A 144,179-nucleotide genomic window follows, 5' to 3' on the forward strand; every position below is an offset into this window, starting at 1 on the left:
CTCACAGCAAGAAGGTCCTGGGTTCGAATCCCGGGCCGCCCAGGGCCTTTCTGTGTGGAGTTTGCATGTTCTCCCTGTTTCTGCGTGGGTTTCCTCCGGGTGCTCCGGTTTCCCCCCACCACTAAAAACATGTCGGCTAGGTTAATCCTCCAGTCAGCGCCACTGACCAAAGGCACTGGCTCATAATCTGGAGTTGGTCCCCGGGCGCTGCACCGCGGCTGCCCACTGCTCCTCAGGGATGGGTTAAATGCAGAGAAAGAATTTCACTGTACTAGCTGTATATGTGACTAATAAAGTACCTTTACCTTTACCTTACCTTATTTAAGACTTACAGTATATTAACACAAATATTCCGCTTACTTCTGCTTTAAAATCACTCAATGGTCTTGTTTGTCTTCCCATAATTAATTTTCTATTCCTTTAATTCCACAATCTCCCTGGTCTATTACTTCTGTCAAACTCATCACCGATAGCTTTTATGATCACTGAGTTTTCTTTTCTATTGTGTTTATTCTTTTCGTTGCATTTTTTTTTTTTTAGTTTTTGTACTGTGAAGCACTTTGGAACAAATTGTGTTGTGCTTGAGAGTAAAAGTCTGAGTGTCGGTTTTGAAAAGTTACAGAAATAGCTGAAAGTGGCTGAACTCCCCCCAATGTCAGAAATGTCAATCAATAAAGGGTAAAGTGAAGCTACAGCCTGAGTGTCCCTGTCCCTGTTGGTCTGGACCCTGAGTTCTGGTCTGGTCCAGGAGAGCTGGCGGCCCGCAGTGACCTTCACCTCAGGACCCCTCGGTCTAAACACGGCGGGTCAGTGTGGGAATGTGGAGCAAACTTCCTGGACGCATCTGAAAAAACACTGGGCTTCCTTTTGATTCAGTAATAAATAGTCATGACCTCAGGACCCGGGACCTTTTTTTTTTTTTTTTTTACAAATAATTGGAGGACAGCGCTTGTGTTGCAGCCGGCTGGTGCTGGTCACTCCACTTTACCTCATCTCTGCTGTTTATCATTTACTGTCATTCTTTATTTTGCCTTAGATTCCAATAAACCCGTACATTTGCTTTTTTTTTTAATTCCATAAAACATGTTAATAAGCAGGAAATTATGTTTTTCCGACAGTTTGCCCAAGAGAGACGTTTTGGCTGTTCTTCTCTTTCATCAAACTTTAATTAAAAGCTGAGGCTTGTTCTTTTCTCTGGATGCTTTCGTTTGAAGGACGGTTTCAAACACTCAGACCTCAAACAGCTGTTGTAGCTTATTACGCACATTTAATTTCAAAATTTGTAGCATGAAATGGAGTGAATTTGTGGCACATGATGTGTGGTCGAAGGCCTCATGTACAGCTTTATTTGGGATTCTCCAGATTTTATTCAGACAGTTAGAGAAAAGACTTTACTTAAAACATCAAAAAGGAACTAACAAACATTTACAGACAGATCAAACTGAGTTTGTTACTGAGTGATGAGTTGTGTCTGAAACGTCTGCATTGATATTCAGTCACATACGCACAGTGGTGACTCAGCCTGGCTCCACTTCACTGTGTCCTCCACTGTAAATGCCATTGAGGAGCTCCCGGTTTCCCAGGAAATTTTTTTTTGAGCCGAACAGGAATTGATGCGTTTCATCTTTCCAACAGACCAAAAAAGTGAGGATGTTGTTCAGACTAAATTTAAGAAGTTGTATAACAGCGAGTGGAAATGGAAAAAAAGGAATTCAGTGCTGATACCAAAAGCAAAAAACTCCACAGGAATGTGATCAGTTATCACATGAACCATTTGAAACCAACTTGTTTTCAAAATCCGTTCGCTACAGGAAACGAGAACCAGCAGCCCACACGCTGACGATGTTTCGATGACTTGGATCGTTCAGTCACAGTTGACAAACAACTTTGCTGTTTGCTTTCATGGGAATCAGCCAGTTGAGGTGTTTCGGGGCACCTGGTGAGGACGTCTCCCTATAGGGAGGCGTTCCCGACACGTCCAGCAAGGAGGAGGCCACAGGGACTATAGGTGGAGAGATTATGGGTGTATTTACAGCTGGTTTGCTTGGAGCAGTTGTTTAGAAACAGGTTGTGTTTCACCCCAAAGATCGATTTGTTTGGTCACGTGTGAATACAGCAATCGCACTCGGACGCGGACTAAAACAACTGGTTTCGACTTGTTTCCATTCGGGCCCTGGAGCAGTTAATTTGCAGTGAGAACGTAATCGACTCAGTAACCAACACGACACGCTGAGCGGCACAATGACCGGACACATGGTTCAGACGGGGTTGGATTTTAATTTTCCAGCCCGTTTACACCTCTATTCCATGGTAACAGGGGTCCGTGGGTATAGCCACAGTCATAAGGTACCAGTGGCGGTTAGTCAATGACCACTTGGCGAAATGGTTTGCATCGTCGCCTGTGGAGCGGGAGAACAGGGTTTGAAACCCACTCAGCGCAGGCCAGAACAACATATGTTTGTTTTCCCGGGTAAGTTCCTCCTCCTTCGTTTTCAGTATCGTTCAGTCTGGTCCTGGTCCTGGTCCTCTTCCTGGTCCTGGTCCCAGTTCTGGTTCCGACACTTGTCCCGGTTCCAGTCCGGTTCTGGTCCCGGTCCGGTTCCAGTTCTGGTCCCAGTTCCGATTCAGGTCCCGGTTCTGGTTCGGGTTCCGGTACCGCTGCCAATTCTAGTCCGGTTCCGGTCCCAGTTCCAGTTCTGACACTGGTCCCTGGTCCAGTTCTGGTCTCGGTCCGGTTCCGGTCCCGGTACTGTCCCTAGTTCTGATTCGGGTTCCGGTACCATTCCTGGTTCCAGTTCTGGTCCCGGTTCCGGTTCTGGCACTGGTCCCAGCTCTGGCTCCAGTACTTGTCCCTGTTCTGGTTCGGGATGCGGTTCTGGTCCGGTTCTGGTTCTGGTCCCGGTTCCAGTTTGGGTTCTGGTACCTTTCCCGGTCCGGTTCCAGTTCTGGTCCGGGTTCTGCTTCCGGTTCCAGTTCTGGTTCCGGTACCAGTTCTGATCAGGTCCCGCTTCTGGTTCCGGTTCCGGTACCGTTCCCAGTCCGGTTCCAGTTCTGCTCTCGGCACTGGTCCCGGCTCTGGTCCCGGTCCAGTTCCTGTCCCGGTACTGGTACTGATCCCAGTTCCAATGGTTCTGGTCATGAAAGGGGATCAGTGCTGTACCGTTCCTTTCATGGCATCTGGAGAGACATGAGCACACTCAGTCACTGAAGGTTCAGGACCGGAGTCTTTAGGGGACGGAGTGGAATTGGGCCATTGTGACGGACCGGTCTGGGGCCTTTAGTTGTTCTTCTTGTCGGTCGGTGATCGATGCTCAATTAAACTCCACGATCTGATCAATAAACGCAGAAACAGAAACCACGTGTATATAAAACTCAAGAGTTAGTGGTCAATACGGACCGGTCTGGGGCCACGATATTGTGACAAACCGGTCTGGGGACTCGATAATATGAGGGACCGGTCTGGGGACACAATAAAGCAAGGGACCGGTCTGGGGCCTTTAGTTGTTCTTCTTCTTGACTTTAGAAGTTGTGCAGACAGTTTCCTGTTAGTGGGTTTGACAATAATCCGACTTTGTTTGGTTTATTAGAACGTCAATGTCACATGATTCACATGGTATTGATCATGTTAGCTTAGTCACTGAGTCACTTTATTGTGTCGTGTTGAGAGTTTTTGTCAAACTGACGAAGGTGTTTTCTCTATTTGCAGAGTCTCTGTATCTTTTTGCGTTTTCTGAAGCTGCAGGGAGTTGAACCTTCAGGGCCACCATACACTGAATCAACATGTATCAGTTAGTCACGTCTGGTCTGTCGCCTGGATGGATGTGTTGATCTGAGAAGAAGGAGATGTGTGTCAGAGAGTGTGTGTGTGTGTGTGTTTCAGGCTCCGATTATGTGTGTGTGTGTGATCTTAGACAGAAAACAATGAGTGTTGGTGTTTGTTGCCGTTTAGAGACTCGGAGAGAAAATCTGGTGTCATTAAATCCACTGGCTCCTGTCAACCTGCAGGGTTTTTTTTTTTTACAACTTATCTGTGTTTTCATCGAAGTGTTTGCAGAAAAAAAAGCGTCTTTTGTTTCACACGTTTCAGCGCGAGACTAAAACGGCCAACTTTTTCTCTCTTTCCATTTTTTTCTCAGTTCTGCGGTTTTGTTTATAACTCCTTTAATTGCTCTTTTGTCTGCGCTCGCCAACCCTAATGACTCCAGACTTTGTTTGGCACGTTGCACATGGACACACACACACACACACACAAACACACCCATGGGAGCGCTGTAAGCCCCACAGTGCAACACATTATTTTCTCCGTACCTTTTGGTCACATGGAGGGCGGTGGGGTTTAATTGGTGTTGGCGATGGGTGGGCGGGGCCTTTTCCTCTGGGGTCTGGCAGCCCACCCTGAGCTCAGGCTATCAGCTTATAAATCTGGCAGCGGAGCAGAGCGGCGGCTAATGCAGCCAGCAGACCCAGAAAGGAAAAGGAGGAATATGAGAGCGAAGTTCGAATAAGAGAAGAAAGTCAAGGAGGACATTTGTCGTCGGTTGTCGGTGATCGATGCTCAATTAAACTCCACGATCTGATCAATAAACGCAGAAACAGAAACCACGTGTACATTATAAAACTCAAGAGTTAGTGGTCAATAACAAACTGTACAGATGTGAGGGAGCAGAGCGAAATGAGAGATCAAGAGCCGAGAGCGTCACGGATAGAGAACAAGTGCAAAGCTGCAGAGAGAGAGACAGCTGTAGAAACAGAGAAGTAAAGAAAGGAGGAGAGCAAGAAACATACGGAGAGGAAGAAGAGGGAGGGGTGAGAAATAACAGAAGAAGAAGAGGGAGAGAGAGAGAGGAAAAACATAAGAGAGGGAGAGGATAAGTCGTAATATAGCAAGAGTGGAGGGGAGGTGGGGGAGACAGACGGATGAGGGGAAGACGACATGGTGGGCAGACACGGTGGTCCTCAGACGTCTACTCATCCTCCTCTCATCATTTAATCTCCTCTCCTTCTCGTCGTCTCATTCCTCCGTCTGAATCACTGTCCTCCCATCTGTCTGAGTTCCCCAGTCCCGAGTCCCAGCTCACCATCAATTTAAAAGGGAACTGTGCAAGTCCGCTCGCTTTTCCGCTGTTTTGGTTACGCTCTTCTCGCCCATGTGCATTTGTTTACAACGAAGCTGGCGAAAAATCAATAAATGGAGCGACTGGATAACGTTACATAACATATACGATGTTACGGCGCGTGTGTTTTTGTAGTCTTGACTGTCATGAACAAAAGATTACAGGTTACGGAGCGCGTTTGTGTCACGGTGTGCAGAGACGAGAGCTGGAACAGGTACTACACTGATGTTGCAAGGTTGGTTTTTGGCAGAAAGCCTCCGTTCTCACTCATAACAAGTCACAAGTCATGTAGTTAACGATCGCAATTACTCTGGAGCTTTTTAATCAAGGTAAAAATGTAGCATAGCCACAGGAGAAATCCTGCTTAAAAGGAAGAGTTCACCACCACCAACACCTGTTTCATATTTTTATTGATGTGTATACAAAAATATCAAAGGCACTTATAACAGGACACATACGTAAGTGTCAGCTTTAAACATTTATGCATGCATACATCCATAGATTTTAGATTAGCGTATTTTAAAGCATAAGTAAGCGATCCGGTCGTTTTGGCTAACTTCCTGTCAGCCGATGGAGTTAGCAGTCCCCGCCCTCGTCTCTACGTCACCACATTCACGCGCATCCCTTGGCTGCACACACAGAGAGGACCGCCCCTTTATGCCGTTCTCTCTCCTCATTGGATAAAGGTTGTAGGATACAAGGAAAGTTTTCTCCTCGGCTTACAGCAGAGCAGAGTGACTGACAGACCCGTGTTTCGGACCAAACACTCTATATAAGTGATTGCTGTCGGAAGATATAACTATTTAAGACTTATATTAACACAAACATTCCGCTTACATCTGCTTTAAGAACAAACAACAATTACAAAAAGTAAAACCAAATAAACAATAGGCCTACAATGAAAAAAGTATTTGACATAGTCTATACGGAATGATTAGACTGACCGCATAAACATAATAGATAAATAAGATAAATAAATAATAGTAAAAGAAAGAGAAAAGAGAAGAAGAAGAAAGAGAGAGAGTTTCCCCTTCTTGAATATCTAATTTTCTCTACTTTTAAAAAGGACACAGCCTCTTTAATCCATTCTGTACTGGAAGGAGCTGTTGTGGATTTCCAGTGAAGAAGGAGGTGGCGCTTAGCAATCAAGGAGGTAAAAGCTATTAGCCTACTTCCAATTCTTTAGTAGAGTATTGGGTATACTCTTCCGGGAGAAACCACCACCAACACCAACCACACCATGTTTACACCACTCACAGGTGAGTTAGTGCAGCTCCTCCACATCCACTCACGTCACAGCTTGACCCGTGAACGTGTGCTGGTGATGAACGTGGCGCTTCCGAAGAGTTCACCAGCGTCATACAGTATAATGTAACCACATCAGTGAAATGTGCAACCGCTGACACTGCAGGATGGGATGCAGGAGGAGGGTGGCGGTGGGGGGGGGGTGTGACTCAGCACTTCCCCGCAGCAGGTTTACGATCACAGTGTTTTGACTTCCCCTCCTGCAGCCTGACAGATTAATCAGCGGTCTCGATCATTACCTGGGTTTCCATACGTAGACGCCGACATAACACAGCTGTGACTGGTCTGTTTCCACTCAGTGATCTTATGTGAATATAACCTAATATTGTCAGATGGTGATGGAACGGATGGAATTGAAAATTTGATTGAAAACTGGTTTCCGGATCAGTTTTGCTGAGTTTTGCTTTGACATAATTCAGGAGAAACTGTCTCCTGTGAGGGTACTACTGTAGGACAGTTTTCTATGGCATTCCTACGGTGGCCCTGAGTGCTCAATGCACTGACTTAAAAAAACACAGACAAAGACACAAGCACGCTACAGATTTAAAAAACAAACAAACAAACAAAAAAAACATAATCAATCAGTAAAAACACAACACGACATGAGTGTTTTCAGGGGAAACAAATACAACGGACCCTGCTTTAGAGGATAAGCTATACGCTTGTTAGCTTAGCTATAGCCAGGTCTGTTGTTTTTGCAACATTGCACAACTTGTTGCAGGTTAAGCCTAAAACAACTCCACACTTGTTTTGCACAAATTTCTATAGCTTTTTTCCTTGAACTGAAGTTAGCAAGCTAACCAGCTAGCTCTGGCCACAGATAGCGAAGTCTCACTGTAACGCGCATTGGGACTTGAACATACAGTTGAAGGATTTATACAGCTTCACATATTAAAACAATGATTAGAACATTTTTGTTTTGGGCCCCATTGTATCACATCGTTCCTTGTATTTGCATTGTACCTTGTGACTGCTGCCCCCGTGACCCGACTCCGGATAAAGCGGTAGACAATGGATGGATGGATGGACTTCGTTATCCATGGCCAGAGCTAGATGGTTAGCCTAGTATGCTAACAAGGAACAATACAAAGAACAAAGTGATAGAAACAGGATTTAAACAAGGGGGTTGTCTTATACTGAACCTGTGAGGTAGCCTAAGTGAACAGGTATTGTGCTAATGGAGTCTATAGCTGGTCGCCAGCTAATGTGGCTAATGTACTAGCAAAATTTGCAAATAGCAACTTGAGGTGAACTTTAGGTGTACTTCCATGACTACACTGTCATGAAGTATACTACTTACTTGTGTAGTGCGTGAATTTCAACAGTGTTGTCTCAAATCGTTGTGCACTTACTGAAACTAACAATCGCAACGGTTGCAGACATCTTCTTCTTTCTCGGACCGCTACTGTCGTCCATCAACACATCTACTGGCTCGTTTTGTTTGTAATTTCAATTAGCGATAATGAGCGCCTTACTTGTACTTTTTTTCCCTTCTTTTTGTGTGTGTGCGCCACCTGTTGAATGCGGGATGGCGATCATTGTGGGTGGGAAATGTCCATCGTTCCACACTCAACTTTTTGACCATTATGGGTGAACCATCCGGTCACTTACAGTACACTGCATTTTGATATACTTGTTCGTGTGAACGCACTTAAACACTCAAAATTGTTAGTATAAGTATGGAAGTATTCAAACTGAGACAGAGCATATGTCTAAGCTTCAAAACAAGAGTGTGAGTGATGTGTTTACACTCCAACCGTATGAAGTTAGCCAACAAATATAGTGAGATCATGTTGGGATATGACATCACTTTGTAAACATTTTTAGCTAAAATGTTAAATTGATGTTATATCTTATCTCTTTTTTACATGTTATGTAGCCTATTGAGCACAGTTTAATACACAGTCGACTACGGTGCTTCTTTTGTTCCAAAGTATACTGTAATTTCAAGACTTATAAATATGACTTCTTTTACTGTTTGTTCTATGTAATCAGAGACCTCAGGATCAGTAAACACAGGGGAAACGATGATTTACTCCATTACAGTGAAATGACTCATTCTTCTTTTCTGGCGTCATCAGCTCATGAGCTCAAGGACTAAAAACACATCACATGGTGATTTTATGGTCGTTATGGACAACACAGCATCCCTGGCTGTTGGTATCGGTATCTATTTTGGCAAAAGATGGAGGACGTTATCAGCTTATGTTAAAAAAAAAAAAAAAAAGGAGAAAAGAAACAAAACTATATCAGTGCAATCTGAAAAAAAAAAAAAAAAAATGAATGAGAAAGTTTCTTGTGGAAACTGATGATCCAGCTCCGTTATGGAGGCCGAGGACCCAGGGGAGCAGAGCACTGTGGGAAATCATGGGGAGTTCCCCTCCAGTCCTCCAGTCTGTCCATTTGTTTGTGTGTCTTCTTCATCCTCACCCTCACCCTCCTCCTCCTCCTCCTCCTCCTCTTCCTCCTGCAGTTCAGATTCATGATGGAGGATGGCGGAGGTGCACAAAAACTTTTGGTAACACTTTACTTGAATAGGTATTCATAAGATTGACATAACACTGTCATAACCACGACATAACAGCTGTCATAAACATCAATGAATACTTATGACAGCCGTCGTTAAGTGTCATTCGGTAAGTTATGTCACTTTTGATGCAAAGTTGACATTGTTTGAGATGTTTTTGTTCTGACAACTTGACATAAAGACAATTTAAACTGTCATAGCAGACCTAATTGCCAAACTTTAAAAAATTATGTCAAGTTCTCATAACAAGGAACATCTCAAACAATGTCAACTTTGCATCAAAAGTGACATAACTTACCGAATGACACTTAACGACAGCTGTCATAAGTATTCATTGATGTTTATGACAGCTGTTATGTCATAGTTATGACAGTTTATGTCAATCTTATGAATACCTATTCAAGTAAAGTGTTACCAAACTTTTTTTTTTACATCTAATACCCAGTGTGTGTTGCAGAGATGTCCAGACCGGTCCGATGTGGAGGAGGAGGAGGAGGAGGGAGGAAAAAAAGAAAAAAGAAAGAAGCAGCCGGGAGTTGCTCCTGCTTTTTGTTTTTTTCTACCTCCTTCTGATCCTCCCACCTCCTCCGTCTGCTGCCACTCTGCTGCTGCTCCTGCTGGACGAGGAGGAGGAGGAGGAGGAGGAGGAAGAGGGATGCAGGGAGAGTACACCTTACCTCCCTCCCTCCCTCCCTTCCTTTCTCTCTTTCTTCCTCCCTCTCTCTGTCTCTCCCTCTTCACTCCACAGCGACAGCAGCGCTACTCACCAACACACCACAACACACCACACCACTGCTGTCACTGGCACGCTAACACACACACACACACACACATACACATACACATACACACTCACACTCACACTCACACTCACACACACACAAACACACACACACACTGAGTGGCATCCTCAACACAGACCGAGACGCCCTTGGACTGCTGCAGGCGAGGTGAGTGGGTAAATATTTGAAACCTCCTCTGAGTGTGTGTGTGTTGTGTTGTGTGTGTGTTGTGTGTGTGTTGTGTGTTTGAAAGAGATTGTGTGGTTAGAGTTTGTGTAAGTTTGTTAAGTCTGTGTGCTTCACTGTGTACTTTGTGAGTCAGTGTGTGTACATGCTTGTGTGTGTCCGTGTTGGCAGTTTGCATGTCTGCATGTGCTGGTGTGGTTTGCATCTGCTCCCTCTCTCTCTCTGTGTGTGTGTGTGAGTGTGTGTACAGTCTCTGTGTTAGTGTGTGTGTGTATTTATGAGGCACAGCAGAGCCAATGAGACTTGTGTTTTGCACCAGACCAAAACAAATCCACAAAATAATGCTGACTCTCTTTCAGAAGTGTGTGTTTTTGTGCAGGCGTGTGTGTGTGTGTGCGCCTGGAGAGGCCAGAGTCTGTCTGGAAACTTGTCAGCTGTTGGGAGATGTCTGTGTGTGTGTGTGTGTGTGTGTGTGTGTGTCTGAGTGTGTGTGTGTGCGTAAACTGGTGAGGTAGAGTCGAGCGCCGGTGCCAGTGCTACTTGTCAAACTGTGGATTCTGGTTTTTGTGGCTCTGAGCTGCTGCTGCAGTGATTTACAGGATAAAAGCTCCACGTCCACTGAGCAGTTTCACTTTCAGAACCGACTCTGTAAAGCTTAGAGAGAGAGAGAACAAAACAAAACAGTGCTTCTTCTTTCTACAAGCACAGCATGAGTCCTGGAGCTGGAGGTGGTTGTTGTGGGACATACTCAGGTAATGTCAAAGATCAGGGCTCAGGTTCACCTCCAGCACCAAGTTTTTATGGTCCGATCTAATGAAGACGTGTGAAGATGTCAGGGTGAAAAACTGGCTAAAAAGTGATGGTTTGTTTGAGATGTTTAAGTTCCATGTAGAAGAACGACCATCCAGCAATAAATCCTCCTCCTCATGACGGTTCAGTCTTTGTTAAAGGGACCTTGTGTAACTTCTCCTGTCACGAAAATCGATTATTTGGTTCAAAAGTCTGTTTTTCATTCATCAGTATTTCCCCCCATCAACAAACTGAAGTGTTCCTTTCAGCTCTGAATGAGGTGGCGTCTGTGAAAAGTCACCGTGGTAACGCAGTGAGGAGGAGGAATGGAGCGTTACACCGATGCTGCATTCACCTGCAGTCGGGCAGACGGCCGTCGCTAACAAACCAGATGTCATTTTTGTCACAGAAGTCCAGAGAAAGCCGGTAAAACGTGGGTCAGGTCAACAATACCACATCGCCATGACAACATATTGTCACGTGTATTGTTTTGCCTGGTGCTGACGGACCACTTGTTTACATAGAGGCTTGTTTATGCCGTTACGTGCAGCGGCTGTCGTCCGTCTGCCGTCTGCCCAATTTCATGTGAATGCAGCATGAAAAATACGATTGAGTTACTTGCAATATACAATCACAACGCTAGATGGGAGGAATTCCTACACAATGTACCTTTAAAGGTTTTAATTTAGGTTTGACACCATTTCAGAACTTCAGTATCATCTCATATTCTTGTGTCTCAGATGGTTTGATGCAACGTCTGTTCTCCAGTGTCTCTAAAAGCAGCTGTAGACGCTACAAAAACACCCGATGACCGACACGTCTTGAACGCATCACACACTACTGAGAGGCAGGTCGACTAACTTATCTTTTAATATTGGTTTAGTTCAATGTTCATCACAGTTTAATGCTGTTATTGAAGCTGGCATCCCAAAGACAGACAGACAGAATCAATCAATCAATCAATCAATCAATCAATCAATCAATCAATCAATCAATCAATCAATCAATCAATCAATCAATCAATCAATCAATCAATCAATCAATCAATCTGTCTGTCTTTAGTTTTAGTTTTGTAACACCTTTCATACAACTCAAGTCTTTTACAAGCAATTGAACAAACACTTACCCTTATAATCATAAAAGATTCAAAAAATAAAGCAATAATGACTTTAATAACAAAAGCACTGAGATAATGACATAAATATAAACCAGCCACCTGTAGACGTCCAAGATTCTCCTGCACAAAGTGACGACAACAAATTTAAATGACGAGTTTTAAAGCTGCAAAAAGAATCACAACGTCCAGTCACAGTTAAATCCAGGTTTATTCACTGCAGACAGATGTTGTTTAGTCTAAACGGAGCTCAACACACTGGTTGTGTTGGTTCGTTCAGTGATAGTGAGTTTCTGCAGAGTCTGTCTGCTGCTTATGAACAAAACTGTCTTCACGTTTGCAGCTTCTTAACATAAAGTGTGTGTGTCTTTGTTTTGCGGTAGCAGCATCGTGCACTTTACCAACGAGCCGTTCAACCGCAGAGACTCTGAGAAGATGAACCATTAACAGCGGCGCTCGCCTTCCTGAAAAGCTTCTTAGAGAGAAACTCATTTGTTTATTTGTTTCTCTTTCTCTCCTCGTTGAGTGAACGCAACAACAGTACGAACGAACCGAGCGCCGTGTCGCCTTCCTTCCTTCCTGGGAAAACCGGCCATGAGCAGCGAGTCAATAAATAGGTCGGAGTTCAAGTGTGAGCAATCCCGGCCCGGCCTCTGTTTGCCCCCCGAGGGCAACTAAACTCCCCTGACCTTCCCTCAGCTTCTCAGACTGCCTCGCTTACTCATCCTCAGACAGTTCTGTCTTTCTCTTTCTCCCACTCTTTCATCCTGTCACTCAGCCGTCATCCACTCTTCATTTCCTTGCCTCTACGTTGGTTCTTTGGCTTTGGCGACCAATGGGGTTCGTCTCAACGCAACGTCTTCATGTTCAAATGAAAAGAAAGCAGTGGTCGTTGTGATTGTGGTAACCTGGGTTTAAAGGGACAACGAGGAGTTTTGGAAAAGCGAAGCATTTCCGCCACCACTAATAATAACAAAATGACGATAGAGACAAAACAATATATTGATAGAAAATGGGCCCATTAACAAGTGTGGGTAGCGGAGATTCATCCACATTAACGTGAGACTTTTTTATAACCAAATAGAAACTCCTCGTTGTCCCTTTAACGAGAAAATGCCGGTCGATGTCGTGCAGCGAAGCTAAAGTTTGCGTGATCTTTGCGTCGCTTGATGTGCTTCACTGTTTGCTGGTGTTGTCTTGTATGTGACTGAACCCTCTGGGGTCCATGATCACGCCGGCATGATCAGATCACATGACGTCCTCAAAGTGTTGTAAAAACAAAACTATAGGTCACCTGGAGCGCTGCCGTCAACTTCACTCCAAACAGTGGATTTGAAACTCTCTCTCAGTTTTATTTGACTTTGATAGAACAAGTAAAACCGGAGATATGATAGTTTTAATTTCATAGTAAAAAAAATATTTATCCGCGGGATGGGATGGGAGGGGAGAGGTCTGATGTGGATCGGTTGAGTATATTTTTTCAATTCGGATTTGATGATTTCTGTGTATTTCTGGGCCTAATGTGTTAATAAAGTAGTTTAAAGTGAAGAAATATTATTCATTTTCATGCGGTGTATATAAAGGCAAAATCAAATGTATTCAAAAATGTCCCAAATTGGCTCAGACCTTTAAGGGTTAACCAGAGCTCAGGGTTGGTGGCAGTTCACTCCTGTCCTGTCCACATGAAGGACACGTGTCCTTAACCCCAAGTTGCTTCCAATGGACAGACCAGCACTGTCCATGGCAGCTTTATCCTAACATGACAAAATGCAATATGCAAATCGTTAAAAAAACTGCAACTTTTTAATCAAAATCGGCTGCTGCACATCACCAAAGACCAAAAACTGAGTCAGAAAACACTTAAAACCACAAAAACACCTATTTCACATGCTGCACAAACACAAAGAAACACTTTGCACAACCCTTGTGTTACATTATTTAAAACCTTTATTGATGTTGGTGTCAGTGAATATCGGGATCTGTTAAACCTGCATCTGGGACATTTTATGTAGATGAAGCTATAGTGGCTGCAGCACAGGGCTCTGATGATGCATCATCAACGTCTGTTGATTTGACTTGATGGTTTGTGATCAATATTCTTCAGCTCTTGACCATGACGTTCATATTTTCTGTTTGTCGGTGGCTGACAACACAGAGGTCGTCCATCTCCCGTGATGTCCAGATGTGTACAGTAGAAATATTGAGAATAAATGTGGATGGGCACAGGAAAACCACCTGCACCTTCTGGTGTAACTGTTATCAATCGCCGATTTAGTTTAAAATCAATAATTATCTACCCTATCGTCTTCTTTATCATGGTCCTTTTAGTCCGGTGTCATTTTATGTTTTAAAGCAGAAGTAAGTGATATATTTGTGTTAATATAAGTCTTAAATAGTTATATCTTCCGACAGCAATCACTTCTATAGAGTGTTTGGACTGAAACACGGGTCTGTCAGTCCCTCTGCTCTGCTCTGAGCCGAGGAGAAAACTTTTCTCGTATCCTACAATTTTTATCCAATGAGGAGAGAGAACGGCATGCAGGGCTGGTGTGCTGGACGCTAAGGGAATTTCTTGGTGGACAAGTTGTGACCTGCACATTCACCACGCTATGAGATAATAACGGAATGTTACGAGACGGAGCTGTTTTAGAGGTACATTCATCCAAAACCGCTCAGGGACAGTTTTCAGCAAGCAGACTCTGTATTTACCCTGTATTTACCTCGAAAACGGCTCAGTTTCGTAACGTTCCATTATTATCTCATAGCGTGGTGATTGTGCAGGTCACATCTTGTCATGAGAGCGTTTGGAGTTTTGGATTTGTATTTGATGAGTTTGATGAGGGAAACCAAGAAATTCCCTTAGCGTCCATAGCATAGCCCTGAGCAGCCTGCCGCTTCGCTCCGCCGTTCTAAAAATAGCTTACACCGACAAATAAAGTTAACGAACCTACTGCTATGACTATAGCGATTATGGCAATGGGCCAATTTGCCAAAATGTTGAACTATCCCTTTAAATACAAGACCCACTGATGCCTCACTGTAGAGCTGCAACTACTTTTATTCTACATTTATTTATTTTACAGCTTAATCTGTCATCACTTTCTCTTCTTTGGTTCTTTATTTATTCACCAACCTGTTCTGAACCTGCAAAGTCCTGCAGTTATAAAGATATAAGTGAGTATGACCCTCATACCACAGGTGTCCACTGGAGTCTGTCTGGTCTCAGTATTAGATAATAGGTATAAAGTTTTGGCCCGATATGTCAGTCTGCTGCTGTCTGTCTGTCTGTCTGTCTGTCTGTCTGTCCGTCCATCCGTCCATCTGCTGAAGCTGCCAGTGCTACAAAAACAAGACGGCGAGGCGAGGGGCCCCCGGGGGGTCGTCAGGGTGGGGACGGCACAGGGGTGAGGCAGGGAGGAGGGGGAGAGGGAGGGGAGGGGGGGGGCAGAGGAGGATGAGAGGGGACTGTGTTTACTCTTGTCCTGAGGGCCAGACCTGCCCGGCTGGCTGGGAAACCACAGCAGAGAGGAGGAGGAGGAGGAGGAGGAGGAAGACCCTGTCTGGATGAGAAAGAGGCAACAGGCCGAGTTCGATCCTGTGTGTGTGTGTGTGTGTGTGTGTGTGTGTGAGAGAGAGAGAGAGAGAGAAATGGAAAGATGTGCAGTGTGTAGGTGAGAGTGGTTCAAGAGGACAGCTTGTTAAATTAAGATATTGAGGCAAAGTGAGGACAAGTGTGGTGAAGCTGCAGCTCAGTGAAGACGTCACAGCTGAGGAGAGGGAGGGCACTTAGGATAATTAAAAACACCCTGAAAGATGAAGACGTTCTGGCAACATGAGGAGCTGTGACACAAAGTGAGGGAAAGTTAGAATTAAAGGGACAACGAGGAGTTTTGGAAAAGCGAAGCGTTTTCACACTACATTTATGAGCCTCCGTGCACCGTGAAATTCTTTGACCGGCGCAAGACAGACTCATGTTTTCATTCATCAAGAATTAAAGTCAGAGGTTGGAAGACGATCAGATACCGTCGTAGTTCCGACCATAAACGGCGATTCTCATGACTCGCCACGAAACCGAAAGTAAGGAGAAGCTGGTCGGCTCGCCCAGCGTTTCCGCCACCACTAATAATAACAAAATAATGATAACGACAAAACGATATATTTATCGAAAATGGGCCCATTAACAAGTGTGGGTAACGTAGATTCATCCACATTACCGTGAGACTTTTTTATAACCAAAATAGAAACTCCTTGTTGTCCCTTTAAAGAGACAAAGTGGGGACCTGTTGTAAAGTGAGGACATAAATGAATGTGGGATTACGGACAAAGTGGGGACTCGTAGTAAATTGGCATTAACTGGGGACTTGTGATTAGTGAGGACTCTGTGGTACGATCAGTAGATGGCAGCAAAACCAGGATGTTCAGTTTGGCCAAAGTGAAAACACGGGTGAAGCTGAAGACGCTCAGCCGATTAAAGAACATTCTGGCCATGTGAGGTCGAATTAAAGAGGAACTATGTACGATTTAAACCTTAAAGCAGATAACAGCGGCACGGCCGTTTCGGCTAATGCTGTGTTCAAGGCAGGCTTTTGAAACCGTAAGTTACAGCTTCAAGTCACAACTACGACTTGGTAGCGTTCCAGGTAACCCGTAGCTCGTGTTTTTTACCGTCCTGTTGTCTGTGAAAGTTCCCTATAACGGCCACTCGTAACTTCCGACCCGTGAACTCGTACCAGATCGAACTGGTATGACTTCACAGGAAGGAAAAACACAAAGTACGAGTTTCCTTGAACGCACCATGAGTTAGCAGCCCCCGCCCTTGTCAGGCATCAATTGGTCCTCGTGCTACGTCACCACATTCACGCGCATCCCTTGGCTGCACACACAGCCCTTCATGCCGTTCTCTCCCCTCATTGGATAACACTTGTATCCCACAAGGAAAATTTTCTCCTCGGGTTACAGCAGAGCAGAGTGACGGAGAGACTCGTGTTTAGGCTGAAATACTTCATGTAAGTGATTGCTGACGGAAAATAGGACTATTTAGGACTTATATTAACAAAAACATTCCACTGATATCTGCTTTAATTAAACAACAGGGAACGCTCTGTTTTCTGTGTGAACGAGGTTTGAGGCGTTTTGACTTTGTGCTAAGACGTGGACGTTTCGACAAGGTGAGCAGGCCGCTGCAGTGACGAGCTTCTGTTGTGTGTGAAGCATTCTGGGTCGTCCACGGTGTCCAGGGGCCGTTTGAGGACGACAGCTCAGGTTTATGTCGACGCTTAAAGGGATAGTTCACTCAAAATTGAAATTTCACTTATTATCTACTCCCCCTCATGTGGACTAAGGGCTGGGAGAAGTTTCAGAGTCCTCCGTGGCTTCTCTGAGTTACAGCGGGGCTCCGTGCAGCACTGCATGTCCATATGACGGTTGCAAATGGATACCAACTGTCTTCGTAACAAAAAGACACACCAAAAAACATCAAAATACCTCCATGCTGCTCGTATGTAATGTCAGTCTTGTATCGAAGCCCCAAAATGCGAAATTGTTCCGAAAAAACGCAACCATCAGCTCAGCCAGAGCGATCATTTTGTTGCCAAGCTTTGTTTTCCAAAACGTCTTCTCAAAACGAATAACAAGCTAATGTTGTGAGCACTTTGTTTTAATCTCCATTGTTTCTTCTATGATTTCTCCGTTATGGCATTTCCTGTTTTCATGTTTGGGATTACGGGCACGAGACTAGCGCCGCCCGCTGTTAGGGAGACTTTGCATCTCGTGCAAGCGCAGAACGTACAGGCTGCTGCACTGCAAAAACTCTAAATCTTTCCAAGAATAGTTGTCTTATTTCTTGTCAAAATGTCTCATTTCTAGTTAAAACTAAACTCTTTTCACTTAAATGAACTTGTTTTTAGATAATTTTCATTTGTTTCAAACGTATTTTCACTTGAAATAAGTAGAAAAATCTGCCAGTGAAAGCAAGATTTTTGTGCTCGTAATAAGGAAGAAAAACTTGCCCCACTGTCAGATTTTTCTACTTATTTCAAGTGAAAATCTGCTTGAAAGAAGTAAAAAGTGTCTAAAAACAAGCTACTTTTTAATGTGATGAGTCTTATTTTAAGTATAATGAGATTTGTTTTGACTAGAAATTACATTTTGACTAGAAATAAGACAAATGTTCTTGGTAAGATTTTGAGTTTTTTTGCAGTGTGTGTAGTCGCCAGTAGTGGAGTCGGTGTGTTTCACTGCTTCCTTTCTCCCGACTGTCCAACGAGAGGCGACAGACTCGTCGGACAAAAGGCCGTCGGAGTCGGGTCACGTCGGGGCGGTGTGTGGGGGCCTTAAGATTGAAGTTCAGGTGTGTGTGTACGTGTGATGATGCTGCTGAACGTATAGTTGTAGAAACGTGTGTGTGTGAGCAAATCTCTATGTGAGACAGACAGACAGTGTATGGCTGTGTGTGTGTGTGTGTGTGTGTGTGTGTGTGTACATTCACACTGGGGCGTTTGCATACCTGTACGTGCACACGGCTCGTGCATGGTGGCCAACGTGTACGTGTGCGCACTGCAGTCACGCCACTGGCTGAGTGTATACACATGTGTAGCTGTGTCTGACTGAGTGTCCGTCTCCTCTCTCTCTCTCTCTCTCTCTCTCTGTGTGTGTGTGTGTGTGTGTTTGGCAGCTGGCTGGGCTCCAGCTGTGTCTGGTTGGATAATGAAGTCCAGGTGCTGCTGCGCCTGCTTTAAGACACCTGTCACCAATATTTAGTGCCAGAGAAAGCCAGACTGCAAACAGGGCGAGACGAGCTGTTTGCTTATTTTAACAAGGCTGCCTAACTGGACCTGAGGACACGGGATGTACTATGAGCCCTTTCCTAGAAGCTCTGTCTGTGTGTGTGTCTGTGTGTGTGTGTGTAGGAAGTATATGTGTGTAATATGTGCAGCACAAAGGTTCATGATACCACTGAACCCCCTAAATTTGCAGATTCAGACACTAAAATCAAGTTTTAGCGCGATATGCATTCATAGTGTGTTTGTCTATGCTGTGTGTTTATGTTTAAAGGCCACATTCCTGTGTTTGTGTGTTTGTGTGTCTGTGTTACCTTCGAATCGTCCTCTGAGCTCCTAGCATGAAGCTAAAAATGCTAAAACCTAAAAGAAAAGAAGCGTTTGAGGATGTTTTTTTTGTTTTTTTTGTCGTCTTGGGCATGAAAAACAAAAACAGACAACGAGAGGCTCGGACAGCTGCTGCTCATCTTTTCATCAGATCAGGTTATAGATGGAATAACGGATAGTCTAGGTGTTAACTACATCCTCTTCATCATCTTCTCCTGATGTTTAATGGTTTATTTATTAATCTAATATAACTTTGTACGTGAAGATGTAGAAATGTGAGCGATAATCAAGTGAAAAATGAACATTTGGCACAAACCGGTTTAATAAATTGACTGAAAAATTGAATTATGCTGCAGGAACGGTTCAAAAATTCATAAATTTCTGAGGATGTTCTGTTTTCTTTTTTCCTTGTACTTTTTTTTTTGTTGTTGTTCTTTTTGTGGAGTTTCAGCGAATCCAAAGGAGCGAGATAGAGATTTCTCAGAGCCTCTGCTGGTGCAGACTCTAAATCAAAGGCCTCATTGAGTCATTAAGCTCCTATATACAACTGCAGAGGTCTTAAGTACCCTCCTTTTCCTGTGTGTCTGTGCCTGTTCATGTCAGCCACAGACAGACGGACAGACAGACATCTACATTTCCTTATAGTCTGCTGCCTTCATATAGGACCCGGCCAGACAAAGGCCTACCTGTGTAAAGTCCTAGGAAACTTACCTTGGTCCTTCCAGCACACTGAGGCTTGTTTAACTTTTACATGGGCCCCTCCGCTGTCCAACTCCCGTCTCCCAACACCTGTGGCCTCTCAACAGCCTGTCTGTGTCACCCTCCACCTGCCAGCGCCAACGCCGGCTGCCAGCACCGGCCGGCCGCTCTGCTCGCTCCGTCGGTCGGTCGGGTCGGTGCGCTGGTTTTGGTTTTGGCGCGAGTGTGCATTGTCTGAGAAAATGCCCTCCCCTCCCCTCCGCTCGCCTGCTGTGCCGTGCCGTTGTTCGGCTCTGACGTGTTTGGAGCGCTGACAGAGGATACTGGGTTCCATCTGAAGCAGAGTTCACCTGATGCCGTAATCCAGAACATCTCTCAGCTACCGGCTTCCTCCTACGCACTCGCAGAGACGCGGCTCTCTAATGCAATTAAGGCCCGTGATTGAAGACAGGTGAGAGGCGCTTTTATAAACACTGTGCTCTGTTTATGTAAGAGCACTTAGGATGCCGCTTGGACAGACGGGAGAGTTCCTGCGGGGAAGACAGACACAGCGTGGCAACAATCAAAGGGACAAAAGTAAAACAGATTAGAGCTGCGGAAGGTGTCGCCGGGTGCAGATTTGAACTTTGAGACAGAGACAGATTAGCTGTTTTCCAGCTGTTTCCACTTCTAAGACCAGTTAATCACGAGCTGTGCCGCTGAATTCCGGCCTCGTCGTTCAGACGACTGCGTCACAGCGGCGCGACGACACCGTCACAGACTCTCACTTTGTGACCTATAGCTACGCTGAAGGTGGAAGAATAAACGCAACAAGTTCCAGCTCAGTTCAGACAAACAGAAGCTGCATATTGTTACCACAACCGTTACCACAGGAAGGATGTTGCAGTCAGTAGTCAGCTCTCTTTGGGAATAAGAATAATCCCCAAAGGGAAATCCATTTGTCTGGCAGCTCATTGACCATTTGCAGAAGAATAAAAGGTGTCCATCAAGGTGTTGTTGTTCATAAAGGCCTCTAACATCTACAGCCTGGCTCCCATCACAGAGCCAGCTTTTCTAACTAGTCTCCTTGCATCCTTGTGTCTGATGCTGCAGCATAAAGCAACACACCTGATAAAACATCTGCAGCATCTTACTGCAGATGTCAAGAGATCTGCAGCTTCCTTAAGAAAAAGAGACATCTGTGTCTGTGGAGAGTTTGCAGGAAACTTTAATGTTGGATTTCTTGCAACCATGAAAGTCGGAGCAGGAGAGCATCACTTAAAGGGATAGTTCAATTCATTAATTTTTGGCAAATTGGCCCATTGTCATAATCCCTATCGTCATAGCGGTAGGTTCGTTACCTTAAATTGTCGGTGCAAGCTATTTTTAGAACGGCGGAGCAGAGCCGTGAGCTGCTCAGAGCTACGCTACGGAGGCTCATGGGATTTCTTGGCTTCCTTCATTAAACTCATCAAATACACAATCCAACAACTCCACAACGCTCTGGTGGACAAGTTGTGACCTGCACATTCACCACGCTATGAGATAATAACACAACGTTACCAGACAGAGTTGTTTTAGAGGGAAATTCATGCAAAACAGCTGATGCGTGTTCCCGTCGGGGACAGTTTTTCATCAAGCAGTCTCTGCATTTCCCTCTAAAACAACTCTGTCTCATAACGTCTGTTATTATCTCATAGCGTGGTGAATGTGCAGGTCACAACTTGTCCACCAGAGCGTTGTGGAGTTGTTGGATTGTGTATTTGATGAGTTTGATGAGGGAAACCAAGAAATCCCATGAGCCTCCGTAGCGTAGCTCTGAGCAGCTCGCCACTCTGCTCCGCCATTCTAAAAACAGCTTGCACCGACAATTAAAGGTGACGAACCTATACTGCTATGACTATAGGGATTATGGCAATGGGGCCAATTTGCCAAAATGTTGAACTTTCCCTTTAAGTGCTGAAATCAGAAGTTGAATTTACAGTACAGAGCTGTGCTAAGGTTTTAGGCCTTTCAGTTTTTCTAATTCTTCTCCTCCATCTCAGAGGCCTCTGATCAGTCCCACATTTATTCTGCAGCATGACGACCCATAAATCGCAGCCAGTGTCGAAAATAACTATTTTATTTGACAAGAATAAGAACAGTGAGCTCAACATGATGGAGTCAATCTGTGATCATACAGAAGAACAACTATGACAAGCACTGATGCGATTAACTTCAGGTACCCTCCTCCTCCTCCTTCCCCATCCCTCTACCCCCCCACCCCCCCCAAAACAACCACAGATGTTCTGGCTGGCGAATGATTTCACCGAAGAGTCAGAAAGGAAATATTACGACCACAAATGTGTTCCCGTGGTGTAAAAGAAAGAAAGAAAGAAAGAAAAAAATCCAAGTCCGGGCTCTTCTGTGGGTTTGGAAGTTGAGAAGCCTCAATTTGGAGAAGAGGAGGAGGAGGAAAAGACTCAGCGATCTTTTTTTTTTTTTATGCCACGAGAGCTCATTAGCGGTCGTGATGTTTCCCCACAGACTTTGTTAAAGACTCATCAGCAGCAGCAGCAAGAGGAGGAGGAGGAGGAGGAGGAGGAGGAGGAGGGGGAGGGGTGTCTGGCTCACCCTTCCTCCATTAATCACCACGCTGGCTGCTCCGTCTCACCTGAGTCTGTTCTGTCGTCACGCTATCCCAACATTTGTGTTGGAGGCTGAACCAAGCAGTTTAATCCTAGAAAATTTGCAATATACTGTACACAGATGTCAGAGGTCACAGACGTGTCCCTGGCTGCTGTGCTGCAGGTTGAGATGCTTAAAGGGATAGATAGTTCACCCAAAATTGAAATTTCAACTCATTATCTACTCATACCCTCATGTGGACTAAGGGCTGGGAGAAGTTTCAGAGTCCTCCGTGGCTTCTCTGAGTTACAGGGGGTCTCGGCGTAGCAGTGCATGTCCATATAAGGGTTTCAAATGGATCATACCAACTGTCTTCGTAACAAAAAGACACACCAAAAAACATCCAAATACCTCCATGCTGCTCGTATGTAATGTCTGTCTTGTATTGAAGCCCCGAAATGTGAAATTGTCCCGAAAAAAATTAAATAAGTCTATATTTCAAGCTTCTTTTGTAGCGGAAGCTCCTCTTCCCGGTTCTTCAAATTTGGACGAATCAGGGTCTGTCCTCTTCCCAGTTTGTCCAAATTTGAAGAACCGGGAAGAGGAGCTTCGAGAAGCTTCCGCTACAAACAAGCTTGAAATATAGACTTATTTAATTTTTTTAGGGACAATTTCGCATTTCGGGGCTTCAATACAAGACGGACATTACATACGAGCAGCATGGAGGTATTTGGATGTTTTTTGGTGTGTCTTTTTGTTACGAAGACAGTTGGTATCCATTTGCAACCGTCATATGAAATTTCAATTTTGGGTGAACTATCCCTTTAACTTCTCTCTCTCTCTCTGTCTCTCTCTCTCTCTCTCTGTCTGACCCAGGATGAGGGTGAGGTCATGGGAACAGTGCAGGGAGACGGGTGTGGTCCTGCTGGGCTTCCTGACGCTGGCCGTGTCCGTGGGGAACCTGTCCACCAGGGGGCTGCAGGTACAGTACGCTAATGTGTGTGTGTGTGTGTGTGTGTGTTGGTGGTTGTTTACCAGTCCATTAAAGGACAATGGGCTCTATGCACAGCTCCACTACTTCCTGAACTTAATGCTGCTCCTTTGTTTCCTGTCTTACATTATTGGACAAACTGATTAATCCAGGTGTGTCTGACCATTGTGACTACTCAGACACACCTGGATTAATCAGTTTGTCCAATAATGGAAGACAGGAAACAAAGGAGCAGCATTAAGTTCAGGAAGTAGTGGAGCTGTGCATAGAGCCCATTCTGGGCAAATTCAACCCGGGGCTGTATTTTCCTAACATTTTAGGTCTAAAAGAAGGAATCTGAAGATTTTCAGTTTAATTGCTCCTGTTTAGCGGTAGTTGTGTCTGTCCCTGCATCACCACGGCAACGATGAATGGGAGCGGATGTTTCGGCCGTTTACATCCCTCAAAGCCGCAATCTTTTCCCACAGACAGTGTCAGATGGAGACTCAAACATGCACCAAGAAGTTTATTTACTTCAAGCAAGCCGACATGTTTATAAAACTAGATCTAATTCAAAGTCTCGCGCGAGACCCAAGTTGATGCTCGGTGTGTTCACGTGCAGTCGGAAGCTCCCGTTTGTGTCATAAACACAGGAATATCAACTCTTGACTTGCTTGAGTATTGTATTGTGTAGGGCTTTGACGCACCTCCTCTGCACGCAACATGATTGATTGGTTGATGCGTTTATTCGCCGACCTCACTCTGAAAAAAAAAAAGATGTTGCATCTTCGCGGCGTAACATTCGACGTCTGTGTGAAAAAGGACTTGTGATGAAAACCAGAGTTTGAAAAAAGATATTGACGTGCGAATTACTCGCATGAAAAATACATCCAACGGTGTGTGAAGGCTTCTATTCACTTCACCTGTCAGTGCTCATCATGTTAGGCTTGTTCGGCGTAAACTAGAGCACTGGAAAAGAGAGTAACGACACCACCACTGACTCCCGTGGTAAGGGGTTTTGCGCCCCGAGTGGCAGGATATGGGTATTGCAAAAGCGCCCAGAAAACCCATTCACTCCAATGTATGTGTGTTGCCCACTTGCTTCTAAATTGATGAAAACAGCCGTGTTTTTTTTTTTAGGTGTCTTGGTCATATCAAATTATACTTAGAATTTGTTTATTACAAAATGTAGATTGAAACATTAATGTGGACAATTTTTTTTTCTTTTACTCACCTATGTGTTAATGTTTATCTGTAAAGGGGGTGATCTATAAAGGTCCTTGAATTATTGAAAACACCACACTTGCTCATTCACCAACAATGCAGAGTTGTCAGTTCTTGGGCGCTTTTGCAAAACCCATATTCCTCCACCAGGAGGCGCTTCCATTGGACCAATGCGTGTCGTTACTCTCTTTTCCAGTGCTCTAGCGTAAACAAGGTTCCTCGGTCCGTTTCTCACCTCGGCGTCTTTTGTATCGAAACCACCACCAAACCAACCACCAACCACCACAACAACCGGCGCGTTCCTTCTCGTTCGGCACGTCATCGTCGGAGCGGCGGCTCGACTCCAGCAGGTGTCCGAGCTCAGCGCCTATTCACAACCGCAAAGCTCCGGACAATAGCCGAGGGGCTGGAATGCAGATGGACGACTCCGAGGCCCGTGTCCGCTACAGTGCCCACAGTGTTGCTGCTGTGCTGACGCTGCAGCGGCCGCCGCTCCACCTGTCCGGCTCACGCAAACCTCCGCCTGTTGTTGTCCTCCCTTATTTTTCTTTCCTCAGTGAAGGTTGAGTGGATTCATGATCGCAGCTGTCGCCCCCACCCCCGAGGCTTTCTGTGGAAAACAAAAGAAGATACAATGGTTCAATTCAATTCAGATCATAAAGGGTTAAAGGGATAGTTCACCCCAAAATTGAAATTTCATTTCACTCATTATCTACTCACCCTCATGTCCACTAATAAGGGCTGGGAGAAGTTTCAGAGTCCTCCGTGGCTTCTCTGAGTTACAGCGGGTCTCGGCGTAGCAGTGCATGTCCATATAACGGTTGCAAATGGATACCAACTGTCTTCGTAACAAAAAGACACACCAAAAAACATCCAAATACCTCCATGCTGCTCGTATGTAATGTCCGTCTTGTATTGAAGCCTCGAAATGCGAAATTGTCCCGAAAAAATTAAATAAGTCTATATTTCAAGGTTGTTTGTACAGTAGCGGAAGCTCCGATTCCCGTTTCGTCCAATTTGGACGAACCGGAAGAGGAGCTTTGAGAAGCTTCTGTTACAAAACAAGCTTAAAATATAGACTTATTTAATTTTTTTTCTGAACAATTTCTCATGTTGGGGCTTCAATACAAGACAGACATTACATACGAGCAGCATGGAGGTATTTGGATGTTTTTTGGTGTGTCTTTTTGTTACGAAGACAGTTGGTATCCATTTGCAACCGTTATATGGACATGCACTGCTACGCCGAGACCCGCTGTAACTCAGAGAAGCCACGGAGGACTCTGAAACTTCTCCCAGCCCTTAGTCCACAGAGGGTGAGTATAGTGAGTGAAATTTCAATTTTGGGTGAACTATCCCTTTAATAAAAGATGTCAAAGACCCCGTTGGTGTCTCCAGTGTCTCTCGCACCTTTTACAAGGAGCTCAGTTCACATTCCAGCGTCGCTCTGATGAATCCGTGTGAACGAGGCGACGCGGCCAATCGGCCTGAATTAACGCTGCCGCTGCACGACAGGAATGTGTGAAATGTTCTTCACACGCTGGAGCGCCGGTACAAAACCCCTCTGACGTCCGTTACCCACGGTTCTGTTTGGTTCTGACGCACTCTGTTTTGACCGGTCCAGTCGTTTATACAACAGCTTCACACAGTGGAAACAGAGTCAAAGTGGAACTGTCACAACAAAGCTCCGTAGATGTTTGTGTTAAAGCTCCATACAGTATAAAGGTAGATGTTTGTGTTAAAGCTCCATACGGTATAAAGGTAGATGTTTGTGTTAAAGCTCCATACAGTATAAAGGTAGATGTTTGTGTTAAAGCTCCATACAGTATAAAGGTAGATGTCCATGTGTAGTGTGATTATAAAGCAGCTCTAGGTTCTATATTAATACTGTGAAAGTATCAAAGCCTCAGTCCACAGAGAAATGCACACAGCCTGTATTCAGAAACTGAGCCTTAAAACCAGCCGTCAGGACTTCCTGTCACTTTGTGATGTCACAACTAGAGCACTGGAAAAGAGAGTAACGACACGCATTAGTCCAATGGAAGCGCCTCCTGATGGAGGAATATGGGTATTGCAAAAGCACCCAAGAACTGACATCTCTGCATTGTTGGTGAATGAGCAAGTGTGGTGTTTTCAATCATTTAAGGACATTTATAGATCACCCACGTTAATAGCATCATCGTGGATCCTTTACAGATGAATATTAACACATAGGCGAGTAAAAAACAAACAAAAAAAACAAACAGTTGTCTACATTAATGTTTCAATCTACATTTTGTAATAAACAAATTATAAGTATAATTTGATATGACCACGACACCTAAAAACAAAAACACGGCCGTTTTCATCAATTTACAAGCAAGTGGGCAACACACATACATTGGAGTGAATGAGTTTTCTGGGCGCTTTTGCAATACCCATATCCTGCCACTCGGGGCGCAAAACCCTTAAACCCTTACCACGGGAGTCAATGGTGGTGTCGTTACTCTCTTTTCCAGTGCTCTAGTCACAACAAGGCAGCCACCCAAAGCCCCGCCCCCCAGTATCCATCCAAAAACTTGCAGGATTTGGTTTCTCTGAGTGTTTTATTCTGAAATCTGCTCTATTTTTAATTGGATCACTTTAGAAAACAATCACCCGATCAGAAGAGAAGCTCAGCGGTTTCATTTCAGCTTCTCTCTGGAGCTCTAGTGACAACAGGTTGGTTTCAGCCAATCAGAAGAGAGGAGGCCTCGAGCTTGATGGTTTAACAGAGAGACGCTGCTAATGAGTTGTATAACTTCATTCCGTTTTTAAGATGAACAAGTTTGGTTTGTCTGAAGGTGTTGGGATGTGTCTTTGTGTGTGTGTGTGTGTGTGTGTGTGTGTGTTTGTGCGTGTGTGTGTGTGTGTGTGTGTGTGTGCAGGAGGATGGCGTGGCCTCCAACAGCCTGGAGGAGGAGCTGGAGGTGACCACGTACTGGTGGGGGGAGTGGGCCAAGTGGACGGCCTGCACTCGAACCTGTGGAGGTGGAGTGATGTCACAGGAGAGACACTGCCTCAAACAGAGGTCAGACACACACACACACACACACACAGCTGTTGCTAATTAATGAACGTCACTGTTTTCACCTCGTTTCAAATTGTTGATATTATTAATTACTTGTTTTTATATATTGCACTTAAACTATTTTGGTTTTGTGTCCAAAGAAAGAAAGTGGCTGCTGGGAAGGACAATATGACGTGTACAGGAACTCCTAAGAAATATCACCTCTGTAACACTAAAGTGAGTCACACACACACACACACACACACACACACACACACACACACACACACACACACACACACACACACACACACACAAACAAACACACTGGTCTTCAGTAGAACAAGAGCAAAAGAAAAGAGAGTAACGACACCACCATTGACTCCCGTGGTAAGGGTTTTGCGCCCCGAGTGGCAGGATATGGGTATTGCAAAAGTGCCCAGAAAACCTTGTCTTGGTCATATTAAATTACACTTATAATTTGTTTATTATAAAATGTAGATTGAAACATTCATGTAGAAAACTGTTTTTTTTTTTTTTTAAACTAGCCTATGTGTTAATATTTATCTGTAAAGGATCCACAATGATGCTATTAACGTGGGTGATCTATAAATGTCCTTAAATTATTGAAAATACCACACTTGCACAATGCAGAGATGTCAGTTCTTGGGTGCTTTTGCAATACCCATATTCCGCCACCAGGAGGCGCTTTCATTGGACCAATGCGTGTCGTTAGTCTTTTATTCCAGTGCTCTAAGTAGAACAAACACAGAGACAGTGGAGGAAGTCGATTGTTAACGAGCTGCGACTGTGATTATAACGTCTCTGCAGGAGTGTCCGCCCACTGGGAGGAGCTTCAGAGAGGAGCAGTGCTGGTCCTTCAACTCTCAGCTCTACAACGGGAGGAATTACCAGTGGAAACCTCTGTATCCCGGTAACGAACCTCATGAAACCGGCTCAGTAAACACACACACCGAGGGGAACGAGGTCGTCTTCACACCGCAGAGCAAATATCATAATGTGATCGTCAGCATTAATCAATAATGTGTTTGTATTGTATAAACCAGTGGTTCTGGAACTTTTTTTTTTACATCTAGGACCCCTAAATGGACACAAATTAGACCACGGACCCCCATTGGAGAAAATTTTAAAACGAACACCAGAAATACACAAATATTTGTTCTGAGACTGAATTGAGAATTTACTTTCTTAGTCAATGTCCGTTCAAATTAGGGCCCTTGGTGTGAATCTTTGGGAAAAAATGTGAAATTTCTGCAAGAAAAAGTGGTATTGTTTCTCAAAAATAAAATGTTTCTAGAAAAAAATTCTAGAAAGAAACTGGTAAAAAAAAATTCTTAAAAAAGAAAGTTTAAAAAATGTATTTAAAAAAAATAATAAAAAAAAGTTTTAAAAATTCTAGAAAAAAACTGGTCAAATTTCTAAAAAAGAAAAAAAAATCTAGAAAAAGTTTCTCAATAGTGACGGACGAGAGTCTCGCTATATATAATTTTTCATGTCATTATATTGCCGTTTAGACTAATCTGATGTTTGTAAAGTCTATAAAACCAATGATTGGACAAACATTACTATTTACGTGTGCACATTTTTGTAATCATGGTTATCATAGATTAGCCAGGCTAACGGTTAGCTACCTGTTTAACTTTAATAACTCAGTGACTCAATAAACGGTCCATGAAAAAAAAATCTCCAGCGGATAGCCTACCTGAGTTACAACATGACTGAGCTAACTGGAGTAGTTTCATGTCGTGTCCGACAACGGGAGGGTTTTAACAGCTGACGTCCTGGTGTTAGCTTAGCTACCGCCGTTAGCTTAGCTACCGTTAGCTGTCCCTGTCAGCTGAGCCACTGATGCTCTCTAGACACTGTGATTCCCCCAAACTGAATAAATACCACACATAGCAACACAAAACACACACACAGAAATAGTAATGTTTCTTCAATCATTTCTGATTTGTCTAAACGGTGATAGGGCGTGAAAAATATGATATATATAGCTAAACTCTCGTTCGTTACTATTGATCTCATTCAAATTACGTGCTGGTTTTCTACCCGGAAGTAGAATGTAAACAACAAGGAGATTCGGTGTATTCCTGCTGTTAGTCGGGTCTAAGCCGCTGTCCCTCGTCCTCTGCAGACGACTACGTGCACATCTCCAGTAACCCCTGCGACCTCCACTGCACCACGACCGACGGCCAGAGGCAGCTGATGGTGACGGCGCGCGACGGCACTTCCTGCAAGTACAGCAGCTACCGCGGCGTCTGCGTGGACGGTAAGTGTGAGGTGAGTCCAGCTCCTTCTTTACTCCAAACTGCAGCAAACCACAAGTCGTCGTCTGTTTGTTTACATATTAAACATTTAAACCTGTACCATTCATTTCCTAGTATTTTCTTCTTTTGTGACACTTTTTTTTATTTTTTTCAGCCAATCGGATGCGACGGCGTCCTGTTCTCCTCCAATACTCTGGATAAATGCGGCGTCTGTCAGGGCGACGGCAGCAGCTGCAGCAGAGTCACCGGAAACTTCCGCCGCGGGGCCACGACCCTGGGTCAGTTCACTACACATGTATTAATATTTATATATACTACATTATACATTATATATGCATCGCATTATATACTGATATCCACATGAACATTTAAAATAAACCTGATGGAGTTTATTAGGGTTATTTTTTATTAATGAATGATGAATAAGCCCATGTTTACAGGTTGAGGAGACTTTTAGAATCAGACTTACAAAATTATTAAATCTTATTAAACTTACATGTTTAACAAACCATTTCAACATGATATACAACAGTATTTATTTGAATTGAAGAAATCTGTTGTAGTTTGCAACCAAAATACAATGAATTTCTCTAATTACATTTAGCTTTTTTTTTTTTTTATCTCAATAAGCTAGTATTCTGAACTATGCTTTGTTTTACTGTAATATTGAAGTATTATTTGCTTTTTGTTTGGTTTGGTTTTTGTTGAACCCAGAGCTTGCTCTGAGTCAAAAAAGCCAAAATTTAATTATCATATGATAATGATAATAAACAGAACAGGCAACTTTATTAGAAGTAAATGAGATATTACCAAAAATAACATTTTTTTTTGTTTTCATATGTGTTAAAATGAGCTTTTATTGTGCTATATTTTGTGTACTGTTGCAGTTTTTTTTTTTTTTAGCTATTTTTAAGAAAAGTCGTCCTCACTCTCCTCTAACTGATGACCACTTCCTGTTTCCTGTCGTCAAGGTTACTCGTTTATCACTCAAATCCCCGAGGGATCATGGGACATCCAGATCATCGAGAGGAAGAAGTCGGCTGATGTTCTAGGTGAGTAGACCATCACACACACACACACACACATACACACACACACACACACACACACACACACACACACACACACACACACACACACACACACACACACACACACACACACACTCATGAATGCGCCTCTATTGTCCCTCAGCCGTCACCGACCAGGCGGGAAACTTCTTCTTCAACGGCGCCTACAAGGTCGACACTCCTCAGAACTTCCACGCTGCAGGAACCATCTTCAAGTACCGGCGGCCCATGGACGTGTACGAGACCGGGATCGAGTACATCGTCGCCAAAGGCCCCATCGACCAGGCCATCAATATTCTGGTACATCAAACCTCCTCCACAACATGGGTGGTCGCACTGGGAGCGTACTTCTCCTCCTCTCTCCGCGCCCGTCAGACATCGACTGCAGTCGCCCATACTCGCATTCACTGGGTTTTGTGTGTGTCTCGTGTGCAGACGCAACTGACAAATATTTAGTCTATAGACGGACAAGCAACAACTTAATTAATCATCATTTTATTTATTTTATTTTGAAAATTGACCAGATTCTCTCGCCTTTTCTGTGCCCGACTTCCTGTCTGGTACGATCTGGTCTATCCAGCTTGACAGACGGCGCTCGCGTGAAAAATAGAAATGAACCGATCTGAAGCGATCCAGAGCGCGAGATGTGCGACCAGGCAGACCAGTTAACATGTGCACCTATCTGAAACTGCCTCGTGCAGTGCGACCAGGCTGTGACCCAACAGGACCTGATCAGACTTGAATGACCCAATAGGACCCAAAAGACCCAACAGGACCTGATTTGATCTGATCAGACCTGAAAGACCCAATTGGACCTGATGGGACCTGACTGACCCAACAGGACCTGACTGACCCACCAGGTCCTTCCTGCCATGTGCACATGTATGAACAGTGGAGACCAACTCCTCACTGCAGCTAATGTTCAGCCGATTCTATGAAAAACCCTTTACAGTGCAGGAACCAAAACAAAGGCAGATTGTTGTGTTGGTCTTGGCAGCTGCTGCAGGATAATTGTAAATTAAGAAGCCCAAGAATTTAAGCTGTAGGCTGTTGTTAACTCTTAAACTGTTAAAGTAAAGGTCGCTCTGACTGAGACTGCTGACTCATGACAGTGGGGAGGTGGGGGTGGGGGGCGAGGGGGGTTGGCTGAATATTCCCTGGCATCAAGATGCTCGTGTGATTGAAATCGTCTCCTTTTAACAGTAAAATGACTGAGATGTAAATGAAATGCAGACACAGCTGTGAGTCTCAGTCCAGGTCCAGGTCCAGGTCTGGGACTCTGACAGTGGACTTGGATCTAGCAGAGGGTGCAAAGTAGGGAGGTCACAATTACACATTTTCTTGGTACGATTATTATCAGAGAAATAATCACGGTACTACGATTATCACGATTATTATGCATTAATTAATTTCACAACATTATGAATGTGTCAAATCAAATATAGTCAAAATATAATTACATTACTCATTGATTACACAAGTAGGCTATCTATTAATATATGACCAATTATTAACCCCCCAGGGGAAGTGTTTGAAATATTCAGTTCATAGATTGTCATCAATACCAAATTTACGTTTATTTTAATAATTTTTTGTTTTATTTTGTTGTTTTTTTAAAATACAAATGACACGCTAACATTTAAATTCCTACCAGTTCAGTGTTACGTTAGTTAAATGGACCAGTATCTGAGCATTTACCTTTATTTTGGCGCACATCTGCCGATATGGTTCTGACATAATCTTTTTTTGGAAGTGACGGTATTTAGGAGTCTTTACGATAAATTAATTGTAGCGTTCAATACCGCGATTAATTGTGAAAACAAGTAATCGTGACATCTCTATAGTGCAAAGCTACTTTTTGACCTCGACTCTTGTCTCATCTCTCAGGTGTGGAACCAGAACGGCCGGACGCCGTACATCACCTACGAGTACACGGTCCTCCGGGACTCCCTGCCCCCCATTCCCCCTCCCCCGGTCTACACCGGGTCGGACACCTCGGCCGGGGAGGTGTCCGTGGAGATCGGGACTCTGCTGTCCCCCAACAGCAGCGTCTACGACCAGGCGGCCCCTCAGGGCCCGCTGGAGCCCGGAGCGGGGGGAGACGGGCAGAAGGGCCAAGAGACCAACGAGGTGTACGAGGAGACGGCGGCCATCGACTGCGACCAGGACGAAGCTGCTGCCCCGAAGTTCACAGGTGAAGGACCAGAGTCAGCTGTTTAGAAACTATATCAATACAGAGTGGAGACAATTAATCAGTGAACAAGGAGCTGGTTTCTGTATGAAAGGGTTTTAAAATCAAAATCAGAAGTGAAGAAAGTGTCGTTATAAAATGGAAAGGTGAAATCCGGCAATCTGATTGGTTGTTAACCGTGGTATAATGAGCATATACCACGGCTACTATTCTAAAGCCTTATCACAGCATAGGCTATCACTCCGCGTATTGGTATGAATGGAAGTTGTTGTCATGTATCCATGACAACCAGTGTTGGGAAGATTACTTTGGGAATGTAGTTGGTTACAAGTTACCCTGTTGAAAATGTAATAGTAGTGTAACTATTTCAATTACTTCCTCAAAGTAATGTAACTAATTACATTTAATTACATTTTAATTACTTTTCTTAATTTTGAATAAATGCTCTCAACTTTTAACCATTTTCACACTTTCAGACCTAACGGTTAACCTTTCAGCAGTACTTTAGGAGCATTATCGCAAATGCAGCATTTGTCTTTGTTATGATCCAAGCCGGCCCGGCGCTTGCTGCGTTCGATTGCACTCGGAACTGGCAAATCCTACCTCCGAACCGGAAAAATGCAACAGTAAATAGTAATGTAGCAGTGTCAGGCTGCTTACAGTCACTGAATCGCTCGGTCACACTTTGTCTCCACGTCTCGTGTCTTTCTTCAGCTGTCCTCTCAGCGTTATTAAGGAGGAAGCTGCAGTTGCTGTTGTTGCCGTTGTTGTGGTTTTGCGCGAGGTAGAGCTGCGGCTTTCACTAGCGAGTTTTCTTTTTCCTTTCCCGCGATTGCACGTTCATTCAGCCTGGTGAGGGAGGAGGGAGGAGGAGGGGGGGGGGGGGGGGGGCTAAACGAGGCTGCTCTCTCTCTCTGACAGCTGCCCACTTGTTTATATCTGACATGCTCCGCCTGGCTCCATCTAGTGGCCAAATTAAGAATTTGGATTTGCGATAATGCTCCTTTAAGACAACATAAAGACAATATCATAATAGACTCTGATACCTCTTTTTACTGTGAGAACAGCTGTAGGCTATACTTTACATTAGGCCTATAGACATATAAGGGATAGCTGTAGCATAGCTGTAACTCTTCAGATTTGACATTGACATTGCTTCGCGTTGGGCCGAACAACGCCCCTATACCTGTGGTATAATGAGCATACCACGGTCTGTCGTGATATATTGCTTAATTATACCAGGGATGAAAGACTGAACTACAGCCTCACAATAAGTTTAAAAATCACACAATCAATCTTATTGAAAACAGTTCAAATATAAACGATGAACACTGCTGTTTATACTTTATTTTGAAAGTCAGAGGTGGAACATTGGATTCAGTAACTGGGGCTGTAAATCACACAACAATATCAGATCAATACAACTGACAATGACTCGATGTTTGTGACAATATCACAAAGTAGAACACAATAATATCTCAGGGATCAGTTATCGATACGATTGACGATATCATCTGCTGATTTAAAGCAGAAGTGAGTGATCCGGTCGTTTTGGCTAATGCTGCGTTCCAGGCAGGCTTTTGAAATCGTAAATTACAGCTTCAAGTCACAACTTACGACTTTGTAGCGTTTCAGGCAACCCACTCGTGTTTTTCCGACCTGTTTTACCTGTGAAAGTCACTATAACGGCCACTCGTAACTTCCGACCGGTGAACTCGTACCAGATCAAACTGATACAACTTCACAGGACGGAAAAACACGAGTCTACGAGGTTCCTTGAACGCACCATAACAGTCCTCGTCCCTACGTCGCCACATTCACGGCGTCCCTTGGCTGCACACACAGCCCTGCATGCCGTTCTCTCTCCTCATTGGATAAAAACTGTAGGATACGATAAATGTTTTCTCCTGGGCTCAGAGCAGAGCAGAGGGACTGAGAGACCCGTGTTTCAGACCAAACACTCTATAGAAGTGATTGCTGTCGGAAGATATAACTATTTAAGACTTATATTAACACAAATATATCACTTACTTCTGCTTTAACACGATCGCTTCTATTCATGTCAAACCACAAAAGCAAATAAATATTGTCAACCAGACATCTAAATAAAAAACAATCTATTTTTCAAGAAAAATCTGCCTCTTGCTCATAATCAAGTGCCACAATCTGATTAATTGAGATTTAGGACTTTAACATGATACAAAATAAAACTGAAAGAACATTAAATATCAATTTAAAGCTTAAAACTTTAATCATATAAATACACATACACACAGAATATAGTATACTCATCACTCTGAGGAATTTCAAAATAAAGGCGGCTCTTGCAAATGATGATATGCATCGATCTCTGATTAATATCTATTAATCTAATATCTAATTAATAACTGGTCAAATCTCAAACCAGTTCTCCCAGTTGTAGATCCTAACCAGAACCAGAATCTGGTTTATCAGTTTTTTTTTTTGTGATTTGGCGCATAAAAAGAAAACTGCAGGTTGAATAGCTTCAATATAATAATACAAAAATTATAACAATGTAAATAAAATATCTAACAATTTAAAATTTGTATAAATGTACACATATACAATACAAATATGTGCAGAACAACATGTAACACACAAGCATTTTTACTTGACTGTACTGTAGTAACTGTATGAATATTCAGTATCAGGCCAGTTCTATTATATTTTATATCCTCCTGAGACCCGGCCCATGCATGTGTGTCCTCTGTAGTGGACACTTTGTTCACCTGTATCTTCCTTAAGTATTTGGAGTTACCCTATCAAGCCCTATAGTATTCTGTAGAGGACATCCTGGGCTTTCCAGTGATGTGTCATGTGATGGGTTTGCATGGTGGGAACTTTACTTTTTTTCTCTATCAAGATGGCCGCCATACCAAAACACACATTTCATGGAGAGAGGAGGGGTAACACAAATATTTGTTATCTATTGCTATATTTACCAGGATAATTATATATATTCTTGTTTATTAACATGTCAATAACAATATTATTACATCTGAAAACAGTTTCATAATTTCTGTTTTGAAATAACAGTCCTCTTATGAATGTCAACTGTAGTGGACACCGGGACCATTTTAATGTATTTAATGACTGCACATCGTTGTAGGAGAAAGAAGTGAAGCAGAGGGGATTCTAGTAGATAATAGAGAGAGATTCAGATTTGGAGCTGTCAAATGAGGAAAGGGATGGGGATGAGAATCAGCCTATGATAGGGAAAGGTGGTGATGAAGAAGGAGAGGAAGAAGATGTAGGATAATCTGATGAGACAGACTCAGAGCCAGAGAGGGAGAAGGAAAGTCGTCATGCTCTGTTGGCCAGACTAACTTGTAGGCTATGTTTTTTTTGCTTTGTTTCAGGTTAATGTATTTAAATCTGTTAGATTATTGCTGTACTATGTGTCACTATTGTTGAATATTTGCAAATTGCCAAAAATATGCTTATGAGTTTGGTCAGTAGGGAGTCAGATCACATCCATGACACTGGAATTAAAACACAGCATTAAGGGATATTCCGGCACAAGTTTAACCCATGGTCTAATGCACCATCAGACCCAGTAGAACCCCACCTCCAGAGATCAAGTTTTTAGACTGCAAACTTCTCTAGTTGTAGTGACTTCAGCACAGCCAGATAGAAAAACACTGCTGTCTATGGAGCCACGAGCCAACGCCATTGAAAAAGCCACTGATAGCCACAAATAATGCTCAGAACAGCACCAAACTTCATCAACAGTGCAAACAGGGTTCCATCCCATACAAGGCATCACACACCTGCTAGCTTTGACTGATTTCTATTGAAAAGAAACAAAAACACAACTCATCCACTCTCCTCCAGCTTCTTCCTACTGATGCAGAATCCCTGACAAGTCGATTACCAAATGCATCAATGTTCCTATCTGTCTTCCCTATCTGTTTCTAACAATAGCTAGCTGTTGTTGTGTTTAAGTACGTAGTTTAAGTGTTTAAGTTAGATATGCTTCTCAGTTAGTATTTGGGTTAGTTAAATAGTTAGTTCACTTGATTATAGTATGGACCCTGTTGTTTTTACTTTGACTTTTGGCGAGGCTGCCATAGCAGGCCTACCAGGTTGTGGTGAGCTCAAGAAAAAACTAAACATGGCCACATTAGCCTAACACTAAACCAGTGTGTCCTCTGTTTTCTTAACATAACACTAGCAGGTATTGACAGGGAAATGAATAGGTTGAGTTGCTAATACTGTCACAGTCAGCAAAGTGTGTGTGTATTTTGGAACTAATTGTGACTCCTCACTTTTCAACTGCATTCTGTAATCGACTTGTTAGGGCTTCTGCATTAGCAAGAAGCGACTGGAGGTGTGTGGGTTAGTATTTTTTATCTAATTAAATGTATTCTTGGGTTAATATCACTATTACACTGCTATAACTATATTACTATAATTATCTCAATTCAGTTGTATTTTCACACGGAAATCGTCCTGTTGTCCTCTACAGTGGACATGCTGTAAAATTAAAATTAAAAATATATTAAAATAAAATAAAATTGTAAGGTGTTCTTTTAGGCCCAAACAGATAGGAAATCAAAAAAAAAAAGAAATTGTAAGACACTTTTTTTCTCTGGTTCTCAGGAGGATATATCATGAAGGTAATTATGGGATGTTACTCGTGGAGAGATGGAGATGGGGGATAAATCGGTCGAGTCGGTTCATTGGCTGACGAGACTAAATAGGTCAGATTGTGAACCTGCTCTCTGTTTCTGGACGTGTGTGTGCGATGGCCCTTCACAGCTCTGTATTATTCATGGTGCGGACACATAAAGAAGATCAGAGCTGGATGAAAAATTCAGAGTTTCATGGTGTTTTCTTCTTCTTTTAAAAAAAAAAAAAAGAAAGAAAAAAAAACGTCTGCATCACAAACATGAGCGGTAATGGCCTCTCCTGCAGAGCTCTCAGCTTGCTCGCTCAGCTGACCGCCGAGCCCATTACAGCGGTGAGAGGAGATGGAGAGCTGGTTAAAAGGCTTCGCCATACGTTTCCTTACACAGGCTGACGTCATGCTCTTACCTTCCCTTTTCTCTTCAATTCTCCGTCTCCTCTCGTGGATTTTTATCTTTACATTTAAATCTAACGACATGAAGCGAACAAGCGCAGGTCGTCACAGAGTCCCACCAGAAAAATGTAAAGTGTCAGAGTGAACCTGTCAGGTGTAGAGACAGGTGCTTGGCTATGTCTCTATTTATACATCACTGTGTGTGCAATGTTATTACTACATGGTGCTATGTTCTATTTTAGTTACAAGTACTTTATATTTTTAATATTTAAATCTTCATCTCATCTGAATTATAAAACATTATGTACATTATCTGGATTGTCCTTATCTTATGTTTTCTATTAAAACAAATAAATACTCAGAAGCAGTGCACTGCAAAAATTCAAAATCTTACCAAGAATATTTGTCTTATTTCTAGTCAAAATGTCATTTCTAGTCAAAATAAATCTAATTATACTTAAAATAAGACTCATCACAGTTAAAAAGTAGTTTGTTTTTAGACACTTTTTTACTTTTTTCAAGCAAATTTTCCACTTTAAATAAGTAGAAAAATCTGACAGTGGAGCAAGTTTTTCTTTCTTATTACAAGCATAAAAAACTTGCTTTCACTGGCAGATTTTCCTACTTATTTCAAGTGAAAATTAGTTTGAAACAAGTGAAAACTGTCTAAAAACAAGTAAATTTTTAGGTGATGAGTCTTATTTTAAGTGGAAAGAGATTCGTTTTGACTAAAATTGAGACATTTTGACAAGAAATAAGACAAATATTCTTGGAAAGATTTTGAGTTTTTGCAGTAAGCTGGGAAAAGCTGGGTTTTGTCCTCATAAGCTGCATCACTTTTTCCCTCTTGTGTCCGTCAGAAGGAAACAACAACCACACGGGCAGCACGGCCAAACCGGCCCCGGCCGTCGGGCCCCTGGACCCGGGGCCGGACTCTCCGAACCTCATCTGGAGGGTCCTGCTGGACGGCCGCATCGGCCCCGACGAGCTGCTCATCAACATCTCGACCAATCAGCTGCTGACGGAGGGGGACGGCCTGTTCTCGGCGGAGCTGGGGCCGGTGGAGCTCGACCTGAGCAGCCTGGAGAGAGAGTTCGGCGCCAACGAGACGCTGGAGTACACGCTGGGCCGCAAGCGCAACGACAGCGGCGAGACGGTTTACCAGAACAAGACGGTGCAGAGCGGAGCGAGGACGACGGGCCGCAACAGGACCAGGTGAGACCCACTGCTTCGGAGAGGTCAAAGGTCACATGGATCAGAGGGGTTTGACTCACATTGACCATGGACACAGAACCAGGCAATAAGACAGAAAAAAGAAGAAAGAGCAGCCTGCAAAGACAGTGAGACAGACAGGTAGAGATACAAACAAAGGTAGACAGGTAGATGTGCAGCCAGTCAGACAGGTAAATGTGCAGACAGACGGACAGGTGGATGTACAGTCAGACAGGTAGATATGCAATCAGACAGGTAGATGTGCAGCCAGACAGGTAAATGTACAGTCAGACAGACAGGTACATGTGCAGTCAGACAGGTAGATGTGCAGTCGGACAGGTAGATGTGCAGTCAGTCAGACAGGTACATGTGCAGTCGGACAGATGTGCAGCCAGACATATAGATGTGCAGTCAGACAGACAGATAAATGTGCAGTCAGACAGGTACATGTGCAGTCAGACATATAGATGTGCGGTCGGACAGGTAAATGTGCAGGCAGACAGGTACATGTGCAGCCAGACAGACAGATAATGTGCAGTCGGACAGGTAGATGTGCAGTCAGTCAGACAGGTACATGTGCAGCCAGACATATAGATGTGCAGTCGGACAGACAGATAAATGTGCAGTCAGACAGGTAAATGTGCAGTCAGACATATAGATGTGCAGTCAGTCAGACAGGTAAATGTGCAGTCAGACATATAGATGTGCAGTCAGTCAGATATATAGATGTGCAGTCAGACAGGTAAATGTGCAGTCGGACAGGTAGATGTGCAGCCAGACAGACAGATAAATGTGCAGTCAGACAGGTAGATGTGCAGTCGGACAGGTAGATGTGCAGCCAGACAAGTAAATGTGCAGTCAGACAGGTAGATGTGCAGTCAGACAGGTAGATGTGCAGCTAGACAGGTAAATGTGCAGTCAGTCAGACAGGTGAATGTGCAGTCAGACAGGTAGATGTGCAGCTAGACAGGTAAATGTGCAGTCAGTCAGACAGGTGAATGTGCAGTCAGACGGGTACATGTGCAGTCAGACATATAGATGTGCAATCAGACAGACAGGTAAATGTGCAGTCAGACATATAGATGTGCAGTCAGACAGACAGGTAGATGTGCAGACAGACAGGTAAATGTACCGTCAGTCAGTCAGTCAGTCAGACAGACAGACAGGTAAATGTGCAGTCAGACAGGTAAATGTGCAGTCAGACAGGTAAATGTGCAGTCAGTCAGACAGGTAGATGTGCAGTCAGACAGGTAAATGTGCAGTCAGTCAGACAGGTAGATGTGCAGTCAGACAGGTAGATATGCAGTCAGACAGGTAAATGTGCAGTCAGACAGGTAAATGTGCAGTCAGACATATAGATGTGCAGTCAGACATGTAGATGTGCAGTCAGACAGGTAGATGTGCAGTCAGACAGGTAGATGTGCAGTCTGACAGGTAGATGTGCAGTCAGACAGACAGGTAGATATGCAGTCAGACAGGTAAATGTGCAGTCAGACAGGTAAATGTGCAGTCAGTCAGACAGGTAGATATGCAGTCAGACAGGTAGATGTGCAGTCAGACAGGTAAATGTGCAGTCAGACATATAGATGTGCAGTCAGACAGGTAAATGTGCAGTCGGACAGGTAGATGTGCAGCTAGACAGGTAGATGTGCAGCCAGACAGACAGGTAGATGTGCAGTCAGACAGGTAAATGTGCAGTCAGACATATAGATGTGCAGTCAGACAGGTAAATGTGCAGTCGGACAGGTAGATGTGCAGCTAGACAGGTAGATGTGCAGCCAGACAGACAGGTAGATGTGCAGTCAGACAGACAGGTAGATGTGCAGTCAGACGGGTAGATGTGCAGTTAGTCAGACAGGTAGATGTGCAGTCAGACAGGTAGATGTGCAGTCAGACAGGTAGATGTGCAGTCAGACAGACAGGTAAATGTGCAGTCAGACAGACAGGTAAATGTGCAGTCAGACAGACAGGTACATGTGCAGTCAGACAGACAGGTACATGTGCAGACAGACAGGTAAATGTACCGTCAGACAGACAGGTAAATGTGCAGTCAGACATATAGATGTGCAGTCAGACAGACAGGTAAATGTGCAATCAGACAGGTAAATGTGCAGTTAGTCAGACAGGTAGATGTGCAGTCGGACAGGTAAATGTGCAGTCAGACATATAGATGTGCAGTCAGGTAAATGTGCAGTCAGACATATAGATGTGCAGTCAGACAGGTACATGTGCAGTCAGACAGGTAGATGTGCAGTCAGACATATAGATGTGCAGTCAGACAGGTAAATGTGCAGTCAGACAGACAGGTACATGTGCAGTCAGACAGACAGGTAAATGTGCAGTCAGACAGACAGGTAGATGTGCAGTCAGACAGACAGGTAGATGTGCAGTCAGACGGGTAGATGTGCAGTCGGACAGGTAGATGTGCAGTCAGACAGACAGATAAATGTGCAGTCAGACAGGTAAATGTGCCATCAGTCAGACAGGTAAATGTGCAGTCAGACAGACAGGTAAATGTGCAGTCAGACAGGTAAATGTGCAGTCAGACAGACAGGTACATGTGCAGTCAGACAGACAGGTAGATGTGCAGACAGACAGGTAAATGTACCGTCAGTCAGTCAGTCAGACAGACATATAGATGTGCAGTCAGACAGGTAAATGTGCAGTCAGACAGGTAGATGTGCAGTCAGACAGGTTTTGTATTCATCATATTTATAATTCATGCCTCAGCAGCAGCTGCTATAAAACTCCTTGTGATGACAGAGAGAGAGAGAGAGGGAGGAGATAAACTTAGAAACAAATAAAAGGTATTTACAAGGAGAGTGAAGAGTGTGATGCAGAGGATGGAGGTGAAGCTGTCAGTCTGCTCTCACCTCTGTGGGGGGAGAAACAATGAGAGGAGGAACTCATCGTGTCTGTGGGCGAGGGAGGGTGTGTGTGTGTGTGTGTGTGTCTGTGTGTGTGTCTGTGTGTGTTATGACAAGAATGTTCACATGACTTTTATGTGATGTGATGAAAAAACAAAGTTCGTCTGCCGGGATGTGAATCAGCTGTCACACTGTGGTCGTCTGAGGCCGGGGAGAAGAGTATGTGTGTGTTTATGTGTGTGTGTGTGTGTTTATGTGTGTTGCGTTTAACCTTAAATGTCCTGAAAAGAATATTTCTCTAAAAAAAAAAGTTGACCTGCAGCCTTGAAAGGTTTATGTGTTTATGACTTTAAGTCTACTGATGGAAAACGAATCAAAACATCTATAGAAACTGTTCAAGTGTGTGTTTCTCAGGGGGAATCAGAGGCTCTACCAGAAGAACCTGAAGCTCAGCGCTGCAGACATGTACCGCTGGAAACTTTCCTCTCAGGAGCCCTGCAGCATGACGTGCTCTATAGGTACACACACACACACACACACACACACACACAAACGCACACATAATTATCCATAATTAAAGGGACATTGTGTAGGAATTCCTCCCATCTAGCGTTGCGGTTGTATATCGCAACAAGCAACTCAATCGTATTTTTCATGCTGCATTCACGTGAAATTGGGCAGACGGCAGACGGACGACAGCCGCTGCACGTAACGGCATAAACAAGCCTCTATGTAAACAAGTGGTCCGTCAGCACGAGGCAAAACAATACACGTCGTGACAATATGTTGTCATGGCGATGTGGTATTGTTTACCTGACCCACGTTTTACCGGCTTTCTCTGGACTTCTGTGACTAAAATGACATCTGGTTTGTTAGCGACGGCCGTCTGCCCGACTGCAGGTGAATGCAGCATCAGTGTAACGCTCCGTTCCTCCTCACTGCGTTACCGCGGTGACTGTTCACAGACGCCACCTCGACCTGAGCCGACAGCTCTTCTTCTTCCGGCTCTACTTGCTGTGATGTTTCTCTCTCTGTGTTTATAACCTGTGATATGAACAAACCTTTCCCTCTTTCCCTCCGGTGCAGGAGTGTCAAAGTCCTTCGTCTCGTGTGTTCGTTACGACGGCATCGAGGTGCACGACATGTACTGCGACGCTCTGACCCGACCCGAGCCGGTGCACGACTTCTGCATCGGCAGAGAGTGTCAGCCCAGGTGAGAGAGCGAGGAGCCGCTCCGTGTTTTAAAGAGGAACTATCTTTTCTCCTGTGTTTTGATAACCTTCCTCATCCCGGCCATGTGCAATTGTTTTCAGTGAAGCTGAAAAAAGTAGCACCGTTAGTAACACTGTTATTTTATAACGCCATTATTCCCATCACTGGTTACAAGTCATTTATTTAACCATCACAATTACTGTTTAATGAAGAAGTTTAATTAAAGGGATATTTCAACATTTTGGCAAAATGGCCCATTGCCATAATCCCTATAGTCATAGCAGTAGGTTTGTTACCCCTTTAATTGTCGGTGCAAGCTATTTTTAGAACGGTGGAGCAGAGCTGCGAGCTGCTCAGAGCTACGCTAGGGAGCAGGGGCGGAGTGGGGCACCAAAATCTGCCGGGAAAATTCTGACCGCACCGGCCCACCATCGATTTCTGTACCGCTCACTGCTCAAACAGAGCTATGTGTCATTCCATATGGCAAAATATATGAGTGCCAGAAGCAAAAAAAAAAAAATGTGGGTGAAAACACTTAATTGGGGGTCTGGGGGTCCTCCCCCAGAATTTTTTTTATAAAGGCTACACCATTTCCCATATTCTGGTGCATTTTAACACATTGTTACTTTTATCTAGCTAAAAAAAAGAAAGAAAGAAATTACAGAAATACAGAATGTGAAAGAGCTGCAATTAGTGCCTCCCAAGCAGATTTAGCCTACTTAACACTGCTGACCATACCATTACATCCAGTCATGTTTACTCCTTTATTTCCCCCTCTCAACTACTCTACTCTGCAAATTGATTTTACTGACAGCGCGCTGCAAACGCCACGGTTTGGTTTCGGGTCTTGTCCTACTCACCAACATGCTTCGGTAACTCTGTCTGGTAACGTTGTGTTATTATCTCATAGCGTGGTGAATGTGCAGGTCACAACTTGTCCACCAGAGCGTTGTGGAGTTGTTGGATTGTGTATTTGATGAGTTTAATGAGGGAAACCAAGAAATCCCATAATGAGCCTCCGTAGCGTAGCTCTGAGCAGCTCGCTGCTCTGCTCCGCCGTTCTAAAAATAGCTTGCACCGACAAAGGTAACGAACCTACTACTAAGACTATAGGGATTATGGCAATGGGCCAATTTGCCAAAATGTTGATTTGTCCCTTTAAGGTAAAAATGTATAATAGTTAAAGGGACAACGAGGAGTTTCTATTTGGTTATAAAAAAGTCTCACGTTAATGTGGATGAATCTACGTTACCACTTGTTAATGGGCCCATTTTCGATAAATATATCGTTTTGTCTCTATCGTTATTTTGTTATTATTAGTGGTGGTGGAAATGCTGGTTGAGCCGACCAGCGTTTCTTTACTTTCGATTTCGTGGCGAGTCATGAGAATAACGCCGCCGAATCGCTGTTTATGGTGGGAACTACGACGGTATGTGATCGTCTTTCAACCTCTGACTTTAATTCTTGATGAATGAAAACATGAGTCTGTCTTGCGCCGGTCAAAGAATTTCACGGTGCGGAGGCTCATAAATGTAGTGTGAAAACACTTCACTTTTCCAAAACTCCTCGTTGTCCCTTTAAGGTAAATAAAATTTGCATAGTTCCCCTTTAATGTGTGTTGAAAATTGCATGAAAAAAAAAAATGAGAGTGTACCTGAGCGCAGCCCTGCTGTGTGGCGTCCAGGTGGGAGGCCAGCAGCTGGAGCGAGTGCTCCCGGACCTGTGGGGAGGGTTTCCAGTTCCGTCAGGTCCGCTGCTGGAAGATGCTGTCGCCGGGGCTGGACAGCTCCGTCTACTCCGACCTCTGCACCATGGCCGACCTGGAGAGACCCGTGGAGCGACGAGCCTGCAAGAGCCCGGCCTGTGGCCCCCAGTGGGAGGTGGCCGAGTGGAGCGAGGTACGTGACAGACACCAGAGGTTCTGTTCCCAGTTCTTTACTGTACTTTATTTATTTTAGTAGTTTTATTTGCTTTATCTGGGTTTTTGTTCTGTCTCCAGGGTTTCCGTGGGTCATTAAAAGAGAGAGAGTGAGATTTTGATATCATTACATCCCTATAGAGCACAAAGAGCAGAAAAATAGGGGGATTATACAGTTAATCTACAGTAAAATTAAACGTGGGTGAAGAAATGGAGAATTTTCTAAATTAATATTTTTAGGTGGTGGCAGGCTACTGTTGACTCTTTTTTATCGGCAAAAATCGGAATCGGCAATCGGTGATGGGCCAGAAAATTGCAGTCGGTGCACCCCTATTGGTGTGATAAAAATGCAGAACCAAGTAATTGGGTGTGTGTATGTATATAGGTAAGTGTATGTATGCACACATATAGTATTTGCAGTCATGGGCATTAAAAATGTTTGAAATGGCATTAAAAAGCATTAAATTAGATTTGCTGGTACCTGCAGAAACCCTGTGTCTGTTCTGACCCGTAAATATTTATTTTGTTTTTCTTCCCACATTTTTGTCAAACCTGAACTGTAAAGCTCTTCTTCTGTCTTTTATTTTGAAGAGTTGAAGAACGAAAAAAACATCTACAGTACAAACATCTACCTTTATTTTGAAGGAGCTTTAACACAAACATCTACCTTTATTTTGAAGGAGCTTTAATACAAACATCTACCTTTATTTTGAAGGAGCTTTAACACAAACATCTACCTTTATTTTGAAGGAGCTTTAATTCAAACATCTACCTTTATACTGTATGGAGCTTTAACACAAACATCTACCTTTATTTTGAAGGAGCTTTAACACAAACATCTACCTTTATTTTGAAGGAGCTTTAATACAAACATCTACCTTTATTTTGAAGGAGCTTTAACACAAACATCTACCTTTATTTTGAAGGAGCTTTAACACAAACATCTACCTTTATTTTGAAGGAGCTTTAATTCAAACATCTACCTTTATGGAGCTTTGCACTGAGCTTCACGGTTACCGCTCTTGTTTGTTTACCAGTTTTCCTGCCAAGGCAACAATTAATATTAAATATTAAATCTACTAAAACTTTGATGGATCTCTCCTCAGATTCTCCAGATGTTTGTTTTCTTGTCTCTTTTGGTGAATTTCAGACTCTTTAAAAGCAAAAAAAAACTCCACATAGTGTATAATATGATGGTTCCCAAACGAGCTCAACCTCAGACGACTGCCTTACCGTTACATAAACAGTCTGTGTTGGTAATAATCAGCTCGTCTCTCTCTGTCCAGTGTCCTGCTAAGTGTGGACGTAAAGCTCAGGTGAGTCGCGACGTCCGCTGCTCCGACGAGACCAGACCATGTGACCCCATGACCAAACCGGCCATCATCAAGAACTGCACCGGTCCGCCCTGCGAGCGCCACTGGACCGTGTCCGAGTGGGGGCCGGTGAGTGTCTCTCTCTATACACACAAACAGGACTATATGGATCCTGAAGTTTATCGTTATAACCTGTGATATATTAAAGGGATAGTATCATTTTTTTTTAAAGTGGGGTTGTATGATCTCCAAATAGCCCCTAAGTACTTTAATTGCAGTAGAAGACTCTCTGCACTCCTCCCGTTAGCAACGCCAGCCCATAATAGCCCTGCCCAGAGATTTATAACATACAGTGTTGTGAACAGACCCAAAGAAATGGCCTATTTTCGCGGCCTAAAAGAGGTTTTACCTGAAAAAAAAAATACACAGTTCCATTGTTCGCTATAATATAATTTTTTCCAGCCCTTCAAAGTGCAGGAAAAACGCTGAGAGTCTTCTACTGCAATTAAAGTACTTAGGGGCTATTTGTAGATCATACAACCCCACTTTTAAAAAAAATGCTACTATCGCTTTAACATACACCCATATATGAAATATACATAAGTATTAAAAAATATATATGTAATAAAATGTGTAAAACTTGTTAGATATCTGAACAATCTTCAAGTATTTACATCTAGACTTTATGAATATGTATTTTTATGAGTATGTAATACATACTTTAAGATATATATTGTGTATATTATTATTTATACATACAGTATAGGTGTATTTTTCACACGTATGCAATATATAAGTGACTCATACATGGATTCTTATTCACATTTATGTGATATGCACATGTTATATTGTACAAATACAGTACATGACACACTGACATATGTTAATAATATTTATATATAATATTAACATACGTCAGCGTGTCAGTGTGTAGATATATGTCTATTTATATTTATATTATTTAGCCTATTTATAAGAAAAAAGTTCAAACAAATATATTATTATTATATATAATATAGTATATATTATGATTAAAACATATAAAAATTCATTATGTGGATAATCATCACATCCACACATCCACAGTTTTCCTCTGTATTTATCATATATGTTGTAAATTGATATCCTCATATATACAGTAGATGTTTATATGTAATAATATGATGCCATACATCCATATATTTCCATACGAGTCATTGATTTAAAAACGTTTTCCTGGGTCTGATGTTTCTGAGCTTTTGATGCATCGTCAGAGCAACAGCTGCGTCTCCGCTCCAACTGTAAAACTGTAAAACACACCAACCACCACAGTGTCAATTTATGACTTTTATTGTGTTGCACAGACAAATGTAGTGTTTCTGATGTTTCCACTCAAAGTCAAAGTCTGGAAACTTTCTGCTCTAATTTACAACCGAGGAGCAAAAAAAAAAAAAAAAACCTGGAAAGACCACGACCGTCTGAGAGACGTTTCTGAGCTGCAGCTGAACCACCGACGTCTCCAGTGTGAAGAGGATTCAACCATAGAACGATACGTCAACGCCGCCGCCATCTTGAGCCGGGGAAGCCGTGTCTACTTACTGCATTAGGCAGAGGTCTATCAATCATTAAAATCACCATAACTCACTGGATATTCAGCAAATTTCCAAACCGTCTGGTTCATTATAAATGCCAGACATATATTTACATAACATTGTTTTTTCTTTTTTTTTTTATATTCTTTTGAAAAATAATTTATAATTTTTTATGTATTAAACATACATGTACATACTCAGACACACACCCACATGCATACATACACTGACATTTGTTCTACAAGGGTCTGACTGCTTGTCAGATGTATCTATGGCCAGAAACACCCGGCCCAAGATGGCGGCCGTGTTGACGTGCCTTACAAGCCCGAATGCTGCATCTATGTGTATATTTATAAACTTTATTTCAGACACAGGTCCATATCACAATCAAACAATATAAATAGTACAAAAATAAAAAGAAAGTACATCTATTGCTATATCTATTGCTGCGTTCAAAACAACTCGGAAGTCGGAAAAAAACGAGCTCCGAGTTTGTAAAAAATGAATTGAACGGCGTCGAACTCGGAAATTACAGGTCGGGAACTCGGGTATCATATCAGAGCTCCGACTTTCCGACTTGACGTCATGACAACATCAAAACATGGCAGCTTAAACGTCTTAAACGGTTAGAATTTAGACATTTTAAGTTATTTGTTGAGGTTTGAATGCATATTTTTGTGTATTATTGCAGTAGGCAGCCTATATGAAATACGTTTATATTAAGCTGCGATGGTGTTAAACGTTATTTCCGTCACATGCGAGGACCACAATTTAACTGTTATCAAGGCTGTAACATTATATGTGCACTCATCTGCGGGTCTCCTCTCCTCCAAAATAAACATCATTTACTGCTGCATTTATTTTTCGTATTCAGCTATGAGCCACAACATGCCAAACTTCCTTCAGGCATCCTTTTTTTTACTTCCGAGTTCCTGCAGCGTGAACGCAATGATGTTGTAAATTTCCGAGTTGGGAATGCTGACCTCCGAGTTGTTATGAACGCAGCTTGAGCTCGAGGAGACGGGAACAGAAAAACCTCAGGACGCTGCTGATGTCACTCTCTGACCTCTGACCTGTGACCTCTGACCTGTGCAGTGCTCGGGCTCGTGCGGCCAGGGGAAGACGATGCGTCACGTGTACTGTAAGGCGCCGGACGGCCGCGTGGTCCCGGAGTACCAGTGCTCGGCGGAGAACAAGCCGCTGGCCATCCAGCCCTGTGGGGAGAGGGACTGCCCTCCACACTGGCTGAGTCAGGACTGGGAGAGGGTGAGTCAGCACAACTCATTGATTATTGATTGATTAACACCACATCTGATAACTGATCAGTAACTCTCTGGCTGCAGCTTCGTCGGGAAAAGTGTTTTCAAGATTTTCTGAGACGTTTTGTTTGTATCAACCCAAAATGTAATAACGGCCAATAACGTAATAACTGTCAGTGACATAATAATGATGGCCATTTTAAATGTAATAAAGGCAATAACGTAATAACTTGCCAATAATGTAATAATATGTTTGAGTAAATTACATAATAACCTTTTGCCAATAGTGTAATAAGATATTATGTTATTGGCAAAAAGGCCAATAACGTAGAAACCAACTACATTATTGGCCTAGTTAAAAGAAACAACTTTTGACATTGTAATAACCAGTCATTACATAACATTTTCAAAGGGTTTTTTAATACTAGGACAATAACAAAATAACTTACTACGTTATTCGCAAAAAATAAAAGTTATTACGTTATTGGCTCAAGCATTTTATTACATTATTGGTCGTTATTACGTTTTTCAAATCAAATCAAAATAAACTTTAATGTCCCCGGAGGGAAAATTGTCATGGACAATCAATGCTGTACATCCTGCATACAGATTATAAAACCATACATCATATCACATACTCACACACACAACCAACAGAGATCACTTACAGACAGTACGACCAAGTTCCTGGTTAACACAAGTAATAAATAATTATAGTAAAAAAATAATTATTGCACTTTCTCCTATAGCCTATTGCATCTTGCCTCTCAGTATTGCCACAGTCTCTGGGTCTAAATTGCACCTTTGGTTGTTACAGATGTTAAAGACTCACTGTGATTCAGATAAGATGAAAGTAGTTTGAGTAAATAATTTAACTTTTTGCCAATAATGTAATAAGATATTATATTATTGGCAAAAAGGCCAATAACGTAGAAAAAACAACCAATAATGTAAAAGATATTACCGTACATTATTGGCTGGTTACTACGTTATTGGCCTAGTTAAAAAAAAACTTTTGATATTGTAATAACCAGTCATTACATAACATTTTCAAAGGGTTTTTTAATACTAGGACAATAACATAACTTATAACGTAATTTGCAAAAGAAGAAAAAAAAAGAAGTTATTACGTTATTGGCTCAAGCATTTTATTACATTATTTATTACGTTTTTGGTTGTTACAGACATTAAAGATAAAAACAATAAACCCAGGTCAGACTCAGTGTGATTCAGATAAAAATTAATTTGTAAACTAATAAAATGGTTTAATTCTTACAAACTAACTAAATTATCAATTGTCATTTGTTGCCATTGTCTTAATTTACCCAGAATTCACTGGCACGTGTCAGTCAGCAGCCTGTAACTTGTGTTTTCTCCAGTGCAACACGACGTGCGGCCGCGGCGTGAAGCGGAGGATCGTCATGTGCGCCGGCATCAGCGGAGGAAAGTTCCAGATCTTCGACGAGGACGCGTGCGGCGGCAGCGAGAAGCCCGAGGATGAGAACACGTGCTTCGAGAGGCCGTGCTTCAAGTGGTACACCACGCCCTGGTCTGAGGTCAGGGCAGTTTGTTTTTACCCCTCATCTCCCATAAACCTATTTAGAAATAACTTTTTATTCCTCTTTTTAACCCTCCTGTCTTCCCAATCTGTTCCCTTCCTCCATCCTTCCTTCCTTCCTTCCTTCCTTCCTTCCTTCCTTCCTTCCTTCCTTCCTTCCTTCCTTCCTTCCTTCCTTCCTTCCTTCCTTCCTTCCTTCCTTCCTTCGTCCGTCCTTCTGCTTCCTTCCTTGACCTAATCTGTTCCTTCCCTCCATTTTTCTTGCCTTCCTTTTTCCCTTCCTTCCGTCCTTCCTTCCTTCGTTCCCTTCCCTCTTACTTCTTCTTCCTTCCTTTTTTGATCTAATTGACCCAATCTGTTCCTTCCCTCCATATTTCTTTCCGTCCTTTTTCCTTCCTTCTTTCCACAATCCTTCCTTCCTTCCTTCTTTCCCTTCGTCCTTACTTCTTCCTTCCGAGGCTATCTTACCTTCCTTTTCCCTTCCTTCCTTCCTTCCTTCCTTCCTTCCTTCCTTCCTTCCTTCCTTCCTTCCTTCCTTCCTTCCTTCCTTCCTTCCCTGACCCTGGAGGACAACAGGAGGGTTTTAAATATATTTATGTTTGCACTTTGCTTTATCTCAAACGCATTGTCCTGCTTTATTTCTCTTCATCTTTTCTTCCTCCTGAGTTTGTAACTGTGTGTGTGTCTGCTCAGTGCACGAAGACGTGCGGCGTCGGCGTCAGGATGAGAGACGTCAAGTGTTACCAGGGCAGAGAGCTGGTCCGAGGCTGCGACCCCCTCACCAAGCCTGTGGCCAAGCAGACCTGCACCCTGCAGGCCTGTCCCACCGAGCCTCCAGGTGGCTGTCGCACACACACACACACACACACACACACACACACACAGACACACAGACACACACACACACACACACACACACACACACTGCTGTAACGTGTAATGTAATGTACAACTAGAAAATTTCCTCTGGGGAAATTTTATAAGGGCCACGGAGCTACTGCCGGTTTTACCATCTCTGTCAACATGGGAATCAAACCTACGATCTTAAGGTCAAGACAGAGCTGATCAGACAGACACATGATCATCTTTCTATAAGCACTGATGTGGAGGAGCTGTAACTGTAATTGTAATCACATGAAGCTGGTTCTAGTGTGTGTGTGTGTGTGTGTCTGTGTGTGTGTGTGTGTGTGTGTGTGACTGACTTGACACATGTTATGAGCTGCATCCTGTATCAGTCTGATTTAGCTGTGTGTATGTGTTTACAAACATTTAAACGAGCGCCAGGTGGATTGTTTATGACGTTAACGAGACGTTACCACGGCAACTCAAGGTGGTTACCACGGCGATAGGGGCCCCTGCAGGCTGAGGCAGACAGAAACGTGGAGAAAAAGAGTGATTTTCTGCCTCTGCACTGGTCTCGCAAAAGGCTTACAGTGACAAAAACGGTAGCTCCTATCAGAACAAAACACAGATCAACGGCGCTGTAAGGACTTCCTGAAAAATTTGGTACGATTTGATGTTTCTACAGTAAAAATTTTGGAGACGCTGGCAGTTTTAAAACATCGGTCCGTTCTGCTTAAAATCTTTGTATTGGAGTCAATGAGGAGCAGAGACAGACGTGGCCGCACTTAGAGGCTGATTCTGTAAATTCTGTAAGTCTCTCTGATATTTTGAGCACATGGTGAGAGACAGAACAAGTTTGTCTCCAATTTCCTCCAAGACTTGTGTCTACTGTTTAAAGTTTAAATGGAGTCTCTAGGTGAAAGTATGCCTGAGCAGTAGACGTTTGTTAAACTCCAATGATTGGTCTTTTTCGCTCTTTTTTTCCTGCCCGTCCCATTGACTTCAATGCAAAATTTTGAGCAGTTTTTCGCGACTTACGATACTGATCCCGCTCAAGACGCACATTTGCAACTGCAGGACTGCAACGAGCTGCAACTCTTCGAGTTGCAGGACTAGTAGTGAATCGAAAATCGTCCGGAAGATGAAAAAAAAAAACTAGGAAAAAATCCACACGATAACAGTAGTTTTCATAGCTGTAGGGATCAGTGCCCGGTGCGATGGCCCGTGGCCCTAATAATGAGTGTGTTGCTGTATGTAAAGAGGAATGTGCAATAATGAGTGTGTTGCTGTATGTAAAGAGGAATGTGCAATAATGAGTGTGTTGCTGTATGTACTAAAGAGGAATGTGCAATAATGCTGCTGTAGCAAGGGGTGAGATGGGCATCATGTTATTATTACTATTGTTAACTAACTAACTAACGGCCTGTGGTTGTTTTCCAGATGAGAGCTGTCAGGACCGCCCCTCCACCAACTGTCTGCTGGCGCTGAAGGTCAACCTCTGCAGCCACTGGTACTACAGCAAGGCCTGCTGCCACTCCTGCCGCGCAATCCGACCTCCTCCCTCCTAGTGCTGACCATGACCTCACCACCTCCTCCTTCTCCTCCTCCTCCTCCCATCCTTCTCCTCCTCCTCCTCCTCCTCCTCCTCCTCCTTCTCCTCCCTCCTCCCCACCGACTCCAGCTCCAGCGTGAGGGAAGAAAACCTTCGTAGCTTTCTGCTTTCTGTACAACAGTTACTGTGAACACTGAGAGGAAGAGCAGGAGCCAGAGGCACTCATCGTTTCTACTGTTGTCACGACGACGACGAAGAAGAAGAAGAATGAGAAGAATTTTATTTGGAATAAATCGAAAAAGAACTGATCAACAACAACAACAACAAAAAAGAGCAAAGAAATGTTGAAGTTTCAAGTCAAAAGACGGATGGAGGATGGAGAGGAGATCATAGGAATCATGTGCCCTTTGTAATGAAGTGAGTGAAGTACGGTGGCCCTGAAGGGGTCAAATCACATAAAACAACTTCATCAGTTTGACAAAAACTCACAACAATAATACCGTGTGAATCATGTGATAATGATGTTCTAATAAACCAAACAAACTCAGCTTATTGTCAAACCCACTAACAGGAAGCTGTCAAGAAGAAGTGTCACTGCCCGATTTGTATAACGGCCCCCCGCCATCTTGGACAGCTACGTACGGCAACTCCATTTGGACAAACTTAGTTGAGTTGAGTTAGGATCACTGCCCGATGTGCGTCACCAGAGACGGTTTATCTTTTTTTTTTTTAAATACTTCTTTTTCTCAGTATTTTAAATTTACAGAACTTTAAGCAGACTTGTGCTTGTATGCATATCGGGCAGTGCCCTAATGAATTTTGTCCAAGTGGAGTTGCCGTAGGCAGCTGTCCAAGATGGCGGACGATTCGCGCATGTGCAGACCAGTATTTACACAAATCAGGCAGCGATGCAAATCGGGCAGTGGACAAGAAGAACGACTAAAGGCCCCAGACCGGTCCTTCACTTTATTGTGTCCCCAGAAACACTTCCTGTTGTGTTTTTTAGCTCATGAGTTTTGCACAAGTTTGAGACTTCTGGGCCAACGTACGTCACAGAAACAGAGAAGGAAAAATATGAAAATCAACGTATCGAAGAAGAAAAGAAAAACTAAAAGACAACAGTGTTATTTCTCTGAGTAGTTTTCCTCAAAGTTAAAAAGAAAATGATGTTTTATTTTTGATTGGATGTTTGATTAGAAACTTTTCTCCAGGAAACATTTTAGGAGATTATAAAGAAATAAATTTAAAGTTTTCATTCAGATTTAATTAAATTATTACCAACCTTGTTCCTTCTCCAAGTCTGAGGGTCAAAGGTGAATTTGACACTTTTGTTAAATGAATTTACAAACTTCTTTCCAGAACCTCCTCAGAAATTATTGGAAAATGATGTCAATCTTTCGTTCATCTGTGATTTTTCTGAATCGTTTTCCAAATTGATCTGGGACTCGTTCATCTCGTCTGTTTGTGTCGGTCAACGCCGATTATTTATCACTTGAATGTTTGAGTGTTTTGAGTGAAAAAAAAAAAAATCTTCCTCTAACAAACAACAAGGTGGAGTTGTAGTCGGAGCCGAGGAGTCGAACCTCCATCGTCAGCAGCTCGTCGTTCATCGCTGCAGTGAAAAGATCTATTAAATTATTTCTCAACTGAATATACTGCATGGCTAGAATATTTAATACAGATACTGTTTATTTAATTATGTTTTTATGTTTTGTTGTCGTTTTTTTGTTTTTTCCTGAGCCCCCAACAGGAAGTACAACTAAACTAATGTACATTTCTACCCCCCCCCCCCTCATGTGGGTTGGCGCCGTGCCGGCACGCCTGCGGGACGTGGAAGCATATTTATTAGTCATAGCACATTTTCATTTATCGTGACGCTCCTGATGCCAGCCGATGGTTATTCATCGGTTCAACTGATGCCAGTTCTGGCCTGTGTGTGTGTGTGTGTGTGAGACAGAGGAGGAGGAGGAAGAGGAGGAGGAAGAGAAAGAGGAGGAGGAGGGAGATTAATACGAAACACAGGCAGAAAGATTCCTGACACTTGAAGTATGGTTGAAACGTATTCAGACGTGTTACATGTACGTCTCATTTTTAACTATTTTGCGTACTGTGTTTTTATATAACTGATACCTCTTTGTACAAAAACTTAAGTATGGAGATTGTGTACTGTTGATAATAAACTGAAAACCTAATGGTACTGACTTGTATTTCAATTAAATAACAGTTCAAACAAACGTGTTTGTTGTCTGTTTTTATTTTTCTATGTATATAATCTGATCAATGTAGAAATAAGATTTTAGGACTTTAACCAGATTTAAAGCTCCATGTTTTCTTCTTCCAATGTATTTTATTTTGAAATGTTGGTCTATCTACCCTTATACTGTATGGAGCTTTAATACAAACATCTACCTTTATACTGTATGGAGCTTTAATACAAACATCTACCTTTATACTGTATGGAGCTTTAACACAAACATCTACCTTTATACCGTATGGGGCTTTAACACAAACATCTACCTTTATACCGTATGGAGCTTTAACACAAACATTTGTGAGGCTTCAAATGTCTTTGTCAGCAGGACGGAGATGAAGAAAAACAAAATAAAGGAGGAGCTGAAGCAAAACAGAAAAAGAGAAAAACGTTGAAACTTTTAAAATCAAAACATTTAAACATTCATTAGTTTTGTGTTTTTTATTTGACAGCAGAGAAGAAGAATAAACATGTAACTCCCTAATTTGAGACAGTTGCTCCAGTTTTTTATGACGTGTATTCAGAATCATTTAAAATCACATGACACTGAGCTCCGTGGTTAAAAAGCTCTTTATAATTGTGTCTGGATCCAAACTGGCAACCTCACTGCGATGACTCCCCATCTCAGGTTGTAACATTAAAAATATGATGAATGTGAAGATAATTGTGTTGCTGCATGGATGCAGAGAAAGCACTGATGACTCTCTGCTTATCTCTGATGTAAAAATAGTTTGACTTTGACTCAGCAGCAGCAGCAGCCGACGCCCCCTGCTGGTCGGTGTCAGTGCCGTCCTGCAGCCCAGCAGACAGCAGCTCTGATAGCTGCTGTCTGCTGGGCTGCAGAGCGGTAGAAACATCCAGTGAAGCAGCCGGAGCACCAGGTTCAGTTCAATCTGAGGAACAATTTTTTTTATTTATGTGAAAAGAAATGAACACGCACACATCACCACAGAATGTTCCAATTATGTTTAAACGTAAAATGGCAAATAAATGAATCTTGAATCTTGAAACAACATTTAAAAGTGGCTCTACACTGATTTCTGCTGCAGAGATTCTTCAACTATCGACTGATGCAAAACAAACCCTTGAAACATTTAAAGGAATAGTTCACCCAAAATTCAAGTTTCACTCATTATCTACTCACCCTCATGTCGATTAAGGGCTGGGAGAAGTTTCAGAGTCCTCCGTGGCTTCTCTGAGTTACAGCGGAGTCTCAGCGTAGCAGTGCATGTCCATATTACGGTTGCAAATGGATACCAACTGTCTTCGTAACAAAAAGACATACCAAAAAACATCCAAATACCTCCATGCTGCTCGTATGTAATGTTCGTCTTGTATCGAAGCCCCGAAATGCAAAATTGTTCCGAAAAAAATTTAATAAGTCTATATTTCAAGCTTGTTTGTAGCGGACCAATTTGGACGGACCAGAAAGAGGAGCTTCCGCTACAAACAAGCTTTTACATACAAGCAGCAGTTTTTGTGTCTTTTTGTTATGAAGAAAAGTGGTATCCATTAGCAACCGTTATATGGACATGCACTGCTATGCCGAGACCCCCTGTAAGCCAGAGAAGCCACGGAGGACATGAGGGTGAGTAGATAATGAGTGCAATTTGAATTTTGGGTGAACTATCCCTTTAACAGGTGGAGCTGCTGCTGCTGCTGCTTGGGTGGAATAAAAACACATATTGATAAAAACATAACTGAAGTAAAAAGGTTTACAACACATTTAATCCAGTCTGTTGTATGTACCCTTTTTTTTTTCCAGGTAAACAGTCCACAAACTACAGGATTCATATGTATGTACAGTATATTCTGATGCTTCTACTTTTGTTTTATTTTGTGACCAAAAAAAGAAAATATTATAAATCTCAGAGCATCGACTACTTTATCATTGAGAAAAAATCCTAAATGTGTTACAGTATTAAGTGTTAAAAGCTATTTCAAGTGTCAGTTTCTTCTTAAATGTTCATGTTGGAGCGAAACACTTTGGGATTTTACACAAACTCTGTTTTACAGTGCAACAGGACGTCATCAGATCAATGACGCTTCAGAAAAGCCCTTTAAATGCATCTTGTTTTCTTAATGTAACAGTCTCATCCTGACAGAAAAGATAGGATATAAATACAAAAGAAAAGGGATAATTAATATAAATTGTATAATGTCAGTCCAAGACTTCAGCTTTATCAATATATACAATATATTATGTAGGTCAAGGATCAGGTTGGTTTTATATAACTATACAATATTTTTCTTACTGTCAACAAATCCCATGAAAAGACCTGAACCTTGAACAGTTCAGTCGTCATTCAGTGAGTCTCTTTCAGCCTCATTAATGAATAAATTTGGTTTTATTCCAAAAAAAGACTCAGTAATTTCCTAAATTAGCCAAAAAACAATAACATTACTATAGCATGAAGTAACCTACTGTAACAGTGGGGCTATTTCCAAAAGCGGATTGATTGATTTCCACTCGGTGCTGTAGTGTTGATGGTAAAGAAGCAACACATCACCCAGTCAAAGTGTGGCTCATTGATGTGTTTTATTAGCTTTTGGACAACAATGGAGCTCTATGGCACAGAGGAATAACACACATCAGGGTCTGGAAACATACACACACACACGTTTTTTTTTTGTTTGTTTCGGTCCGCACATGGGATTCGTTGACAGTAATTGTTCGTCTCATAGTTAAGAGTCCAGTGGGTCCGAGTGGATCCGTCAACTGTGTGTTTGGCTACATGACGTAGCGTTACGACATGTGTCCACAGATGTCCATGTGCGTGTCCACAAGAGAGAATAACTGAGGCTAAAAGACCAGAGCTTCTTTAAACCAGATCACACTGTTAGCTAGCTCGCTAACTAGCCTCGCAGCTCCTTCATCAAAGTCCGGTTCACACTTTGAACCTTAGGATCTTTTTTTAACGTCCATTTTCTGTCTTGTGTGCGGTGCATTCAAACAAAAAACAAAATCTGTGTTAAATTTTTTACTGACAAAAGTTCAAATTTGTACTCGTTTACTTGTTTATACTTTGACACACGTTCGGTTAGAGTTACGTTAACTAGCTAAAACACAAAATCAGACGTAGGCTACTCGTCCAAAAAACGATGGGTTTTTTAAGTCGTAGCTGACAAAAACGAGTCTGTTCAAGTCCTTTCAGAAACACTTGTTAAATGTTTTGCAAATTTCTTTATAGAGATGTACAGTAGATGTCCAACATGGCTGCCACGTAAAAGCCCTCAGTGTTGACATTTAGCAGCACGGTAGCTCGCGTTACTGGTTGAGTTACCGACCGACGACTGTGTGCAAAGATGGACGCCCGGGTCTCCAACTCTTCCTGCTGCACAAAAATGAAGCCAAAATATTTCGACATAAACCAACAGCAATAGAGAGCCTAAGCGGAAGCAGGAAGTAACACCGCCATGGGACCTCAACTCGGAAAAAGTCTCCATGTAAGTGAACGGGAGTGAAAGTTTTATTTCGTGATCCGATTGAATTGCGGGGAGCATACATCAGTCCGACTGCCCAAAAGTCCGACGGCTCATTTCTCCGACTACCCATTCTACAGTGTTAAGGTTAGGTTTAGGGTAAGGTTAAGGGTTAGGGCTACTTAAGTCGGAGAAGTGGGAGGTCGGACTAATGGACGCAAAAATAAAGAAATGTACGGTCGGAGAAATGGGTAGTCGGACAGACGCCATGCGCCCTTGAATAGCGCCATGAGAAAAAAAATATGACCTCTACCTGTTTAAAACATCACGTTTCATACGAAAAAATCAGCAGTTTATCGTAAAACGGCAACGGAAGAATGTATTTTGTGTGAAGACTGCTCTACGGACTACAGATCTGGTGTCCCACAAAAAATACGTCACCAACTGACACGGGAAAGGGCGGCATTTGGTGTGTGACGTCACCTACGCGACTTGTAGTCTTTCTGGTTACGGATTCTTCGGAATTTTATTCTACAATAGTTTTACGACAAACTGCTGATTTCTCTTCATGAAACGTGATGTTTTAAACAGGTAGAGGACATTTTTTCTTCTCATGGCACAATTCAATCGGATCATGAAATAAAACTTTGACTCCCGTTCACTTACATGGAGACTTTTTCCGAGTTGAGGTCCCATGGTGAAAGTTACTTCCTGCTTCCGCTTAGGCTCTCTATAGAAGACAGAAACCCTACGTCACGTAAAAGGCCACGCCCCCTCGCCGGTGAAAACAAAGGAGAAGTCCTCAGTGTGTTCCATAGGCGCTAATACAAAAAACCACAATGCCAAAGAGTTGTTGTGTGGTATATTGTTCGTTGAACAACTTAAAAGAACCTAACATAAGATTCTCCCTACTCCCCTTATGGGACAGGTAAAGAAGAGATTTACTGCTTCAGGCCTTACGAAGAATGGACAAAAATGGCAAGCTGTGGGTCCCGGTTAGTCCATAGTGCTTGTGTGGTAAACCATTCAGGGGGGTTGACCGCCATTTCGAAGGTCCGCTATTCCGAAATTTTCCGAAGGATCGTTCTAAAATTGTACACAATGTGTGGGTTAATATCATGGATCTATCCATGGTTAATATACAAGGGGGAAAAAAAATCACAAATATTACGGTTTTCGATCTTTAGCTGCCCGTATCAAAGTCAACAGTTCTACCCACTGCACTACGGCAGCAGTTGAGTGACAGGTTTCACTCAGCGTTATATACCGCACCTCTCGCCGCTGAGTGGGCTCATTCTCCGGTAGGATTTATGGACATACATTGCCTAAATCTTTAATTTTTTCGGTAAAACGACGTGATATAGCTGTCTGCCTGACAAACGTTAGCTATTGCAGGAGGTTTCCAGGCCAAATCAAGACGGACTACGGCGGGATTTGTATTTATCACCAGTCAAAACCAGCAGTTTGTTTTCACCGGAATGGGGGCGTGGCCTCACTTCACTTGCTACTCTCATCTATTGTCTTTGTAGGTGGGCGGGTCTTATGATGTATACTACTACCACCACCAGCCACCAGGGGGCGAAGCGGGAGATTATGGCTTCACTCTTGCGGAGCTCGTCCATCTTTACACACAGCACAGCTGCCTGGCACTGACTCGGTGTCAGAGCGGTGTGTGTGTGTTTTTACGTCCCGCCGGCTGCTCCTAGACGTCGGTGCTGACGCTGTGGGTGACCACCTCCCTCATGGTGACCGAGCGGATGAGGTTGAGCTTCTGGTAGAAGCTGGCCAGGTCCATGGGCAGCTCCAGGTCCTGCTGCTGCACAGTCCTGTAGCTGATCCCGCGCCCGCCGTTGCACAGCCGCTCCGGGTGCTGCAGGTAGAAGGGCAGTGAACAGCGGGTGCAGGACGGGCAGAAGGCATGCGAGCGCTGGCACCTGCGTGGCGGAGGGGTGGGCGAGAAGCTGGCCGGCCCGTTGGCCTCCGTCAGGAAGGTGGGCGGGTAGGCGTCCGGCTCGTCGCTGTAGCGCTCCGGCGTCGGAGGCGTCGGAGGAGCGGACAGAGCCAGGGGGCGGGACGGCGACATGGTGGCGAGCTCCGGTTCCTCCTCTTCCCCCTTCTCAGACTCCTCCCTCTTACAGCAGTAATACTGGTGCAGTTAAACACAAGGAGAGAGAGAGAACTACAGGTCTGAGTCAGTGTCACAACTTTAAAGTGTAAAGAGCTAGCTCGCTAGCAGCAGCCGGAGACGAGACGACGGTCCTCGTTCTGATCTGCAGCATCGGTGAGATTTGAACCAGTTCTTCACCGGAGCAGAACAAGAACCATCGTCTGCACCGGCTGCAGCACCTGAACCTTCAACTCACACCTAACTTTAAAGCCAAACACCTTCATGAGATGTTATTTGAAAGGGTCCATGCCTATGTTCCCACAGCCTTATGTTCCCACAGCCCTATGTTCCCACTGGCTCAAAATTAGGCCCTATGTTCCCACTGGACTCTCTCTACCTATCTGGACTCTATCTATCTGCCTGTCTAGCCTCTACCGGGTCTTTTTACTAAACTTAACCAACTCTTTTCTTCATTGCCTAAACCCAACCAATGGTGGGACCAAAGGGCTGTGGGAACATAGGGCCTAATTTTTAGTGACAACAAAAGTTAGAAATGTTGGAACTTAAGGCTGTGGGAACATAGGAATGACCCCATTTGAAAGGCATCCTCCTCTAGTTTCTCAAGGTTTTTGCTTTGCATGAGACTAAAACACAACTTCAACTACAGCACATCTGCTGATACTACTTTGTATTTCTTTTAGCATTTTTTGGTCCTTGCCTGCAAAAAAGTTAAACAAATTCATGACCAACAAGTGAGTACCTATACTTTATCCAAGACAACAATGAAAAGCTCAGAAATACTTCTACATGTTCCCTTTACCTGTTTTGGAATCATTTTTCACCCTGCTCTGATTGGTTGTCTGGCTACGAGCTGGACGAAATACCAAAATCTGATCGGATCTTAACAAGGGGGTCGCCATGTTGCAGCTAGCATGCTAACGTTAACAAACACGCTCGTCTGTTGTGGATTGACATGAATATATTTACGACCTGGAGAACTTTTACAAAGAAAACCCCAATTTATCTATGACCTGTTGATCTAATTTCGTCCAAGAGGTGTGACCAACGGACTAACACCGTTCCACAGACGTTCAAACCAATCAGAGCAAAGATCCAGATGTTGTATGCAAAGTGACGGAAAACATGTCAACAAATGTGGTTGTTGTAGTTTTATATGAGTGACATCGTCTTAAGGACTTTTGCTGGTTTTTCCAATGAAAATGTGAGAGCAACACTGCGATCTCTGCTCTCCGGTGGTCGACCGCCACAAAGGCTGCTAGACATCGCTTTTCTGTCGTCATGACGTTAAGCCCAACTATGTAAAAAAAAAAAGAAAAGTTTGGGATTGGTTTGGAAGTTGGAAGTTGGACTCAACGGCTTCTTCTCCAGACAGATCTGCAGATCTCTTTTTTTTTTTTTTACAATACTGGGCACATTACTATCCTTAATCTGGTTATGATTTATCGTTACATAGCGTTTCAGATACGTAACTTGTCATTGGAGTCAGTAAAAGTTGTGATTGGTGTGTTCTTTCTTTCTGTTAAACATCGGATGTCCAGTGAAGAGTGAAACAGTCGTACCTGCAACCTACATAAACACAGTACACCGACGATGGTCAGTAAGATGACTGCAGCCAGAATTCCTCCTGCGATGACCACTGTCCCGGCTGACATTCGAAATCCTCTCCATCAACAGCCTGAGGGAGGAGGAAACGAGGGGAAGAGGAGACCAGGGGAGGAGAGGAAACAAGGGGACAGATGGAGGAGGAGGAGGAAGGGGGAGAAACAGAGGGATAAGGAGGTCAGAGCGATAATGATACTGCTGTAAAGTTTTACGACTCCACGGTCCAGCTCCAAAAGGTTTCAAGTGGTTTCTGCTGCCAACATTATTACTGTGGATTTTTACAGCTCGAACAAATCGATTTTTATCGTTTTTTATCTGCTGCGACTCAGACACATTTCTGCTGGAAATTCAGCCAAGTCAAAAATAAATAAATAAATAAAAGAAAGTCTTTTTGAGCAAAGTGCAGATATTAGCAGGTTTGATTCTGATGGTGGTGAATCGTCATTGATCTGAAAACCTCCAACAAATAATACAAGTCACATTGCTGTTTGGTAATTACATCTCTGAACTTCTTAACTGTGGATCTGAGAGGTCTGACACCAAAAAAGGACCAAGAAATGAGGCAGTTTGGAAACAAGCATCAACGTCCAAGACTGAAAAATGAATCTAGCGAGAAGCTGCAGTTCCTATCCTGACCACTAGAGTGAGTCTCCAACTAAACAATTTAATTTCTCACTTGTTAGTATTTTAAATAAGGACTTAAATTCTGCATAATTGGAGTGAAAGACAAAACGAGCCAGTGCTGCCAACAAACCAAAATGCATCGAGGTCTCTATGATACACAGAAGACTGGATATTAAAGGGATAGTTCACCCTAGAATGATATTTCGTTCATTATCTACTCACCCTCATGTTGACTAAGGGCTGGAAGAAGTTTGAGAGTCCTCCGTCCCTTCTCTGAGTTACAGGGGGTCTCAGCGTAGCAGTGCATGTCCATATAACGGTTGTAAAGGGACACCAGAGCTCTTCGTAAAAAAACACACACAAAAAAACATCCAAATACCTCCATGCTGCTCGTATGTAATGTCCTTCTTGTGCTGAAGCCCCAAATTGCGTAATTGTCCCGAAAAAAATTAAATAAGTCTATATTTTAAGCTTGTTTGTAGCGGAAGCTTCTCGAAGCTCCTCTTCCTGGTCCGTCCAAATCTCGCGTGATTCGCAGTAACCGCACTGACGCCGGCGCAAATCACGCGAGATTTGGACGGACCAGGAAGAGGAGCTTCGAAAAGCTTCCGCTACAAACAAGCTTAAAATATAGACTTATTTAATTTTTTTCGGGACAATTACGCAATTTGGGGCTTCAGCACAAGACGGACATTACATACGAGCAGCATGGAGGTATTTGGATGTTTTTTTGTGTGTGTTTTTTTTACGAAGAGCTCTGGTGTCCCTTTACAACCGTTATATGGACATGCACTGCTACGCTGAGACCCCCTGTAACTCAGAGAAGGGACGGAGGACTCTCAAACTTCTTCCAGCCCTTAGTCCACATGAGGGTGAGTAGATAATGAGCGAAATATCATTCTAGGGTGAACTATCCCTTTAATTAGGAACTTATTTACTTAAACGGACAACGAGGAGTTTGCTTTTTGTTCTAAAAGAGTCTCATATTAATGTGGATGAATCTACGTTACCCACTTGTTAATTGGTCCATTTTCGATAAATATATATGGTTTTGTCTTTATAGTGGTCGACTCGCCCAGAATTTCCTACTTTCGGTTACCCGGACGCTGCCCGGCGGGTCATAGGAATAACACCGCCGAATCGCCGTTTATAGTCGGAACTACGACGGTATCTGATCGTCTTCAAACCTCCGACTTTCATTCTTGATGAATAAAAACATTCTTGGCAAATGTTTTAGCTTTTGTCTCTCTTGCACCGGTCCAAGAATTTCACCGTGCGCGCGGAGGCTCATGGGAAATGTAGTGTGAAAATACTTCGCTTTCCAAAACTCCTCGTTGTCCCTTTAAATACACTTAGCAATCAAGACATCACATTATTTATTCCTTAGAAATGCCGCTATATCAGGGCTGGGCAATTATTTTTTCCAGAGGGCCACACTGACTCCGATAAAGTGAGCGAAGGGCCACACAATTCGAAATCGAATTGAAACATTTGATATTTATTGCTGAATTATATTAAACTACATATATTTGGTGGGCATATTGCTTTATAATAGGCTATTTGACAGACCACAATCGATATAACTGCATTTTCAACCTATATCCAGCACAGATCACTGAAGAAACATACTGTATTATGATATAAATATGGACTCAAGGCAGATTGTTTTACTATCATCAAAACTTACTGAGCATTAAGTAAATGACTGCATCAATGAATAATATTCACAGACACCTTATCAACTCAAATCCTTTTCAGTTCTGATTCAGTGAGACTGTTCTATTTCTGTAAACAACCCAAACTTTAACAGACCTACATCACTTAATGAAGAAAATATTAGGCTTATACTTAATGCTTAAAAAAGCCTTTCATTAGTTGTTTCCTTTGGGGAGACGTTCTCTCTCCAAATTTTAACTTTTACTTTTCTTTTTTTCTTATGTAGCACTTTGAGATTGTTTGCTCAATATAAAGTGCATTACAAATAAAATTCATTATTAATATGTTTTATTTATGAAGAAACACACAACTCCTTTGCTGCTGCTTTACTGTAACTAACAGCACCAACATGAAAATGATTAAAACTGTGAAAAATAACTGATTTGATTACAAGCGTTACCATTGGTGGATGGAGGCTTCAGACGCACGTGGCTACAATCAGTCACGGTTGCACCGATCACGTCAGAATGAGATCGCCAGCGATCTCATAAAATGCTCTTTGAATCACAGTTTGTTAAATTTCAGTGTTTGGGAAGTTATGTCGTGATGGCGCTTAGTAACCGTCAGCAGCATAGTGCGAAATACAGGGGGGTTTGGGGGGGTCGGACCCCCCCGATTAACCCCTTGAGACCCCCTGAAAGACTCAAAAGCAAAATCTGAGGGGGGTCTCAATCTTGTCAAAAAAATAAATAATATAATATAATACAATAATTTTATTGTGGTCAATTAAATGTGTTTAAGATCACCATGTCCAGTATTCATAATTCAAAACATGTATTCGTTTAACATTAAGCTGAACCATGTCACCTGCGCATTATGCAAATTAGCCATGTGCGCCAGCCCAGCGCAGGAGTCGAGCCCACTCGCTATCAGAACAGAGGATCCCGTTCCTCTCCACCCTCTGCCGAAGAAAGTGAAGTTGAGGCCGAGTGCTCTGAAGACGTAGCCGATGCCGCAGCCCCTGCTGCTAGCACTGGTGATTGGCCGCTTTTCTTTTTCTTTCTTTTTTTTTTTACACCTAAGCAGGTGGGGTAATGGAAATACCGCAACCCTTGGCTTGACATTAAGGCAGGAAAATAACTTAAGGTAAGAGGCTAGCCTGCTTCAGCATAGGCTACTATGGCCTGAACCCCCAGTGGTGTTGTTTGGCCAGGCGCCTGTTGTGAGCTATTTGTCTGTGCTTTTTCAATTTTTATGATGACCCGTTATACGAATGTGATTTGTGGATGTGTTCAATGCTGTGTTTAAACGTATTTGCTAGATGGATTGTTAGATAAGGCTACATGATCGGTCATAGTTGCAGGCTGAGGATCTCGTCGTGCACATAATTGCACGTCAGTCTCCGATCTCCAGATTTATACAGTTGGTTGTTATTCGAGTGCACGAGTTTGGTGTCTTTCATTCATTTTAATTGTTGTATTTTATTTATTGTCTATTCGTTTCTGCATTGCCCTGATCGCGCGCCAGTCTCCTATACCTGGCATTTATTCATTGTTCAAGTGCGCCAGTGTGGTGCCAATTATTGTCTTTTATTTATTTGAATTATCGTCTATTTATCGTCAATTACTTTCTGCATTGTAATGCACAATTTTGCCTCTCCTTTTTAGGCTATAGGCTAATTTTCTTGGCTTATTGTAATGTTATAGTCCTACTTTATAAAAAGAAAAAAAAATAACGGTATTGCGCAACAATCGCGAGTTAGGGACCCCCCCGAATATTGATGGGTATTTCGCACACTGGTCAGCAGTTATGACGTGATTCGGCTGACGGAGGGTTGTCTCCCTCTGACAGGTCGAGGTGATCAGAAACTCCGCTGTGGAGAAAACCTGCAGCAGAGCGGCTCCTCTCTCTCCTCCGCCGGACCTCCGGTGTCTGACAGAGAAAGAGACTGAGCACTGAGCAGCTGTTCATAACTGTCCTGCAGGAGATCTTCTACCTGGAGGAGGTTTCTGTCTGCGATGTGTAGGCTACTGCTCCGCGGGGCGTCACTGTTTCAAACAGCTGATTAACGCGCATCAATAAACGCATCTTTTCTTTGCTTTTTTTCTTTTTTCTTTGTGCACGTCGCAGGCCGGATTGAGATGGTCCACGGGCCGTAAAATGCCCAGGTCTGCGCTATATGGATGGGTTGTTGCTAGGAAACAATCTACATTTCATTTCATTGTGTTGTTTTATCAGTGCAATTACGGTAAACTATCTTCAATCTTGAATCTGTTTGCTCATTTTTGGATTAGCTGGAAAATTAGGGGGCGGAGTCAGACCCCGCCAAGATGGCGACCGTGCAGCAGCTTCACTGTGAGCTTCAGAAACCTGTGAGTGACGTCACACAGAGGCTCCAAAAGGTTTAAAGGTCAAAGATCGAGACATTTCTCTGCAGATTATAAAGAGCTTCTGGATGCTTTTATACTGTTTTGAGAATCTTTTTCTCCTCTCCTCTGGTCTCCGTTAAACATTCAGCATCTTTCAGCGTGAACCTCCTCCCAGCGCAGAAAACGGCTCTCCACCCTGCAGAGCTGCAGCCGCCAACACTGTTCACCGTGCTTTATTGTTCGTCTTCCTGCACGTCGTGGATAAGAAGCAGTGCAACGATGTATTCTGTAACTTCACCGGTGAATAAGAACAACAACAAAAAAAATACTGCTGCCGACGGGGTTTTATCAGAGAAAGACAGACAGACGAGAGAGAATGGAGGGGAAAAAAAAGGCTTCAGCATTAAAACCATCACTCAGACGATATTTATTTGTCTCTGGAAAGTTTTTTTTAAGACAGAAAAAGAAAATTGGAGCCAAGAAGAGAGAGAAGTTTACACAGAGAAGACGTGACACGAGGTTCTGAGCCAGTTTTTCCTCTTTTTCACGTGTCACATGTCAACGAGTCCAGAATCTGTTTGTGATCTTCGAATTACATAACAGAGACATTATTATGCATCTTATTATTCACTTTGTCTTCATGTTTAATGCAATAAAAAAAAAAAAATCTGGTCTCAAAGCAGAATTAATCGAGCATCAAGCAGATGAGAAGGAGAATTAAAATGCTAAAGAGAAGCCAGCAGATGTTCTTCAGCCTTAATGTGACAACAGCTTCCTCCTGTGGGTCAAACGTCCTGCAGCAGCAGCAGCAGCAGCAGCAGCAGCAGCAGCAGCAGCAGCAGCAGCGTCCACACGTCTCTTTGTCTCACACAGTGAATTTAAATATGAGTTCCTGATATTCGGCCTGAACAGAGAAACGCCGGGGGAGAAGTGACTCATCATCTTCAGGAGGACGAAGGTGGATGACGTCACAGGTCAATTCTACCTTCAGATCCTGAAACCACTTCCTGCCGCTTTTAAAACTCGTCCTCGCGTCCATATCTTCAAATACCAAACAGATTGTACAGAAACTATATAACCACAGCTTAGCTACATCCTGTTTAAATCCAGAATCTGAAGCATTTGTGTGAAATATTTTGTTGCATGAAGTCTTTGAAGAAGGAAAATAATGAATATCGTCTATAAGATGGGAGAATGAAACACATACACAGTGAATAAATAAATAAAACACGACAACAACATATCAAATATTCATCAAAGCTTTCTGATAAAAGAGTTTTAACAGACGCTAAAATGGATCCTGACTGGAGAAAGACCTCGTGGCCTTCAGTCTCCAGACTCCCTGGCTGGTACGTACGGGGTTAATAAGTCGAGGCCGAAAAAATCTGGCGGAAGGTGTCGGTCGATCAGGACCAGATGGTGGGCGGAGCTCGCAACGATCCAGGAGGACGTAGCTAAGAAAATGAAGAATCACCGCTCAAGTCCAAAGTGAAAAAAAAAGACGTGCTAACCGTTTTGCCAAGAGGTCAATGGCTGCACTTGGCGAGTGGGTTAGCACGTCTTTTATGGGTGAGTGAGTTTAACTTCAGTACCACTAACCGCCACAAGCTGTCACTGTCACTTCTCTTCACTGTGGCTATACCCGCAGACCTCCGTTACACTACAACGACTGTAACCGTGACAACAAAGGTCAAAAACGTCGACTGTTGAGGACGTAGCCGATTTATTTTTTACATGAATCAAAATCTTATCCTGAAGCCAACCGAGCTAACCATCCTGATCACTGTGACCTTTTGACCTCTGACCATCAAGATCCGATCGGTTTGTTCCCTCGTCAATAACGACCAGGTGATGACATCACACCTGATGACGTCACACCTGATGACATCACACCATCGAATCAAATCAAATATATTTAATCCACAGAACGACACACGACTTAAAACTCCTCCTCCGCCTCCTCTCATCAGCACCAGCTCAACAACCATTCAAACCATCAACCATCACATTTGGGTTTCCATAGCGACGGAGCCCTCCACCCCCCCCCCCCACCCACACACACACACACACACACACACACACACACACACACATCCCCCATCTCCCCCACTCCGACAACGACACAGCCGCTCAACCAATCACCAGCCACAGTCCAAACCTTCATCTGTCGCAGCTGGTTCAACCTCAGAGGAGCAAGAAAACCACCACCGTCATTGATCACTCCAATACTGATCAATACCTGGATTATCAATAACTGGGCTTCAGTGTCTTAAACAGGAGCCAATAAATAAATAAAACACTAGGCTATTTTAATTTGATTAAAACCAAATTGGCAGATTTTTAAAAAAGTTATAGTCAACTTTTTATTATCAGCACTCTTTATTACAGTATGAGGATGAGGTCACTATATAAACATTTACATTGTGAATGTTATTAAGTATATTTGAATTTAATCATTTTTCTGGATGATAAATAATTAAAAGAATAAAATGTTTCTGAAATTTCCTCCGATTTTTTTTTTTTCAAAATCCAATAAACATCTATGCACCGACAATACATAATCATCTTTTCCAGGTGTCTATGTTCTATGTGTCTCCTTTACTATTCCATGAACTGAACTTCATGATTTACGCGCGTAAAAGTGCCGTGAACCGAGGAATCTGCGGTTTGATCAATAACTCTCTGACACACTGAAATAAAAGGAGATGAATAATCAATAACCAGAGTTTTAAAGGTTTCTCCCCCTCAGACTCATCACCCTCTTTAACTCACCCATCACATCAAGGATCCGGCTCGTGCCATGGCGCGCGTGTCTCTCTCCTCCTCCGGTCCGGTGTGTGTGTGTGTGTGTGTGTGTGTGTGTATGTGTGTGTGTGCAGGTGTCGGGTTTCAGCGGCCGTTTAACATCCACACGCGCCACAATTATTTCTTCCCTTTTCCCCCCCTCTCCTTCGGTGCGCACGAGCAGCTTCAAGGCGCAGGCAGATCGAGTCCAGGTAGGTAGATCCCAGTGCACGAGCCGAGCGAGTTTTCCTCTTCACATCTTCATCATCATCATCTTCACCATCACCTCACAGCCTCGACCAGCGCGGCTCCATGTGGAGACAGAGTGAGACCAAACTTTGTCTCAGCTCTTCGCTCCACAAAATAAAATAAAAACACACGCACGAAAGAAAGAAAGAAAGTGTTTTTTTCTCTTTTCTTTTCTTTTGTTTTTGTTATAAAATCCACGGATCTTCTCGGTGGTAGCTACTTCCTCCGCGGGTTCCTCGGCTCCTTCAGCCCCGGAGCGACGCGGCTGGTCCGGGCGCAGAGCAGCAGCAGCAGGACGAGGAGGAGGAAGAAAGCGCAGCTCCGCTCATTATTAATTGTGCATGTGTGTGTGTTGTTGCTGCTGCTGCTGCTGCTGCTGCACCGCATCCGGTCTCATCCTGTCTCTGTTGCAGCGCATCCACTTGATGTGACCGCGCGTCACAGCGGCGCGCACAGCAAAAATAAATAAATAAATAGACAGATAGATAGATAGATAGATAGATAGATAGATAGATAGATAGATAGATAGATAGATAGATAGATAGATAGATAGATAGATAGATAGATAGATAGATAGATAGATAGATAGATAGATAGATAGATAGATAGATAGATAGATAGATAGATAGATAGATAGATAGATAATACCTGGAGGATGAATCCAGGTGGTTCCACAGTGGAGAAGAACAGACTGACCAACACAACTTGACCACTAGAAAAGACCACAACATATCATAATGTGTGATGTAAACATGTTAATGGATGGAAGTGTTGAGGTTGGGTGGAAGGAAGGAAGGAAGGAAGGAAGGAAGGAAAAGGAAGGAAGGAAGGAAGGAAGGAAGGAAAGAATGAATGAAGGAAGGAAGGAAGGAAGGAGAGAATGAAGGAAGGAAGGAAGGAAGGAAGGAAAGAAAGAATGAAGGAAGGAAGGAAAGAATGAAGGAAGGAAGGAAGGAAAGAATGAAGGAAGGAAGGAAGGAAGGAAGGAAGGAAAGAATGAAGGAAGGAAGGAAGGAAGGAAGGAAGGAAGGAATGAATGAAGGAAGGAAGGAAGGAAAGAATGAATGAAGGAAGGAAGGAAAGAATGAAGGAAGGAAGGAAAGAATGAATGAAGGAAGGAAGGAAGGAAGGAAGGAGAGAATGAAGGAAGGAAGGAAGGAAGGAAGGAAGGAAGGAAGGAAGGAAGGAGAGAATGAATGAAGGAAGGAAGGAAGGAAGGAAGGAAGGAAGGAAGTGGTTGACCATTTGCAGGCCTGACTGTGATTAGAGGTGTGGTTGAGCCGTGACCCTTAAAGGTGTACAGAAAAGGAGAATGAATTTGATTCCACTGTGGGTCCTAACATTAGAGTAATAACTCATCTATCAGACGATGTAGGCCAAACTTTGTGCAAAATTTTATTTTCGAGTAAATCCGGGATGTAAGTGGGGTAGTTTTTTTTCCGCATTGGATAATGCAGGCGCACGGATTATACGTCACCCTGCACACAATTCATCAGCCACTGATATTGGATCCGTCATCCGTCAATCGATAACGACCAATCAAATTCGTTTTCCTTACTCGGGTAAATCCGTGCAGCAACTCGTGGAAACTTGGTGCAACAAACAGGACATTTCTGTACACCTTTTTAAGAGGAACTGTGCAAGATTTGTACCTCAGTCACTCCTATAAATTCTGTAATATTCGCCTATCCAAGGCGTACCCAAAGTAAATTGAATGCTGTTCTTGAACTGTTTGGAGAATATGGATGGGCTTGGTCTCTTTTGAAAGGTATCACTCTGAAGTTTTTCCCCAAACTGAAATAATCACTATAAGTGCTACTATCATTGAGTAATCTAAGTGGGAGCACACTGAATTAGAATGTTTTTATTCTCGCCTGAATTTTTTTGTTGCAATCAGATGCCTGAAGATGAGTGTAGCTGAGAATTTTAGCTGGAAAACACAATGGGACTACAGCATGAAGCCTTACCTGGCCCCAGTTCAAATTTGATAACAATCCTGCTAAAAATGAGTATTTTACACATGTTTTTCTAAGTGTATGTCTAGGCGTTTTCCTAAAGTTGCCATTGACAAACAATACATGCGCCAAAGTGCAGCTTTTGCAAAGTTACGCATGAAAATGGCGGTGCTGCCTTTTCCCAGGGACCGTGAATGCAGCACATCGTTCGTTTCGTAATTTCATTGGCTATTCAATGCTACAGTTGTCATCGGGATCCGTTTCTATTGGCTGAAGCCATTCAGCGCTGTCGGAGGGGATGTTCCTCATGAGACACAGCCACTCATCCGCTATTGCAGGCGGCAGCCGGAGAGAGGGAGCTTGTGATTGGTCGAGTGAGCTGTCAATCGAAAGGTCAGAGGGCAGCGCCATTTTGTAAAGTGAAATAAACATTGTTTTCATGTAAACGCCGGACTTATGAGGAGAAATAAACGGATTTACTGGATATACAATGCGTAATTTCATAAGATGCAGCAGCGGGATGAGGTTATCTACCGGTACAACCGTGTGTTTTGGACTAAATACTTTACTGGATTGGATTTACTGGACTTTTCTGAATGTAACGACACCAAGTTTGTGGGGAAACCCTGTGATCCTGAGCCTGCCCTGACACAAATCGTGAGTTATATCGGCTTTTTACGAACTTTGTTAGCATGTTTATAGTCTGATTCGAGTGTTGCTGTGATGATTATATTTAGGAATGGTCGGCATATCTTTAATCACAAGAGTTTTAGCTTTCCAACGATATGTGGCATGACTATTTCAAGTGACTGGTGACATCCTCTGTGACACCTCCCTGATTAAAACCCGGCGGGCCGTCGGAATGGCAACAGGTTTTAACCAGAGTGTTCCCTCCCTCCATCTTACTTTCCTTCTTTTTTCCCTAGTTCTGGTTAAATCAATGCCTTGTAACTAGTTCCAGGGAGAATGGAGGCTCTCTGCCTTCCACCTAGCGTCTCTTGGCTGAAAACCAACCTTGTAAGATCAGAGCCCCGTAACCCGTAATCTCTTGTTTATGACAGATACGACTACACAGATATACACATGTTAACATGGTAGATGATAAATAACCTTATCCACCGCTCCATGGATTGACTTCAATTTTCACCGGCTTCGTTGGAAACAAACGCACATGGAGGAGAGGAGGGTTAGAGACACAGAGAAAAAACGGCTAGACTTGCATAGTTCCTCTTTAACTCCATTTAAAATGATGATCTGGTCCAGCATCCACTTCTGACATGTTGTGCAGGTGAAGTGGCCTCACACCTGTTTGTTGTAGCTTTAATTAGCCCATCACCTCTCCCACCATTAGAGATATCTGATCAAATCAATGTCAACTGTCCCGATCCCTCACCGGCTTCCCACCAGGAGACACAAACCTCTGAAGCCGCAAAAAGAAAATCCAAATAAAAATCAAAGAAAACATAAGGCCGGGTTCAGAGACTGCACAATTTTTTTGTCTTGAATAATGAAGCACATGTTCACTGTGGGTAAACAATGCTCTGTCATCCTATTGGTCGACCATCAAGGTTCACATCGTAGGAGATGTCAGCCTAGGAGAAGAAATGCAACAAAATCTAACATGCTAGACTTTCCGTCGGGGCGTCGTACAGTCTGTTTGTCACTCCTGACGTTCATAATCGGGCCCGGCGCTGGAAATACGTTGGCCATGACAAAATGGTGTGAAAATCGGCCTTAAACTGTGTAGTCTGATCCTGCCTCCTGATATCCTCCTGGGTCAAGGAAGGAAGGAAGGAAGGAAGGAAGGAAGGAAGGAAGGAAGGAAGGAAGGACGGACAAATGGAAAGAAAGAAGGAAGGAGGAAGGAAGGATGAAGGGAAGGAAGGAAGGAAGGAAGGACGGACAAATGGAAAGAAAGAAGGAAGGAGGAAGGAAGGACGAAGGGAAAGAAGGAAGGAAGGAAGGACAAAGGGAACGATGTGAGGAAAGAAGGAAGGGGAAAAAGGAAGGAAAGATAGATGGAGGGAGGGAACAGATTGGGTCAAGAAAGAAGGAAGAAGTAAGGACGAAGGGAAGGAAGGGAGGGAGGCAAAAAGGATTGTGGAAAGAAGGAAGGGAAAAGGGAAGGAAAGAAAGATGGAGGTCAACTGGATCAAAAGAGGAAGGAAGAAGAAGTAAGGACGAAGGGAAGGAAGGAAGGAAGGAAGGAAGGAAGGAAGGAAGGAAGGAAGGAAGGAAGGAAGGAAGCAAGGGAAAAAGGATTGTGGAAAGAAGGAAGGGAAGGAAAGAAGGAAGGATGGAGGAAGTGAACAGATTGGGTCAATTTGACCCAGAAGGACAACAGGAGGGTTAAAAACCAAAAGGATATTAATTCCCTTTACTCGTGCACAGTCACATGGTTTATTGACGCTCCGTCTCTCCTCAGGGGCACAGATTGATTAAAGTGTTCCATGTCTTTTTTATTTTATTTTTAGTGTGTGTTTGTTGTGTTTGCACCTGCTCCTTCCAGCCGGAGCTGCTGGTGGACATGACGTCACTTCATCCCGTGCATGGCGTCCCGTTGAAGGCCACTTTGACATGGGAACTCTGTATAATTCAGTATAGCTACTTACAGTTATATGGTTCAAATCTGTTGCATCTCCTCCTCATACGTAGAAACGTTTTTGCCTCTTCTGTCGGCCGCCATCTTGGAGTCAGAGGTGGTCGACCCGCCGAACATGAAGTTTTCTGCAGCTGCAAAATAAAAAGAGACGGTAAACTGGATTAAATCAGATACTGGTGGTGGTGGTGGTCTACCTCTCTCTGCCTCCTCTCTCTCGTCCATCCACTCCACTTAAGGCGGCACCAAGAAAAGACGAGTGTGAGGGAGGCAGAGAAAGAAAAGATTTTATTGTGTGAATTATTTAGTGGTTAAAGCAGGCCGAGATTCCACAGACAAGAGCTTGTAATATTAATGAGTGGAGACATTAGAGGTTATTTCTCCTCTTTTCAACACTTCAGCATGGAGCTGCTCCCAGAGGAAGCTGCTTCACATCAGACCTGGACGCAGGTTTCATTCAGGCTCCAAAAAAACCAAAAACAACTCGATGAGGTTTGGAGAGAGATCAAAGAGAGTGTTGTTGTTATGGGAGGTTATGCTGGATGATCCTGGTCGATGCTGGCCTTCTTAACTTCGGCCTTCAAAGTTCTCCTTTGAATTTTTACAACTACTACCACCAAGATAGAGACTGGATGGCGTCAAGCTGAGAGAAATGGAGGATAAACACTTTAAAAAGACATGGAAATACAGGCTCCCATTGCCAGCGATGGCCCAGTAAGGGTGCGAAGCTACAGTGCTTCGGTATAGGCACGGACCGCAGTTCTTCATTGCAGATGTTTACACCACCGTCGAACTGTTAACATACAACGCACAACTAAAAACATGTTTCATGCATATAAAGACACATACACAACATAGCATAAGAAAAATAAAGTCCCTCACTGGCTGCTGCACCCCCAAGGAAATTAGTCTACTAACAAAAAAACTTCTTCAGCCTTAATTCAATTCAATTTGCATAAAAATAAACATCATTATGCAAATGCATAAAATGAGAACATAAATAATATTTATGGCAGTTAAATCCCGACTACACCAAAACATCAAAAATACTGCAGACAAAACCGCCATCACGCCTGAGTAGATCAAAGATGAGGAAGCAGGATTTCTGTTATATAAATCTGTATTTTGTTGTTTTATGAAAACCTAACCTCTTAGTTTCTGGCGACACCTGTGGCCACACCTGGTAACTGCAGGTTTGTTTTTCAACCACAACATGAAACAATATAAATCAATATTAAAAAAATATATAAATACTAAGACAGGCCACAACACTAACTATCCTGAAAACAAAAGTGTTGTTGCTTCAGTGTTTTTTCATGCCTTGTCTCGGTGGTTTGAATGAAGTGAGCGTTCATGACACAGGGTCTGAAGTTACGTCCTCATCGGCTGTCCAAAAACTCGATTTCAAATTACAAGAAGCTCCGACTGGCACCTCTTAAAATATATATATCCTAGATAGCTAATCCATGAGAATTTATTTAAATCAAATAAAACCTGCCAATGTGCCAAAGGAAAAAACACCCGACTTCCAATAATCAAAAATTATATCATTACATATTTTTGTGATGTTTTACTCACTCTGTTTTCGTGCCGGTATGTTCGTCGTCCAGCTGCTGAATCAATCTGGGAACAACCAGACGCCTCCAGCTGGAAGTGAACCACACAAAAGCATCAAACAGACTAATTAGCTTGATTATTTCCCATTCACCTTATATTGTCTTTTCTTGCACCGAAGCGTTTACAGCTGAGAACTTCAATAATCTGTTGTAAAATGCACAGTGCTGTTAAATTTCTGAATGAATGAAGTCCAGGCTGAGAAAACTAACAAGACACTCAACAACTGACTTTGTGTGTTTGATCCAAGATGCTGTGGTTTTAAAACGTGTAGTGGTTCTTTTTTGCAGCTTCACTCAACACTTCCTGACTCTCTGGTCTTTAGCTCACACTCTTCCTCCTCCTCCTCCTCCTCCTCCTCCTCCGACTGTCCATCGCTCAATAAGACACAGAGGGCCTCGGTGTAAGTCATCCACTTAGCATTGATCGCCACATCAGGCCGATGGATGAGCAAGGTCAGGTAACAGGTCAGCACTGATGAGGCAGAGTCCCACACAGAGACGATGCCTTCACTGTCTCACTGGAGCTTCCACTGTGACACTATAGACTTTTGTTTCTTAGCTCAGCTTAAAGGGATAGTTCAACATTTTGGCAAATTGGCCCATTGCCATAATCCCTATAGTCATAGCAGTAGGTTCGTTACCTTTAATTGTCAGTGCAAGCTGTTTTTAGAACGGCGGAGCAGAGCCGTGAGCTGCTCAGAGCTACGCTACGGAGGCTCATGGGGATTTCTTGGTTTCCCTCATCAAACTCATCAAATACACAATCCAACAACTCCACAACGCTCTGGTGGACAAGTTGTGACCTGCACATTCACCACGCTATGAGATAATAACACAACGTTACCACACAGAGTTGTTTTAGAGGGAAATACAGAGACTGCTTGATGAAAAACTGTCCCTGAAGGCAACGCGCATCAGCGGTTTTACATGAATTCAATTTACCTCTAAAACAACTCTGTCTGGTAACGTTGTGTTATTATCTCATAGCGTGGTGAATGTGCAGGTCACAACTTGTCCACGACTACGTTTTGAAGTTGTTGGATTGTGTAAAACTAGCTTGCACGCATAGTCATAGCAGTTTATGACTATATCGATTATGGCAATGGGCCAATTTTCCAAAATGTTGAACTATCCCTTTTTAAACAGTGTTGTTCTGAATTACAGCCGCTTTTGTCCCACTTCAACTTCACTGGGTGCATTTGAATTTTTCCATTTGCAACCATAGGCTTGTCCAAATTCCTTTGCGGGCCGACCTATCCCATGATGCTTTGCAAGCCTTAGAGTCACACTGTTAGAACGATATATTGGGTCAGTGCTGCGTCTTCCACACCTTCGACCCCATGCTTTGACTTTTTAGTCTTTTGCATGATGAAGACTTCGGATGCAGATTCTTTATTTTACTTTGTCCTGAAACAGAAATGTAAAAACAGTTGTTGTTTTTTTTGAGGCGCTGCGTTCAGGGTCGCGGTGTGTTTGTGGCCACCGCAGGCTGCCAGGTTTCTGAGTATCGTGGCTGTGCAGAGACCGAACTCTGGCCTCGCTAACAGCGTCTGTCATGTTGTTAGCGAAGTTCATCCATCCGTCTGTCTCCTCTTTGTTCCCCCCCACTTTGTTCTGCTCTGCCCCGGGAGGCGAGGATCCGTGTCCTCCGGCATTTGTTCCACTCCGGCTCATAAAGCCGGAGCGGAGCGGCACCGAGGAGCTGCAGAATCCTTAATGTGACACGGCGCTGTGATACCATGGGCCTCCTCGGTGTCTGTCACATCCTGACAAGCCCTGACAATACCACCCCCCCCCTCAACCCCCCAACCCCCCCGACCCATAGGCTACATACATACACCCCCTCTGACTGATCTGAGATCTTCTCCCTTCAGTCACAACGTCGTCCAGAACAACATGGTGGCACCCGAGGGAGGCAGCAGTTTCCTCCAGCTTTTTACACACAAACTCTGTTCGCTGCATCTTTTCCTCAACCTCATCTTTAATTAAAGGGACAACAAGGAGTTTCTATTTGGTTATAAAGAAGTCTCACGTTAATGTGGATGAATCTCCGCTACCCACTCTTGTTAATGGGCCCATTTTAGATAAATATATCGTTTAGTCTCTATCGTTATTTTGTCATTATTAGTGGTGGCGGAAATGCTGGGCGAGCCGACCAGCGTTTCCTTACTTTCTGTTTCGTGGCGAGTCATGAGAATAACGCCGCCGAATCGCCGTTTATGGTCGGAACTACGACGGTATGTGATCGTCTTCCAACCTCTGACTTTAATTCTTGATGAATGAAAACATGAGTCTGTCTTGCGCCGGTCAAAGAATTTCACGGTGCGGAGGCTCATAAATGTAGTGTGAAAACGCTTCGCTTTTCCAAAACTCCTCGTTGTCCCTTTAACAATTATTCCAGTTTGTAGATGTGTATTGAAAGAAAATTAAAAAATAAAACTGGGCTACATCCTGTTTATAATAACCCATCTTACAGTTTTTCCCAATTGCTAAAACACATTTCTTTAAACCTTCACCTGTTTTCTCGAAACCTTAAACATAAATCCAAAACTTCAAACCATGTTCACAAAACTTTTCTATCAAAGTCAAACTATCACCTCACACCCAGTTTTCCTGCGTTCAAAACCAATCGATGTGTTCAGATCAAACAGCAAGTATCCAGTATATGTAGTATATATAGTAGCAAGTAAAAACATATTCACTCCAGAGCATTGAAATACTTTAGGACACAGCATCCAGGGCATAACAGAAAATGTTTTTTGTAAATGCATTTAACAAAAAGTTATAGTAGTCAAAGTGATATCTACATTCAGCACTTTCAATCAGAAGAAAACCCTAAATGTACTTGTGTCTAAGTACCTGAACAGTGTTTAAAAGGATAGTTCAACATTTTGACAAATTAGCCCATTGCCATAATCCCTATAGTAGTAGTAGCAGTAGGTTTGTTATCTTTAATTGTCGGTGCAAGCTGTTTTTTAGAACGGCGGAGCAGAGCCGTGAGGTAAATACAGAGACTGCTTGATGAAAAACTGTCCCTGAAGGCAACGCACATCAGCGGTTTTGCATGAATTTCCCTCTAAAACAACTCTGTCTGGTAACGTTGTGTTATTATCTCATAGCGTGGTGAATGTGCAGGTCACAACTTGTCCACCAGAGCGTTGTGGAGTTGTTGGATTGTGTATTTGATGAGTTTTAATGAGGGAAACCAAGAGATCCCATTAGCCTCTGTAGCGTAGCTCTGAGCAGCTCACTGAGCGGTTCTGCTCCGCCGTTCTAAAAATAGCTTGCACCGACAATAAAAGGTAACGAACCTACTGCTATGACTATAGGAATTATGGCAATGGGCCAATTTGCCAAAATGTTGAACTATCCTTTTAAGGTTTGGCCAAAAGAGTGTTTGATTAAAAGTTTAGGCCACTGAGAATGTGGTTCAGCGAATGGGGTTTAGTGTTTTTTTTGCAGCTGAGAAAAACTGTAATTCCTCCATAATCACAGCAATAACTGCTGGTGTGTGATGATCCATCAGGAGAGACGGCTTCTTCTTCCTCCCTGATCGTCCACTGAAACTCTCCAGCTCGTGGCCGTTGATTTGTGGCGCTGCAGGTCTGAGCTGCTGGACGCCGGGGAGCCATAAAGCTCACGGTTCAGATCAGAGAGGAAACATCACTTCACTCAGGAAGATGAGCTGCTGAGCTGCCAGGGCCTTTTAAAGACATATCGACTGTCACCCCGGTCCACATGTGTACTGTATATTTGTGCATTTTATTCGTTCTTACAGTCAAGGGATAGTTCACCCAAAATTGAAATTTCACTCATTATCTACTCACCCTCATGTGGACTAAGGGCTGGGAGAAGTTTCAGAGTCCTCCGTGGCTTCTCTGAGTTACAGGGGGTCTCGGTGTAGCAGTGCATGTCCATATAACGGTTGCAAATGGATACCAACTGTCTTTGTAACAAAAAGACACACCAAAAAACATCCAAACACCTCCATGCTGCTCGTATGTAATGTCCGTCTTGTATTGAAGCCCCGAAATGTGAAATTGTCCAGAAAAAAATTAAATAAGTCTATATTTCAAGCTTATTTTGTAGCAGAAGCTTCTCGAAGCTCCTCTTCCCGGTTCGTCCAAAGCTTGAAATATAGACTTCTTCAATTTTTTTCGGGACAATTTTGCATTTCGGGGCTTCAATACAAGAGGGACATTACATACGAGCAGCATGGAGGTATTTGGATGTTTTTTGGTGTGTCTTTTTGTTACGAAGACAGTTGGTATCCATTTGCAACCGTCATATGGACATGCACTGCTATGCCGAGACCTCCTGTAACTCAGAGAAGCCACGGAGGACTCTGAAACTTCTCCCAGCCCTTAGTCCACATGAGGGTGAGTAGATAATGAGTGAAATTTCAATTTTGGGTGAACTATCCCTTTAAAACGATTCTTTAAATAGGTTTGATTTCCTTCATATAGTGTGGTGGTAGCTTTCTTTATGCAGAAAACATTGAAGATGACAGATGCACATGGGAGCTGTGGGTGTGTGTGCGGTGAATCAGATGGTATGAAGCACAACACGGACACATCTCTGTGGCATTTATCCTCCCTGACACATCCTCATTAAAGCTGTTGACTCCTCTTCCTCCTGACTCTCAGTCACAGTGAAGTCAGCTCTGACAAACCGGCCTGCAGGTCTGGAGCGTGGCAGGCAGCGCGCCGCCAGGGCTGGGATTCATCTTTATTAATCATCTTTATTTTTAAAAAATGTTTTTGTTTTTGGGTTTGGATCTTAAACCCTCTGGAACACAGTTGTTCACTTACAGCTGACTGTCCGTTTGTGGGTAGCTACGTTGGGAACCGAGCATCGACCTCCAGGGCTGAAAAACAAGGCCTGCAGTTCCTCTCCTGACCACTAGAGTGAGTCTCCGAACAGTGAGTCAGTCCCCATAGACAAAATTACAAATTAGCTTCTGTCAGATTTTTGGAATTAATCCATTTTAATGCAAAAGTAAAAAAAAAAAAAGAAAAGAAAATTCATTACGAGCTGATGAAAAGTAATGAAGTGAATACTGCTGCAGACGTGTTTTAAATCTGAACTCGGTCCGGTGGCTCTAACCCTCCTCTCCTCCATGTGCATTTGTTTTCAACAAAGCCGGTGAGAAATCAATCCATGGAGCGGTGGATAAGGTTATTTATCATCTACCATGTTACCATGTGTATATCTGTGTAGTCTTATCTGTCATCAACAAGAGATTACGGGAAGTGTCGCCATGGAGACGAGAGCTGGGACACCGGGTCGGAGGCTCTGATCTTACAAGGTTGGTTTTAGTTTTAGTTTTGGTTTACATTAGGGCTGCCCCCAAATAGCCGACCAAGCACTGGTCAATCAAAAAATCATTAGCCGACCAAAATTTCATTGGTCGATTGGTCGCAGAAAAACGGAGCGGATCCATGATAGCCCCCGCTGCAGTCAGAGACCCGCACCCATAGACATAATTATGCCCGCACCGCTCCATGAGCAATTCATTAATTAATTCTCAACCTGACCGCGGGCAAAAAAAAAAAAAAAGGAAAAAGAAAGCCAGGGGCAACACTGGTATTGAGACAGTTAACTGTGTTAGCTGTGTGATGTGTGTGTTTGTGTGTGAGCTACTATGGCGGAACGTGTCCGGCGGGGCGGGGGGGGGGTGGGGTGGATTAGTCGACTAATCGCCATAAGTGACAACTACTGGTCGACCAACAAAATCTTTGGTCGGGGGCAGCCCTAGTTTACATTAAAGAGACCCCGAGGAGGTTGCTTTTGGTTATAAAAGAGTCTCATATCAATGTGGATGAAACTACATTACCCACACTTGTCAATGGGTCCATTTTTGATAAACATATCGTTTTGTCTTTATAGTTATTTTGATATTAGTGGTCGACTCGCCCAGCATTTCCTGGTTTCCTGGACGCTGCCCGGCGGGTCATGGGAATAACGCCGCCGGATCGCTAGTTGTCATTGTTTATGGTCGGAACTACGACGGTATCTGATCGTCTTCCAACCTCCGACTTTCGTTCTTGATTAATGAAAACATTCTTGGCAAATGTTTTCGCTTTTGTCTGTCCAAGAATTTCACGTGCGAGCGGAGGCTCATGGGAAATGTAGTGTGGAAACACTTCCACTTTCTGAAAGCCCTCGTAGTCCCTTTAAATCTTTACAATATGCATGAATCATCATCATCATCATAAATTAAAGAACATATACTATAAGACACTCCAATGCGCAGTGGTTGTAAAATAAAAAGGGAGATAAATAAAAGTGACGACAACAAAAAAACCTACATAAGCCTACATAATGAGTATGTGTATGTGCACATATGCTATTTTACAAGTATAAAATTCCAAGATGTTTTTTTATTTGCTTTTTAAATATTGATTTCTGTGTCAGTTTGGTTGTTGGCAGTGGTAAAGAATTGTTTGCTTTAGGAAACATGAACCGGTCTCATGTTGCCTGTCTGGAGGCAATATATGTATATATTAATCATAATTGTGTTTGAGCTGATTGTATTGGTATATACAGTTTTTTAAATTTGTGCTGGTGAGAGTCAAATTTCACCTTTGGATGGAGCTATAAGTTAGTTATTTACCCTTGTTTCCAGTGTTTATGCTAAGATAAGCTAAACTAAACTAAGCTAAGCCCAGATCTGACTCTCGGTTCAACGTCAGACTTCCTCCTCTGGGCCGGCCGTCGGCTAAACGCTGTCTACTGTTTCCTCTCTTATTTAGTCTAGGGATTTACTGGCAACCGGCAGCTTTATTATCGTTTCATCAGCCTGCTGCAGGTTCGTCGTCTGTGAAAGGTCAGACTCCTGGCCGGCGCCCCGCGGAGGTGTGAAGGCCCTCAGTGTTGTGGCGAAGAAGTACGAGGCTCAGCTGGATCTCCTTAAAACACCGCTGGGGGGGGGGGTGTGATGTTAGCCCTCTAACCCACCACCCACCTCCGGCTCTCCCACCAAAACCTCCACTGTTTATACAACATATAGAGTTATCCTCAGGTTTCGGGGCCGTGATGTCAGGCCGCCGCTCGCCGCCCCTCTCCCTGCGTCATCGGGCCGGCGGGGTCAGCGGAGGTCGCAGTCTGGATCCATTCAGACGGGGGGGGGGCCTGTGATCCCGAACGCTGCAGACAAAACAGAGGAGGAAGCCTCTCTCTGCTCCGACTCCGTTTGATCCGTCTCCAGCGGTTGAAGGTTTTTTTTGTAACGTTGTTTTAAAATGATACTGTAGTGCAGTGGTTCCCAACCTTTTTCTTAAGGGACCCATATTTATTACCATTGAAAACTTTGGTGACCCCCCCCCCCCATGTAAAATAAAATAAAACAAGGAACATCATAACTTCTTTTACATTAAATACTTTATTATATTTCAGTAATTTAATAACAGCATGGAACAAACAATCAGGAGAACTTGTGTATGATTACAACATATTTCTTCAGAACTTGTACTTTTAAAAACATAATTGTGTTTTTAACAGTACAAGTTCTGAAGAATATGTTGTAATTTTACACAGGTTTTTTCTCATTGTTCCATGCTGTTTTTCAAATTCATTGTGACTGATATTGCCCTGCTGTATATTATGTATTTAATGTTTTAAAACTGTTGATATTCAATCATCTATTGATATAGCTATAATTTATTTGTTTATCTATTTACACAAATAAATGTTTAATGTGTCCCTTGAATTTAGTTGATTTTGTCACATATATGAATTAAATGCTTAGCCTACTCATTTATTTAACATTTTAATTACATTAAAATTATTAAACCCCTTAAAATCAAGAGGGCTTCGCGACCCCCCCTGGATCTTTGGCGCCCCCCAGGTTGGGAACCACTGCTGTAGTGTATTATCCACCTGAACTTTTTGCTTTAACATCATGTATTATGTTTATTCTTTGTATGCGTGCCCTTCTTTTGGGAATTGAAGGAAAGTGTGAATTGGTGCTCTGCTTCATGGACATGTTTTGCTTAGAAGTAAATGAATCGAAGGTAGATGTTATAAGAGAGAAAGACGCACATACATTTATAGATATATAAAGATGTTGCTTTAGGTGTTTAGTAACAGTAATAGATTAGATAATGAGTGGCTCTTGTGAAATGTACCCTAGGAGAATGTCTTACTTAAGTTTATGCCTCGTCCGGAGTAAGAATGCAAGGTGGTAAAACTCTATAGGCTAGATCCTGTCTCATGTACATTGACGCAAAACATGAACTGCGTATGTTAAACACTTACAGGAATTGTTTAGATTAACAGATACGTGGATTGTTCATGTTAATGTCGAACACTTAATGCCTATTATGGTAAGCAATATCCTTATGTTGGGAGAAGGTGGAGTTTTGCAGTTAGAAAGTAGATATGGTCGTGGTTTTGAGCCATAGGAGGGGAGATCTCACATTGGAACCAGAGATGCTCTAGGATTCTGCATTTTTTTGTACACTGTTCTTCTTCTTGTTAATAAACTACTTTTTTGAAGACGTGTCGGCGGTGATCCCTTCTTTTCATCAACACATTAATATAGCTACCACAATACATAAAAAAAACCTCCCGAGGCCGTGAGTGGGAGGCGAGCTGGCAGCGTCGCTCCGCCGCAACTCCAACACCGAGTCTGAGGCCAAGTTGGAGTCTTCAGCTCCATTTCCATCATGGCCGACTTCATTTTACTGTAACGTCAGGTCATCATCATCATCATCATCATCAGCGACGAGGAGGAGGAGGAGGAGGAGGAGACGCTGAGTTCATGTTTGTCACTTTCACTTTATTTACTCACATGAGGGTTTAACAGTGCAATGCATCATGGGAGTTTATTTATTTTATTTCAACATGTCATGTCTGTAGCAAACACGTGGTGTGTTGTGTTATGTGGTGTGTTGTGTTGTGTTGTGTTGTGTTGTGTGTTTATGGAGCTAAAACACTGCCATGAGGCAAAACTGAAAGAAAAAATGTTGAAAGCTTAAAGGGATAGTAGCATTTTTTTAAAAGTGGGGTTGTATGATCTACAAATAGCCCCTAAGTACTTTAATTGCAGTAGAAGACTCTCTGCACTCCTCCCGTTAGCAACGCCAGCCCATAATAGCCCTGCCCAGAGATTTACAACATACAGTGTTGTGAACAGACCCAAAGAAACGGCCAATTTTCACGGCCTAAAAGAGGTTTTACCTGAAAAAAAATACACAGTTCCATTGTTCACTATAATATAATTTTTTCCAGCCCTTCAAAGTGCAGGAAAAACACAGTTTTTATTTGGACCTAACCAACTCACGTATCCCTCCGCCCAGGGTTAGCGCCCGCCGATCAGCAGTTGGTTAGGTCCAAATAAAAACTGCACTTTGAAGGGCTGGAAAAAATTATATTATAGCGAACAATGGAACTGTGTTTTTTTTTTTTTCAGGTAAAACCTCTTTTAGGCCGTGAAAATAGGCCGTTTCTTTGGGTCTGTTCACAACACTGTATGTTGTAAATCTCTGGGCAGGGTTATGGGCTGGCGTTGCTAACGGGAGGAGCGCAGAGAGTCTTCTCTAAAAGAAAATGCTACTATCGCTTTAAAATCCCGTGTTTGAAAGCGTACAAAAGATTTGAAGGTGTAAATAGTGTTTTGAAAGGCTGAAATAAAAAATTCAAATCTCTGAAAACATGATTTTGTATTTGAATTTTCATTTCAAATCTCTGCAGCTTTTCTTTGTTTTTTTCTTTCACTTCTTTACAACTACAGCACTGTTTTTACAGTGTTTCAACAACACACTTTCAGAGTTTACAAATGTGTTGTGTGATGTGTTGTGTTACGTGTGTGACAGGTTTTTTGTTGTGTTATGTTGTGTTTTGTATGATGAGGTGTGATGGGTTGTGTGTGTATGATGCATTGTGTTGGATGGGTGTGTTTGCTGTGTTGCGTGTTGCAAACACAGGGGAACAGCCATTCGTCATTTTCAAACCGTTGAACGAGAAACACTTCAACGAATGAGACGCTGATAATTAAAACACAGCTCAAAACAGTTTATGATTGAAATCCATGAACGACAGACACACAAACAAACTGGTTTTTGTTCTTTTCTTTGTTTTTAAGTGAAACTGAAACATAACGACGTGTCAGAATAATCGATTGAACACGACTCACTCACACTTTGGACAGATGTGTGGTGGTCAGTGATCAGCAGATCTGTCGGTGGCGACATAGGAGCAGACCTGTGCTGTAGTTTCCAGAGTTTGTCGGTACGACACAGCGGCCCCACCCCCCACACTGCAGCACACAGCGGAGAACCAACAGTATTATTAATAATGGAAGGCAAAGGTTTCTATTTGATGGTTTTGGTCCTCTCTGACGCTCTGACCCCACTTTTAGAGGAAGAAAAAGGCTTTTTCAGAGAATCTTCCAGCTCGTCTCCAGTGAAGCGCGCGGAGAGCATCTCTGTTTGAGGACGCTTTTATTGGAAATGCAGCCTAAGAGCACCTGAGCGGCCCTCGTCTCCTTACGCCCATCTCTAACCCTAACAACCCTTATCTGTCCTGCTTAAAGGGATAGTTCAACATTTTTGGCAAATTGTCCCACTGCCATAATCCCTATAATAGTCATAGCAGTAGGTTTGTTACCTTTAACTCATTGAGTGCCAACCACGTAATTTCTCGTTTTTCGTTCCCATGCGTTGAGTGCCAAAAACGAAATTTTTCGTTTTTTGCTTTTTTTTTAAATTATGAAAATAGACACTTTAATACACATTATATGTAAATTTGGGGACTCTACGACGAGGAGAACTGAAATAGATGACGATCAAAGTCACATGACAGCTCATGATCTGGAAGTTTTTATCATAACTCAGCTTCTGCAAACGGAGTTCTGCATGTGGATGCAGCGCAGCTGCTCCGCTGCTGCTCTGCTCTCACCTGCGCTGCTGCAGCAGCTGGGAGCTGAACCAGGAAGCTCTCAGCCCACTGTCCCGCCCGGTCTTCATCTGGAGCAACACCGTGTCCTCCCCAAAGTCCTCCCGCGGTAAAATCTGATGGTCTCTGGGTCAAAGCAGACCGGCACCACCGACCCGTACCACAGAAGGACCGCGACCACCGGCGGGACCGGTGTTCGCGAGCCGCTGTGGCCGGCAGAGCCTCACGTTCCGCGGCGAGAGGCTGTGACACGGCACGGTGCGTCTGTGTTATTGCTGTTTAGTGGCGCCGCCCCCGATGGTGGTTTTGTGAATAGAACAACAATTGTTGTGTATATTTATCTTATACGAGCCCTTTGATCCAGAAATGCGAGTGTCAGAAGAGCGACAGACACAAACAGCGCACCTTTCATAAAAGACGCTCTATCTCCTTTTCTAGAAAAAAAGGAGGGATTTTGGTGAAACCCAGCCATGTTTAGCTTGACTTTTCTCAGGAACGGAGGCACGTAGAAACAAACGGTTTGTGGTCATTTGAAGCATAAAGTTAAACCTTTCAATTGAGCTACAGTATGTGTTGGTGGCAATAATATAGAATACACTATGGCTCTAAAATAAAAAGTCAAATATGGTCTAATTTGCCGGTACACTTGACTAAAACTTTGGAAAGGAGCGCGGCACTCAATGAGTTAATTGTCGGTGCAAGGTATTTTTAGAACGGCGGAGCAAAGCCGTAAGCTGCTCAGAGCTACGCTACAGAGGCTAATGGGATTTCTTGGTTTCCCTCATCAAACTCATCAAATACACAATCCAACAACTCCACAACGCTCTGGTGGACAAGTTGTGACCTGCACATTCACCACACTATGAGATAATAACAGAACGTTACCAAACAGAGTTGTTTTAGAGGTAAATACAGGGACTGTTTGCCGAAAAACGGTTCCAGGGTGCCATTCCGAAGGGCCGCCACTCCGAACGTTTACTTTAATTTGTCGGAATGCCGACCCTTAATTATTTATGGGAAAAGGGTGCCATTACGAACCTGAAAGAAAGGGTGCCATTCCGAACCTGAAAAAATCTTGAATGGTTTACGGCACGGAGTAAACAAGCCTAATTGCGGTGGTAGCGTAGTGGTCAGAGCGTCTGCTTTTAATGCGGTGGATCAGGGTTCGACTCCCGGGGGAGATACATATTAACTGCGATTTTATTGGCCTCTACCTAACCTTTTTACTAAACTTAACCAACTCCTTTCTACATTGCCTAAACCTAACCAAAGCACAGAGCAAGGACATTTATTTTCAGCAGGAGTGCCGCGGCTGCATCAGACCATGGATGTAATGCATCAGACTCGCACCTGGGTGAAACTTTGGAGGCGGAGGGGGAGGGGGAGGGGCCGGTCGAGCGCTGTCCCCGCGGCGCGTTGTGTCAAGCCGGGCAGGAAGTCAAACCACGAGAGAATCCGGTCAATTTTCAAAATAAAACACATTCGGAACGGCGGCCCCTCGGGAAGTTCGAAATGACGGACCTTCGGGAATTTTCGGACTGGCAGACCGTCGGAATGGCGGTCCTTCGGAATGGCGGTCGCCCCCCCCCCGAAAAACTGCCCTCGAGAGGAACGCGCATCAGCAGTTTTGCATGTATTTACCTCTAAAACAACTCTGTCTGGTAACATTCTGTTATTATCTCATAGCGTGGTGAATGTGCAGGTCACAACTTGTCCACCAGAGCGTTGTGGAGTTGTTGGATTGTGTATTTGATGAGTTTGATGAGGGAAACCAAGAAATCCCATTAGCCTCCGTAGCGTAGCTCTGAGCAGCTCACGGCTCTGCTCCACTGTTCTAAAAATAGCTTGCACCGACAATTAAAGGTAACGAACCTACTGCTATGACTATAGGGATTATGACAATGGGCCAATTTGCCAAAATGTTGAACTATCTCTTTGAGACTGCAAAGACGCAGTTCGAAACGCTCGCTCGGTCACTCAAACTGGATGTGTTCAGCCGTCGAGGGGATCTGAGGGTTTCACGTGTTTAGATAAAAACAGTCAATCACCTTCAGGTGCAACAAGGTGAGGCAGGTTCAACACAGAATCACCTGAGATCTGCCCCTGAGAGTTGCCGTAGTTTGTCGTATGAGGTTAGTTTGGTTTGGCTCTGAAAAGTGAGTGAAGGTGAAACGGCAACACAGTATTTCCTGTTTTTTTTATGCTGAAAATTAAAAATCAACACAAAGTCACAAAGTGATGACAGGGAAGGATCTATGTGCGTGTACGTGATATATTCTCCTCTTCTTGCCTTACTGACAGGAAACACATTCAAACTATTTCAAACAACCAGTGAAAGTTGCGTTTTTGTCAAAGTCGAGGTCGACACACGGCAGATACGACTCACCTGTGTGTGTGTGTGTGTGTGTGTGCACCAGTCTGTCCTCTGCACTTAGAGACAGTTTGTGTGACTGCGGAGCTGGATAAGTGTGAACCAAGGTTAAAACTGTTGTCACAGCTGAGGTCGTGTAATGAAGATATGCAAATGAGATCCTGGTGGAATGAAAGAAAAAAAAAAGGTGTGTGACGGTTTTAATAAACGATGCATAAAGATACAAGTGAAGGTCAAGAAGTAGCTGCTGCATAAATCTTGGCCACGCTCTGTTTCACATACTGTCGTGTTGTTCATTTTGACTCAGAAAAGGGAAAAAAAACTTGGGATTTCTCATCTCATTTCGATTTTACATTGACTTAAAGCAGAAGTAAGCGATCCGGTCGTTTTGGCTAACTTCTTGTCAGCCGATGGAGTTAGCAGTCCCCGCCCTCGTCCCTACGTCACCACATTCACGCGCATCCCTTGGCTGCACACACAAAGAGGACCGCCCCTTTATGCCGTTCTCTCTCCTCATTGGATAAAGGTTGTAGGATACAAGGAAAGTTTTCTCCTCGGCTTACAGCAGAGCAGAGTGACTGACAGACCCGTGTTTCAGACCAAACACTCTATGTAAGTGATTGCTGTCGGAAGATATAACTATTTAAGACTTACATTAACACAAACATTCCGCTTACTTCTGCTGCTTTAATATGTAAACTTGTCGCCAGCTAGTAGCTAACGAAGCTAGCTAACGTTAGCTACTAGCTAACGCTTAATCTCTGCCGATCTCCCGTTTCTCCTCGTAAAACTTCACAAAGTTCAGAAGACATTAGCAACGGTAACGTTACGTTTGCTAGATGACTTTGAAGGTTAAAATAATATGTTATAGCCTATACATAATTATGTTTATTAATGTCTTGGGTTTGGGGAATGGGATAAAAATGACAACGGGAATACGTTCCAGATATCGATATAGTCGCTATTGCAGGTACCCCAGGCCCACATTTCAACCATATTGAAAAATTAAAAAGTAGTTTTGCTGAAAAAATTGCTGTCTACCTATCATCCCAGGGTGTCCAACCTCAGAACACTGACATGGGGAGAAGCGCTCTGATTGGTGGATCAGCAGACCAATCAGAAGGCCATCAAAGGGTCAATTGTTTATTATCACCTTGATAATAAACATTAGCCTACCTTGGAGCTGTTGCTGGTGTGCGGACTTTGTGTTTTGCCTATTATTTGCATTTGTTCTCATCTTCCCTCCAATTTGCTGAGGACCCCCTATAGGACCACCTGGCGGCCCCCACTTTGAAAACCACTGCTCTAGGGACTGTAAATGTCTGTATAAAATCAGATGGAAATAGATGAAATAGTTGTTGAGACATTTCAGTGAGGCCTGAAATGCTCACAGCTCATGTTTTATAGTCTCACAAGCAAAAAAAGAATAAAAAACAAGAATATTTCCCATTTTCCTGCTAACTCACCTGCTTTGTGGGATCAAACCAGCAACCTATCTATCTATCTATCTATCTATCTATCTATCTATCTATCTATCTATCTATCTATCTATCTATCTATCTATCTATCTATCTATCTATCTCTATCTATCTATCTATCTATCTATCTATCTATCTATCTATCTATCTATCTACCTACCTGCACGACGGTGACTCATCCCGACAGTATAAGTTTAAACAGAGCAGTCACAAAGTTTGGCTGCACCTCTCCTCCAATGACAACGAGTCTCCGCTCCCAGCTGTCTTCCTGAATGTATTACAGTCGGCTCGTGAATATTCATCGACCCCCCCCCCCCCCCGATTAGCATATTGCTCAGGACATTAGCATAGGCAGCCACATACACATCATGGGAGGGGAACAGATGAGTCAGACGGCACACAGAGAAAAGAGTGGGCAGATCAGGCCTGGAGGGGGGGGGGGGCAGCAGGTCAGCATTCATTACGTCCAGGAGGAGGACGGGTCACAGAAGACACAGCTCACCTTGACAGGGAGAGGAGACCGTTCACCACAGGAACATTTACAGGAAGACCTTTAATTGGTCGAGTCAAACTTTTAAGTTCTCCTGGGCTGTGTCCGAAATCACCCCTTATAGTGCACTATATAGTGACCAGGCCATGTTGTAGTGGTGTCCGAATGTTTAGTGATTATTAATGGTCACTATATAGTGACTGAATCTATTCCACAATTCACCACGAAATGTAGTGAGCATCCGATGGTCACTAACCGGAGCAAGATATCCCATCATGCATTGCGGTCACGGATCGCCGTTACCACACCAGCCCAGAACGACCGGTGTAGCTACCAAATAAATTAAGTAGTGCAGCAGCCTCTCAATAAATGTGTCCGGGCTGCCAGAGTTGTCCAGTCGTGGCTTCCACAGATTCCCACAACAAACGTCGGAGCAAATTTCCTAACAAGTGTTATAAACTGACCACAGACTCTGGATAGCGAGGCTAATTTCTGTTAGCCCGTCTATGGTGTTTTACATTATACATTAGCATTAAGCTAGCGGACTTTATGCTTAGTTGTGACACTGGCTGTGTTTTGAATGTTGTTTCAAACTATGTGGGTTTGATTGAACATATTTGATGCTTAAATATTACCGCTTAATATATTGCTTTACTCCTCTTTTTATGTTGGTACCTATACACCCGTAGGTCTATGCTACACCGGCCGTTACCATGGTTGTATCCATGGTACCTGCACCGACCGCTACGATCGCGGTCGGAACGTTTTAATTAGGCGACGTAATACGTCATTAACTGTGCGGCGGAGTAGTGTCCGAAAGTGTTTTTTTATTTGACCAGTGAGTCCACTATATAGTCACTATATTGAATTCACTAAAAAGTGAGTAGGGAGGAGGGAATGAGTGAGTGATTTCGGACACAACCCTAGACGTTTCCCACAGCTTCTCTTCCTGAAGTTAATGAGACACTGAAATTTACTACCAGGCTTCACTTGACTCCTCCTCCTGCTGTATTGACGGTACTGAACTGGACTGCAGCTCTGTTCCTTTCTTTTGCCTGTTGTATTTTTACATTACGTAATATGCCAAACAGTTTTTGGCCATAATATTCACTGTTTACCAATGCTATAAGACCAATATGTCCTAATTCAGGGGCTGCATCCTTCGGAGGACCCAGCCTACGTGGTCTATGGTGGTAAATGGGACAGTCTAGCCTTCGGAGCATTTCCTGATTGTGTCCGGCTACGTTTTCGAGGCAAATGCAGAGATTGCTTGCCGGAAAACTGCCTCAGACGGGAACGCGCATCAGCGGTTTTACATGAATTTCCCTCTAAAACAACTCTGTCTGGTAACGTTGTGTTATTATCTCATAGCGTGGTGAATGTGCAGGTCACAACTTGTCCACCAGAGCGTTTTGGAGTTGTTGGATTGTGTATTTGATGAGTTTGAAGAGGGAAACCAAGAAATCCCATGAGCCTCCGTAGCGTAGCTCTAAGCGGGATCATCCCTATGTTCCCCTCTGTGTCCAGACCAGGGAACCCTTTTTTAGACAAAGGGTCCTATGTTCCCCGCTTTCCCCCCCTTTTTTGTGACTTTGAGTGAGAAGTGTAATTGTACCATTGGTTGGGTTTAGGCAATGAAGAAAGGAGTTGGTTAAGTTTAGTAAAAAATACCAGGTAGAGGTTAGACAGGCCAGATACTAGATAGAGAGTCCAGGTAAGTAGAGAGAGTCCATCAACCAGCAACAGTGGGGAACATAGGACCTGGGGAACATAGGCACGCTCCCGCTCTGAGCAGCTCGCCGCTCTGCTCCACCGTTCTAAAAATAGCTTGCACCGACAATTAAAGGTAACAAACCTACTGCTATGACTATAGGGATTATGGCAATGGGCCAATTTGCCAAAATGTTGAACTATCCCTTTAACAAGCTAACTTGCTCCTCTCATTCAGTTTTAATTAAATTCAATGAGAGTCTGAAAAATCTGTGTGAACGTGTCACAGTGTTGATGAAAAGACGAAGCGACGGCCTGTAACTTCACCTGTGTAACAGAAACAACTGAGACTTTACATCATCACTTTGACAGGATGTCATTAATTAATGCCACTTAATGGACACACCACATACACACACACACACACACACACACACAGACGGAGGCAGCGGGCGTGAGTCACCAAGGTGAGACGAGGCTCTGAGATGCAAACGTGCCTAAAGATGAAGCCCGTGCATTTTTCATGGTGAACAACATGGAGCTTCGCTTCTGCGACACGACAATGAGCTCTTATCGTCCTGTGAGCTCAGTGGGGCGTGCGACCACGGGCACAAATGCAATCTGCACCTCGCTCACCGAAACCGATTCAGCTCTGCACCGCAGGAAACAAAGCGTGTCTGTTATAAAGGAGTGACGTGTGTTTGTACTGTGTGACATTTGTGCATCAGATCAGGCCTATGACAACGTGGTGCATTTAAACAAATATCATTCATTTTCAGTGTTGAACCTTAATTTGTCAAAACCTGTTTTGTTTTTTTCTTTCTTTCAGTTTTGAGCCTCAGTTTACTCCAAGGTTGTGTCCGAAATCACTCACTCATTCCCTCCTCCCTACTCACTATATAGCTAGTGAATTCAATATAGTGGACTATATAGTGGACTCACTGGTCAAATAAAAAAACACTTTCGGACACTAGGCTACTCCGCCGCACAGTTAATGACGTATTACGTTGCGTAATTAAAACGTTCCGACCACGATCGTAGCGGTCGGTGTAGGTACCATGGATACAACCATGGTAACGGCCGGTGTAGAGGAGTAAAGCAATATATTAAGCGGTAATATATATATATATTTAAGCATCAAAGATGTGCAATCAAACCCACATAGTTTGAAACAACATTCAAAACACACACAGCCAGTGTCACAACTAAGCACACAGCCCAAGTCTGCACCGTTCAAGCCACAAAGATGAAGCTGTGGGAGAAATAAATCCTGACTGTGAGTCTGTGACTTCTAACCTCTGAGGTTGACTTGGAGAGAAATCTACTTTAAGGGATTAATAATATATTGTATTCATTTAGAGAGAGAGGGGATGTGAGTATACGATGAAATGATGTTTGTGAGAGAGAAAATAACACACACACACACACACACACACACACACACAGTGGAGTTACCACCGGGCCTCAGGCTGCTTGTTTACATGTTAGATTAGCGTGCACATGTTAGCATGTTAACACGGACATTATGAGCTCTGAACATTGACACAGATCATCACACGCCAACACGGACGTGACAGCTGCTCATCAAAGAGTCTTGGGCAGTTTGTAGCCCTGAGTTTCGCCTTTCAGGCTGCGGATACACCAACAACCTCAGCCTCACACACACGCGGCTCCACCGACCGACCGAGCTGAACTGACGATGATGGGAGGTTACGCAACGACGACAAGGAAAACCACCACAACATAACAGCTATTGTGAACCTACCAACCCACTATTTTTAAGATCTAATGCATTAAAATTTTCAGATATTGTGTTCCTAAAGACAATGGAAATCATTTTTCGAGTAAAGAACAACAGCCTTCCAGCTTGTATCCTTCAGTTATTTAAATTAAGAAAAGGAAACTATAATTTAAGAGGGTTATTGATTTTTGAAATGTGTAAAGTGAGAACTAATAGGAGTTAAAATGTGGAATAAGCTCAGTGATGAGTTGAAGACATGTAGTTCTTTGTTGAGTTTTAAGAAAGCCATGAAATGTAAAATAATGAAAAAATATAAAATACAGTAATGATTACTTTCATCTTATTATTTTGGACTGCTGACATTCTAGGTAATTTAATTTCATAGAGTGTAAAGGATAGGCAAATATAAGCCTTGGGCTTCAGTCTATTCCCTTTTCGGTCACTGTATGATATTTTCTTTTTTTTGTGTGTGTATGGTTGCAATTGTGTATAATATGTGTTGGCTAAACTGTTCACACAGAATGGTTGATTTTGATGTTGGTGTTGTGTGACCGAAATAAACAAATTTCAATTCAATTCAATTCAATTCACATAACAGCTACCAAAAAACTCAAGTGCTGCATTTATATGGTTCTTTACCTCAGAGACAAGCCCTAACTCTAAAAGATTAAAAAAAATCTTATATTAGGGTTACTAAAAGTAATACTCAAATACAATAACTTACTCAGAGTAGCCTATTGCTATTATTATTATAGGAGCCTATAATAATCAATAATATTAGATACTGGACAAAAATCGGAAGCCGTGTTTGGGTATGTTTGACATGTGTTTCATCTTTCTGTGTGTGTGTGTGTGTGTGTGTGTGTGTGTGTGTGTGTGTGTGTGTGTCCTAACAGGAAGTAAAGTGAGCTCAGAGAACAGTGGCTTCGGGCGGCAGCGGCTCGTTACTGTCGGGGCCTCGTTAAAACCCGGCTCTGATAGCTGAGCTGTATTTAATGAGCTGTTTGCCTGATCGCTGCTGTCACCCTGAGCTGGAGCCGCTCACTCAGCTGAAATGAAGCCCGACGAGACGTTCAAGGACGCGGGAAAGTGCAGCCTCACCTAAAACCCCTCTGACGACCTGGGTCTGCAGAGTCGGCAGCAGCTGCAGGAGCCACGTGACCTCTGACCTCTGATATACATGAACATATACATACAATACATAACATATGGACTTGTTTTTGCTGCTCTGCACTTCACATTGCACTTTATTATCTCACCACAACATCATAGGCCTTTTTTTTTTATTATCGTTGATGTCTGTGTCCTCTTTTATGTCATATGTGTGGTAAATGCATGTTGACATTTTTAAATCTTTTTAATTGCACATTTGGAGTTTGGGGAAAAGTAATTTCGATCCCCTGTATAACTGTCAGTTACATTGTGTGATTGACAATAATAATAAATCTATCTATCTATCTATCTATCTATCTATCTATCTATCTATCTATCTATCTATCTATCTATCTATCTATCTATCTATCTGTCTGTCTGTCTGTTGCTGCCCCCTGCTGTCTGTCTTCTGTAAGTGCACAAAAACTTACACTCTGATATACTTTCAATAGTTGTCACCAGGGGGGGCATTCACGCTGTTTTTCCTAATTTCTAAAACACTTAATTTCATAGTATGATCATCGAAATTGACTCAATCACCTTCCAAACACATGTTGACTAATACACAATGTGATGCATGGAGGTAAACTGTTCACACTTGATGTTGATGATGAGGGTTGGGGAAGAGGAGGAAGAGCAAGACAGCGAACAGTAATTTCAGATACCTTTAACTGTAATATATCAATAAATGATCAGTAGATGTTGTTGTTAGTGGGGCTCACCAGGTCAGCGTCTTCACATTTGACCAGTTTGTAACAACAAAACAAACTTTTCATTCTTGCGACAATTAAATGACACATAAAAAAATGAGGTTTTGAAACATAAATGACGTTTGAGTCGACAAATGATGCAGTGGAGTTTTGATTAACCACAAAATGGTTAGCTACATAACATAAGAAACAATGAAAACAGATCATATTCATGCAGGTTATTTTAGTCAAAAAAATAGTTAAAACAATTATTTTCTGTGTCATAATAAGTCTGGCTCCTCTCACAGTAGGCCTACTGTAGCCTATACTGATAACAACTTCATTCACTATTCACAAAAAGTTATGTATATTTGACTTTGGGATCAGACACTTGTTTTTGTTGTGATGTTTGTGGTTAATCACCTTAGAGAACAGCATATTACGTTATAAGGACTGAAACATTGAACAGTTGGACATATGCATTCAAACTGTAACCCTGTGGAAATCTTCACACATTAAATTACTAGCTAGATGTAAAAATATTTACATATAATGTTACTTTTTAAAAACTGTCATAAAATGGTTAAAATTGTATTTAATAAAGTTTAAAATACTTTGATTTGAAAAAAAGGGTTGAAATAAGATTAAAATGGTAAGTGAGTTGTTAAATATTTCATTTCATGGTGAAAAGAGGAAGAAGCCTACTTTTTTTTTCTTTTTTTTTTTAAATCAACAGCTTTATTTAAAAGAAGTTGACAAGTACAAATAGTATACAAGGAACAGTATACAATGAAAATAAAGAGAACATGTGCCAGGGGTGATGTTCATTATATAAGAAGGTTATAAATAGGCTATTACAAAGGTCTATGGTTTTAATAGCCTTTTCATTTGCTGATTTGGTGATTAGCTTAAAATAAAGTTCCATTTCTTTTTGAAAAACATAAAAGCAAGGGGTTTTCTTAGAAAATGTACTTTTATGAATATGAAATTTAGGAAGTAGCCTACTGATTGAGGGAAAGGACAGTATAGTACTGGTCCCTCATTGGTTAGACGTGTGTCATTCAAACTACGGACAGGAAGTGAGAGTGTGTGGTCTGTGTTGCTGTGGATAAACTTCACGGACGAGTCACGTCATCACGGTGAGTCTGTACTGTAATTGTGTTGAGATAAAGTGTGTAGTTTTTACTTTTTAGTACCTAAAAGACTGTCTGCTCTACGTTCGTGGTTCTGTTTCTGATGTAACTTTGCACACGTTTGTTAGCTTCGTCAGCTAATTCCGATTGTGTATATTAGCATTTGTTACTAAAGCGAATTAGCCTAACTGTTAGCTGCGGTATAGCTAACCCAGCTAATGCTATCGGATGTGACTCATCATTTTTCAACCATAGACATGTGTAACTAATGTCTATGATTTCAACTCGAGCTGTTGAGGATTCATCTGAAACACCGTCAGTGTGTGTAACAAGTCATAATTTGGACGTCGTCAAGTCAACGCTGGTTGCTTTGGAGAGATTTTGTGTCTGCCGCCATATTGGACGCTGTTGGACTTGATCTGCACTTGAGGTAGGCCTAGTATCTTTTTTTTTTTTTCACTGTTCTGTGGACTGATCAGATTAATACTCTCCTAGCATCAGGCCTGGAGCAGGTTTGTTTTGCCGTCTGTGAGTGTGGGCTCACTGAGTTGAATTTGTTACAGAGAGAATAAGTTTATTGAAGTTGTAAAGGGGTAATTTTGTGGAACTGAAAGAGTACATTTATTATTATAATTTAAAGGGATAGTAGCATTTTTTTTTAAGTGGGGTTGTATGATCTACAAATAGCCCCTAAGTACTTTAATTGCAGTAGAAGACTCTGCACTCCTCCCGTTAGCAACGCCAGCCCATAGCCCTGCCCAGAGATTTACAACATAGTACAGTGTTGTGAACAGACCCAAAGAAACGGCCTATTTTCGCAACCTAAAAGAGGTTTTACCTGAAAAAAAATACACAGTTCCATTCTTCGCTATAATATAATTTTTTCCAGCCCTTCAAAGTGCAGGAAAAACACAGTTTTATTTGGACCTAACCAACTGCTGATCAGCGGGCGCTAACCCTGGGCGGAGGGATACGTGAGTTGTATGTTGTAAATCTCTGGGCAGGGCTATGGGCTGGTGTTGCTAACGGGAGGAGTGCAGAGAGTGTTTTACTCTGGATTTTAATAGGTTAAAGTACTTAGGGGCTATTTGTAGATAATACAACCCCACTTTAAAAATGCTACTATCCCTTTAAATAATGAAAGGTGAACCTATCTAAAGTGAAAGATTATTCTCTTGTGACTTTGTTTGTAATCCCAATGGGAAATAAATAAGAGTTTATTTATTTTATTTTGCAGCAAAGCTAGGTTTAGAAAGGTTTTATCATTACTGCTTTTCATTAGAAAATAAAAAAAATGAAAAACGTAACCCAAGACAATTATTAGTGTTATAAGTTAGGAAAGAATTAGAATCATTATTTGATGTATTTTATTACCAGTTAAAATTAGTTGTTATATGAACTCAGGGTCCCTCTCTGACTTCAAGAGGAACTATGTAAGATTTTTACCTTTTTATTAAGTTTTATAAATTTATTAAACAGCTTTAGAGTAATTGTGGTGGTGACATGATTTGTTCCAGGGTGAATGGAGGCTCTCTGCCTTCTACTTAACGTCTCTTGACCAAAATCCAACCTTGCAAGATTAGAGCCTCCAACCTGGTGTGATAAGACGGGTGTATGATATGTAACGTGATCCTAGAATTGCATTCTCGTCGGCTTTGTTGTAAACAAATGCACATGGACGGGGCGTCAAGGGAGGAGGGTTGGCACAGCGAAAAAGTGACCGGACTCGCACTCACTATTCTCCTTTAGTGAGGAGAAATGGGCCACAAAATGTTTAATTAAGTCCGTCTGTAAAGGTTATAGTGCATTTTTGGTGAACATTTCATTGGAAAGCTTTTTGTGAGCAGAGTAGATTCAAGTCCCCACAAAGTCCATAATATCTAGACAACACACACACACATCTTGTTGATTTCTACTCCTACCTCACTTCTGATTGGTCAGATTTCAGATCAAATCAAAGTACATATTTGTTGAAGCAGCCGTCATGAACCAAACGTGTGGAGTCGTGACAGTTAGTGATTTGTAGTTGTTTTTTAAACTCTCAGTAAGTTTTTAAAAACCCTCTACAGCTACTGATTGTGATCTTTATCTGTGTCCCGTTCCCAGATGAAGCTGTTGTTGCTGCTGCTGCTGCTGACTCTGTCCTCTGCCGGTCTTCAGGACGTCGTGGAGAACTCACAGCGCAGAAATGGTAAAGCAAGAAACACAATCACGAATGTCTCTTCAATGTGTCTTCAGAGTAATGTAAACGTACAGTGAAGGAAAACAGTGATGTGATGTAGGACTATCACAGTGACTGAGTGTCTGCTTTTGTTTTTGACAAAGATAAAAGCTGTTTTAACTAGCTGTCAGAGTCAAGTGTGAAAACATCTTGAGTAATGAGACATGTGGATATAAAGTTAAATCAAACACAATGAGAAATTGTATCAAAGTGACTGAGAAAAACGGTAAAGAGACAAACTTGAGTCCACAAACACCCGCCAGCTTCTGGTAACTGCTGTTGACTTGACAAACAAACAAAAAAAACAGGACAGGCAAAGGGGTGAACCAGAGAAATTCATGACAATCCGTGACATGTTGCAACATGTAGCAACAGGACTCCAAAAGGGAAGGCCAATAATGAAGGGGGAGGCAGAAGGGGGGGGGGACTTGACTGGGGCCAGAGTTGAAAAGTCAGTACTTTTTCTCGACCTTGATGTAAAACGCCACAAGGTTAAAGGTAGAGTCTGTAGATTTTTTTTATTGAATTTGGTAAACACAACATTCAAACTGGGCCTCTCCTCTCGGGCTCAACTGTGCTAGCCTCCTGCCCCTGATAGCAGCAGCAGCAGGAGCAGTTGTCAGGACTGCAAAGAAAAGAAAATATAGACAGTAGCCTCGATGGCTATGCTGCAACGAGTAGGAGGGCGGCCGCGGTGAGCACAGAGGCAGGTGCTAGTGGCGCTGCTAGCTTCCACAGCTAGCGGGTGCTAGAGGTGTTGGCTAGTGGCCACTGGTAGCGCTTGTGGCAGCTAGACTGCTAACCTTTTATTTCTTTGTTCCCTTTCTTTAACACAGCTTCCTTGCTGAAGCCAAATCTAAAGGACAGAGTTCGTGTAGCTAACATATCAACACTAACAGATCAACGTCTTCCATCTCCTCGAAGGAAAAGACAGACTGAGCCTTCCTCCTCCACGTTTGATACAAATAACAAACTGAAATGGCAGCCCTGGAGTCGTACCGTCCCCAAAGATGCTGTTTCAATTGACAACACATATGCTGATCGCAAAGATTATATCTGCAAATACAAGTGCCATGCTGGCTTCCACAATCCAGACTTGGGTTCTTACTGCCACTACCCCCAGAACGGTCAAGTGCACAAAGACCCCTCGTTCGAGATCCTTGTGAATGAAGACCATTTTGAGATGCTGGAGTGGAAAGCAGCTCAAGGGGGTTCAGTGCCCCTCCATTCAGTCTATACCTGTTCTGATAATAAAATCTATGTCGGGAAAAATAAGTATGGCCTTGGGAAGGTGCATCGTGACAAGGGCTTTCACCTTCCCTGGGAAGCTACGGAGTATATGTACGACCACTATCAGGTCCTGACCATACGTCATGATGTTAAGAAAGAGCACCTTTCCAACGTTAGGTACAACAACAAGGCTAGCGTCACCCAGTACCCTCCAGAAAGCATGCATATGTCTACGATCGTCAATCATGAGTGTAGTTCAGTGTCTAAAACATTTAGTTTTGAGAAGACATATCAGATAGAGAGAAGGTGGGACATTCACTCTTCTGCCTTGTTTAGTGAAAAGAGATCGGTCTCAGCTGTAGTACCAGCCATGAAGGTGGCCACTGCAGAAGATCCCACCACCCTGCCAAAGAACCTAAATGTGGAGGTAATGCTGGACTCGTCAGTCAAGCATTTTAATGCAGTGAAGGATACAGAAGACTTCAACCAGTCCCCTTCTATGAACCTTGCCATCCCATCAAATCACTTCAGCAGAGTGTATGTGATGGAATACAAGCACAAGGCAACACTCCCATTCACCGCACATCTCAAGCGCACATACATCAATGGAGATAGCACATGGATGAACGTCAATGGGACCTATGAAACCATCTGGACTGGAGAGGTCCAAGTTGTAGTGGACCGATGTAAACCTGTAGCTGATGCAGAACCTTGTCCTGATAATTCTGATACTGATATATCATGCAACACACCGTAAAAACAAATGTGACAATAATTCCATGCACATACTTAATGTATGAAACATGTTGAATATTTCCTGTGAAATTTTGAAAAGAATAAAAGTTCTACTAAAGTACTACTTTCATTTGTGCACATTTTTAAAGACATTTATATGGTATAATGTAAACAACTGCTGTATACAAATACAAGAAAAAGTATGAACCCTTTGGAATTTCCTAGTTGGTCATAAAATGTGATCTGATCTACATCTAAGTCACAAGTATTGAACATATCCATTAAACTTTAACAGTGCTGGTGGAAAAAGTAAGCAAATCCTTGGATTTAATAACTGTTTGAACTTCCTTTTTCAGCAATAACTTCAACCAAGAGCCTCTGATAGCTGTGGTCAGACCTACACAACACTCAGGACGAATTTAGGACCATTCCCCCTTCCTTACAAAACTTCTTCAGCTCAACTATGTTCTTTGGATGTCTGGTGTGAATGGCTCTCTTGAGGTCATTCCACAGCATCTCTAATAGGATTCAGGTCTTGGCCACTCCAAAAGGTGGATTTTCTTTTCTTGAAGCCACTTTGTCGATTTACGGTCGTTGTCCTAGTGAATCACCTAACTTTTACTGAGCTTCAGCTGCCAGATATAGTTACCCTGACATTGTCCTGTCCAGGATGCCTTAATAAACTTGGGAATTAATTTTGCTTTTGTCCAGGCCCTGAGGCAGTGAAGCAGCCCCAAACCATGATGTTTTGACGCAATATGTAGAACTGTGTGTTCTTCACAAAAAACTAAATCTTAGTTTTATCAGTCCACAAAATATTTTCCTAGTAGTGTTGTCCAGTGTCAAAGTGCTCTTTGGCAAACTTCAGGCATGTTTGTTTTTTTTTTTGGGGGGGGGGGGATTTCAAACAGTTCACATACTTTTTCTTGCCACAGTGTACTGTATATCATGGAAACTTCTTTCTCGTCAAAGTATAAATCTATACAATGTGGCCATAAATCAAGGCCCTACAACGTCCGTTCAAAGTACAATGTTTGTTGAAGCAGCCACATGAACCAAACGTGTGAAGCCATGGCAGTGAGTGATTTATAGTTGTCTTGAAAGCGGGACTGGAGCATGACTTGAATTTTCCCAAGACCATACAAAGTTATGGGAAATTTAACTTTTGGGTGAAATTTATGGAAGATGTAAAAAAGTTCATACTATTGTGATATTATATCATAGGGCATTAAAGTTATTTCTTCATCTCAAACAGTATATTGAAACATTATCTATGTATCCTAGTTGTCACCAGGGGGCGCTTGTGGTTATCTATAATTCAACTACAGTTTTTCTGAACTGATAAAACACTTAATTTATTTGTGTGGTCATGTAAACAGAATCATCTCCTTCAAAACACATGTTTAGACACACTGTGCATGCATGAAGATAAAACTGGTAAAACTGTTCACAGTTAATGTTGATGATGAGATGGTACCAGACTAAGTCAGAGGTCGATGAAGTTTGTTGAAGAGGAAGAGAAAGAGCTAGACAGCAGACACCTTTAACTGTAATATGTCAATAAATGTAAGTGGAATGACAGAGAGGCTCACCAGGTCAATATCTTCACATTTGATAAGTTTGCCTGAAACAACAACAAAACAAACTTTCTAGCACAAATTCAAGACAATTATACATTATCTAGGTCAAGTTCATGTAATAGCAACACATCCTACTCACACTAGCAGGGAAGCGACAGCCATGTCCTCCCTCAGACTGATTTCTGCTTTCGGGGCTCTCTACCGTGGAAAAACATCAATGTTTCGTCTGAACTGTGTGTTCGGCACTTCTTCGGGTTGTTGGCATTTCTACCTGTAGCTAGGAGACGCATTGCTCCTCCTTTTGTGGAGCTGATAGGTTTAAAAACAATTTAAAGTTTGGGTGTAACGGACATTTAATGTACATGTACAAGTTACACACCATATCTTTAATGAGGCACCATTAACGATGGCAGGACAAGTTCACGGTCAACTTTTAATTAGACTTTCTCTCACAGGTGACAAATACACATTATGAAAAAGGACAGGCAAATCATTTGTATTTTTATTTTCATTCACTGGTGGGACGGTGTGGTAGTTGGCACAGATTGCCTTCTAGCAAGAAGTTTGGGGATTCAGTTCCTGGGCCAAGGGCCTTTCTGGATGGAGTTGAATGTTCTCCCTGTGTTTGCATGGGTTCTCTCCCACAGTGCAAGGTAGCACTAGGTTGACTGGCCACTTGAAATAGTGCCTACGTAAATGTGAGTGTGTGTGTATGTTGTTTGTCTTTATATGTCGCCCTGACCAGGGTGTACCTTACCCATGCCTTATTGCTGCGTTTCCATGGTCAGCTTTGGTACCAAGTACGATTCTGGAGGTTGTTTCAATAACAGGATAGTACCGCCTTTGATTTTGATTTGATTTGAAAATCAATTGGAGTAGGGAGTCAACAGATAGATTGGACAGGTGGAAGTTGTTTCCATTACAGGATAGCACCGCCTTTGGAGTGAGTTGATTGATAGATGGATTAATATTAATGTAATTATTGAAATGTGGTGATATCTGTAGAGCCCAGAGGCACCTTATGTGTCATTAAGATGTGGACATTATGAAATCAGATCTGTTTTCATAGATCCATATTAAAGCGCTATATATATACAGACCATTTACCATTTACCATCCAAACCTTTTTTGAGGGACAGTTCCTGTTCTGTATCTACTCAAAGGTTATCAATAACACAACTCAAACACTAAGGAGCACAGAATCAAGACAAACAGCCCAGTTCAGAGGTTCCCAGCCTGTGTGCTGGCGACCTCTGGTGGCACAACAAGTATTGCATGCTGGCTGACAAATCATTACGTTTTGAAATGTTTTAAAAGCAAAATAATATATACTAATACATAGTTTTGTCACATGTTAAAGCCCATCACTGTGATAAGCCAATAATAAGAAGCTGAATGTTGTCACCACTCAGACCACACTACTATAATAAACAAGTGTATGTGGTAAAAGATGACGTCCACTCTTTTCTTTTTCGTCGCAGTGTTGTCTGTTTGGTATTTTTGGCAAAAATTCCCACCACAAACCTCCTTCCCTGTCCCAGAATAACCCAACAGAAACCTGTAAACATTAGCAAAACACATTAATGATACTTATCTGTATTTCACCTGTAACTTCATCTTGGGCCGAGGACGGAGCGAGCAGGAACAGTTACAGCAGCACCAACACTAACAGCCTCATCTGGACTAAAGATACAGAACAAAATACAAGGTCAGAATCAAAAACAATTGTGACAAAGATTATTGTCCTATAATCGAAGTGTAAATCTTTATATCAGTCCACAAAGATACAATTGTCGTTCTCTAAACTGTAGTTTATTAACCCATTGAGTTTCATTTGTTTTTCTCCTGCTAGAAACTTCCCCAAACATCAAAATTTTGCAATCCAGATAAAATACATGTAATTGAATGTACTCACTGCTGTGGTCACAGCGTGTCACCAAGTTTATACACCAGTTTAACTTTACTCTTATCTTATATTGACCATATTGACCAATATTGACCCATGTCCCTATGTGATCTTTGGCTGAGACTTTGACCAGTAAACAAACATTATAACATCTAAACATTAATACCTCTCTTTTCCCCCTGTTGTATAAGAAATGCCTGATAAAAACCAGACTTTCTTGAAAATCAGTTTTTCTTGGTTTTCTTCTTTGTCTCAGATGTTTTATATTGTCAGTTGGTGAAGTATTATTAATCTGCAAAAATAACCAAGATCTTATCTCCTTGTACAGTATAAACTGAGCTTTTCAAGATCTTGTATGTGGGAGTAGTCACCTTTAAGGGGCGTTCACACCGGAAGCGATAGACGCGAATGGAGCGGCAACTCTACATTGAAAATCAATGTAAATGGCGCGATGACACGCGATTCAGGCGGAGGCGGCGCGAATGGAGCGTCTGGAGCGATGAGACGCGGCGCGAATGAAGCGGCGCGTCTGAAGCGGCGCGAATAAAGTTGAAAATATTGAACTTTTCAGGCGGCATCGCGCCGTGACATCCAATCAGCGACGAGTTCAAGCCGACGACGTCACTTCTCTGTACGGTTGTTTACACTCAGAACAACATGAAGGAGAAGCTAATTGTATTTGAGCTGTGTGTGGGCACCGCTGCCGTCTTCTACACAGAGTGGACAAAAAAAACAACAACAACACACACACACACACACACAGTGAACCCAGACACGACGGTGGGTGGTTTTCCGGTGTTTCTGAGACTTGTACAGCAGTAGTACAATGCAGCAACGGTGGTGATATCAGCCATGATCGACGTGGAAAGAGAGCAGGTTGAGATCACCGGTTTTCAAATGAACGGGCGGAGCGTCTAGCGCGAATGACGCGATGGACGCGAATGATCCACAATGACCAAGCGGCGCGATGGAAGCGTCTGGCGCGATTATATTCGCGTCTATCACGTCCGGTGTGAACGCCGCTTTAGGCTACCGTAGTCACTGTGATGATGTCATCAGGGTGAGAATGTTTTAGGCTGCGTTCCGATCCACAGTTTACTTGGACAGAGCCCCCTACTCCCTTCTCCCTGCACAGGGAATCTGCCGTAGGAAACTTCATTTAACCGATATTACACCAATCGGAACACCCTGCAACGTCACAGCTGTTTCCGGTCGAGTTTAAAAATAAAGTTTTTAAGTTTCAAAATGTTTCACGCCACTATCACCGTTTAGACAGATCTGAAATGATTGAAGAAACATTACTATTTCTGTGTGCACAAGCAAAGCAGTTTTGTGTTGCAATGCGTGGTATTTATTCAGTTTGGGGGTATCAGGGTGTGTAGAAAGCATCAGTGGCTCAGCTGACAGGAAAGCTAACGGCTGTCGCTAAGCTAACGGCGGCCGCTAAGCTAACGCAGCTAAGCTAACAGGACGTCAGCTGTTAAAACCCTCCCGTTGTCGGACACGACATGAAACTACTCTTGTTAGCTCAATCATGTTGTAACTAAGATATTCGCCGGAAAAAATATTTTTTCATGGACCGTTTATTGAGCCACTGAGCTATTAAAGTTCGACAGGTAACCATTAGCCCTGCCAATTTACGTAACGCACGTAAACGGACCGCAATGGCTGATGGGTAATATCGGTTGTCAACATCCGGTGAACTGGGCGAAGTGAGGAACCGTTGTTCACTCCCTCCCTGCACAGTTCACAGTACCCTTCAAACTGCTCCCTGCGGTTTGGAACCACACTGAACATGGCGGCACACCCTGTGCAGTCCACTGTGCAGGGAACTTCAGGTCGATCGGAACGCACCCTTAGGGTTAGGGTTAAGTAAAGTGAGCAGCTGAACTACAGCGTGGTTTTTAACTTACTTAAATACTGAGATCAGCACATGCCCAACAGTATAAGCCACACATTGATGATATGAAATTAGTTGCTCTGTCGCTCTCTTTGCAGTGCACCTCCGTGTACGAAGTTCTGAACTTTATTTTTCTTATCTTTTGCCTATGTATGCGACTCGGGTTGTTTTTCCTTTGCTTTGTTCTGAAGTGAATTAAAGACAACTCTAGCCTACTTGAAGATCCATCTTTGGTCAGTGTTTAATTGGAGTCTTTGAAGTAAATGTCGGATAAGTTCACAGCCCAAAGGACGAGCTTATTTACTCCGACAGGAGCGACGGCGGCGGAGCGATGTTTCGCTCTGTCGCTCGAGATGAGAAATCCCAACTCTCCGGCCGTCAGTCGCTCAGCGCTGATTGGCTGCCGTAATCCCGGTGGTGCCGGTGTAAACAGAGACACATGGCAGTGGCATGACGCCATCAAAGCGAAGAAACTCCATGCTTTCCTCAGCTGTACAAATATAATAGGCTAATATTAATGCTACTAGTAGTAGTAGCAGCAGCATAAATCACTGCAAAAAGAACCAAGATCTGTTTTATCTCCCTGTGTTAACTGAGCGTTTCAAGATCTTGTCCTGACAAGAAGAACAGTCTGGTGATGAATCAATGAGGTACAAAATGACGACAGGACAAGTTCATGTTAATGTTCACGTACTTTTAATGAGACTTTCAGTCACAAGGGTCAAACTCTCTGACAGACCACCACCTCCATTTTTCTCTCAGGGACAAGGTGTAGCGTTGGGTATGGGCTCACAGCGGTCCACCACGGCCCGGACGTCTCCCACCTGGACGCTCTCATACGTCCCTTTGATCTTTTGCCTATATTCTCTAGTTTTGGTGACATACTCACGAAATGCAGTGAAAGGGATTTTTAACTCGTACTTATATACCATCATGGTGGCACTGCACATGTGGTTTGGTGGGACGTTCATCTCCACGGTAACAGACTGGGTGATGGTCTCTGATACTGTGGTTCCCTGGGTGAATGACTTTGTTGTTGCAGTGCTAAAGCTAATGCCAGCGCTAACAAACGGGAATGAGGCAGTGATGCTGCCTCCAACTGTGTTTGTAGTGGAAGTACCAGCGTCCCACCTTTGATCCACCTTGAACGCCTTTGTCAGTGTCACTGTTTTCACAACTTGTTGGCATTGATTGTTGGCAACACTTGACCTGTGCATGGCCTCTGGGTTATGTCTGGTCACATCTGCCCCATCAGTGTTGTAGACAACATCAGTGAGGCGCCAGCTGATCAAGTCTCCTGCCTGAATCTCACTCAGCAGTCGAATTGTTTCGAGTAATGCGGTGAAATCCTCTAAAGAAGAGAAAGGACAGGCAAATAATTAACATTTATTTTCATTTAGCTAATATATATTGTATATTTCTGAATGATTCATTGGCAAAATGAGAAGCACAAACAACAAGAGTGTTCAGATCATGAATCTTAAACCTGTTCCTGTGCTGAAACTGTTCACTTTGTCAGAAATCATTGAGCTAAGTGAAAAGTGACCAGGACCTGTAGCAGCCACACTAAAAGTTTCAAATGACATTTAAGCTGCGTTCACACCGGACCTTTTGTTTTTCGAAAGAGCGACGAGTTTAGGCTACATGTTAAGTCAATGCAAACGAGCAATTGAGCGTTTAATCGCCCAGGCGAAAAAACGCTGGGGCTCGGAGCGACGGCGGCGGAGCGATGTTTCGCTCTGTCGCTCGAGATGAGAAATCCCAACTCTCCGGCCGTCAGTCGCTCAGCGCTCAGCGCTGATTGGCTGCCGTAATCCCGGTGGTGCCGGTGTAAACAGAGACACATGGCAGTGGGCATGACGCCATCAAAGCGAAAATGGCTCTGTGCCAAATTGACGAGCGAATGCAGCTGAGCGACGGAGCGTTTTTTCCAGAGGGATACGAGCGACAGCGACAAAAATAAAAGGTCCGGTGTGAACGCACCTGACTAGAAATTATAAAACGGAAAGGTGAAATCCGGCAATCTGATTGGTTGTTAGCCGTGGTATAATGAGCATATACCATGGCTACTATTCTAAAGCCTTATCACAGCGTAGGCTATCACTCCGCATCAGGCACGTATGACTGAATGGAAGTTGTTGTCATGTATCCATGACAACGGACTGTTGCAGTCCGTAGCAGAAGACAGTTGACTTGGAGCTAACGTCTAGAGAGGTGGGACTATTTTTTCCACAGTGAGGCTATTGGATAATATGTATTTCTGGTTGAATAAAACTACATAAAATTGATTGCGTATCCCTCTTGCATATTGCCTTTATTGGTAACCGGTTTCTTTCCCGCGTCCGGCCGAACAACGCCCCTTAGCTGTGGTATAGCTGCAGTTACTCTACTGACCACTAGAGTGAGTCAATCCTCATAAATCAGTAAAATGTCTAAATCTTTAAATTTTAAAGCCCATCCCTATTTTAAAGAATTGTTTTTGTAGATCTAAACCTTTGTGAGAGACAGTTCCTGTTCTGCACCTACACAGAGGTTATCACACAACTCAAACACTAAGGAGTACAGACTCAAGACAAACAGCCCAGTTCAGAGGTTCCCAGTCTGTGTGCTGGCGCCCTCTGGTGGCACAACAAAGTGTTGCAAGCTGGCTAAGTTGTTTTAAAATCAAAATAAAATACACTAAAATGTTGCTGTTTTTGTTGTTGTTGTTTGTTTTGTTTGTTGTTGTTGTTGTTTTTTTACATAATTTTCTGTCATGTTAAAGCCCATCATAATATACTGATGTGTGTAGCAAAACATGACATCCACTCTTCACTCAGTGTTGTGTGTTTGGTATTTTTGGCAAACATTCCCACCTCAACCCTCCTTCCCTGTCCCAGATAAACCCAACAGAAACCTGTAAACATCAACAAGACACATTAATAATACTAGTATGTGTTTCACCTAAAGTGTGTATTGTGTGATCGTTGGCCGAGGACGGAGCGAGCAGGGAAAGCTGCAGCAGCACCAACACTAACAGCTTCATCTGGACAAAAGATACAGAGAACAAAATGCGGACAAAATCAAAAACAATTGTGACACAGATACAAGTCCTACTATATCTCAATTTAATGTGTAATGACAATAAAGACATTTTCTAACTGCAAACTGTTCCCAGAGTACATATCTTTATATCAATCCATAATGATATAAGTATCCTTCTCTAAACTTACTTTTTTTCCTCCTGCTATTAGAAAATTTGAAGAAAACTTTAAAAAACTTTAAAATTTGCCATCCATTTAAAATAAATGTAATGAAATGTATTCACTGCTGTGGTCACAGTGTGTCACTTGTTTCGCTTCGAGTTCTGTACCACCAGGTTCGTACACCAGTTCAACTTTCCACTCAGCTTTAAAGCTCTCTGATTATTGACCTACGTTTGTCTCTTTGGCCGAAACTTTGACCATTAAACAAAAACTATAGTGTTTGTTTAGTGGTCAAAGTCTCTGCCTATTAAAACCTCTCTTTTTCTCCTAAAAAAATGGCTGATAAAACCAAAGTTTCTTGAAAACCAGTCTTTCTTGGTTTTCTTCCTACTCCACTCTGCAGCGTTGCAACCACTGTGTAGTTCTAAATATTTAACTCTGGATAAATAAGATCATTTATGACAAAATATCAATGAACACCACAGTATAAGTGTTCATCTAGTTTGTTAATCATTAACTTCCAATGTTTTTTTAAACCCTGACATGTCCTGAAAAACTGGTTTGTCATTGTTGGTTTATAAATGTTGAATCCACCGTTTATCATATAAAGTGGTGCTATATTTGTTAAATTCGTTAATAAAGTGCTAGAACGTTGGCTTTTTACCATTTTTGCTCATGAATTTGCAATTTTCCAAAAAATAAAGTATGAAATTGCACTTTTCACTTTTAGCTTCTTGATTTTTTATGGTTTTGTGTGTGTGTGTTTACACTTTAATTGTACATGAGGCAAGGCAAGGGAATTTTATTTGTATGTTTGCCCATTTTTACAAACATTTTGTACATAGCATCATTACAACATCCTCTGCCCTTAGACCCTCACATCGACTGAAGAAAACCCTTTTAACGGGGGAAAAATTGGAGAAACCTCATGGTGAGAAACAGACAGACAGACGTGAAATAGATGTGTACAGACGAGGAAAACAGTTGGAGTGGAATTGGTCAGTTACATGGCCAGTAGCTATTTATATAATCTATTATTGTCCAATACATATTATATTCATTCGACAGGTTTTCAATTTATCTTTAAACACCATTTATAAAGTGCTGGAATTTTAGAAACTCTTTTACAATTAAATAAAAAATGTAAAAACAAAAAAACTGAGTAGCCAAAAAAAACATGTTATATGGCCAGTATTTATATAAATAAAATAAATATGATTTATATAAATATTATATTCAATTGTCAGGTTTTCAATATATCGTTAAAAACCATTCATAAAATGCTGGAATTTCAGAAACTCCATGCTTTCCTCAGCTGTACAAATATAATAGGCTAATATTAATGCTACTACTATTACTACTACTACTATTATTATACAGGACAAGATCTTGTCCTGACAACAAGAACAGTCATATAATTGTCTGGTGATGAAATCAATGAGGTACAAAATGACGACAGGACAAGTTCATGTTAATGTTCACGTACTTTTAATGAGACTTTCAGTCACAAGGGTCAAACTCTCTGACAGACCACCACCTCCATTTTTCTCTCAGGGACAAGGTGTAGCGTTGGGTATGGGCTCACAGCGGTCCACCACGGCCCGGACGTCTCCCACCTGGACGCTCTCATACGTCCCTGAGATCTTTCGCCTATATTGTCTAGTTTTGGTGACATACTCCTCAACTGCAGTGTAAGGGATTTTTAACCCGTACTTATATACCATCATGGTGGCACTGCACACGTGGTTTGGTGGGACGTTCATCTCCACGCCAACAGACTGGGTGATGGTCTCTGATACTGTGGTTCCCTGGGTGAATGACTTTGTTGTTTCAGTGCTAAAGCTAATGCCAGCGCTAACAAACGGGAATGTGGCAGTGATGCTGCCTCCAACTGTGTTTGTAGTGGAAGTACCAGCGTCCCACCTTTGATCCACCTGGATTGCCTTTGTCAGTGTCACTGTTTTCACAACTTGTTGGCATTGATTGTTGGCAACACTTGACCTGTGCATGGCCTCTGGGTTATGTCTGGTCACATCTGCCCCATCAGTGTTGTAGACAACATCAGTGAGGCGCCAGCTGATCAATTCTCCAATTGAAACCTCAACCGCCAGTTGAATTGTTTCGAGTAATGCGGTGAAATCCTCTAAAGAAGAGAAAGGACAGGCAAATAATTAACATTTATTTTCATTTAGCTAATATATAGGCTATTGTATATTTCTGAATGATTCATTGGCAAAATGAGAAGCACAAACAAGAGTGTTCAGATCATGAATCTTAAACCTGTTCCTGTGCTGAAACTGTTCACTTTGTCAGAAATCATTGAGCTAAGTGAAAAGTGACCAGGACCTGTAGCAGCCACACTAAAAGTTTCAAATTACATTTAAGCTGCGTTCACACCGGACCTTTTGTTTTTCGAAAGAGCGACGAGTTTAGGCTACATGTTAAGTCAATGCAAACGAGCAATTGAGCGTTTAATCGCCCAGGCGAAAAAACGCTGGGGCTCGGAGCGACGGCGGCGGAGCGATGTTTCGCTCTGTCGCTCGAGATGAGAAATCCCAACTCTCCGGCCGTCAGTCGCTCAGCGCTCAGCGCTGATTGGCTGCCGTAATCCCGGTGGTGCCGGTGTAAACAGAGACACATGGCAGTGGGCATGACGCCATCAAAGCGAAAATGGCTCTGTGCCAAATTGACGAGCGAATGCAGCTGAGCGACGGAGCGTTTTTTCCAGAGGGATACGAGCGACAGCGACAAAAATAAAAGGTCCGGTGTGAACGCACCTGACTAGAAATTATAAAACGGAAAGGTGAAATCCGGCGATCTGATTGGTTGTTAGCCGTGGTATAATGAGCATATACCATGGCTACTATTCTAAAGCCTTATCACAGCGTAGGCTATCACTCCGCATCAGGCACGTATGACTGAATGGAAGTTGTTGTCATGTATCCATGACAACGGACTGTTGCAGTCCGTAGCAGAAGACAGTTGACTTGGAGCTAACGTCTAGAGAGGTGGGACTATTTTTTCCACAGTGAGGCTATTGGATAATATGTATTTCTGGTTGAATAAAACTACATAAAATTGATTGCGTATCCCTCTTGCATATTGCCTTTATTGGTAACCGTTTTTTTTCCTGCGTCCGGCCGAACAACGCCCCTTAGCTGTGGTATAGCTGCAGTTACTCTACTGACCACTAGAGTGAGTCAATCCTCATAAATCAGTAAAATGTCTAAATCTTTAAATTTTAAAGCCCATCCCTATTTTAAAGAATTGTTTTTGTAGATCTAAACCTTTGTGAGAGACAGTTCCTGTTCTGCACCTACACAGAGGTTATCACACAACTCAAACACTAAGGAGTACAGACTCAAGACAAACAAAGTGTTGCATACTGGCTAAGTTGTTTTAAAATCAAAATAAAATAGCCTACACTAAAATGTTTTTGTTGTTTGTTTTGTTTTTGTTTGTTGTTGTTGTTGTTTTTACATAATTTTCTGTCATGTTAAAGCCCATCATAATATACTGATGTGTGTAGCAAAACATGACATCCACTCTTCACTTTGTGTGTTTGGTATTTTTGGCAAACATTCCCACCTCAACCCTCCTTCCCTGTCCCAGATAAACCCAACAGAAACCTGTAAACATCAGCAAGACACGTTAATAATACTTGTTTGTGTTTCACCTGTGTGAACGTTGGCCGAGGACGGAGCGAGCAGGGAAAGCTGCAGCAGCACCAACACTAACAGCTTCATCTGGACAAAAGATACAGAGAACAAAATGTGGACAAAATCAAAAACAATTGTCCTACTATATCTCAATTTAACGTGTAATGACAATAAAGACATTTTCTAACTGCAAATTGTTCCCAGAGTACATATCTTTATATCAATCCATAATGATATAAGTATCCTTCTCTAAACTTACTTTTTTTTCTCCTGCTATTAGAAAATTCCCAAACTTGCCATCAATTTAAAATAAATGTAATTAAATGTACTCACTGCTGTGGTCACAGTGTGTCTCTTGTTTAGCTTCGAGTTACCACCAAGTTCGTACACCAGTTCAACTTTCCACTCAGCTTTAAAGCTCCCTGATTATTGACCCATGTCTCTATATGACGTTTGACTGAGACTTTGACCATTAATCAAAAACTATAGCGTTTGTTTACGTAATGGTCAAAGTCTCTGCCTATCTAAATATTTAAACCTTTCTTTTTCTCCTAAAAAAATGGCTGATAAAACCAAAGTTTCTTGAAAACCAGTCTTTCTTGGTTTTCTTCCTACTCCACTCTGCAGCGTTGCAACCACTGTGTAGTTCTAAATATTTAACTCTGGATAAATAAGATTGTTTATGACAAAATATCAATGAACACCACAGTATAATTGTTCATCTAGTTAGTTTGTTGATCATTAACTTCCAATGTTTTTTTAAAAGCCATGACATGTCTTGAAAAACTGGTTTGTCATTGTTGGTTTATAAATGTCGAATCCACCTTTATTATATATAGTGATGCTATATTCGTTAAATTCATTAATAAAGTGCTAGAAAGTTGGCTTTTTACCATTTTTGCTCACATGAATGAGTATGTAATTGCACTTTTCACTTTTAGCTTCTTGATTTCTTATGGTTTTGTGTGTGTGTGTTTACACTTTAATTGTACATAATAATAATAATAATAATAATTCATTAATTTTGTATAGCGCTTTTTCAGTGACCCAAAGACGCTTTTACATGAGGCAAAGCAAGGGAATTTTATTTGTATGTTTGCCCATTTTTACAAACATTTTGTACATAGCATCATTACAACATCCTCTGCCCTTAGACCCTCACATCGACTGAAGAAAACCCTTTTAACGGGGGAAAAATTGGAGAAACCTCATGGTGAGCAACAGACAGACAGACGTGAAATAGATGTGTACAGACGAGGAAAACAGTTGGAGTGGAATTGGTCAGTTATAGGGCCAGTAGCTATTTATATATTCATTCGACAGGTTTTCAATTTATCTTTAAACATCATTTATAAAGTGCTGGAATTTTAGAAACTCTTTTACAATTAAATAAAAAATGTAAAAACAAAAAAACTGAGTAGCCAAAAAAAACATGTTATATGGCCAGTATTTTTATAAATAAAATAAATATGATTTATATAAATATTATATTCAATTGTCAGGTTTTCAATATATCGTTAAAAACCATTCATAAAATGCTGGAATTTCAGAAACTCCATGCTTTCCTCAGCTGTACAAATATAATAGGCTAATATTAATGCTACTACTATTACTACTACTACTACTAATAATAATAATAATTATTATTATTAGTAGTAGTACTACTAGTAGTAGTAGTAGCAAAAAGATCTGTTTTATCTCCCTGTGTTAACTGAGCGTTTCAAGATCTTGTCCTGACAAGAAGAACAGTCTGGTGATGAAATCAATGAGGTACAAAATGACGACAGGACAAGTTCATGTTAATGTTATGTATGCTTATATGTATAAATGTGTGTGTGTGTGTGTGTGTGTGTGTGTGTGTGTGTGTGTGTGTGTGTGTGTGTGTGAATATACAGTCAATAGTATATTGTTTGTCAACAAGGAATACGCTTGAATTGTCTCCATGTTCTTATTTTATTTTATTATACTGATTTTCATTTTTTGCTATATGTTGACAGTGAAATTAATAAAAAATTGTTAACAAAAGAAAAAACATTTTTGTTCAATGAGCATAAAAACAATATCACAAACTCCTCAGCGTAGCAGATTCACATATTTTTACAGGTGTTTTTTTTTTTTCAATTCCCTTCAGCAACCCAATCAATATATCATTTATTTTTCCACAGTATCAATCAAAAACAGTGCATGCAGTTCTTCCCCTGCTGCCTTTTGTTCATGTGAACTAAAACTGGCCAACAGCTGAGGAAGTCACACCTTCTGAGCTTCAAATGGCAACACTGTTTTCTACGTTCTTTGGATCCAAGTATGTGTATGGGATTGGCAGGCCCTTGTTTCGGACTTTGATGGCTGTGCTCAGCTTTTCAAGTTCTCCCTGGAAGAGCCGGATCAGCCTGCAGGGAACCTCCTCAGTGAAATGGTCTTCATTGTACTGGCCAAGCTGAACCTAATGAACAATGGTACATTTTATTTTTTGTTCACAAACATTTAATGTAGCTAATGTTATGATTAATGTAATTTTTCAAAGTAGTTTTAAATACTTACAAAGTCTGAAGACTGCTTGCTCAGTAGCCACATGGTGGCCATGCCATGAACTGTTGTGTTGATATCAGGGAAAGTCTGCAGCATCGTGGCCTTGCTTGTTGTCCCCTTTGTCGTTGGTGGAGGGAGTTGTAGGGCGATGGGAGTGTTGGGCATCCAGCCACCATAGTCATACTACAATAAACAGATATTTAATGGAGGACTGGTTAAAATGTTTTGAGGGATGAGTGAACTCGGATCAAATCAAATTTCTAATTAAGACCACTATGATCATGTCCAGAAAAAGCAAAATCACCATTTTGGTCCAGACTGAAATATTGCAACAAAATTACAATATGTTGACTTTCACAATCCCCCGAGTTTTCCTTTAGCACCACTATTCGGTACTATTTGTTCTGAGAGAAATCTTTCAGGACTAATTGACATTAAATTTGGTTAAGACATCCATGTTTTTTCTACTGGTATCACCACTGGATTCAAATGAACATGTTGGTTAATGACAAATACCTTTACCTGTCATTACAATCAGTTTCAGCTGTATTTTGTCTTTTGTGCTAATTATGACATGTCAAAATAAAAAACAGAATACATTGTTTGCATTGTCCTTGTGCATTTCAGCATTTGCTGTATTTACCTAAGAGCAGTACAGACTCAAAGTCCTGCTGCTTGTAGAGTTTTAGCTGTTGGCTGTTTGGCTGTTTTCTTTTTTGTATTTTTTTTTTTTTTTGCTGCTAGCTGCAAAACAAATTGCTTTGACTTTGAGGTCAAATGTCACCTGGCCAGAATTAATCTATCTCTCTCCAGCATAGAGAAACAAATTAAGCGACTCTTCAGCCCATCCCAAAAAGTAGAGCCACACTTTAATTGAATAATCCAGTAAATTAAAAGGATTCACCTGTCCAGAATTCACAGCTGCATGCTGGGCTGAGCAAGTGAAGATCGCCATGGTTACAAACTTGATCAGCTCAGCCACCGTGGTAAATCTCTTCGGAATTCCTGAGAATTAGACAGCACAGTGAAATAGGTCAGTCAGTCTCAGTCATGATTGATGTCAAATAATGTTATGTAAACACAGTCTAGCCAACATGCATGGCACCATTTCTTTTAACCCCACCTGTCTCTGCTTGAGAAAGGAATCCGTGTTCAAAAATGTCCTTAATCCACTTCTGCAGCTCAGAGTCTTTCTTGACCTCATCGTCATTCTTGTAGTAGTGGCTGAGTATTCCCTTCACAAACCTTTGAGAAATGTGGATAAGTACTGTAAAACACATACATTTTTTATACACATTGTAGTGGCAAAACACTCTTGTGAGATGATGCTATGTCCATTCCTTTAGACTTGAGGGAATGGTGTTTTTGGGGATGTTGGTGCAATGGCTGAGAGTGGACAACATAACTTTAAAGGAAGTGTTAGATGAGAAAATCAATAGCACTAGCACATCTGTGCATTAAGGGTGTGAGTTTTAGCAGAGTAGCTTGGCTTAAAGCAGAAGTAAGTGATATATTTGTGTTAATATAAGGGGCCGTTTACACGAAGACGCTTGCGAGTAAAGACGATAAAATATTTTATCGGAAGTGCCTTTCGTTTATATGGTGACGGCGTTTTTGGGGCTTGAAGACGCAAAAATCTCAAACCACCCCTGAAAGTGGAAAAGTTGAATACGCTCCAGCGCAGCGTCTCCGCCTAAACAGGCCAAGACGCAAAACTGGCAGATCTGCTGTTCTGCTCACGTCAAGTCGGCGTGTTGACGTCACGATACAAACAAACATGTCGGATTACATCCACCCTTCAGACCTGCAGGCTACTTTGGCCGCAATAACTACAATTATACAACAGTTAGTTCCGACAGGTCCCAACCGAGCAATTTGATTGGACAAGAGACGTTCCATGAGTGCTGATATACAGTATAACAGCACTGCAACCTTTTACGGTCGTTATCACTCCGCTGTTCAGCAGTGGACAGAAGCTAAGCTATAATGGAGCTAAGTCAGAGCCAGGCTCCCCATACAGGAGCTGCCCCATCTCTCTGCTGCTACTACAGTTAGAAACGGACCTGAACATTAAAACCTGGACCTGACCTGGTCCGTCTAATTGGAGATAAATCTCTACTAAACCCGGCTGGAAAAAAATCGCCGCGGGGCAACTACGTTTTGACGGCGATGTGTTTTGATATTAGCTTTAGCTGTTGTTAGCCACGTAGCTCAGCTACTTAGCTTCAACTGTGTTTATAATGATTACATAGCAGATAAACAAATGTAATACGGTATCGATAACGTCTCTGTCTGTCTTCACGCTGGTCCTGTTGCTCCGGTGCTGATCAGACACGGGCTCAGAACCAGAACCAGCACTGAAGCAGCTCGGTGGAAAAGCTTGTAGCTAGTAGCAAGCTAGTATGAAATGTTTATGTGTTGCCTGGCAACAGCCTTGTCTCCCTTCCAGTTGCGGAACTATTTCTGTTGGCGGAGCCAAATAAATGATTAAATAAACAAACAAACAAACAAATCATAATCTCTTGTAGTTTATTACTGTTCTAAAATGCGCACGTAGCACTGTTGTATAAAAGCAATATCACACTGGAGGTCGTGCTGTTGTTAGCTGTAGCCATGTTTTCCTTTTCTGATTTCCCGGCACAGTGACGAAAAGAAGGAAGGTTCTACGCATGCGCTTACGCATTGCGGCGTTTGTGACAGCACCACCTAGTGGTCTGGCGTGCATTAGCAATGGATTTGTACACACTTTTGCGTCTCCGTATGCACACAGATTTCCTCCCGAGAACGCTCGTGTAGACGCGAAATAAAAAGTGAAGACGCGACGCCACTTTTGCGTCTTCTGTTCACACCGTCTTCGTGTAAACCTAGCCTAAGTCTTAAATAGTTATATCTTCCGACAGCAATCACTTACATAGAGTGTTTGGTCTGAAACACGGGTCTGTCAGTCCCTCTGCTCTGCTCTGAGCCGAGGAGAAAACATTTATCGTATCCTACAGTTTTTATCCAATGAGGAGAGAGAACGGCATGCAGGGCTGTGTGTGCAGCCAAGGAACGCCGTGAATGTGGCGACGTAGGGACGAGGACTGTTATGGTGCGTTCAAGGAAACTCGTATTTTTCCGACCGTGAAGTGGTACCAGTTCGATCTGGTACGAGTTCACCGGTCGGAAGTTACGAGTGGCCGTTATAGTGACTTTCACCGGTAAAACATGTCGGAAAAACACGAGTGGGTTGCCTGAAACGCTACAAAGTCGTAAGTTGTGACTTGAAGCTGTAATTTACGATTTCAAAAGCCTGCCTGGAACGCAGCATTAGCGAAAACGACCGGACCACTTACTTCTGCTTTAACATGAAGGCTGGAAGCAGGGATAAATGGATGCTTCAAATACATACCTTCAAACACATTTAAATCATTGTGAAAATGACAAGTTGTGGTTTCACAGGGAATTACACGCTGCAGCTTTTCTTTGTAAAGGGTGTAGAATAGGAATCCAGGGTTACAGTAAATAATACTTATAAAATGTGTTAACTAAATATTTTTTCCACTTCGTTTACAGGATGGACTTCTTTATTAAAGAGGAACTATGCAGGATTTTATACCATACCTACATTTTTAGCTTAAAGCAGAAGTAAGCGATCCGGTGGTTTTGGCTAACTTCTTGTCAGCCGATGGAGTTAGCAGTCCCCGCCCTCGTCCCTACGTCACCACATTCACGCGCATCCCTTGGCTGCACACACAGAGAGGACCGCCCCTTTATGCCGTTCTCTCTCCTCATTGGATAAAGGTTGTAGGACACAAGGAAGTATACAAGAAGTTTTCTCCTCGGCTTACAGCAGAGCAGAGTGACTGACAGACCCGTGTTTTGGACCAAACACTCTATGTAAGTGATTGCTGTCGGTAGATATACGTAACTATTTAAGACTTATATTAACACAAATATTCCGCTTACTTCTGCTTTAATTAAACAGCTTTGGAGTAATTGTGATGGTTAAATATATGATTTGTTACTGGATTTGTTACTGCAGTGGACTGGACTTGCGTAGTTCCCCTTTACTGTAAATAGCAGAAGTTGAGAGATGCCAAGAAAGAGAATAAGATGCAAGATGTCCTTGTTTAGATTTATACTGGGGATGTTAGTTAACCCCCTAGCCATGGAGGTGCCCATGGTTTAGTCAAAGTACATCAGGGAGGGTTCATACAAACTAACCCAACCAAGGTGTAAGTCTCCATCTCGTATAGAAAATACAGAATGGAAACTGCCAAAAGTACCTGAAGATGATATCCCAAAGCCGCAGTCCATCATCCCTGTAGTAGTAGTTTGGCACATCCTTAAGCCCACGCTCAGCAATGTCTTCTGGCATACAGAGGGAGCTGTAGGTCACTGATGACAGCGATCGCTTCAGGATTTTCAGCATCGCCTCTCCGCCAGAGGATGCAAACTAGAGAACAACCAATTATGAAAGCAATGTAGTGAACAACAAACAGTAGTCATGATACTGAAGAGAAAAAATAAAAACCCTGATGTGTAGGTAATGGAGCAGGGGCGGGTCTTCCATGGTGGCACGGAAATCTGATTGGCCACCCTGTGTGCCCCCCCAGTGGTCATTCACTTGTGGTAATGTCAATCACTGTGAAAAGATCTTAATCACTCCTATGTTCAAGCACTGACTTCTGACTGATTACGAAAGGTGACAGGCTTTTGAATCTGTTGCACCAAGGCTTTGGAATGCCCTGCCTTCAGAATTGAGAGCTGCTTCCTCAGTTATATCATTTAAAAAGCAGCTAAAAACCCACTTATTTACTCTTGCCTTTTATTAACTCCTTTGCACTGTAACCAATGTATTGCTGATAGTTGCTCTGCATTGTTGTTGTTGTTGTTGTTGTTAGGGTCCGGGCAGCTAAGCTGCCGGGAACCTATTGTTTTCCTAGGAATTCTTTCTGTTGATCTTGTTTATTGTACAGAGCTGAGCTTTAACTACTGGGTAAGAGTATAAGATATTGCTGTTCAATGTGAGAATTTATTATGTTGCTTATTTTGCTTTTTGTTTATAACAGAGTTGATGATTGATTAGAATCTTAATGTTGACAATGACAGCGGAAAATTAAAAGGTCATAGGCACCATAGGCATAGGCATTAGTGCTGCCAATAAAAACAAGATGAAGACATACTGTAAACAGTGTGTAACTGTACAATATAAATACTGAAGAGAGCAATCAGTGATAGCCTTCATTTTTGTTACTTTTGGACCAATAGGAGCCATCTGGGCCACATGGCTCCTATTGGTCAATTTCTCTGCAGCCGCTAGAGAGAATGGATTTTTTTGTTTGTTGTTTTTTTGTTTTGTGTTGTTTTTTGTTTTTTGTTTTGTTCCTTTTGCTCTTCACATTGTGTAAATCGTACTATAGGGCCATAACCACCGTCTAAATGACGTTAATAATAATGATCAATCTTTCAAATCGTAGACCATAGCTTTAATTATGATAAAAATGGCATACCATAGCATTGTTCTTACCTGTGTGAAAACTCCTTCCTTAGATATTAGAAGACGTCGAGCCAATAAGTTGATCTGCAGAGTGTAGCGTGTGTGAGGAATGAACAGCTGAGGGAAAGAGGGACCTCTGTTAGTACTCGTCCACCAAGTCAGAAATCTTGATGCCTCTACCGTGTAGCAGATACAATTACAGTTCATCAAATTCAGTCAGTAGAAAAACAAACAAACAGCAAATTATGGTCAATTCTGCACTCTCACATTCAGTTACCTTGTACAGTGGATGCACCATGGGCACATTGCGCAGCAGCGACACTGCAAAAACTTCAGCCAGCAGGTGAGTGCGCAGCAGGTGGAAGTTGAGTTCATGCTCGCTGAAATCTGCACTTCTCACAAAAATCTTGGCCATCAACCAGTCGTATTCGGAATCAGCAGGGACAAAGATGGGATTGTCAGGTGCTGGTTTCTGCTTCAGCTACAGGATGTAGACAGAGGGTCACAGTTAATTCATCCTAGTCGATCCAATACCAGCAGAGAGGACACTAACACAGTTGCTGCTAGTTACACAGAACCTAGTGTCTTGCTTTAGGACGCATTTATACATACAGTACAATACATATTTATTTATTTATATAGCACATTTAAAAATACAACCCAGGTTGTCCAAAGTGCTGTACAATAAAAGACACAAGCAAAACTAGTGACAATAAAACTAGATGGGATACAGGTAAAACATGCAATAAAACAATAAAACAAGAGTGAAGACAAATGCCAAGGAAAAGAGATGAGTTTTTAAAAGAGATTTAAAGTGCTCGAGTGTTTGTGCAGTCCTAATATGCAGAGGTAGGCTGTTCCACAATGTCGGGGCCACCACAGAGAATGCTCTGTCTCCTCTCGTTTTTAGTTTTGCTCTCGGTGTGGTTAAGAGCAGCTGATTAGCAGACCTCAGTGCTCGGGGGGGCATGGTGAAGAACAAGAAGGTCAGACAGGTAGGGCGGTGCCAGGCCATTCAGGCACTTAAAAACAATAAGTAAAATTTCAAAATGAATTCTAAAAGAGACAGGAAGCCAGTGTAAAGTGCGGAGAATTGGGATAATGTGATGGTGTCGCTTTGTCCCTGTCAGTAGGCGCGCTGCAGCGTTTTGCACAACCTGCAATCTGCGTATTAAAAACATATCGATGACAGCATACAGGGAATTGCAATAGTCTAAACGAGAGGTGATAAAAGCATGGATAACTGTATTAACGTGGAAGATATGCCTTTGTCTTTGCGAGCAGTCGTAAGTGGAAAAAGCTCATCCGGACTACAGCGCTGATTTGCTTGTCAAACTTAAAATCATTACTGTATCAAAAATGACCCCCAGGTTCTTGGCAGAGGAGTGGCAATAAGAGGACAGGAGACCAATGGCACTGTTAAAATCAACTTTGTCACTGTGACTGTTAAATAAAATAATTTCAGTTTTGTTGTGATTTAGTTTAAGAAAGTTCCTCATGCACCCATGCTTGGACTTCCTGCAGACATTCCAGTAGGACTTGTACAGAGTCATTTGTTGACTGCTTTCAGGGGCAGATAGATTTATCAAAGCAGATGCCTCCTGAAGCAGCTGAGCCAACATCTTACCCTTCAGCGATTGTCACCTTAATCAGTACTCTAACTCCGATCTTTACTATCAACCATTAGAGCTAATCTCACCTGAATAGCAATCGGCATCAACTTGTCATCAGGTGTTTTGTGGAGCAGAACGAGGGGAGCCATGAGGTAATGCTTCTTCCCATTGATGATGTTTGGTTTAGCTCCATCCAAAAGCTTGTAGTCACACAGGTATATGTTGCCATTCTGATTTTTTAGCAGGGACAAGAAATCATTTTATTTCCAAACTTATGGCTTGAATATTACTACATTTGCAAAGTAAACACATTAGTGCAGATTTATGATCTATTATTAAGTTTTTGAGTCAGTATGAAACACTTACCTTCATTTCATCTGCCAAGCTACACTGACCGCTGCGGAAGACCATGTCATCGGTGACAGGGAAATTTCTGGGTAGGTCCTTGCAGCGTCGGATCAGCATGGGGTTGACACCATTTAGAAACTGGTAGGCAAAGAAAGCATCCTCCCTCCAGTGTTTCTTTACATATTCTGGACAATGAGCAAAGTTTAACATCATTTTCATGATCTGACTATGGTAGCCGAGGGTGAAAACACAACAACAACATTTCACAAAACACAACGACATTTAAAACACAAAAACATTTCAGAAAACAACATTTAACAAAACACAACGACATTTCAGAAAATACGACATTTCACAGAACAGAAATGTTGTTGTGTTTTGTGAAATGTCTTTCACAAAACACAACAACATTTTACAAACACCATGACATTTCACAAAACAACATTTAACAAAACACAACGGCATTTCAGAAAATACGACATTTCACAAAACATTTGATTTATGTTTGTGTTTTGTGAAATGTCCCTCAGGGCCACCGTATCTTACCCTGCAACTGACGTAGGCGGCCTTACCTATGTTTCAACCGTTTCAATTGAAACGGGCCCCAGCCACCAGGGGGGGCCCCAGCTGCCAGCCATCAAGTAAAAGACAGCAGAATAATTCATAGGTTTCACCCATAGACTGTAAAAAGAATGGACGTAGCGTCCGTGACGTCACCCATTGGTTTTGGGGAGTCGTTTTTGTGACTCAAATATGGCGGCCTGAACAGCGCCATGTTGGATTGGCCGGCCGAGAACCCGCCCACTGGCCTCGAAGCAGCTGTCCACGGAGCTGCTCGGACCTGTCACTCAACGTTTCCGCGCCCTGATTGGTCAGAGTTTTAACCTTATAACAGTAAAACGGTAGAGTTAAAAAAAAATTCACCCCCCTCAGAGTGTGTGCGGGGGTAGAAACTATCGATTGAGACAAAAAAACGTTCTGACACCAGGCTTTTAACATGTTTACTGAGGATGCAAAGTCGGCGATTTTAACATGGGGGTCTATGGGGAATGCTCCCTTCTGACACCAGCCCCCAGAGGAAGCCGAGGGGATTGCAGTTTTTTGAACGCGGAAGTGAGCTTCACTTCTCAAACCAACAACTGCCCCCTTGGTTTCACCTTATCATACACACACACACACACACACACACACACACGCACACACACACACACACAGCTCTGTCCACCGTGCGGTCACACACTCGACCCCTGATCCGCTCTACAACCACTGATGCGCGTATCATGCCACGGTACTAATCGCTCCTGATTAATAATACGGCAGGAAATATCAATAACAACGGCTTACCTTTGAAAACGGCCCGCAAACTATCAATAGACCCTTGTTTTCCTTCTCCCAGTATTACTAATTTTCTCTTAGCATTTCTAATGTCCTTTTGTTTTTCCTGCTTTCCTCCTGACGTGCGCCCAGTTGCGTAACCTGATGATTGACGTCTGTCAATCACTTTCCTCCTCTTTTCTTTTTTTCCTCGGGTTAAAATGCCTCCAAACAGGCGATCTATGAGTACGTCCTAACTTAAAGCAGAAGTAAGCGATCCGGTCGTTTTGGCTAATGCTGCGTTCCAGGCAGCCTTTTGAAACCGTAAATTACAGCTTCAAGTCACAACTTACGACTTTGTAGCGTTCCAGGCAACCAACTCGTGTTTTTCCGACCTGTTTTACCTGTGAAAGTCACTATAACGGCCACTCGTAACCAGTGTTGTGCTAGTTACTGAAAAATAGTAACTAGTTACAGTTACTAGTTACTTCATTAAAAAAGTAACTCAGTTAGTAACTCAGTTACTTAAACCAAAAAGTAATGCGTTACTGAAAAAGTAACTTTTTCGTTACTTTAAAACGTTTTTTTTTCCCCAATGCTCCCATTAAATAAAGGTTGATTGAATCCCCCAGTTCTGTAGCTACTGATGCTGATGAAAAAACGTATTTTTATCTGTAAAATTTTACCATCATGCTGCATGATGTCAGCATGTAGCTACAACAGCTTTGACCTAACAGAACTGCAAAAAAATCTTGAGGATGTCTTACTTTGACTGAGTTACATTCAAGAAGCTGTTTTCAATGACGGAAATATATTCACTCCGGTGGTAATTTTTTATCGATCGTCTGTGTTTACCCGGAGCGATCAGCTGTGTTTACCGTTTCAGGTGTCATAATTGGAGTCCGTCTTTCGGACTCCAATACCACTGCTGCTCGGTGGAGTGGGTGCTGGTGTCTCGCTGTGACTCTGGAGCTGTGTCCCGGTTCAGGGGCTGCAGCCTGAACTGACACACAGCTTCGGTCTCGGATGCTACGTTAGCTAACGTTACCTTCGCTTGCCGTCATGCCCTGCTCTGACCTGTCCAGTCCTCAGTCTTCATGGAGCGTGTTTGATTACGTGTGGGACGCTAGAGGGCGGCCGCAAAGTGCTTTGTTTTTCACAGTGTCACATTGCGCTCTGTCTTTCTTTCAATTCAATGAAACTTTATTGATCGCTAGGATGTTATGGGATGTGTGTGCAGCTGTAAAACCTCACCAGAAGGAACGGAGTAACGCAGCGTTTGGTAACGGTAACGGAGTTACTGATTTAAAAAAACAACGCGTTACGTTATTAGTTACTGAAAAAAGTAACGGCGTTACTACGCGTTACTACCCAACACTGCTCGTAACTTCCGACCCGTGAACTTGTACCAGATCGAACTGGTACGACTTCACAGGTCGGAAAAACACGAGTTACGAGTTTCCTTGAACGCACCATAACAGTCCTCGTCCCTACGTCGCCACATTCACGGCGTCCCTTGGCTGCACACACAGCCCTGCATGCCGTTCTCTCTCCTCATTGGATAAAAACTGTAGGATACGATAAATGTTTTCTCTTCGGCTCAGAGCAGAGCAGAGTGACTGACAGACCCGTGTTTCAGTCCAAACACTCTATGTAAGTGATTGCTGTCGGAAGATATAACTATTTAAGACTTATATTAACACAAATATATCACTTACTTCTGCTTTAACAGAGAAATAAAACACAGCGAGAGCACAACTATGTGATATTATTGGCAGCTTATTTACAGATTGTAATAATGGAGGAGACAGCTGTCTGTCTGCTGCTCCAGCACCGCAGCACCGACAGGATCAGCGCCTGTAGACGTCTGTCTGTCCGCATGTCTCGTCCCTTCCTTGTCCGTGGTCGTGGTGCTGAAATAACGCGGAGCACTTTGCTCTCATTACTTTTGTTGCCAATTTAAATTCAGAATATTGTTAAAGCCTGTAGTTTCTTCATGTCTGAAAATGTACATAATGATTTTGCTTTTTGATGAAAACCAACTTCAGTCCTCGTTTTTTCTGCTAAGTCCTGGTTTCTTGCCCAGATAGTGATTTTAACACTTAATGTGTTGTGCGTACCTGTGATGCATGGATAGTGCGTTTACTGCGTCCTTTCAGGGTTTAAAGCATCAGCGACACATAGCTGGCAAATAATTTTATGTTTAACAGGGTAGGGCCTCATATGAAATATTGAAACGGGCCCCCAGATGTTTAAGGCCGCTACTTATCTAACTGGAACAACAAGGAAATAGGAAACAAGTGTTTCACATATTGCAGTCTGGTACTGTATGAGTCAATTTTATTTATACTTTTATCAAGGACAGATCTGAGTCTTGATTGTTTGCAGTTTACTAAAGTCAATAGTTTTCTCATGAGCGAAGCTGAGAATTAGGGTGAAATGTCTTCATGTTTTGACAAATAGTTCCTTAGCAAATTCAGTATTCATCTTATCACAGGAAAGAAAAAAACTTTTGAATATTGCAATTGCACAGCACCTGATATTTCTGTCGTCCAGCTGAACACCTGGTTGATGGCATCAAGGTCAGTCCACCTCTCTGTGTTATCAGCCAGTCCCTTCAGCTTTAGCTCTGTCAGTCTGGAAAACAAAAACAGACACTTCATCATAATAATTCCTTTATTAACTCTTATACACAGGCAGGTTGAAAGATTTAGAAAGCTGATAAAAGTTTTGGATTTTATGCCACTACTGCAGTGTAGAGTAACTCCGTAGTCTTGGTGAAGGAGAAGCGGACTTCACTAGGCAGCGACAAAGGCCCGTCCGCCTTCATGCACTGAGGTATTCCCTCTTCAAACACATACCAACTGGGAAAAATAGCACAGGGACAGCAAATTTAAAGTAAGTGTGGAGATTTGAACAGTGTATCTGTAGACACCCTGGCTGGCATCTTGACAAATATTCATACATTCAGTATAACAACTGCCACATATGTCATAGTGCAGTGGCCTACATTTTAATAAACATTGGCAGGTGTCACAGTGTCGTAAGATGGTTAATATAACATTATATGTTATGGATAAATCCAAACAAAGGTAGGTGAGGATCTATCCCTAGGGTGCAAGATGCTAAACCATGTACAAGCTCTGATCTCTCACCGATAGTCCTCTGCTCGTTGTTTCAGTTCCTGCTCCCGATTGTCCCGTCCAAGATTATGGTCTTCTTCAAAGATTTTCAGAGCTGGAAAAGAGATGAACTGTAAACTGATTATGCCATCGTTGTGCATCTTCTGTAGTGAGACAAACCATTTTCCACAAACCTGTTACTTCTCTGAAGCGTTGCACCTCCTCACTGACCCAGCGGTAGATGGGAAAGATGAAGCTGTGTTCCTCGGGAGATTTCACTTCCACCTTTTCAGGGAACCATGAGTCCTCTGGTAAGGATGGACAATGCTGTTTGTGTAGCTCTATCAGAACCAGCTTTCCCAGAGAGATGGGGCACGACACAGTGAAAGTAGACACCTGGAGGTAATGACAGAATCAGCTTGTGTGTGAGCATGAGACGAAGATGACGTGGATTTGCTCACCAAGAACTGAGCTGTAAAATCCAATAGGATCCTGGATGTAAAGGGATAGACAAAACAAAACATGCCCTGAATATATCATACTAATATTGTGAGGTTGATTATGGGGGCTTTTGGTTACTTTGGTCGTCTTTGTAACCGGAAGTTGCAGAGCTGCAAAAATCCTATTGCTGCACACAAGTCTGAATTGGCCAGGGTTTACATCAGCCTCTCTAAATTGGTATTAAATGTGCCTATAGGCAGAGATGAGCAAGCATGCTGCACATTTAAACAGAGAGGAATATTCTCTACTTACTGCTCTGAAGAAGGATGCGGCTTCTTTGGGGCCCACGAGCCGCTTACGATCACTCTCCCCATCTCTGCCCACCAGCTTTATGAAGACATTGCTCATTGTAGTGGCAGAGGCAAGATTGCCCGTTGTAACCGTCACTTTGTAATCCACCATTTTCACTCTGGAAAGCTTTAAAAAAAGTCCTGATTGGAAAACAATAACAATAAATTATCAATTTACCTGTAATTGAATGAACCTTTAAAACACAATGCACTGTCGTAAATAATTGTAACTAATATAGAATACAAACTTTTACAGTCCGATTTTTGCTGGTTTAAAAGAAGTATCTTTCTTACCTCTGTTAATGAAAGCACCACGTTTCCTTTGATGGAAATCATCACAGGTTTCTCTTTTTATACACTAGCTTTTGTGGGAGGATCCAAAAAGAAAACATACTCACTGTTGTGATGGAATGTCGGACATGGGGATGAGTGAGAGTTACCTGAAAAACCACAGGGCAAAAGTATGTATAATGCATTTCTCCTTCCTCATAACAACAGAGTTAAACAACACAGTACACCAAGATGTATCTGAAAGAGCTCTAACATGATTTAAAAAAAAAAAAAATGTGAGTGCTGAACACTGAGATTATTCAGTGACTTGTAAGCAAAGTAAATGCAATAAACTCAACAAATGATTAAAGCAGAAGTAAGCGATCCGGTCGTTTTGGCTAATGCTGCGTTCCAGGCAGGCTTTTGAAACCGTAAATTACAGCTTCAAGTCACGACTAGAGCACTGTAAAAGAGAGTAACGACACCACCATTGACTCCCGTGGTAAGGGGTTATGCGCCCCGAGTGGCAAGATATGGGTATTGCAAAAGCGCCCAGAAAACCCATTCACTCCAATGTATGTGTGTTGCCCACTTGCTTGTAAATTGATGAAAACGGCCGTGTTTTTGTTTTTAGGTGTCTTGGTCATATCAAATTATACTTAGAATTTGTTTATTACAAAATATAGATTGAAACATTAATGTAGACAACTTTTTTTTATTATTATTATTTTTACTCGCCTATGTGTTAATGTTTATCTGTAAAGGGTCCTCAATTATGCTATTAACGTGGGTGATCTATAAATGTCCTTAAATTATTGAAAACACCACACTTGCTCATTCACCAACAATGCAGAGTTGTCAGTTCTTGGGCGCTTTTGCAATACCCATATTCCTCCACCAGGAGGCGCTTCCATTGAACCAATGCGTGTCGTTACTCTCTTTTCCGACCTGTTTTACCTGTGAAAGTCACTATAACGGCCACTCGTAACTTCCGACCCGTGAACTCGTACCAGATCGAACTGGTACGAGTTCACAGGTCGGAAAAACACGAGTTACGGGTTGCCTTGAACACACCATAACCAGTAGTCGAGTTGTAAAAAAAATTCAGGGGGGATGGTCAATTTTTTTCACCTTATTAAAAAAAGGGGGGGGGGGGTTAGTGTAATTCATGTAAATTATATTATAAAATTCTAAATTATATATAAATATATATATTTTATTATTATTATGGAGCTTCTCCAATAGTACCAACTCAGCTGGGCTTTCATTGATTTGCCATCTTTATACAGCACTGTAGGGGGGGTCTGGGGGCAGTCCCCCAGAAATTTTTTGGGATTCTTAACACATAAATAAGGCATTCTGGTGTACTCTGAGGAGAAAATAAAGGGAGAGGCTACATTGCTTCACATAAAACATTTTAAAAAGCCCATTTAGTAGGCCTACTGACTAAACTTCCTTTCATTGTAATGACAAGAATGGCTAAGTGTATGAAAGTGAACTCAGAACTAGTGTGGAGCTGTGGCTGGAGAGCAAAAACAAAACTCTGACCGAGAATAGTCACTCCTCGCGCTCAGAAAAATGTAAACACACTAACGTCAGCGGGTCACTTGCAGCACCACGCCGGACCGGACCGGGCCGGTCCACTGACCCACCGGCGGTCTGCCCCTGCTGGCGCGAGTCACCACGATTGCAGAAACTTCTCCCCTTTTCCGTGATTCGGAACCGCTCGGAACGCGATCTATCGCTAGAGTTCAGATTGTCACCTTGGTTACCTGGCTGTTAACCAATAAAACACGGAGGAGGATTCTCGCTTCTACAACACTTCTCTCTGATTGGTCGTGGCGTCGTGCCTGTGTTGCATTCACTGTGACCGGGAAATTACAAAACTACCCTCTCAGTTAATGTGCGCTTCTGTTTAACTCCGTCTAGAAAACATCCTGGACCTGGGCTATATAAGAAATGTTCGGGGCTAAGAGCCGGGAAGCCCAGGCCAGGCGACAGCCTGAATATAATTATGGTTATGTCCAACATTTAATGTAAAAAGGGGATGGAGAGGGGGGATGGCATTTTTACAGGGGGGATGATTTTGATCGTTTTTATTTCAGGGGGGATGCCATCCCCCCCCATCCCCCCTCAACTCGACTACTGACCATAACGTCTTGTCAGCCAATGGAGTTGGCAGCCCCCGTCCTCGTCCCTACGTCACCACATTCACGCGCATCCCTTGGCTGCACACACAGCCCTTCATGCCGTTCTCTCTCCTCATTGGATAAAACTTGTAGGATACGAGAAATGTTTTCTCCTCGGCTCAGAGCAGAGCAGAGTGACTGACAGACCCGTGTTTCGGTCCAAACACTCTATGTAAGTGATTGCTGTCGGAAGATAGAACTATTTAAGACTTATATTAACACAAAAATATCGCTTACTTCTGCTTTAAGTCACTGTTATTTATTGTTTCCTACATGAATGTTTAATACAATTCATCCATGACCATGTGGCTCAGGGTCAGAACAGAGATTGAGGCACAACAACAGGCAGCTCAAAGTATCAGTGCAAGAGTTGAATTCCAGAAATTAAGAATTAACGGGTTCATTCATTCTTGTTTTGAAAAAGAAATAGTAAAACACAAGTTTACCATGTAAGTATCCATGGACATGCAGTTTCATCTAGAAGCACAATTTAATTTGTATGTGTTAAAAAAAAACGCTATATGCAATGATGATTTTTTGTTGTTTCACCTCAGTATCAGCTTGAAATGCAAAAATACAGTGCTTCCATTCGTCCCTTGTGTTAAAGGGACAACGAGGAGTTTCTATTCGGTTATAAAAAAGTCTCACGTTAATGTGGATGAATCTCCGCTACCCACATTTGTTAATGGGCCCATTTTCGATAAATATATCGTTTTGTCTCTATCGTTATTTTGTTATTATTAGTGGTGGCGGAGATGCTGGTCAAGCCGACCAGCGTTTCCTTAATGAGAATAACGCAGCTGAATGGCCATTTATGGTGGGAACTACGACGGTATGTGATCATCTTTGAACCTCTGACTTTAATTCTTGATGAATGAAAACATGAGTCCGTCTTGCGCCGGTCAAAGAATTTTACGGTGCGCGCGGAGGCTCATAAATGTAGTGTGAAAACGCTTCGCTTTTCCAAAACTCCTCGTTGTCCCTTTAATGTAAGGCTGAAGAGCAGGGTCAGATCTGAGGGGAGGGGACGGTGAGGAGTCCAGTGGGCTTGAGTTTGTTGATGCCTCCGTCCAAGATACAAACCCGTGGGAAATTTACCTTGACCAGATGTGCTGCAAACTGGGAAGAAATGAAGAGGAAAAAATATTTATTTTTCCTCCCATCACTGAACCATTGTCCATCATTTCCTCATACTCATCATGCTTGACAAATAAAGATAAGGACAAAACATTTTTCTTAAGAAGAAGCACATCACAGATAAGGCAGAGGCTAGGTCTTACAAACTCATCATCACATTCTCACCATCTAAGACATTTGGATGAGATTACAAGATTACTTTATTAGTCACATACACAGGTCACAGTGAAATGCACCGATGAGACTGTGCTAGGTCTTGCTCTTGCTCCAGTCATTAAAAGAAAATAAACAAACTCTGGTCCGGGCTAAAATGTATGCGGAAGGACGCTGTACCACTGGTCCTGCTGCATACCTGATGTGGTGCGGCACACCTGCACAGCAGTTCTCCAACTCAGACACCCAGATAACGCGATTGGAATTGGACTTTCTCCGGCATGTATACGCCTTTTACTGTAAGTTTAACTGGACAACGCATGTGCTCATGCTCCACACCCCCCGCACTGGTGTAAGACCCCGGAATAGAAACATCCAAGAAAGCCGGTGGCAGAAGCTATTGTTGTAGCGTTACGGCGTTCTTGTCTGGCCCTGGAAATCACCATGACCACGAGTGTGCACCTGATCTGCACTATAAGCAGAGGTGGGTAGAGTAGCCAAAAATTGTACTCAAGTAAGAGTATAGTTACTTTAGAATAATTTAACTCAAGTAAAAGTAAAAAGTAGCCATTCAAATATTTACTTGAGTAAGAGTAGAAAGTACTTGGTGAAAAAGCTACTCAAGTACTGAGTAACTGCTGAGTAACCTCTGATTTGTTCGTTTAATGATCAGCGCTTAAATGTAGGCCTAATCTAATACACAAAAATATAATAGTAATGAAAAAATTCAGATATTGCCAAAGAACAACATTTAACAACTAGGAAAATAGCCTAAATTACATTTTTTACAAAGTAGCCTAACATAAATTAAGAAAAATTCAGCCACAATAACTTACATAGGCCTATCTATGATATGAACTGTCTGAGACTAATGCCAGAAACCCAGGTATTTAAACCCAGAGTGAGTGGTCCTATGATTGGTTTCTAGTGAAACCAAAGTCACATGACCACACCCCCGAAACTGGAGGGGTGGTCATGTGACTAGGAGTCACATGTCTCCAGGTGTGTATGGGGTTTAAACTTCCAGGGGAGGAAGAAAAATCAGATGACCTGGATGACTGAGAACCTTCACCAAAGACGGTTTATATTGAATATCTTTGCCTTGACGGACATTATCCACGACATACCAGGGCTGACGTCATCCTAATCATTTACTAGCCGCAGTTTCTCAAATTTGAGGCGGAGTGGCCGTCCTGTTTACCGCGGAGATTTTGCGTGCGGTCATGTGACTGCCTGGCTCTGTCTGATTGGTTACACGGAGGCAAACGTCGCAAGTGGCTACATCTGATTGGTGAAACGCAGTCATGTGACAGAGGCTCGGAAGTATCTCCATTAAAAAATAAACAATTTGCGCATTGGATCGATAAGAAAAAGTAGCGAGTAGCGACCGGAATGCAGCTCAATGTAACGGACTAAAAGTACCGCTTCTTCTGAAGAAATATACTCAAGTAAAAGTAACAAGTATGCTGCATTGAAACTACTCTTAGAAGTAGACTACAATTTATCCAAAAAGTTACTCAAGTAAATGTAACGGAGTAAATGTAGCGCGTTACTACCCACCTCTGACTATAAGTAACGCTCACATTACGTACGAGATGAACAAAGCTGCACAGCTGTAGCAGAGGAAAACTCAGTTCGTAAAAAAACAAAAACAAAACAAAAAGAACTCTGTTTACGCTGTAACACTGGTCCTGCTGCATACCTGACGCGGTGCAGCACACCTGTCGCTCAGCAGCATACCTGACACTCTTATTTTTTTAACTGGGATAGTTCCACAGCCAAAGTAGTGCTACATTCAGCCGAGCCTGAGACGTAACACTCAGTACGTTTAACACTTGAGAAAACCAAATTATTGCCTTATCCGACTATAGGTAACTGGACAACTGAGTTCATGTAAACGCGTTAGTCCAACTAATATCAGAGTTCTCCAACTCCGATTCAGACACCCAGATAAAGCTATTGGAATTTGACTTTCCGGCATGTATACACTGTAACGACTTGCCTGTCATTAAAGTCGTTTGAGAGGATGAGGTCCTGTATGTTTGTGTGACGCGCTGCTGCTGTCAGTCTCAATTGGCTTCAGCCTCCTGCAGCAGGCAAACCTTCGTGATGGGCCGCTCCAAGCAGCTGCTCCGGGTTTTAATCCGGACCTGACGAACCAATCCTTTTCGATCCGGGAAGGTTTGTATGACTCGTCCCACAGGCCAAGAGTTTCGAGGTGCCGTGCTGTCCATAATGATAACGAGATCTCCCACGACGAGATCTCTCACTCCTGTCCATTTCTGGCGCTCCTGCAGCTGAGGTAGGTATTCCTTCACCCATCTCCTCCAAAACAAATCAGACATATATTGAACCTGTTTCCACCTGTTTCCACCTCCTGTTCGAACACTCCTGGTGGTATTGTTGGTGAGGTCTTCAACAGTAGCAGGTGGTTTGGCAGCTACTTTCAGGGGTTTAGGAAACGTGCCTGATTGAAGTGAGCAATGTATTATTTGCTGCAGATCTGTTTGGACAGAGCTTATAATAGTTTTAAAAAAGTCAGATGGTATTGTGTCAAGACAACATGTCGATGTTTTAAGATGCTGAACTGTTTCTTCTAAGGTTTTTTGGTCAACTGTATTAAACTCTGACATTACAGTTGATTTATTCCTAGGTGATTTTAGGGATTGCATCATTGTATTATTTTGCTGATTTGTGTTGATATTTAGCCTTATAGATTTGATTTTTTCATTGAAAAAGTAAGCAAATTCATTGCATTTTTCTGTGGAAAAGAGTTCTGAAGCTATCTCTTTTGGGGGGGTTGTAAGCTTATCAACCATAGCGAACAGAGCAGAGTGTTGTTGATGTTCTTATTAATCATTTCAGTAAACCGTTGCTGTCTAGCCTTGAATAACCCATGGTTAAAATTACAAAGACTTTGTTTGTAGAGGTCATGGTGGATTTGAAGTTTAGTTTTTCTCCATTTACGCTCAGCTTTCCTGCATTCTGTTTTCAGAGCCTTTACCATCAAAGTGTTCCTCCATGGTGTTCTCTGCCTGGCCAAGGTCATCTTAGTTTTAATAGGTGCAATGGTATCAATGACACTTGAGATTTTGCAGTTGAAATTAGCCAGGAGTTCATCAACTGTCTCTGCACTCACAGTTGGTGACATGACTATAGCCTCCATAAACTTAACACTGGTATTCTCATTTATGAACCTTTTCCTAACAGATACAGAGGGTAACTGCATGTTCAGAGTTATCTGTAAGTCAAAGAACACACAGAAATGATCAGAAAGAGCCAAGTCCTTGATATCAAAAGATGTAATGTCAACACCTCTAGAGATAACCAGATCCAGAGTGTGGCCTCGGGTGTGTGTGGGCCCTTTCACATATTGGGAGAGGCCAAAAGTGTCAAGAAGAGAGCAAAGTTCTTTGGCATTTGTGTCCATGTTATTGTCTATGTGAATGTTAAAATCCCCTGTTATGATAAAAAAGTTGTAGTCAGTGCAGATAACTGACAGCAGTTCGGCAAACTCATCAAAGAATTTTCCTGGGTATCTTGGTGGTCTGTAAATAATTAGGAAGAGAACTTTTGGATCCCCCTTTATTCAAAAGAGCTAAAATCACCAAATATAGTTTCCTTGCACTATTGCACTAGCGGGCTGGACTGCAGGGTTTTCCCTGCCTGTCTGCCATGGGTGATTTTCACCGCCATCTTGGTTCAACTGTGTGTGCATCATGCATGGGGGGCCGTTCAGATGAAGTGTCTTTTGCGCGCGCTCAAACCCATTCAATGTAGCCGCGCGTCATGAACGCTCACAACTCAAAAGCCGTAGCCGCGCGCATTTGATGAGACGCAATTGTTTTTCCGTGCACGTCTGCGGCGCACAGCTGCACGACCTGCTTCTCCCCCGCTGTTGTGTCCCGGTGCCCTCGGCCTGTGTCTCTCCTACTGTTTCCCACTGAGCTCTGCCTCGTTTGAAAGGTGAAGGAAGCCCGTGTGTGGAAAGACGTCGCCTCCGAGATGTAGAATGTGTGTTATAGAAGAGAAACACACATTTCAGGACCAATGACTTGTATCCTCAGAACAGAGTCAGACGTCCTGTGATGGTCAGGTCATATTTAAGTTGAAAATCACAGGGCATGTCTGAGGATACAAGTCAGCAGTGTAAAGCTCCAGCATGATATGTAAATGATGATATGATAATGTCAAGATTTTTCATTTTATATCATACAAAACACCATGAAGTGTATAAATAAACATGATGTGCTTACAAGTAAAATAAAAATATTTAAATTATTAGAATTTAATTTCAATCTAGGCCTATTTGAATGTGCGGCCCCCAAGGTGTCTGTTAAGAAAAATGATGGCCCTTCGACAAATGTATTTGAGTACCCCTGTCCTATGGTATAGGGAAATATATCCTGAGATGAATCCATAAGTGTCCTTGTTTGCAGTGTGGCATTTACACACTACCATATTTTTTTGTTTTTAATCTGCTTGATGTATCACTGCTTACTGTGTAGGATACTGATATGACTGTGACTACATTAATGGGTGAAATGTGTGTACATGGAGCAATATGGGGAGGGGCTCCTCCTATATGTGTTGTGAGGGTGTGTGGGGGCAGTCGGCTGGAAGATTAGATGGATGGCAATATTGTATATATATATTTTTTAATCTATTTCTGTAACTGACATGATGGCAAATTGTATGTTCTGTGTCTTTGTTGAAAAACAATAAAAAATGTGTTAAAAAAACAAACCGACAACCAGACAAGTTAATGTTCACGTACTTTTAATGAGACTTTCAGTCACAGGTGTCAAACTCTCTGACAGACCACCACCTCCATTTTTCTCTCAGGGACAAGGTGTGGCGTTGGGTATGGGCTCACAGCGGTCCACCACGGCCCGGACGTCTCCCACCTGGACGCTCTCATACGTCCCTGAGGTACTATGCCTATATTCTCTAGTTTTGGTGACACACTCACGAAATGCAGTGTAAGGGATTTTTAACTCGTACTTATATACCATCATGGTGGCGCTGCACACGTGGTTTGGTGGGACGGTCATCTCCACGGTAACAGACTGGGTGATGGTCTCTGATACTGTGGTTTCCTCTGTGAATTGCTTTGTTGTTACATTGCTAAAGCTAATGCCAGCGCTAACAAACGGTAATGAGGCAGTGATGCTGCCTCCAGGTATGTTTGTAGTGGAAAAACCAGTGCACCACCTTTGATCCACCTGGAACGCCTTTGTCAGTGTCACTTTTTTCACGACTTGTTGACATCCGATGTTGGCAACACTGGACCTGTTCCCCTCCTCTGGTGGAAGTCTGGTCACATTTGCCCCATCAGTGTTGTAGACAACATCAGTCATGCGCCAGCTGATCAAGTCTCCATTTGAAACCTCAACCCACAGTTGAATTATATCGGCAAGTATGGTCGCCATCTCTGAAGAAGAAAAAAGAGACAGGCAAATAATTAACATTTATTTTTATTTAAAGCCTCAGTGCAGTAGTATTGGGGTTAAACCATTAGACATCCAGCGTTCAGATTCTAGATTGCAGCGCTCACTCGCTCACCCCTCCCGTCAGCAAAGTGACGGTGGCCGCCGGGGACAAACACATTCGCAAACTAATCGTTAGCTAATAACAATATCTTTGACCAATTACTTTCGGTTTTTAAACTTTTTTTTTTTTTTTAAAGCAGAACTATGCAGGATTTCGGGTGTAATTATTGTGGCTCAGAGACACTGTGATGTGAATGGGGTCTAGGCCAATGCGCCCCCCCCACACTGGCTGAAAACCGCACTTGCAAGATCAGTCGGTGTCACAAATCTCGTCAATGGATAGAACTATCGCGAGATAAGAGATAAGTACGAGATAAGAACGCAGATGACGTCATGCATGTCATGAATCGTGATTGGTTTGAGTTCGGAAAGTCGGAGGAAACCATGGAAACATGAAATGTTTGTACTGATGAAGTTCGGCTTGTGGCTAACACGGAGCTAATGCTAACACGGACACACACACACCATGGATCTTTTATAAGATAATGTAATACATCATGACACACACACACGCCTTAGCGTTTTGGAACCTTTAGTGTGTGTATGTCTGTGTCTTTGTGTCTGTGTCTGTGTGTGGCCGTGTTAGCGTTAGCTTCCTGTTAGCATTAGCTCCGTGTTAGCGTTAGCTCCGTGTTAGCATTAGCTCTCTACCTTCAGCAGTAAACACAAGCACGCACGTGGAGGGGGTGGAGGGGGTGGTGGTGGCGAGTTTTTTTTTATTTTTATTTTTTTATACGGCAGTGACATGTGCCTCCCAGAACTGTGGGGGAGCTCTGGAGAGGGAAAAAAAAGAGAAACCCACGAAGGAGCGAGCTATTTCCGGCCGACTTGCATAGTTCTGCTTTAACACACGTGCAGACTTCCACTCATGCCTTCAGTCATATTTCACAACAAAAAGTTACACAGGAGGACTTACAGGATGTGCCAGTTACACAGTGCGGGCCCATGAAGGAAGATCAGAGGACAACATACTCGGATACGGTATGGTTGGGTCCAGGGTGCCATTCCGAATGTTTACTTTAATGTTTCGGAATGTTTGAAAAAGGGCCACCATTATACGAATCTGAAAAAAGGTGTGCCATTTCGAAAAGTTGGTTAAATATGCTTGCTAGATGGAGTACATGATATGCAGGAAGTGACGCCATAGACAACATGCAAACTTTACTTATCTGTGCCTAAACTTAACCAATGGCTTCACTTACTTTTTGTTTTTTTCCCCCTATTTTACACCTGTACATGTCAGTTTTACTAAACTTAACCAGTCGGGAGTTCTCAACGATTTTTGGAGGGGTTCTACGTCACTTCCTGCAGATCATGTAGCCTACTCCATCTAGCCACAACCGGGAAGGAAGTCAAACAAAGACACACGAGAGAATCCGGTCCCTGATCGTTCAAAATAAAACACCGCGATTGACACCTTCGGAATGGCGACCCCTCGGAAATTCTGAATGACGGACCTTCGGAAATTTTCGGAATAGCGGACCGTCGGAATGGCAGTCTTTTGGAATGGCGGTCGCCCCCCGGTATGATCAGCTGTAACAACGGCGCTGCAGCTCCACAGCTCTCAGAGGAGCCTCTGCTGTCCCTCTCTCTTCAGCCTGGTGTTTGGCTGCACTTTGTATAAAATCAGCTCAACATTGTAAGATGTAGCCTAGCTGCTAATGCTAACTACAATGTTGTTGGTTTGGACTTGCCCCAGGCGAGGATCGAACCCGCGATCTCCCGCACCGCAGGCGATGATGCTAACCGTCTCGCCAAGAGGTCTACAACCGCTTGGCAAATGGGTTAGCACATATTTTATGGGTGAGTGAGTTTACTTCCAGTAGTACTGCTAACTGCCACAACCTGTCACTTCTCCTTACTGGTACCTCGTGACTGTGGCACACCCGCGGACTTCCGTTACACTAGCATCGTCGTGTAACGGCAGAAAAAAAAAAAACAACTACGTCGATCATCCTCTGGGGGCACATGCCGAGTCACAGACGCGCAATATTGCGTTTGAGTCAGATTTGTCCGCTTTCGCGTAGGCTACCGTATTCAAAAATGGCGATGCAACATGGCAGCCTCCGGTGGGCGCACCGACCGCCTACTGTATGTATTCGTAAACAACTTATTCTGAGCTACGAGACAGCTTTCATTCGTATGCGGTTGTGATTAGACTTCGGTAAATACGTATTTATGAAAGCAAAGCAATATTTGATTTTTGCTAATAAAAAGCCAAATAAGCTACATACTGTCCCTTTAATATATATTGTATATTTCTGAATGATTCATTGGCAAAATGAGAAGCACAAAGAAGTGACACAAGAGTGTTTAGATCATGAATCTTAAAGCAGAAGTAAGCGATCCGGTCGTTTTCGCTAATGCTGCGTTCCAGGCCGGCTTTTGAAATCGTAAATTACAGCTTCAAGTCACAACTTACAACTTTGTAGCGTTCCAGGCAACCCACTCGTGTTTTTCCGACCTGTTTTACCGGTGAAAGTCACTATAACGGCCACTCGTAACTTCTGACCCGTGAACTCGTACCAGATGGAACTGGTACGACATCACAGGTCGGAGTTACGAGTTGCCTTGAACGCACCATAACAGTCCTCGTCCCTACGTCGCCTCATTCACGGCGTCCCTTGGCTGCACACACAGCCCTGCATGCCGTTCTCTCTCCTCATTGGATAAAAACTGTAGGATACGATAAATGTTTTCTCCTCGGCTCAGAGCAGAGCAGAGTGACTGACAGACCCGTGTTTCAGACCAAACACTCTATGTAAGTGATTGCTGTCGGAAGATATAACTATTTAAGACTTATATTAACACAAATATATCACTTACTTAAACCTTCCTGTTCCTGTGCTGAAACTGTTCACTTCAGAAATCATTAAGCCAAGTGAAAAGTGACCAGGACCCACCACATCTATAAAACTGTGTGTAGCAGCCACACTAAAAGTTTCAAATGACATTTACTAGAAAGTAATCAGACTTATAAAAGTGTGCAACATGAAGCCAACACCGAAGCTGCAGTTACTCTACTGACCACTAGAGTGAGTCAATCCTCATAAATCCCGATGATAAAATATCTAAAACTTTAAATTTTAAAGCCCATCCCTATTTTAAAGAATTGTTTTTGTAGATCTAAACCTTTGTGAGAGACAGTTCCTGTTCTGCACCTACACAGAGGCAAAGACGGTTTATAAACCAAGACCTTTCATGACGAGTCAGCTTCCTGTATGCATGTCACGTGGGCTTCTGCACGGCCACGCCCCTTTAGAGAGACCAGAGGCAGCTTGGAGTGTATTGATTCCTATGGGACAATTTAATGTGAACACCGATTATGGTCGGGCCTTTCTCCCCACGGTCACTGAAGCAAATTTTGGACTCGTTTTTCACAAGCCACATCTCTTCTGAACAGTTTGACACCAAAATGGTAATTTTCAGACGGAGAGATCCGGAGAAAATCCACTTTGTTCCAGACCTGTCTCTGTCTCTACGACACACTCTCGCGAGATTTGGCACCGATCTCCTAGGCAACGTCAAACAAATGGCCGCGAACTCCCGTGAAAATGATTTAAATTATTTTTGGCATGCTAAATATTACTGTTAGTAGTGTAAATATTTAATGTTATCATAAGAAAATATAAATATCTCACTTTCATCTACCTAAAAATTGTATAAATCCACACATACGTTCGCAGACGAGGTGGGGTGACGGTTGGCCACGCCCACTTAGAGAGACAGGAAGTGTATACCATTTCATATCATTGGAGCAGCCGCTCATGGAGTATCTTTCCATTTATTGAATATCTTTGACAGAGGTTATCACACAACTCAAACACTAAGGAGTACAGACTCAAGACAAACAGCCCAGTTCAGAGGTTCCCAGTCTGTGTGCTGGCGCCCTCTGGTGGCACAACAAAGTGTTGCAAGCTGGCTAAGTTGTTTTAAAATCAAAATAAAATACACTAAAACGTTGCTTTTGTTGTTGTTGTTGTTGTTGTTTTGTTTTGTTTTGCCCATCATAATATACTGCTGTTTGTAGCAAAACATGACATAGCCTACACTCTTTTCTTTTTCATCTCAGTGTTGTGCGTTTGGTATTTTTGGCAAACATTCCCACCTCAAACCTCCTTCCCTGTCCCAGATAAACCCAACAGAAACCTGTAAACATCAACAAGACACGTTAATAATACTGGTTTGTGTTTCACCTTGGATTTCAGTTTTATCTGTGGTGGTATTGTTGGCCGAGGACGGATCGTTGGCCGAGGACGGAGCGAGCAGGGAAAGCTGCAGCAGCACCAACACTAACAGCTTCATCTGGACAAAAGATACAGAGAACAAAATGCGGACAAAATCAAAAACAATTGTGACACAGATACAAGTCCTACTATATCTTAATTTAACGTTTTCTAACTGCAAACTGTTCCCAGAGTACATATCTTTATATCAATCCATAATGATATAAATATCCTTCTCTAAACTTACTTTTTTTTCTCCTGCTAGAAAGTTCCCAAATATTAAAATTTGCAATTCATTTAAAAATAAATGTAATTATATGTACTCACTGCTGTGGTCACAGTGTGTCTCTTGTTTAGCTTCGAGTTTGTACACCAGTTCAACTTTCCACTCAGCTTTAAAGCTCTCTGATTATTGACCCATGTCTCTATATGAGCTTTGGCCGAGACTTTAACCATTAAACAAAAACTATAGCGTTTGTTTACGTAATGGTCAAAGTCTCTACAGTAACTCTCTTTTTCTCCTAAAAAATGGCTGATAAAACCAAAGTTTCTTGAAAACCAGTCTTTCTTGGTTTTCTTCCTGCTCCACTCTGCAGCGTTGCAACCACTGTGTAGTTCTAAATATTTAACTCTGGATAAATAAGATCATTTATGACAAAATATCAATGAACAGTAATGCTAGTGTTCATCTAGTTAGTTTGTTAATCATTAACTTCCAATGTTTGTTTGTTTTTAAAACCTGTGACATGTCTTGAAAAACTGGTTTGTCATTGTTGGTTTATAAATGTTA

The 144,179-nt window shown here is 42.5% G+C and overlaps 4 protein-coding genes and 1 pseudogene across 4 annotated transcripts; 2 read left to right on the plus strand and 3 right to left on the minus strand.

Annotated features, from left to right (window-relative positions):
* Positions 1 to 9,520: 9,520 nt before the first annotated feature.
* On the plus strand, positions 9,521 to 53,344 carry LOC146980884 (ADAMTS-like protein 2). Its single transcript, XM_085785818.1, has 19 exons — positions 9,521 to 9,896; positions 23,085 to 23,190; positions 27,309 to 27,451; positions 27,592 to 27,667; positions 28,262 to 28,364; positions 29,586 to 29,731; positions 29,873 to 29,996; positions 30,690 to 30,770; positions 30,913 to 31,088; positions 32,676 to 32,982; positions 38,884 to 39,238; positions 42,517 to 42,620; positions 43,189 to 43,315; positions 44,999 to 45,212; positions 46,519 to 46,674; positions 49,212 to 49,382; positions 50,755 to 50,931; positions 51,627 to 51,771; positions 53,217 to 53,344. The coding sequence occupies exons 2-19, from the start codon at positions 23,086 to 23,088 to the stop codon at positions 53,342 to 53,344; spliced, it is 2,838 nt and encodes a 945-aa protein (XP_085641944.1). The 5' UTR covers positions 9,521 to 9,896; position 23,085.
* Positions 53,345 to 60,700: 7,356 nt separating this feature from the next.
* fam163b (family with sequence similarity 163 member B) lies at positions 60,701 to 70,239 on the minus strand. The gene is made up of 3 exons (XM_085788081.1): positions 70,154 to 70,239; positions 62,690 to 62,805; positions 60,701 to 61,148 (listed from the first exon to the last, which is right to left on the minus strand). The coding sequence occupies exons 2-3, from the start codon at positions 62,780 to 62,782 to the stop codon at positions 60,705 to 60,707; spliced, it is 537 nt and encodes a 178-aa protein (XP_085644207.1). The 5' UTR covers positions 62,783 to 62,805; positions 70,154 to 70,239; the 3' UTR covers positions 60,701 to 60,704.
* Positions 70,240 to 100,338: 30,099 nt separating this feature from the next.
* On the plus strand, positions 100,339 to 102,554 carry LOC146980886 (natterin-4-like). The gene is made up of 2 exons (XM_085785820.1): positions 100,339 to 100,438; positions 101,305 to 102,554. Exons 1-2 carry the CDS (start codon positions 100,354 to 100,356, stop codon positions 102,453 to 102,455), a joined length of 1,236 nt encoding a protein of 411 aa, XP_085641946.1. The 5' UTR covers positions 100,339 to 100,353; the 3' UTR covers positions 102,456 to 102,554.
* Positions 102,555 to 112,524: 9,970 nt separating this feature from the next.
* LOC146980887 (natterin-3 pseudogene) lies at positions 112,525 to 113,103 on the minus strand (annotated as a pseudogene).
* Positions 113,104 to 116,790: 3,687 nt separating this feature from the next.
* LOC146980888 (polyunsaturated fatty acid lipoxygenase ALOX15B-like) lies at positions 116,791 to 130,205 on the minus strand. Its single transcript, XM_085788082.1, has 15 exons — positions 130,157 to 130,205; positions 129,825 to 130,003; positions 129,266 to 129,467; positions 129,105 to 129,186; positions 128,692 to 128,813; positions 128,486 to 128,587; positions 124,654 to 124,820; positions 124,374 to 124,517; positions 122,952 to 123,155; positions 122,705 to 122,791; positions 121,461 to 121,630; positions 118,316 to 118,437; positions 118,097 to 118,197; positions 117,205 to 117,375; positions 116,791 to 117,106 (listed from the first exon to the last, which is right to left on the minus strand). The coding sequence occupies exons 2-15, from the start codon at positions 129,972 to 129,974 to the stop codon at positions 116,927 to 116,929; spliced, it is 2,004 nt and encodes a 667-aa protein (XP_085644208.1). The 5' UTR covers positions 129,975 to 130,003; positions 130,157 to 130,205; the 3' UTR covers positions 116,791 to 116,926.
* Between the last annotated feature and the right edge of the window lie 13,974 nt (positions 130,206 to 144,179).

Source organism: Trachurus japonicus, chromosome 9 (genome assembly GCF_045865225.1).
Source record: "Trachurus japonicus isolate A0001 chromosome 9, Traja_1.0".
Classification (NCBI taxonomy): domain Eukaryota; kingdom Metazoa; phylum Chordata; class Actinopteri; order Carangiformes; family Carangidae; genus Trachurus; species Trachurus japonicus.

Bases quoted from the DNA above. Each gene is read 5' to 3' on its own strand.
- LOC146980884 (XM_085785818.1), top strand. From the start codon at position 23,086: ATGAGGGTGAGGTCATGGGAACAGTGCAGGGAGACGGGTGTGGTCCTG. The intron at 29,732-29,872 runs GTGAGTCCAGCT...TATTTTTTTCAG, and splicing joins GCGTGGACGGTAAGTGTGAG to CCAATCGGATGCGACGGCGT. The intron at 42,621-43,188 runs GTACACACACAC...CCTCCGGTGCAG, and splicing joins CAGCATGACGTGCTCTATAG to GAGTGTCAAAGTCCTTCGTC.
- fam163b (XM_085788081.1), bottom strand. From the start codon at position 62,782: ATGTCAGCCGGGACAGTGGTCATCGCAGGAGGAATTCTGGCTGCAGTC. The intron at 61,149-62,689 runs GTACGACTGTTT...TAACTGCACCAG, and splicing joins TGTGTTTATGTAGGTTGCAG to TATTACTGCTGTAAGAGGGA.
- LOC146980886 (XM_085785820.1), top strand. From the start codon at position 100,354: ATGAAGCTGTTGTTGCTGCTGCTGCTGCTGACTCTGTCCTCTGCCGGT. The intron at 100,439-101,304 runs GTAAAGCAAGAA...TCTTTAACACAG, and splicing joins GAACTCACAGCGCAGAAATG to CTTCCTTGCTGAAGCCAAAT.
- LOC146980888 (XM_085788082.1), bottom strand. From the start codon at position 129,974: ATGGTGGATTACAAAGTGACGGTTACAACGGGCAATCTTGCCTCTGCC. The intron at 121,631-122,704 runs GTAAGAACAATG...GTTGTTCTCTAG, and splicing joins AGGAAGGAGTTTTCACACAG to TTTGCATCCTCTGGCGGAGA. The intron at 118,438-121,460 runs GTACTTTTGGCA...CATTTCTCAAAG, and splicing joins CTTTGGGATATCATCTTCAG to GTTTGTGAAGGGAATACTCA.